General features: G+C 42.5%; 2 protein-coding genes and 3 long non-coding RNA genes across 5 annotated transcripts; 3 read left to right on the forward strand and 2 right to left on the reverse strand.

The window, feature by feature from the left end:
* The first annotated feature begins 15,208 nt into the window (after positions 1 to 15,208).
* LOC145423600 (uncharacterized) lies at positions 15,209 to 15,603 on the forward strand. The gene is made up of 2 exons (XR_013904656.1): positions 15,209 to 15,348; positions 15,427 to 15,603. It is a non-coding gene; the product is annotated as an uncharacterized LOC145423600 (long non-coding RNA).
* Positions 15,604 to 45,549: 29,946 nt separating this feature from the next.
* On the reverse strand, positions 45,550 to 48,499 carry LOC113015406 (uncharacterized). The gene is made up of 5 exons (XR_003271099.2): positions 46,785 to 48,499; positions 46,637 to 46,687; positions 46,503 to 46,547; positions 46,176 to 46,284; positions 45,550 to 46,056 (listed from the first exon to the last, which is right to left on the reverse strand). It is a non-coding gene; the product is annotated as an uncharacterized LOC113015406 (long non-coding RNA).
* A 4,528-nt stretch (positions 48,500 to 53,027) lies between these two features.
* On the reverse strand, positions 53,028 to 96,526 carry LOC113014532 (CMP-N-acetylneuraminate-beta-galactosamide-alpha-2,3-sialyltransferase 1-like). Its single transcript, XM_026156126.2, has 7 exons — positions 95,938 to 96,526; positions 69,656 to 69,944; positions 69,256 to 69,452; positions 68,906 to 69,073; positions 55,706 to 55,751; positions 55,475 to 55,594; positions 53,028 to 53,394 (listed from the first exon to the last, which is right to left on the reverse strand). Exons 2-7 carry the CDS (start codon positions 69,902 to 69,904, stop codon positions 53,227 to 53,229), a joined length of 948 nt encoding a protein of 315 aa, XP_026011911.1. The 5' UTR covers positions 69,905 to 69,944; positions 95,938 to 96,526; the 3' UTR covers positions 53,028 to 53,226.
* Positions 96,527 to 120,850: 24,324 nt separating this feature from the next.
* Positions 120,851 to 129,023, forward strand: LOC145423425 (uncharacterized). Its single transcript, XM_080295854.1, has 4 exons — positions 120,851 to 121,738; positions 122,057 to 122,790; positions 123,167 to 123,311; positions 127,846 to 129,023. Exons 1-4 carry the CDS (start codon positions 120,851 to 120,853, stop codon positions 127,861 to 127,863), a joined length of 1,785 nt encoding a protein of 594 aa, XP_080151980.1. The 3' UTR covers positions 127,864 to 129,023.
* Positions 129,024 to 130,522: 1,499 nt separating this feature from the next.
* Positions 130,523 to 140,433, forward strand: LOC145423601 (uncharacterized). The gene is made up of 2 exons (XR_013904657.1): positions 130,523 to 134,693; positions 135,656 to 140,433. It is a non-coding gene; the product is annotated as an uncharacterized LOC145423601 (long non-coding RNA).
* Positions 140,434 to 144,179: the final 3,746 nt, after the last annotated feature.

Raw genomic sequence — 144,179 nt, forward strand, 5'->3', positions numbered from 1 at the left:
ATGAACTACTTTTTCAGCGTCACTCTGAGACAGGATATTTTTCATTTTAGAGATGTTACGCAAATGAAAGAAAGCAGTCTTACATATTTGTTTAATATATGCTTTGAAGGACATGTCTTGGTGAAAAATGACTCCAAGGTTTCTCACAGTGTTACTGGAGGGCAAGGTAATGCCATCCAGAGTAAGAATCTGGTTAGATACCATATTTCTAAGATTTTCAGGGCCGAGCAAAAAAAAAAAACAAACTCTACCTATATCTGAGTTCTCTCCTTGAAAGAAAAAACAATGTAAAGCTTTCGTCCACATGAAGTCAAAACAAAAATGTCTGTGTAAAAATTGCTTAGTTTGTTCCGGTACATCACTTGGCCAAAAAGAATGCATTGATTCAAATGGTTTGGGTGTTAAAATGCTAATCCTAGCTAACACGGTTAGCATGCAGCATATGAGTGTGGCAATGTGCTAATAAAATATGTAACAAAGTAAAGGAAAACATAAATTGCTTGAATAAAGCCACGACATGCTGCCAGAACAACTACAACTGGATATCCTCATTCATACTTAGGAATCTGTCATATATTTTTTGTTTTTTTGGTATTAAATACTTCTTTCAAGACTTTTTCACTTATATATTGTCATGTTTCGGCTGTGTGGCAGGCAGGAGAGGACCCAAACGCAAACTCACAGAGACAAAAGGTAAACTCAAAAAACACAGCTTTATTGCTGGCGTGGAGTGGGACACGAAAAACAATACAAAATAAACTAAACTGGGAAAACTAAAGCACAGGGAGCCACAGGGGAAAAAAAATCACACAGCTATGATGGAGACTACGACACTGACAAAGAGAAACACAAGGCTTAAATACACAGAGGGATAACGAGGGAATGAGACACAGAAGGGGAGCAATCAGGCTGGACGAGACAGAGACGCAAAACTAGAAACACTCACATGAGGCATGGACCTACAAAGTAAAACAGGAAACACACTGACTGAATTCTAAACATGCAAACTTAACAGCAACAGGGGAGACATAACATGGAACACAGGGAAGCCATATGACAAAGCCAAAGAGCAAAACCTAAGATAACCATAACAGATCTAGGGAAACACGAAACAGTACCACAAAGGACTCAAAACATAATCCATAATATAAAAACACGAGATCTCTCCAAAATGAAACAAGAAACATGAGAGGCAGACATGACAACATAAGACAACAGACATGAAACACACGAAGGGCAAGGGAGACTTCACAGGGGTTGAAAACACAAGAGGGAACTAATAAGCAAATGAACATAGGAGACCTGATGAGCTTAACATACTATAAACATCAAAATGAACTAAAACTCAAAACACTGGGTCCTAAGACCCAGGATCGTGACAGAGCCCCCCCTTCAAGGGCGGATTCCAGACGCCCAAAACCACGAAAAACAAAACCAAAAACAACCCACCCAGGGCGGGCTGCGGGGGTCCAGGACGGAGGGCCAGAAACAAAGCCACAAAAACACAATGTCCATCAAAAACACAGGAGCGCAGGGAACAGTTCACAACTCCTCAGGGGGCCGACCCGGAGGGTGACGGTCCAGAAGTCCATAGTTCATTTGATCAGGGGGCCGGCCCGGAGGCCGACGGCACAGGAGTTCATGGTCAAATAGTTCCGGGGGCCGTCCGTGCGGACGGCAACGGCGGCGACATGGAAACAGTTCAGGGGGCCGACCGTGCGGACGGCAACGGTGTGGAAACAGTTCAGGGGGCCGACCCGGAGGTCGAGAGCACCACAGGTGGAACAGTTCAGGCGGCCGACCCCGATGGCAACGATGTCCAGCTGATGGCCCGGAAAGCGGCTGGCGATTCCGAAGGGCAAAACGTGGCGTGGGCGGCAGCAACACAGCCGCAGGACCAGGCGAGGCAGACACAGAAGCAGAGGCTGAAGCTGGACCAGACGAGGCAGACGCCGGACCAGGCGACGGCAAAGCAGGAGCCGAGGCCAGACCAGGCGTAGACGATGAGGCAGAGGCCGGACCAGGCGTAGACGATGAGGCAGAGGCCGGACCAGGCGTAGCACAGGCAGAGGCCGGACCAGGCGTAGCACAGGCAGAGGCCGGACCAGGCGTAGACGATGAAGCAGAGGCCGGACCAGGCGTAGACGATGAAGCAGAGGCGGCCACAGGTGGCGGCTGAACGGGCTCCTCGGGCCCTTCAGCGGAGACGGGTGGCTGAACAGGCTCCTCGGGCCCTCCAGCGGAGACGGGTGGCTGAACGGGCTCCTCGGGCCCTCCAGCTGACGTGGCATGAGGCCGGACGGGCTCCTCGGGCCCTCCAGCTGACGTGGCATGAGGCGGCGTGGGAGCCGCGGAGTGCTGAGCAGACTGTTGAGCGGTTGGTTGTTCAGATGATTGGGCCAAAGAAAGGGGTATGGGCGACAAAACTGAAGCCTGACCTGGAGACAAAACTGAAGCCTGACCTGGAGACAAAACTGAAGCCTGAACACACGACTGAGCTAACTGAGCAACAGACTGAACTATGGAAAAAATGAGAGGTTGTAGTGATTGTGGTAGTTGTTGCTGACATATCTCCGAGCCTACAGAACACAAGGACAGGGGCTGGATAGGCTCGTCTGAGACTTCAGCGGACACAGGAATGGGTGCAGGCACCCGCCGGACACGAGCCGCTCCCACCCCGGGACCAAAGTCCAGGGGTGAGGCCACACCCAAAACAGTCACTTGAGGTGCAGGTTGAACTTGGTCTGACTCTAAAACATGGTGAGTGTGTTTGAACATTGCTGGCTGTGGAACACAAAATTCAACTTGATTCATGAGCTCAGTGGCATCAAGTCCAAGTCTTCTAGCCAGTTTAACTATGGTGGGAGGCACTCTGTTACTGTTTACACCTCCCAGCTGAGGCACAGAAAAAATAACTGCCTGAGATACTGGAAGAGCATCACGTAGAGTCTCAGACACAGGATTGGAATCATGAAGGTTCGGAGGAGCTGGTTGAAAAACTAAAGTGTTCATAGGAGCAGCATGACTAACAGTGGATGAGATAGCAGAAGGTTTGGAGTCAGAATGTGGCAAACAGTCACTTTTACTCACAAAAACGGTCTGCTCAGCTGCTGTGGAGCGATGGCGGCGTGAATGCCGCTTTCTCCTGGAAGAGGGAGGAGACGAGTCGGCCCGCAAATCCTCAAGCGGACTCGTCTGAAAAGCCTCCGGCTCTTCACACAGGAGTGGCTGCTCAGTGCAGACACGCACAGTAGAAACAAGGAAGTCCTGGATTAAAGGGTGGAGCATGCCAAATAACCAGGGGAGTCCAGAGATCATCCGTTGTAAGCGGAGAGCTAGTTCCTCCTGGTATTCCTTAAATGGCAGCGCAAACCACTCCTGGCAGAGAAATTCTTTTTTTTTTTTTTTTTTTTTTTGCCGCCTGTCCCGTTTGGCTCTTTTGCCATCAGAATTGTTGTCTAAAGGCAAAGAAAGATGCCCAACGGATTTACTTTACCAAACTGACCATCCCAGCCTTGCCGTAATGGTCCATTTGATTCACCTTTTATTGTTTATTTTATTTTCACTTACTGAATACGGGACAGACTTGACTGGGGGAAAGAAGGGGAGAAAGAAAGAGGGAAAGAGAAACAGCTGAGAAGAGGGACGGGGGAGAAGGGCAAAAGACAAAAACCAACAGAACGGGCAGAGAAAAAAAAATGCATATATCAATCACCTGGATCACCTGCTGAGAAAGAAAAAAAGAAAGCAAGCAGAAGAGAACAAGAGTAATAGAATAAACAACATCACAATGATATATGGGAATATGACAGTAAATACTAAATGTTAAACATTATTGTGCAGCACATAAGATCAACAGAACACAGTGTGCTTTGAGGTAGGAGCCAAAAAGGGTGTAGTTTGTGGGTGTGATCACCCGTGTGTACACCTGTGAGCATGGACGCGCTTGTTTTTTGTTTTTTAAAAGGTTCCTTCATGTAATAATCTGCTAGAGGGTGTGGGGGGGCCACAGCCCCGTCCTCCAGGGCGTGAAGCAGGTGTGGAGGAGATCAAAACTCCAGACATCCAGAGGCCCCCAGAACACAAGAGACCAAGGAAGACCAACAGAGGGGCAGCTGCGCCACTGTCCCGGAAAGAGCTGAGGAGAGTCCCAGATGAGGGCTCACTCAGCAGCCGCGGAGCAGAAGCCAGGGGGGGTTGCAGTGACGCGCCCGTGAGCTCCGCCGGCAGCCAGCTGCGCCTGAGTGACCGAGCCCCAGGCCGAGAGGCCGGGGGCACCCCACCTCCGAAGTGGCCCGAGCGAGCCCCAGGCTCCAGGCCCCGATAAGCGGCCACCAAGGAGTGAGCCGGTGTGTACCTGGACGCCCATCCCCGGACACAAAGAACCACCAACGCACCGATGTCTGAGGGGGTCCACCACTGGCAGGGGAAGTGGTGGTAGGGGGAGATAGGCCTCCAAACCTTGGAGGGCCTGAGATGTCCCCAGAGAGGTGGCGCCTGACACCCAACCTGACATATAGACACAGACATACAGGACAGGCACACACAGATACAAACATCCATTCCCACCCTCATGCTCTCATATGCACTTACTCCACACTCAACCAACGTGGAGACAGACATAAAGAGACGTTGTACACACGATCACACTCCCCAAGCGTACTCTACAAACCGGGTCTAGGTGCCCCCGCCCCTGGAGGGGGGAACTGCACCCAGACCCAGGTGGTGTTTCCCTTTTCCCTGCGGTGGGGGGAGGCAGACCGCCCCGACTCCGCAGCAGCAGGAAGGCTCCACACTCCAGACCGCAGTCGGACGGCCAACTCCTCCTCCTAGTCCTAGCCCCCCTGCTCCAGCAGGTCGCAGAGAATGGGGGTGAGAGAAGACTCCAAACCTCCCTCCACCCGCTCATTGTAATGTTGATGCATGTGTGTTCTAAGGTGCATTTAAAACCCAGGAGGGCTTTGAGCTACCTGCCAGAGAGCAGCAGGTAAGCGCATGGTCCCTCCTGCTAGCCCTCAATGTCTACGTGTATTTAAAATTGAGAGGTGGGCAACGATGCCAGGGGTGGGGTGTACACCCTGATGGTACTTTGGACTCCGTGTATCGTGCCCACCCCCAAGATCCTATATGTATGTGTAATGAGAGTGTGAGTAATGTGAATGTCTAAGTTGTGGGATAAAATTGAGGCAGAGGCAGCCAGAAGGGGACAGAGGGGGGGGTAGCCTCCTCTGCACCCTGGTGACATACCCCTACTCCAAGGCCCTGCATGTGTGGGTGGTTGTGGTGGAGCGGGAAGAGGGAGGCAGCTGGAGATGGGGAGGGAAGGAAGGGAGGGGCAAGTGACCCCTCCCTGGGGCCAGCTCCCCCGCTGACCCCAGTAGGCACCCCCATACTCCGCGACCCGCCAGGGAAAGGGGGCCCAGGCCCATCCAGACCGGGCCCAGTGCAGCAGCGCCGCCCGGCCCCACAGAGCCCAGGACAGTCCACCCAACCCCACCACAGAGAAAACTGCACCCACCCCACCATCCACTCATCTTCCAGACTACATAAGACAATAAACACCCAGGCTGAGATCTTCCTCCACCTCTCCTGTATCTCCCCCTCCTGCAGAGGGAGCTCCTGAGGAGAGGAAAGCTCCTGCAAGATGTGACAATCTCCCCCACCAGTTGAAGAGCCCCCCAGGTGGCTCGACGCACCGGCGGCACCCTGCTCCAGGGCTGGGCCCCCATGCACCCACCCGCCCACAACCCCGGCAACACACCAACCAGGACCCAAGCCCCCGAGGCCCGGTCCGGGTCCCAGCCCAGAGACGGAGCGCCCCCAGAACCTCACGCCCATCCCGGACCCACCCAGGGGCAGCCAGGCTACCAGGTCAGTAACCCACGTCCGTCAGCACAGACCCTCCCCTAGCCCCGCTGCACGCAGCCGCGAGGAAACAGTCACCTGAGAGCCAACAGAGCCCCTAACCGGACATGACCGCTACCCCGGGTTGAGCCCCCCAAGGAAGATGCCTCCGGGGAACCCCCCGACGCCCTAAGCCTGTCCCTACCCCCACACCAATCACAACAGTGAAGGCGGGACCAAACTATGACCCCCCACCCCCACTAGGTGATGGAGCTGATCAAAGGAGCCCAGAGCAATTGATCTGATGTGGTGGCAGAGGCTGTATCAAGACTAATGTAATCTAATAGATAATTTCTATATTGGTTAGAATTAAGATTATTTTTATTTTTCCAGTTCATGAGGACTGTTTTCTTGGCTATGCATAGGGCAGTGAAAACCATATGGGCGATATTCTTTTCTGAAGTGACATTATCTAAGCTGCCCAACAAACACACTAAGGGGGAAGTTGGAATGTTACATTTCAGACACTTCGATAAGTCTTCACATATCTCGCGCCAAAACTTCTGAACTGGTGGACAGAACCAAAGAGCGTGGATATAATTGTCCGGTGAATTGGTTTGGCAGTGTGAGCAGTTGTTGGTAGACGAAAAGCCCATCTTGAACATCCGATGACCTGTATAGTGCACTCTATGTAATATTTTGTATTGAATTAATTGAAGACTGGGATTTCTAATTAGATGAAAGGTTTTTAAGCAAATCTGAGACCAGAAGTTTAGGTCTAAGTTAACTGATAAATCCGCTTCCCATTTTGCAATAGGAAGGGATATTGATTCATCTGTTTTAGAAAGCATTCTGTATATTTTGGATAGTAATTTGGGGGGTTTAAGAGTAAGAAATTGAACCACACTTGGTGGTGTTTGTAGTTCAACTTGACCCGGTTTAAATTTCTTTTTTACTATGGATTTAATTTGTTGATATTCTAAAAATCTTTTGTTGATCCCATATTGTGTAACTAGTCCGTCAAATGAAATAAATTCTGTTCCTTCTAGTATATGTTCTAAATATTTGATTCCTTTATCACTCCAATCTGAAAAGTTTATCATATTATTGTTTTGTAATATGTCAGGGTTGTTCCAGATAGGTGTACGTTTGCATGGGATTAATGAAGACGCCGTCAATTTTAGAAACTCCCACCATGCTGTCAGAGAAGAGCTGATGTTGATGCTTTTAAAGCATTCATGTCGTTGGATGTTTGAGCTGATAAATGGTAGGTCTGAGATCTCTAGATTATTGCAGAGTGCTTGTTCTACATCTAGCCAAGGTTCATCTAAGAGGGTGTGTTTTAGCCATCCTGAGATAAACTGAAGCCTGTTGGCTAAGAAGTAGTGCTGAAAGTTAGGCAGTTCTAGTCCTCCTTTATCCTTGGTCTTTTGTAGTGTTTTTAAGCTTATACGTGGGGGTTTATTTTTCCAAAGGAATTTGGACATACATGAATCTAGAGATCTGAACCAATCTTGTGGCGGTTTAGTTGGGATCATTGAGAATAAATAATTTATTTTTGGTAAGACCATCATTTTTATAGCGGCAACCCTTCCCATGAGTGATATGGGTAGACATTTCCATCTAGCCAGATCATCTTCTACCTTCTTTAAAAGTGGGATATGGTTTAATTTAGTTAGATCTGCAAGCTTGGGAGAAACATTAATACCTAAATATTTTATATTTCCCGATTGCAGTGGTGTAGAAGAGGAATTATGGAAGGAGCAATTAATCGGTAGGACTGTAGATTTTGACCAGTTAATTGAGTAATCTGATATTCTTGCAAAAGAGTTTATCAATTCAATCACCCCAGAGATATTGGTTTGTGAATTTTGGAGAAAGAGTAACACATCATCCGCATAAAGGCTGATTTTATGTTCCACGTTCTTGCATTTTATGCCCTTAATTACTGAATTCTGTCTAATTGCTGCTGCTAGTGGTTCAATAAAAATTGCAAATAGTGAAGGGGAGAGTGGGCATCCCTGCCTGGTGCCCCTCAAGAGACAGAAGCTGGAGGATGTCTGGTCATTTGTTCTAACACAAGCTGTTGGGGAATTATATAATATTTTTAACCAGTTTATGAAAGAGGATCCAAAACCAAATTTGTGTAAAGTTGCAAATAGAAATTTCCAGTTAACTCTGTCAAATGCTTTTTCTGCGTCTAAAGAGAATATTGTAGTTTCTAGGTTTTTACTGTATGAGTAGTCTATCAAATTAAGTAATCTACGTGTATTTGTTGATGAGTGCCTACCTTTTATGAAACCAGTTTGGTCAGGATGAATTAAGAGGGGGGTTATTTTCTCCAGTCTCTTTGAGAGAGCTTTGCAGATTATTTTAAGGTCTACATTTATAAGGGATATTGGACGATAGCTTGAGGGATATACAGGGTCTTTGCCTGGTTTTAGCAGGAGATTAATGTTTGCATAATTCATATTTGATGGAAGTCTGCCCTTTTCTTTGATTTCCAACAATGTTCTCTAAAAAACTGGTGCTAGAATCGTCCAGAATTCTTTGTAGAATTCTGCAGGAAAGCCGTCTGGACCTTGAGCCTTATTATTGGGCATACTTATCAGGGCTTCCTGGAGTTCACCTGATGTCAGTGGGGAATCCAGTGCCATTGCTTGAGTGTCTAATAATTTTGGAAGAGTTATGTTGTCTAAAAACTGATCAATTTCCTTTTTAGACGGGTTTATTTATGGTGAATACAATCTTTTATAAAAATCCCTGATTCCCTAATTTTGTAAGCGTAGTCTTTGTACTAAGAATTTTGATTTTTTTTAATCATATCTCATTTAATTCCAGTTTTGTTTTACGTATTTTGTTTAATGTTTCCTGATCTTGGTGGGACGCGTAGGCTTCTTCTGGTGATTTGATTGTTTTTTCTAATTCCTGAATATTTTTGTTTTCTTCTTTCTTTTTATGTGATGAGAAAGAAATTATTTTACCTCTCATCACAGCTTTCCTTGCTTCCCATAGAACAGAAGCTGATGTTTCGGGAGTGTCATTATAGTCCAAATATGAAGTCCACTCTTTTTTAAAATATTTAATAAAGTCTTCATCTTTAAGTAGTGATATATTAAATCTCCAGTTTTTTCTTGGCGTAGTATTATTCTTGTGCATTAGCGTTAAAGATACAGGACCATGATCGCTGACAGCTATAGGGTGAATCTCAGTGTCTGAAATGTCGTTCAGCAGTGAGCTGCTGACCAAAAAATAATCCAGACGAGAGTAGGAGTGATGGACATGTGAGAAAAAAGTATATTCCTTACTGGTGGGGTGAAGGGAGCGCCATGCATCGCAAAGACCAAAGTCACTCATATACTGTTTGATTATATTTGTGGACTGCCAATTACGCTGAGTTCCCGCTGTATTGAGCCTATCCATGTTTTCATTTAGTCCAAGGTTGAGGTCACCTCCAAGAACAAGTGTGCCATCTAAGTGTTCAGAGAGTGCACTGAAAAAACCGTGAAAGAATGAGGGATCATCAACATTTGGACCATATACACTTGCAATACATAGCTTTTTATCACGTATAGATAGTTTAATGATTAAGAATCTGCCCTCTGGATCTATAACTGTATCGAGTACTGTGAAATTAATATTTTTATGTATTAAAATTGCTGCTCCCCTTTGTCTAGAATTATAACAAGCTGAGAACACATTGGGAAACTCAGGTGTTTTAAGTTCATTCGAACCTCTAAGAGGTCTGTGGGTCTCTTGTAATAGGACAACATCCGCCTGTAGTTTTTTGAGTTGGTTAAATATTTTTAACCTCTTTTCTCTGGAGCCAGCTCCATTTATATTCCATGTAATGAACCTCAGTGTACCCATAGATGTTTGTGTATAACTAGGGATGTATGCTGTGTGCGTCGCTTAGACAGGTGGAGAGAATACGTCACTTGTTCATAAATAAAGAGAAGGAGAGAGAGAAAAAATGTGTGGCAAGATGCTCCCTGAGTCTGACTTTGTGTATGCATAGTTACTAATATGAGTAGGCTTGGCTTAAGTGTGTGTGTATCTTATATGACTGTGTGCGCTGTCTGACTGATGTAAATGTGCTGCCGTTGAGCGCATGGTGCGTATGTGTCGAAATAAAGGATGTTTGTGGATGAGTGTCGAAGCAGGTGATCGAGGCAGTGAAAGGAATAAAGAAAGAAACCAAGGACAGGGGTGAGCAGCATAAAACCAAGAGGGGGAAAAGAGAGGAGGGAAAAAAAAAAAAAAAACGAGAAGAAAAAAAAAAACAGAAACAAAACGTAAACATTCCAATTAAATCACTGACGGAGAGTGACGGTGTTAATTCTGCTATGAAATCACACTTTAAGATGCGATTTGATACTGGTAAGTTAAACAGATGTTAATGCAAGTTAGTGTGAGTGGATAGGGAAATGGTGTAGCTGATTCTTATCTGGTGTGAGGTTAATACAGCCACGGAGTGATGTTGGGGTCGCGGTGGAGCTGTCCGTCCACGTACAGCCGGTCCACAGCGATGACAGCGCGGGAGCCCTTCTGGATGAAGCCGCGTCGGATTGGGAAGAGGACCCTGCGTCGTTCCAAGATCTCTTTGGGGAACTGGTCGTTCACGCTGAAGTCCGTTCCTTTTAATTCCCTGCCGCGGCTTTTCACATGTTGCTTTTGTTTGAAGTGGCCGAATTTGGCCACGATAGGACGTGGTCTCCCGGCCGTAGCCCGAATGGGGCCGAGGCGATGTACCCGATCGAAGACGATGTTCTTCACAGTGTCCTCCGGCAGCTTCAGGTGGGTTTTGATGAAGCTTTTTACCGTGGTCTCCGCGTCCTCTCCAGCGGCTTCTGGAATACCAGAAAATACCAGATTATCACGCATGCTACGAGCTTGTAGATCGATAACTGTTTCTTTTATTTTTTTATTTTCTCTATTGAGCTGGGTAACATTATCTGTGAGACATTTCACCGACTCCCTTAGCGTGGCATTTTCAGCAGCAAGCGTTTCCACCTGCTGCTGGCTGTACTCCAGGGATTCTCGCAAGCATTTAAATTCTCGGTGAAGAATCTCCACCAAGGACAGCCTTGCGTCGAAACTGGACAATCGCTTGTCGATTGACTCCAATATGTCGGCAATATCTTTGCCGGCTGGCGATGTTGAGCCGGGGGAATCTGCCGGGCGTTGTCTTTTCGACGACGGCGTCTCAGCTTTGGCCGGGGAAGCTGCACACGGGGTCTTCTTCATCACAAGATCCTGAAAGCACTGATCGATGTAATCTTGGAGAGTCTCTAAACTCTCCTCGTTGTTCTCCAGGGTGTTGGAGATTATTTAGACAAATAGTGTTAGTTATAAGACAATTGATAAGTGTATTTGGTAATGCTGAAGCTTAAATGAATTTGTTCAAATCTAAACTACCATTTGCTTTAATTTTCCGCCAAAATCTCCGGCGTCTGACGTCAGTTACAACATGAGTCGCTTACCTTGTCCGTCCAGAGAAATTCTACCGTGTAGATCATGTCCTCCTGGAGCTCAGCAGAGGGATTGTGAGCTGCTGGGTCCATTGTCTGGTCGTAGTCTTCTGTCATGTTTCGGCTGTGTGGCAGGCAGGAGAGGACCCAAACGCGAACTCACAGAGACAAAAGGTAAACTCAAAAAACACAGCTTTATTGCTGGCGTGGGACACGAAAAACAATACAAAATAAACTAAACTGGGAAAACTAAAGCACAGGGAGCCACAGGGAAAAATCACACAGCTATGATGGAGACTACGACACTGACAAAGAGAAACACAAGGCTTAAATACACAGAGGGATAACGAGGGAATGAGACACAGAAGGGGAGCAATCAGGCTGGACGAGACAGAGACGCAAAACTAGAAACACTCACATGAGGCATGGACCTACAAAGTAAAACAGGAAACACACTGACTGAATTCTAAACATGCAAACTTAACAGCAACAGGGGAGACATAACATGGAACACAGGGAAGCCATATGACAAAGCCAAAGAGCAAAACCTAAGATAACCATAACAGATCTAGGGAAACACGAAACAGTACCACAAAGGACTCAAAACATAATCCATAATATAAAAACACGAGATCTCTCCAAAATGAAACAAGAAACATGAGAGGCAGACATGACAACATAAGACAACAGACATGAAACACACGAAGGGCAAGGGAGACTTCACAGGGGTTGAAAACACAAGAGGGAACTAATAAGCAAATGAACAAATGACCTGATGAGCTTAACATACTATAAACATCAAAATGAACTAAAACTCAAAACACTGGGTCCTAAGACCCAGGATCATGACATATATACTGTTAGGTCTCTGCACTTTTTATTTATTTATTTATTTTTGTTGTCTTTTTTGGAAAATGACAACCACTGTTATAAATACAAAGATTATTAAAACCCTGGGAGATAGTTATTTAATATTTGTTTAACTTAATGTTATGTGATATTTTGCATGAAGACACATAATGTTTGCTGTTAGCTCATGTTACTCAGTAGAGTTCAGCAGGCATATTATTTTTAATGTTTACTTTTCTCTCAAGTGAAACACTGCAAATGTCACAGAGAAGTGTTGCCTGGCATTCTTCTTCTTCTTTTTTTTTTTTTTTTGCCGCCTGTCCCGTTTGGTTCTTTTGCCATCAGAATTATTGTCTGAAGGCAGAGAGAAGCCCAACGGAATTACTTTACCAAGTGGACCATCCCTGCCTTGCCCTATTGGTCCATTTGATTGACCTTTGTTGTTATTATTTATTTATTTATTTTATTTTATTTTCAGTTGTTACAGACGGGACAGACGGGACAGACATGACCGGGGGGGAGGGAGGGAAACAAAGACAGCGGGGAAGAGGAATAGTGATGAAGGGCAAAGAAAAGGGCAAAGAAAAAAAAAGGGGGGGGGGGGGCAAAAAAATAATATTTTTTTATATATATCACATGGATCACCTGTTGAGAGAAAAAAAAAGAGAAAACAAGCAAACAAAAACAACAATATAATAAACACAACACCATCGCGATACTCTATGTGTATATAGCAGTAAATATTAAATATTGAATATTATTATGCACGTAAGATTTAAACATTATTGTGCAGCACATAAGATCAACAGCACACAGTGTTCTTTGAGGTAAGAGCCAAAAAGGGCGTAGTTTGTGTCTTTGAGCACCCGTGTGTACACCTGTGTGCATGAGCGCACTTGTAATTGCACTTGTGGGGTGGCTGTAGCTCAGGTGGCAGAGCAGGTCAGCCACTAATCAGAAGGTCGGTGGTTCGATCCCAGGCTGCCTCCTGGCTGCATGCCAAATATCCTTGGGCAAGATACTAACCCCGTGTTTGCCTACTGGTGGTGGTCAGAGGGCCCGGTGGCGCCTGTGTCTGGCAGCCTCGCCTCTGTCAGTGTGCCCCAGGGCTGCTAGAGGGTGTGGGGAGCAGCCATAGCCCCGTCCTCCAGGGCATGAAGCAGGTATGGAGAAGATCCAGGCTCCAGACATCCAGAGGCCCCCAGAGCACAAGAGACCAAGGAAGACCAACGGAGGGGCAACCGTGCCATTATCCCGGAAAGAGCTAAGGAGAGCCCCAGATGAGGGGTCACTCAGCAGCCGCGGAGCAGAAGCCAGGGGGGGTTGCAGTGACATGCCCGTGAGCTCCGCCGGCAGCCAGCTGTGCCAGAGTGGCCGAGCCCAAGGCCGAGAGGCCGAGGGCACCCCGCCCCCGAAGGGGCTCGAGCGAGCCCCAGGCTCCAGGCCCTGACAAGCAGCCACCAGGAGTGAGCCGGTGCGTACCTGGTCGCCCATCCCCGGACACCAAGAACCACCAATGCACCAATGTCTGAGGGCTTCTGCCACTGGCAGGGGGAGTGGTGGGGGGAGATAGGCCTCCATACCTTGGAGGGCCTGAGATGTTCCTAGAGAGGTGGCTCTGATACCCAACCTGACATATAGACACAAACAAACAAGCACACACAGATACAAACATCCATTCCCACCCTCATGCTCTCACATGAAATTACTCAACACTCACCCAACGTGGAGACAGACAGAAAATAGACACAGTACACACAATCACACTCCCCAAGCGCACTCTATACCCCAGGTCTAGGTACCCTTGCCCCTGGAGGGGGAAAATGCACCCAGACCCAGGTAGTGTTAATGTTTGCTGTTGGCTCATGTTACTCAGTAGAGTTCAGCAGGCATATTATGTTTAATGTTTATTTTTCTCTCAAGTGAAACACTGCAAATGTCACTGAGGAAGTGTTGCTTGGCATTCTTTTTTTAATTCTTTTTGTTTTCATAGATCCAATTTAACAATAAGCTGTTCATAATATTCCAATTAAAAAAATTCAACAAAGACCCATGACTGTCATGGGCAGCTAAAATCCAAACAAGAATTGGACATAATTCCTCTCAAACTATAGCAACTGGTCTCATCATTTCTTACAAGATTATGAACTATTGTTGAATGAAGAGAATGAAGTGACTGGATTAATACTTGGGCAGGAACCTGTTTGCATCACATTGTAATAGACATGGAACCTCTGACATAATTTCTTGTGACCTCTGTCCACTGTTGTCACTGTGTTGAGATCATCACTCTTGCTGTGATCTTTCCTAGAATTTAACCAAGACATCTTGACATCAAAACCTTACCAATCCTCTATAAAAACTCTTTTGCAGTGTTGTATGATGTATTTGAGTTAATTGCATCAATGTACAGTAATATTGTATGTCTAAAATCTAGGATGAAATTGTGTTCATTTTCAATTACTCCGTAAAAACATGGTGAAATTAACATGGTTACAATCTGTATAACACACAACATAAAAAAGGCTACACATGTGTAGCTTATAAACCTTTGTGTGACGTTTGTTATATATGTAGTAGTTATATGCTTCCATGTTAAATTTGTATCTGTAAATGAAAACACTGCAACCAGTCATGTGTACTGAAAGGACATTTTCTATTGTGGCAACACCATCAACTTGTTTAAAGACGTGAAATTATGAAAAAGGGGGAAGAGGGGAGGAAGGAAATCTGTCAGACAGACACAAATGGCCAAGACAGAGCTCAGAGAGGGACTCAAGTCTCTCAGCCCTTTCAGAGATGCGAATATTAAATATGTACCTCATGTAGGGATCAACGTAATTTTTCAGTCTTGACCCATATTCGGTTCTTCAGTATTAATCAATGTTAGTGTTATTGTTGTTACTTTAGCAGACTGACAACCTAAAAACTATATTCAGGTCTTCAAATAATATATTCAGCCCACTGAATTCCTGTCATGGTCCCTGTGCCTGCCCAGCCGGCCTCACAAGGCTACACTTGTGTTTTTGCTTTTTCTCTCTCTCCCCTACCTCTCTGCCTGGGCGGAGCTCACAGCTGGCTCCCACCCTTGGCTCACACAGCTGTTGGCGATCAGCTGATTACCGATCTACTATTTGAGGCTGGGTCACAGATCCTCTCATCGCTGGATGATTGAGCTACTGACGTTAGTCTTTCTTTTGGTCTTATACCTTTACGCCCTACCTTCGTGATTTGTGAGTGATTTCTCCCTTCCCTATTCCAGTTTATCTTCCCGGACCTGTGACCTCCCCGCAGTACGGACGTGTGTGAGTCGGATGTGAGGACGTGAGCGAGCGTGAGAGAGAGAGCCTTCCCCTAATCCCCTGGAACCCTGGACTTTCCCCGTCACTGTATATAGTATTTAACTGGTGTGTAAATAAATCGTGTTCTGATAGGTCAACCTGCTCTGCGCTTGAGTCCCTGCTTTCAGTTTGTGACAATTCTGTTAAATAAATGAATTTATTATTATATTGGAGATGAAAATATATATACCTCAAACATGAACAGAAGCGTATCTAAAGTGCTATAAAGACACATTTACATTACAGGTCTTCAAAAAAGACAGTTTCAAAATGCAAGACAGCTGATGTGTGTTTTATTGTGTTAACTAATTATCCTGGAAAGTCAAAATCACAATGATTTAGGTGTCATTAAGTTGTGTTTAGATTTGGCAAACTGACACATCAATCTCTCCTACATAAGGTGCCTTTATAAGTTGAAAGTATCAGTATTTGTACTGGTATTGGTATCAGCAATACTATTCCTGTATTTACTTGGTCCTGGATAAATGGCTGTATCACACACAACTAGTCTTGATCACACACAAACCCAATGGTGCATTCTGCGTTTTATATCCAGTGTAAAACTGAAAGAGGTTGTGCTCAAGTGATTGGAAGTGAAATGGTCCTGTATAACCTGCAAACACTAGCAAATGACACTTTTACTAAACCACATACCAGCCAAATAGCAATTTAATAGATATGTGATAACAGTAAATAGGACATTTTAAAAATCTACATATCTGTCTATTTATTGAGTCAGTAAATGGCTAATACCATGCATAAAAACTCAAGAAAATGTCATAAAACAATGGTTGTCTGAAGTTTTAATACTGAACAGCACCTGTCCCGGCTTGGTCAGAAAACCAATGCAGCTGGGTGTGAATAACCAGGAGAAATGTATACAGTGGAAGTAACCTGAACAAATATACTCTGAAAAAGGACGTGTATAGTATCATACCTTTATTTGAGTAAAGTTCAACTTGGTTGCTTTTGTATTAACTGAATGTTAAACACTGAATAGGAACTTTTTTCAGATTCCACAGATGTCCCTGAGACAGTCCTGCACATAACAGCAGAGTGCAAGATGCTACTGTTAGGGGAATTTACACGGATGGATTTAGTGGCAGAAACACACACGGGCACAGGATAGTAGTGATGCAGATTTATATACAATGATGGGGGAATATTTACAAGGGAAGGGACTATATCAAACCAAGATGGCGCCGCGTATGGATGCCCTGGTGCTTCAGTGCGTTACTTTTGTCTTGTTTTTGTGCATTTCTTCTGTGTCTGGGCACTCCTCTGGATATTCTTACACCAGAGAAGAGCTCCTTAACTGCAGGACTACAACGCCTGTGGATTTATTTCCAATATTTGTCGCATCTGCGGCAGATTTACTGCTGACTCTGATCAGGAAAGTGAGACGTCGAAAGAGAGGTAAGCGAGCCGGCGTACTCGTGCGTTTGAGGAAACGCGGACTGAGAACGGCCCTTCCTGGGATCTTCCTTTCTAATGTACGCTCACTCTGGAATAAGATAGACGAACTGGCCCTGATGAGAAGCATGAACAGAGACTTTGCCTCCTCCTGTGTCTTATGTTTTACGGAGTCGTGGCTCTGCGAGGACATCCCGGACTGCGCGCTCAAGCTGGAGGGCTTTCATCTGCTGCGCGCGGACCGGCAGGCCGCTCTCTCCGGTAAAACCAAAGGTGGAGGTGTCTGCTTCTACATCAATAGTGGCTGGTGCACAGATGTAACAGTGATTGCTCAGCACTGCTCTCCCTCTCTGGAATATCTTTTTATTCACTGCAAACCGTTTTACTCTCCGCGGGAGTTTGCTTCATTCATCCTGGCCGCTGTTTACATCCCGCCGGACGCAGATGCGCAGGCAGCTCAGTGCGCACTCACGGAGCAGATTCTCCACACGGAGCGGACATTCCCGGACTCTCATCATTGCTCTTGGGGACTTTAACAAAGCCAATCTGAGCCATGAGCTTCCAAAATATAAGCAGTATATTAAATGCCCGACCAGAGAGGAGAGGACATTAGACCACTGTTACAGCACGATCAGCGGGGCCTATCGCGCGGTGCCCCGCGCTTCACTCGGACTTTCTGACCACGTCATGATCCACCTAATCCCCGCGTACAGACAGAGGCTGAAGCTCTCCAAACCTGTCGTGAGGACTAAAAAACTGTGGAGCAACGAGGCTGTGGAGGAGCTTCGCACGTGTTTGGAGACCACAGACTGGGACACAATGAAGGCTGCTTCTAACAGCTTGGACGAGTTTACAGACACTGTCACCTCCTATATCCACTTCTGTGAGGACAGCATTGTGCCATCACGCACCAGGGTGAGTTATAACAATGACAAACCCTGGTTTACTCCCAAACTCAAAAAGCTGTGGCTGGAAAAGAGTAAGGCGTTCAGAAGCGGAGACAGGGACTGCTACAGAGAGGCCAAGTACAGGTTCACTAAGGAAGTGGACATTGCCAAACATCAGCACTCTGAGAAGATGCAGCAGCAGATCTCAGAGAATGACTCGGCCTCTGTGTGGAAAGGTTTTAGGAATATTACAAACTACAAGCCAAAAACCCCCCACTCCACTGATGACTTGCTCTTGGCCAACACCCTCAACGACTTCTACTGTCGTTTTGACGAGCCATCAGGCAGCCTTCACACCTCCAACGGCCCCAACAATAGAGGCACTTTGGACACTCATTCCCCCACCTCTCCCCCCTCCATAGAGCCATCACCACCTTCAAACTGTTCACCTGCAACACCCGCCCCCTCACCCCACACAAAAGAGGATTTCACACCACCTCCTCCCACCACAACTCTTCATATTCATGAAGAAGGTGTGAGGAAGCAGTTTAAGAGTCTGAATGCTCGGAAAGCTCCCGGCCCAGACGGTGTGTCTCCTGCCACCCTCAGACACTGTGCAAACGAGCTGGCCCCAGTGTTTTCTGGCATCTTCAACTCCTCACTGCAGGCATGTCATGTGCCTGCCTGCTTCAAGTCCTCTACCATAATCCCTGTCCCCAAGAAACCTAGGATCACTGGACTAAATGACTACAGACCCGTGGCTCTGACATCTGTGGTCATGAAGTCATTTGAGCGCCTAGTTCTCTCCCATCTCAAGACCCTCACGGCCCCCCTCCTGGACCCCCTGCAGTTTGCATATAGAGCCAACAGGTCTGTAGACGACGCCATCAACATGGCCCTACACTTCATCCTGCAGCATCTGGACTCCCCAGGAACCTACGCCAGGATCCTGTTTGTGGACTTCAGCTCTGCCTTCAACACCATCCTTCCAGACCATCTCCGAGACAAGCTTTCCCAGATGAATGTGCCTGATCCCATCTGCCGGTGGATCACTGACTTCCTGACGGACAGGAAGCAGCACGTGAGGCTGGGAAAGAATGTCTCGGACTCCCGGACCATCAGCACCGGCTCCCCTCAGGGCTGTGTTCTTTCTCCTCTGCTCTTCTCCCTGTACACCAACTGCTGCACCTCCACCCACCAGTCTGTCAAGCTAATCAAGTTCGCAGATGACACCACCGTCATTGGGCTCATCTCGGACGGGGACGAGTCTGCCTACAGGAGAGAGGTTGAACGTCTGGTGTCCTGGTGCAGCCACAACAACCTGGTGCTGAATGCCCAGAAGACAGTGGAGATTACTGTGGACTTCAGGAAGCACACAGCCCCACTCCCCCCCATCATCCTGACTGACACCCCCATCACCTCTGTGGACTCATTCCGCTTCCTGGGTACCACCATCACCCAGGACCTGAAGTGGGAGCCCACCATCACCTCCGTCATCAAGAAAGCCCAGCAGAGGATGTACTTCCTGAGGCAGCTGAAGAAATTCAACCTGCCAACACGGACGATGATGCAATTCTACACTGCAATCATCGAGTCCATCCTCACCTCCTCCATCACCGTGTGGTACGCTGGAGCCACTATCAGGGACAAACAGAGACTGCAGCGTGTTGTGCGCTCTGCTGAGAAGGTGATTGGCTGCAGACTCCCATCTCTGCAGGACCTGTACACCTCCAGGTCACTGCGGCGTGCAGCCCGGATCTCAGCTGACCCTTCTCACCCTGGACACAGTCTGTTTGACCTGCTCCCCTCAGGCAGGAGGCTCCGGTCCATTCGCACCAGAACCTCTCGCCACAAGAACAGTTTCTTCCCTTCTGCTGTTGGACACATGAACAATAACCACATGATTGTCCCCGCCACTAACATATGACCCTACGCTGTGTAACTGCATCATTTCATGTTTGGCACTGATCACCACCTGCACTCATGTATATATCTTTCTACGTAGCACTCATAATTCTTATTCTCATGTATATATCTCATGTATATCTCATGCAAATATCTTTCTTTCTACATAGCACTTTAATTCTTATTGTCTGCACTGAAGCACCGCAGCAATTTCCTAATGTTGTAAACCTCAACATCTGGCAATAAACCCATTCTGATTTATGATTTCTGATATACAGTGACAGGTAAAATGTGCAAGGAGAGCAGAGCTGAAGGGATGAGACGGAGCCGAGGTATGCGGGTGGGCAGATGACACACCGGAGCTACCTGAAAACGAGGGACAAACAAAGTTACGGAGTAACGTCGATAGCCGAGAGTTAAACTAAAGTGGACGGGGAGAGTTGGAGAGCTTACTTGAAACACAGAACTACAGCTGTAGCGGTGGTCACAGACTGGTACGAAGTAACTCTCCGTCACGGATCCAAAGAAGCCAACACAAAGAAAATTAGGCAGGCGAGCAGGCAGCGGGACAGGCTAGAACAAAGGAGAAGCAGGCAGGAGATGGATCCTAAAAACATGCAGCTCAATAGCGTGGAATCAACAGATTCAGCTTGCACCAACACAATACCACTTGTGACAGCGACAATACTCCGACACCAGACGTCCGTGACTCAGCTCCATAAAAGCGCTCACTGATGACGTCCGATGCGCCGCAGGTGTGCCGGAATGCCATCAAGCCCCGCCCCGCCTACCTATGCCAAAAAGGGAAACAAAACCCAAGAACAACAATACACCTACCCACCACCTCCTAACAGCTACCAGGCAATGCATACATGTAATGCATAAGTGGCTGGCATATTATACAGGAACATCTGTGCTGATTATGGTCTGAAAGTCCAAATGTCAAAATGGGACATGTCCTCAAAGGTGGTAGAGAATGACCAAGCTAATGACCAACGCAAGGGACTTCCAACGCAAGGGACTTCAATATACAGTGGCTTGCAAAATGGCTTCCACATTTTGTCAAATTACAGCCACAAACATGAATCAATTTTATTGGAATTCCATGTGAAAGACCAATACAAAGTGGTGTACATGTGAGAAGTGGAATGAAAATCATACATGATACCAAACATTTTCTACAAATAAATAACTGAAAAGTGGGGTGTGCGTAATTATTCAGCCCCTGAGTCAATACTTTGTAGAACCACCTTTTGCTGCAATTACTGCTGCCAGTCTTTTAGGGTATGTCTCTACCAGCTTTACACATCTAGAGACTGAAATCCTTGCCTATTCTTCTTTGCAAAACAGCTCCAGCTCAGTCAGATTAGATGGACAGAGTTTGTGAACAGCAGTTTTCAGATCCTGCCACAGATTCTCGATTGGATTTAGATCTGGACTTTGACTGGGCCATTCTAACCAGTGTTGGGTAAGATACTTTAAATTAGTAACTTAGTTACATTACTAGTTATTTCTATCAAAAGTAACTCAGTTACTTCAAGTTACTCATTACTTTCAAAGTAACTAGTTACTAGGGAAAGTAACTTTGGTTTTACTCAGAATTCTCTTGTTAATGTGTTGCTTCCATAACTTTGCCAGTCTTCTAGCATGCTTACTTGCCACAAGTGCATTGTGCCACCTACCAATAGAAAGGAAAAGATAATGTGCATATTTCCACGAGAGAAATCCCACGCCTAGACTGTCATTGACTGCTGCCATGATTCTAGCCTACGTCACAGCGTCATGTGCGCCTTTTACATCCAACACAAAAACTGCAGTCGTGGTGCTTTCGATTGTACTCAGAACTCGGAAATTCTGCCTTCTAAATAGGAAGATGTAGGTAACAACAGACTGCAGATGAGCTGCATACAAGGCTGGACTGGGACAAAAAATTGGCCCGGGCATTTTGACTAGAGACCGGCCCGCCATTATAGGAAAAATCATAAAGCCTTTGAATGAAAACAAACGCTGTTGTGACAGTGATGTACACTGTCTTGATGGTATATATGTATCAATCTATCAATCGTTTGTTGTAAGATTCCGATAATTATTTTTTAAAAGCTAGACATTTTAAATGAGAATAAGAAAGAAAAGTATTTCTTTGTGCCCACCTCTCCCTGTTAATGCCCTACCTGCCCCCCTAGCAAAACTTTGCTAGATCCGCCCCTGCACAGTTACCAGCTGTCAGCTACATGAAAAAGGATCCTGGTGTTATTTGTCTCTCAGAAACAGTTCATAGCTTCCCTTCAACTCATTCATGTCATCTAAAAGGTAAACCTGTTTCTCCATCACCTGTTCAGCTCTGATGATTCAGTAAGGACATCTCCTGGTTTCATCTTCATGTTTCCTTCTCACCAGATAACCAAACCGATATCATGACCAGCAGCTTTTTTGCAGCTGTGGCTCCAGCAAACATCAGCTGATACTAGAAATTAATATTAAATAAATTCTAACAACAGCTGATCAAGCTTAAACGTGCTGCTGTTGTTCAGCGCGACATCAAAGTGGGCGATAAACAAACAGGAGAGCCGATCAGCTGATCATTGATCAGTTTTCATGATTGAAGCAGAAACAGGAGAGGGAGGGGGGAGAATGAGAGAAGAAGAGGCAGCTGTGCAGCAAAGACACAGAATAACTCCAGCTTTGTGCCTTTTTGATTGTAGCTGAATTACGGGAAAAACTGTTCCTTTTCACCTCAATACGAAACGCGTAATATTTTCTCTGAATACCAGACGGGATGGTTGGCAACTCTAATAACTTATGAACAAAATAAAGTTCAACATCATTAACTTCATAGCACCCACCCAGCTGTATAGAAACTCCGTCATGCTAGCTAGTACGCAGTACGGAAAAGTCAGAATAGCGAAAATAAACTCCACCTAAACTTGGTTTATATCTGACCCAGAGAGACTGCAGGTCATAACTTCTTACCTGAAGTTCAGTTCACACTTGGACCGGCGGCTGCCTCGGGTCTCTTTTCCTTCTGTGTCCCCTTTCCCTCCTCCACCTGCTGGCCTCCACCACTTGCTAATGTTACTGAATCTGTGGAAGCTCCGTGATAGCCACCACACGAAGTAACAAGTAACGACCCTATCTAAATCCCAGTAACGAGTAACGCGTTCCTGATTTTGGCATAATGACTAGTTACCGTGCTCGTTACCACAATAACAACGTAGTTACTGTAACCCATTACTTAATAACGCATTAGTCCCAACACTGATTCTAACACATGGATATGTTTTCTTTTAAACCCTTCCATTGTTGCCCTGGCTTTATGTTTAGGGTTGTTGTCCTGCTGGAAGGTGAACCTCCGCCCCAGTCTCAAGTCTTTTACAGACTCCAAGAGGTTTTCTTCCAAGATTGCCCTTTATTTGGCTCCATCCATCTTCCCATCAACTCTGACCAGCTTCCCTGTCCCTGCTGAAGAGAAGCACCCCCAGAGCAATATGCTGCCACCACCATATTTGACAGTGGGGATGGCGTTCAGAGTGATGTGCAGTGTTAGTTTTCTGCCACATATAGCGTTTTGCATTTTGGCCAAAAAGTTCCATTTTGGTCTCATCTGACCAGAGCACCTTCTTCCACATGTTTGCTGTGTTCCCCACATGGCCTTTTGGCAAACTGCAAACAGGACTTCTTATGGTTTTCTGTTAACAATGGCCTTCTTCTTGCCACTCTTCCATAAAGGCCAACTTTGTGCAGTGCACGACTAATAGTTGTCCTATGGACAGATTCCCCCACCTGAGCTGTAGTTCTCTGCAGCTCGTCCAGAGTCACCATGGGCCTCTTGGCTGCATTTCTGATCAGCGCTCTCCTTGTTCGGCCTTTGAGTTTAGGTGGACGGCCTTGTCTTGGTAGGTTTACAGTTGTGCCATACTCCTTCCATTTCTGAATGAACGCTTGAACAGTACTCTGTGGGATGTTCAAAGCTTAGGAAATCTTTTTGTAGCCTAAGCCTGCTTTAAATTTCTCAATAACTTTATCCCTGACCTGTCTGGTGTGTTCTTTGGACTTCATGGTGTTGTTGCTCCCAATATCCACTTAGACAACCTCTGAGACCGTCACAGAGCAGCTGTATTTGTACTGACATTAGATCACACACGGGTGCACACTATTTAGTTATTAGTACTCATCAGGCAATGTCTATGGGCAATTGACTTTACTCAGGCCAAAGGGGGATGAATAATTACGCACACCCCACTTTGCAGTTATTTATTTGTAAAAAATGTTTGGAATCATGTATGATTTTCGTTCCACTTCTCAAGTGTACGTCACTTTGTATTGGTCTTTCATGTGGAATTCCAATAAAATTGATTCATGTTTGTGGCTGTGATGTGACAAAATGTGGGAAAGTTCAAGGGGGCCAAATATTTTTGCAAGCCACTGTATTTATAGACTGTTGAGAGATTTTGAGTTTTGTGTTATGTTTATTTGTAGCTTCATTTAAAGGAAGAAGAGCTTGTGAATTGAACAATTGCAGGAAAAGGGAGTGAGACATTGTGTGCAGAAAAAATGTGCTGTGACAGCCAAAAAGCTACATCCTGTCTCAACAGATGAGCTAACGGTCTCTCCTTTCAAGGAGATGTTATAGAGTTCTATACATACCAAGCTACCTCCTGTTTCAACAGATAAGCTAACAGTCTCTCCTTTTAAGGAGATGTTATTTGAGTTCTGTACATGCCACACCTATTACTGTGAAAGCTTGTTTGAGTATAAATAAAGAACGTACTGGGAGCCCCGGCGCGATTCCTCTGTGACACACACACAGTGCACACGTTGGTGCAGTGTCGGGGCATCGCCCATGTACATGTAAAATCTTTGAGTCTGTGTTTCTTTGCCTCCTAAGAGTTTTCTCCTCACATAGACACTGAAGAAGCTTCTCGGATGAGAGGTGAAACGTCTTCAAACAACTTAAAGAAGTCCAGACACCTTTCTTTGCAAGCTCCTTTGACATCCTTGTATGTTTCACCGATGTTGTTTTCTCTTGACTGGCTCCATATTAAACCCAGACTCAAATTTAAAATATTTTGCATCACATTCAAGGTCTTGAATAATCACACTCTATCTTTTCTTAAATACCAACCAAAGGGAGTTTTTAAAATGCATTGTTTGTTTAATCTTCTGACAATTTATTTCAGAAAAACGTAATATTTAATTGTATACTGTAGATGATTTTCAATTTGTATCATCTGCATTTTTTGTGCAATTTATTTTCTAGTATATTTAAAACATATTTAGTTTTTCATTTTGGAAATTAAAAAAAAATCTGTAAAATATGAAGTTTGCAGTCAATTTTAAACAAAAATTTTAAGCATACACTTCTTCTGCACCACAGACCATTTGAATGCCAAGGCTTTATATTAGTTGTTGCTGGTACTGCTGCTGCAGCCCTGACAGCTAATACGTATGTTTATTGGACTATCTACTTCTAGTTTCTTTTTCTCCTTTCAGCTCCACTGTTTTGCTTCTTCCACACTAAACTCTCGAGGTGCATGAGTGCATAGAGAAGTTGGGGGACTTTCCAGTAGTATCAAATCATCTACTAAAAACCTTGGTCTTATTCTTGTTTTAAACATTATGGTTAGCATATTTTTGCCTTTATTAGATAGCACAGTAGCAAATAGACAGGAAAGTGGGGAGAGAGTGGAGGATGACTAACAGCAAAGGAATCTCGAACGTGGAACACAGCATTTAGCTTGTGGTATATGGTCGCCTGCTCATGCTGTGAGCTAAACTGGCGTCCAAACATTGGATTCATCATGGACCATCATCTGAACTTTGAAGATTATTGAGTTATTTTCCCCTTCATCTATAAAGCACTGCAAAACTCAGACTATTACTACAAGAACAGCATCAGAGAACACTCCCTCCAAAGGGCAAGGCCTTTACTAAAACTTGGATGTTTTCTGATGTTTTGATGACAACATGCAATGTCAGCCTGTTGGAAATCTATGGCGTTATTTTAGTGCCTCTATTCTGAGCCTATTCAAAAGTGAGCTTTTGAGACATTAGAGCCTTTATAGTGCCTATATTCCTTTGCAAGCGCAAATGTTACATGTTCAGGAGAAAATTATTGAGAAGTTACAAAAGTTTAATTTAAGCGAACAAAATTCATTTCTACGTGCAAGAAAGGTATTTCAATGTTTTCGATTATCCATATACACACAGAATAACAGCCCCTCTGGCTCAGTGTTATTAGGTTGACTTATATTGACGATGTAACCTATAAAAATAAACGAATACTGCAGTTCGGTGTGATTTGCTCTGAGCTTTTCACCCGTGCAGCATGTTAACCTACACAAGTGTCTCATTGTTGTTTATTCACCTGACTGTTTGTTAACTGTAAATCTCTGACATTTAATTGGTCCTTCGAAGCCGTTAATGGACTGGTATTAATGATAATATTATGCTCCATTTTAGAGATGGCACGATACCACTTTTTTATGTCCGATACCGATACCGATATCATAAATTTGGATATCTGCCGATACCGATATGAATCCGATATAATGTTTTTTAATCAACAAAACTGTTTTTTTTTATATCTTGCTGCATTTTGTATAAGTTCATACTCAAGTTTAAAACAACAACTACACTAAAGCTATTCTGTTATACCTATATGCAAAAAAAAAATATTTCATAGTTCAGCAATACTGATCAATCTAATAAACTTAAACCTACACCATCCTCCCTATTCTGGTGTTTTAAAGAGTACTTAGCGTAAATATTAAGCAACCTAACTAATAGGGTTCCAACTCCCAGCAACAACAAAAATAAATAAATAAAAAATAGGGAACCACCCCTCACACTCCACCTCATGATGCTTAATCAACGTAATCAACCTTAATTTGATGCAGTGTGAAAAAAAAATGCACAGAAATCAATTATTTTTCAAGAAATATTAAATAGATTCAACATCTTTCTTCAACAAAATTGCAGACTGCACAGATGGTACCTTCCCAAAGGAAAAAGTACTATAGCTTACTAGGGTATATATATTAGACTTAATAGTCACTATAAACAGTAATTGACTTCTATTCATTTTACATCAAATTAAAACTTTGGGTGTAAGATGCGGATAATTATTTATTAAAAGCTAGACATTTTAAATGAGAATAAGAAAGAAAAGTATGTCTTTGTGCCCCCTTTTCCCTGTTAATGCCCTATCGGCCCCCCTGGCTAAACTTTGCTAGATCCGCCCCTGCACAGTTACCAGCCGTCAGCTACGTAGAAAAAGATCCTCGAGTAGAAAGTAATAATAAATAAATTCTAACAACAGCTTATCAAGCTTAAACGTGCTGCTGTTGTTCAGCCGCTGGTTTCCTCTTTCTGGCGCAAAGTGGGCCAAAAACAAACCAGAGAGATGGACTCGCGACAGAAAACCCGATCAGCTGATCATTAAGCAGTTTCATGATTGAAGTAGCAGCCAGAAGAGGCAGTCGCTCCACATATCGTTTGGTAAGCTTAACGCAGGAATGCTTTACAAACATTCAGAGATGGACTTACACACTTGCTTTACTTCTCTCGGGGATAACTTTGTCGGAGATGAAATGCCGGGTTGCTAGCGAAGCTCCACATGCTATCCAGACCACTGACAGGTCCCGCATGCCACAGCCGCTCTATCACGTGATGCATACTGCTCCGACGTGCTAACGTTCTGAGGTGAGTTACGGCGTGTTGCAAGTTTTGTGAGGTGCTTTCGTGATATTTAATGGATCGGATTACATTTTTTATTTTTCTCCGATATCCGATCCAGTAATTTAGGTCAGTATCGGACTGATACCGATACGTAATATCGGATCGGTCCATCTCTACTCCATTTCACAGTGGTATCCTTTCTCAAGTCCCGACGCCGTGACAAGCCTGCGTCGAAGTCTCTGCAGAGCGCCCTCCAGGAAGGGTTGAAAGTCCAGGGACGCTAAAATTCGGGTCCTGGCCGACGTCTTACAGGCCCACGGCGCTGGGGCTTGAAAAGAGACGCCCGAAAGACCGGCAACAGCGAAGATAGGTGATTATTCCACATTTGACACACCTTGCGTAAAACAATCGGCTGGGACAGTCTGTCTGCTCTAAGTATATTAAATAGGAAGTGGCCTATTTGCTAACATAAGTCTATAGAAAGACTGACTATCCGCTCACCTGTAAGAGGTTGGTAGCCTGATAGAATTAGTTGTCCGCTCGCCTGAAATAGTGGCTGGAAGCCCGACAAGTTGTCCGCTCGCCTGAAATAGTGGCTGGAAGCCCGACAAGTTACCCGCTCGCCTGAAATAGGGCTAGAAGCCGTGTAACGGTTAACGGTAGGCCTGAAAGACGGCTAGTGGTAGATACTAAAGAGAGATTCAGACTGTCCAGCATAAATCTTGCGCGCATAAACTGTTTTTACTGTTTTGTTGGTGGAGTAAGTTGATTTAACAGCACATTAAGGGGGCTGAACTACTCCACTGAATTGTTTACCGTTGATTGCTCACGTACTGGCTGGGTGAGGAATCGGTTGTGCGTCATCACGTAAAAACGACAACCGCTTTCAAGAATAGCTTGAAAGTAGAAGGCTGTTGTTGTTCTCCCTCCTCACTCTTCGTGCCAGAGACAGCATCGCGGGTCTGTGTGTAACTAACTCGATAAGATACATTGTAACCAAACCTTCTACAAAACGAACCTAAATGGGTAATAAATCTACAAAACTCACTGCTGACGAGCAGTGGTTAGAGAAACTTTCTGCCGGCACCGGTCAAAATTAGTACAAATGGTCTGCAGTCCCTCTGCAGTAACTATTTTAAGAGGAACCTTACAAACAGAACTAAATAATGAAATATAGTTGGCATGACGATCATGCCCAGATTGTATAAAATAAATAAAAGGAAATCATTCACATGAAAACCTTTTCTATAAAAAGAGAGATGCATAAGGTAGATTAAGGCTGTCTCATTGTTCAGCCAAGGGAAGTGTGTGTAAAGGTAAATGTCTCCAGCCTGGATGACGGGTGGGACTGCAGCCCACCCAGAGCCCTTGATGGATACAAAATAAAATATAAAAATAAAAATAATAATAAATTACTTGGTTCAACATGCAACAGAGAGAATGAATGTGACTGAAGATTGGATCTGAGATGAGGCAAACAGAAGACCAGTCTAAAAAGTAGGCACAAACCTGTTCAGAGAAAAAGCAAATTTGTACAGATTGGATGAATTCTAAATTATCTGTTTGCTGAGTAAGATGATCCTAACTATTAAATTGGCTCAGTAGTAGTATAGTGATTTACACTGATAAAATGTTGTAATATACTGTTGTTATTATATGGAAAGAAAAAGATGATGATATTAATAAAAAATATAATATTAATCACCTAGTCAGTATGATGTGAGATGGATAATTGTTATGAAGTAGTCTGCATCAAGCTTAAGGTTTGCTCAAACCCAGTATAATGACGTATGAGATGAAGAAAATAAAGGCAATATCTAAACCAATTAGGTGCATAGAGGCACTTAACCTGCTTGAAAATCTGTCATTTATCCTAGATAAATATTACTGAGATGTAGAGCACATTTATAATGATAATTAATACGCCAAACCCTGTAGATAATAGCTAAAGCTACAAGATTGAGAAGCTGATTTAAATATGCGGACACTACTACGCTAATGAGCGAGTTAAACATTTTTATTTATTTGTTTTTAGAGCAGAAGCTGCATAGAGGACAGCACAGGGAGCTGTCTGTCAATGAATAGAAAACACACATACACAAATTGTTATATGTGAAATTATTTTTGGAAAGAATCAGAAGTGAGATGGTTTTGAATTAAGAAATCAGTGTAAAGATGCATGAATTAAACCTGATAATAACATACAGAGGCAATGAAGGAAGCAGCTTACACTCACTGAACATTAACATGCATACGAAAAGTAATGAAGACCTGCTTACACTTGTACACATAACATGAGTTGGTATTTCTGACCAGAGAGAGGGAAACGGGTAGTTTAAGTACTCAGGATAATAATGAAAATGTCTTAGTTGTGTTTCTTCAGGAGCAAAACAGACCTGGACCAATTCTCCAGGTGCAGCGGTCGGAAGAAACCCATAGGTTAGCAAATTTGGGAAAGAAAACTGACTGCTTAAGGGGTCTGAAACACTGCAAAAGCAGCATATGCAAATTCACGTGCATGATTTACAAATGCCCAGTTTTAGAGCTGTAAACTGTGAGCAATTCAAAGTTTAAATATATATATATAGAGAGAGAGATAAAAATAAGAAAACTTTAACTTTAAAGTTGAAATAAGATGTGTGAATTCTTTGAAAAACTAGTGGGTATCTAGGAATGCCTCAGGTATAAACGTAATGAACAAAAAAAACCACAAAGAAGAAGAAGCAAAAAGCAATGGAAACACGGACGTGTATAACATAGAACAATTACTTCTAGGCTCTGAACACAAACCCTCTGTTGTCAGATCTAGCAGATCCAGTTGTAGTAAAAACTACCACAACTTACAGGCCAGTTAAACCACAATATCCCTTAAGCACAGAAGCAGAAAAAGGGATCAGGCCAGTAATTACAGATATGGAAAAAGCAGGCATTTTAGTAAAAACAACTGAAGCAACCTGTAATACTCCGATTTTCCCAGTGAAAAAAGCAAACACGGGGAAATATCGACTAGTACATGACCTTAGAGCAATAAATGACATAACAGAACAAACCCCACCTGTGGTGGCAAATCCACACACAATTTTAAATCAAGTAACACCAAAGGAACAGTGGTTTTCTGTAATAGACCTATCCAATGCTTTCTTTTCCATACCACTACACTTTGACTCGCAAAAGCTATTTGGATTCACTCTTGACAACCAGAAGTTTACCTATACAAGGTTGCCTCAGGGATTCCAGAATAGCCCCACTCTTTATGCAGAAGCTCTAAGAAAATCCATGTCATTTTGCACGCTTCCTGCCCCAGGTAAATTCCTGCTATACGTTGATGATATTTTGATTACAGGCTACACACAGACTAATTGCGTAGCAAACACACTGACAGTTTTGCAACATCTAGCGGAGCAAGGCCATAAAGTCTCACAGCATAAATTGCACTTGTGGAGCCAAGAAGTAACGTACCTTGGCCACAGACTGACAGGACAAGGCCGACAGCTGTTAGACAGCAGAAAAGTAGCTGTACAATACGCTTCTAAGCCTGTCACCAAACAACAAATGATGAGTTATTTAGGTCTCTGCAACTTTTGCAGATGTTGGATACCTGAATATGCACTGCTGGCCCAACCTTTGCAAAACTTGATCTATGGCAAACACTTAGCTCTGAAAGATGAAATAGAATGGACACCAGAGGCAGACAAAGCATTTATTGACTTAAAACTTGCCCTGCAAACAAGCACAGTTTTAGCTTTGCCTGACTGTGACAAGCACTCTCCTTCCTGCGGAAGTAGATGGTGCCGAACACAGCTGTATGCTGAAGCTAACTGAAAAAATGAAACCCCGACCAGACATTTTTAGTACACTGCAGCCTACTGTTTTAGAAGCGAAACCTTTAGCTTCCTCTTTTTCAGCACAGAGTGCAGAACTAGCGGCTATCATACGTGCATGCTGCGCAAAGGTCAAGATATATATATATTCACACTGACAGTGAATATGCGTTGCACACCTAAAAAGATAATTCAGAAATTACTGAAGGCAATAACTTTGCAGACCGAGCAGCAAAGAAGGCAGCACAGCAACCTGTACAGACTTTGATGTCTGAAACCTCACATCTAATACCACTTGATGTACTTAAAGATGAACAGAAAGCCGCACCCATCGCAGAGCAAAAGAAGTGGTTAAAGTGTGGAGCACGGCTACAAAATGACCTGTAATGGCTAACCAATACTGCCAAAATTGCTACACAAGACAGCAGCATTAGTGACACATAGCTTAACGCATTTGTCAAGGGGTGGAATGATGAATATCCTCCCCAAACACTTCTATACTCAAAATTTTGAAGCTTCAGCACAAGAGTTTATCAGAACATGCGTGATTTGCCAGAAACATATTGCACAGGGAAACCTCAGGCCTAAAAGAGGCTTTTTCCCCAACACCACCGCACCCATTTCACACAATCCACATGGATTTTATTGAACTGAACGAATGTCAGGCATCAAAATACGCTCTAGTAATTGTGGATGTGTTCTCAAAATGGCCAGAAATCTATCCAGTAAAAAGAGCAGATGCAATCTCAGTAGCAAAATGTTTATGCAACCATTTTATTCCTACTTACGGCATTCCTACTCTGATAAGATCAGACAATGGCCTGAGTGTTTGGACCTGGTGAAGATGTGGATGCGACTAACCCAGGGTTCGCAAAAGCTCACACCCTTTGAAATCGTTCACGGGAGGCAATTTCCGCTTCCTCTCACTAGTGAGCCTATTAATAAGTCTATAAGAGAAACCACCCTAGCAGAGTGGATGACTAAATTATTTGAGAATAAAGAGATTGTCCTAAACAATAAACTGCCGAGTAATATCTCTCCAGTATCTTGCAGGTTGCAACCAGGTGATTGGATCCTGATTAAAGTGCTCCAGAGGAAAAATTGGAGTTCACCAAGGTGGGAAGGCCCAAAATAGCAGAAAGACCATCTTGGATCCACCAAAGCCACTGCAAAAAAGTGAGTGACAACACAAGCATAGACGCCGGTTCCCCCGACTCCTATGTGTTCCCTGGTGGAGGAAAGGGCTGTTTGGGTATATCCCGCCCTTTTGTCTTCTCGCCAGTGGTCTACTCACCTGGAGCCCGGGTGTGCCTGGTCATCATGAAGAACCTTGTCCTCATACTGACTGGCATTGCGCTCCTAGTTTCTACCTATAAAACCCGGAGAGCAGTCAAATGGTGGAAGTGGAAGCTAAATTGGCTAGTCATTCATATGTATATTAGGCTGTTACCTGGGAATTCTGGAGGGAGGGGAGTGGGGGTGTGTGATTGAGGGGGTGGTTTTGAGATTTGTGATGTTTAGCGTGTTTGGAGTGTGTAGTTAATATGTTGTCTTGTGTAGTTAGTGTGTAGTGTTGTGGATAGTTTTGTGTTGTGTGTTAGAACAATGATGTGACTGCTGTCTCCAAGTAGAGAACAAGAGTGATACACCTGTTGCTGTGATACCTGCAGGTATCAGGCCGTGATGGTCTCCTTCATAGTGGACAAAAATATTTGGAGTAAATGGTAAATGGCCTGCAGGAGTGGCACAAATAATTTGTGTGGCATCTTATTGAATGCAGAACAGCTGATTGTTATGTAAATAGTTTGAAATGGTTATTAAAAAAAGGGGTAAAAGATAAATGGCTACAAATAACTTTGTTGTTTGCAAAACCTGTGCATATGATTTTAAAATTGACTATTTATATTTGCATTTCAAGTTATATCTCTATCTCTATAATATCTCTATAATATCTCTATAATATCTCAGATAGATAGATAGATAGATAGATAGATAGATAGATAGATAGATAGATAGATAGATAGATAGATAGATAGATAGATAGATAGATAGATAGATAGATAGTGTAGGAGTGTTTAGCTTATTTTAGAGTTTAGAAATGTGTTAACATAGAATGTAGAACTATTGTAGAGACATTGACACTGCCCTCAATATAATAAAGGCTTCACTGTGTCGTGAACTTAAGAGTAGATTGGAGACCCCTTCCCCACTTGAACTGTGAAAGTAAAACTGAGAGGAGTTAATGCTGAGTGGAATTTCCCTAGAGGATGTTTGGGTGGGGGTCTCAACATTTGTAACTGGATAACTGTGGTCTGGAAGGGAGATGGGTTTTATGACCTAGGGAGTCACCTACACCCACAGTGTTTTAACTGTCACGCACACACATCCACACGCACACTCACTCATGTGCACCCACACATACACACAGGTATGCATACACAGTCACACACGAGCACTCACATAGACACGTGGGAACCAATGGCGTGTCCAGCGGGGTGGCCTGGGGGGGCACAGGCCACCCCCCAAACCAGACTGGCCACCCCAGGTGCCACCCCAAAGGCAAAACAATAAAATTCAATCAAATATCAAATGTCCGATTATGTTTTCACGGTGACGCTCAGATATCCGAGTGTAAGTGAATGCAGCATCGCTTCTGCGCTATGCGCATCACGTTAGCAAAGGTAGGGGGTGGGGGAGCTGCTAAAAGTGGTGAGCTTCCTTTTGTGTTTCATCTTGATGCATTCTCAATCATCCAGGGAAACAAATCTCCAAAAGTCACCAACTTGGAGTGTTTCAGTTTGCCATCTTAGGGAGAAATCAACACACATGGGTGTATGTCCTTTGTTGCTGAGATTTATTGATAAAAACAGTACAAAAAACCAACCATTTGTACACATATTTACAAATGGCCTGCTGAGTGGTGCATGGAGCATGTTCATTGGTTCATGGACCTCCCTGAACTAATGGCATTTATTGCAATTGTCATCTTGCGGGGGGTTACCAGGGTTCCATCTCTAAATGACTGCTGGTCAGCAAACCTGGGAAACCCACAGATAATTGGAATTATGGCACGAAACCGCTTCCAAAACATCATGCAACACCTACGCTTTGATGACAAGTCCACCCGCTGTGATCGAGCAAAGACTGACAAGTTTGCTGCAATTTCCAGTGTGTGGGGATCATTTGTCACCAACTGCATCACGTGCTACAACCCTGGTCTACATATCACCATTGATGAACAGCTTTTCCCATCAAAGACTCGGTGCTGTTTCCTGCAGTATATTGCAAGTAAACCTGACAAGTTTGGGATCAAGTTTTGGGTGGCTTGCGACCTAAAATCCAAGTACATTTGCAATGTCTTTCCATATCTTGGCAAGGACCCCAGTCGTCCCACTGGGGAGAGACTTTCTGAAAATGTAGTAATGAGGCTGATGGAACCATTCCTAGACAAGGGCAGAAATGTTACCACGGACAATTTCTTCACATCGCTTTCACTTGCGCAAAAACTTCTTGGACGGAAAACCACCATCCTCGGCACAGTCAACAAGATTCGCAGGGAAATTCCTCAATCCACTAGACAGACAGATTGCAATGAATTCACCACTCAGGTATGTTGCAGGTCTTTTGTGGTTCTATGTTTATGTGTTTCATTGTGTGTAAAAGGGCTATGGAAATAACAATTTATCTTATTTTTTAGGTGTTTTCAACCTCTGCTGCCACGCTGACGGCGTATGCGGCCAAACGGAAGAAGACAGTCTATATTCTTAGCAGCATGCACAGCGTGGTTCAGACTGATAACACTACCAAAAGGAAGCCAAACACTGTCACCCTTTACAACAAAACAAAGTGTGGCGTGGATGTGATGGACCAGATGGTTCGGGAGTACACTGTCCGCAAAGGAACACGGCGCTGGCCAGTCGTCGTGTTTTATAACATGATTGACATGGCAGCACTGAATGCACATGTGCTGTATCAAGCGAAGGAAAGACGGGTGGACTTCCTGGTGGAGCTTGCAAGGGAGTTGGCTCGCTGTCATGTAGCTGCGAAGAAGGCAAGAAAAGATCAGTTGCTTCGGACACAACCCTCCACACCGAGCCCTGGAAAAAGGGCCACGTGTCAGGTCAAACACAGATGCAAAAAAAATCAGGCCACTGTGCGATGTGTTCACTGCTACAGGTACACATGTGGTAAATGCAGACGACAGATACCGTGGCAGTGCCAGGATTGTGAGTGATTGCTGAAAATGTTGAAATGTACTCACTCACTTTTTATCATTATTTGTAAATATGTGTACAGTTGGTTTTTTGTACTGTTTTCATCAATAAATGTCAGCAACAAAGGACATACAAAGGACATGTGTTGATTTCTCCCTAAGATGGCAAACTGAAACACTCCACTCCCCCACCCCCTCAATCACTCACCCCCACTCCCCTCCCTCCAGAATTCCTAGGTAACGACCTAATATACATATGAATGACTCCAGCATTTGACTGACTGCTCTCCGGCTTTTAAAGGTAGAAACGCAAAATGATGACTCCGCGGGGGTCTAAGGTAGAAAACCAAAATGACTGCTCTCCGGGGGTCTAAGTGCTAGAGAACCTACTGATACTCACCTGGAAAGACGAGGACCCACAGCACCACCTGTAGAAGAAATGGTCATATAACAACTTACACCTAAAGGATATGGATAAAGAGCACAACCACCCCTGGCTGAACAATGCCTGGTACCGGTACGTCTACAACCGAGTACATACAGAAGACAACCACACTGGCTGCTACGTCTGTTCACACCTCCCAACAACAGCAATGCAAGCCACCCTGTATGGAAAATCACCCAGCCTTTCCGAAGCCCTATGTATATTCTACAAAGCCACCAGCGGAACATGTTCCCCCGAAGACATCTTCGCCTTCAAGTTTGAGTTAAAAAGACAAGGGAAAATCTTTCAACGTCAGGAGGGAACCAGGAATACAACATCCAATGTGTTTCACCTTCGCATACGGCAACAGAAAGCTGGGGATGAACCAAAACTGCTCCCAGACTTTCCGGATGCCGCAGGAAAGACAAGGACCAACCAAGACGCAAGAGGAGCACTGATGACGTGCAACCTCATGATCCAATCTGGGGCAGTGATGTGCCAGCGGAGTTCAAGTTGTGGACCACCAGACAGAAGGTCCTGCACTCACTGTTCCCATGGATCGGGGAATGGAAAAAACATGCTAAGAATCGAGACTCTTGACTACCGATTTGGACTTTTCCTGAACAGCTCAACATGGATAAACAAGGCTCAGAATGAGGAAATCGACGCGATCAGAATAGTGGTCATGCAACACAGAGTCGCCCTGGACATGATTCTCGCTGAGAGAGGGGGCCTCTGTGTCTTATTCAACACCACTTGCTGCACCTATATTCCAGATAGCGTGCATTCCTTGACCATGACCAATCCCCCTGGAGAAGTTACGACAACTGAGTAATGCACAGCAACAAGACTATGTCATGAACACAGAAGATTGGCTGACCTGGCTGCTGAGCGGCAGCTGGAGGACCCTCATGATCAAAGGACTTGTCTTGATAGGAGTTCTTCTTTTATTGCTTTGCATGTTCTCTACATGCATTCTACCCTGTATCAGATCAATGATTGGCAAAATGGTACAGGCCACAGTGATCACCTATGTTGGACAGCCACAAGAAGGTGAACCGGACGAAGAAGATTTAGTATAGGAACACACACACTCAATTGACCTGCAACACACATACTCTGTGACACACACACACACACAGCTTGCATGCAGACAGACATCAGGACCTGCGTGACAGGAAATGTGATTATATTTGCATATTGACGATGTAACCTATAAAAATAAACGAATACTGCAGTTCGGTGTGATTTGCTCTGAGCTTTTCACCCGTGCAGCACGTTAACCTACACAAGTGTCTCATTGTTGTTTATTCACCTGACTGTTTGTTAACTGTAAATCTCTGACACATATTCTGAATACTTTGGATTACTTAATATATTATAATGCTGTTTAAACTACATGAATGTACTATTGCTGTGTGATTTATTACTATTACTGAAGGTTACTTGCCATACCAACTAGATTTTTAAATCTTAATATAAAATGAGTAACAGTAGGGTGGACATTAGGTAAGGCTGCACTTTTTACAATGATCTCACATAGAAAACCATTCTGCACGTATATAAAACAGGTCTGCAGCTCTGAACCGTAGTAACGGGACCTCTGGCTAATACGTCGGGTTTCATGTTGGTCTCGTAGCCAAAAACTAGCTTTACTTTGTTGTCTGGGTCAACTTTGTTAGCAAGAGACAGAGAGAGTTGTTGAAAGGCTGCTCCAACAGAACTTACGGTTTCGGAGGAAAACGCGAACACAGTGTACAGTTGAGTCTTAATAGCTTACAACTGGGCTCGTCAGGCACATTCTTTTTGTCATCCTCCACATCTCTCTGCTCTCCATTTTCCGCTCTTCATCCCCTGTGTGACCTGCATAGCCGCTACAGGGTTAAGCAGCTGCGCGCGCTCCCGCGGACGGCAATCACTTTCTGCCCTACGATCACTTTTTGGTACAACACCTGGAGCTAGGGGCAAAACAATCGCATGAGTGCTGCTGTTTGACTGAGGAAGAATGAAGTAGTCGTGGTAAGCCAATCACATGACCACGTCAAGATGACAAAGCAACAAGGTGATATATATCAGTTTTTAAATTGTGTTGATAGGCCACGTAAAACCAGAGTCATGATAAACAATATATACGCTGCGTTTTTTCCTCAATCGTTTCATCACGTTTACTGTCTAAGGACAGCTCTAGCACGCACTTCCTGCTTGAAAGTGCATTCTATAGCTCAAAAAAACAACAAAAAACCAGCCCTTTCATGTTGATGAAAATGTACCATGTCGACCAATCAATTATATGGCAACATGACATTTGGTTGTTTAGGAAGAGGGGGAAGTTTTAGAAGTGACCCCACGCGAGAGAGAGAGAAACACAGCAGAAAAAGGGAGAGAGCGAGTTTTGAGATTTGTGATGTTTAGCGTGTTTGGAGTGTGTAGTTAATATGTTGTCTTGTGTAGTTAGTGTGTAGTGTTGTGGATAGTTTTGTGTTGTGTGTTAGAACAATGATGTGACTGCTGTCTCCAAGTAGAGAACAAGAGTGATACACCTGTTGCTGTGATACCTGCAGGTATCAGGCCGTGATGGTCTCCTTCATAGTGGACAAAAATATTTGGAGTAAATGGTAAATGGCCTGCAGGAGTGGCACAAATAATTTGTGTGGCATCTTATTGAATGCAGAACAGCTGATTGTTATGTAAATAGTTTGAAATGGTTATTAAAAAAAGGGGTAAAAGATAAATGGCTACAAATAACTTTGTTGTTTGCAAAACCTGTGCATATGATTTTAAAATTGACTATTTATATTTGCATTTCAAGTTATATCTCTATCTCTATAATATCTCTATAATATCTCTATAATATCTCAGATAGATAGATAGATAGATAGATAGATAGATAGATAGATAGATAGATAGATAGATAGATAGATAGATAGATAGATAGATAGATAGATAGTGTAGGAGTGTTTAGCTTATTTTAGAGTTTAGAAATGTGTTAACATAGAATGTAGAACTATTGTAGAGACATTGACACTGCCCTCAATATAATAAAGGCTTCACTGTGTCGTGAACTTAAGAGTAGATTGGAGACCCCTTCCCCACTTGAACTGTGAAAGTAAAACTGAGAGGAGTTAATGCTGAGTGGAATTTCCCTAGAGGATGTTTGGGTGGGGGTCTCAACATTTGTAACTGGATAACTGTGGTCTGGAAGGGAGATGGGTTTTATGACCTAGGGAGTCACCTACACCCACAGTGTTTTAACTGTCACGCACACACATCCACACGCACACTCACTCATGTGCACCCACACATACACACAGGTATGCATACACAGTCACACACGAGCACTCACATAGACACGTGGGAACCAATGGCGTGTCCAGCGGGGTGGCCTGGGGGGGCACAGGCCACCCCCCAAACCAGACTGGCCACCCCAGGTGCCACCCCAAAGGCAAAACAATAAAATTCAATCAAATATCAAATGTCCGATTATGTTTTCACGGTGACGCTCAGATATCCGAGTGTAAGTGAATGCAGCATCGCTTCTGCGCTATGCGCATCACGTTAGCAAAGGTAGGAGAGCCAAGCGCGAAAGACGGCACTGCGGGAAACAATTCTTCGGTGAAAGAAAATGAGGACAGAATAAATGTCCCGGTAAGTAATATTAAGTTTGTTGAGTTTAGTAAACTTCGGTGAAATTAGAATACCAAGGAAAAAAATAACACTTAAAGAATTATTGCAGCTGTGGAATATTTCTGACAGTATGCTACTGAGGGCAGCTAACATAAGAGTTATGAGTTATAAGATATAATCTAAGTCGTAACATTGCTATATGGAGCTGCAGATTTGGTTGCAGGTTAACATAGCTGGACTGGCCATCGGGCATACCGGGCATATCCCCAGTGACTTATTTTTAATTTTTTTTGTAATGGCATGAACAATGAGAGGTGGTGGATTGGCCAGATGCAGGTCGATGTGTAGAAATAACTCCGTTGTTTGGTGGTGGCTATGACGGGGCTTCCACAGAGGCAACAGGTGGATGAGGGAAGGGGAGGCAGGAGGAGAGCCCCGAAGCAGCCACCAGTCCGAGTGTCAGGTGAACTGAACTTCAGGTAAGAAGTTATGACCTGCAGTCTATCTGGGTCAGATATAAACCAAGTTAAGGTGGAGTTTATTTTCATGTTGCTGACTTTTTACTGTCAGTTGCAATAACTCATACTGCGTTCTAGCCAGTTTGACGGAGTTTTTATACAGCTGGGTGGTGCTATGATGTTACTGATAGTGAACTTTATTTTATTCATAAGGTTAGTAGAGTTGCCAACGGCTCCTTAAAAAAATGGAATGGTCCCTCATTCAGAGAAAATATTACGCGTTTCGTATTGAGCTGAGAAGAGACGCAGTTTGTCCCGGACTTTAGCTAGAATGGAAAAAAGACACAAAGCTGGATTTATTCTGTCTTTATGCTGCACAGCTGCCTCTTCTTCTCTCATTCTCTCCCCCTCCCTCTCCTGTTGCTACTTCAATCATGAAACTGATCAATGATCAGCTGATCGGCTTTTCTCTCTTGTTTGTTTATCGCCCACTTTGCGCCAGAAAGAGGAAACCAGCAGATATTGCGCTAAACAACAGCAGCACGTTTAAGCTTGATCAGCTGTTGTTAGAATGTATTTAATATTAATTTCTAGTATCAGCTGATGTTTGCTGGAGCCACAGCTGTAAAGCTGCTGGTCATGATGTCTGTTTAGATATGTGGTGAGAGGGAAACATGAAGATGAAACCAGGAGATGTCCTTACTGAACCATCAGAGCTGAACAGGTGATGGAGAAACAGGTTTACCTTTTAGGTGACATGAATGAGTTGAAGTTATCAACTGTTTCTGAGAAATAAATAACACCAGGATCCTTTTTTATGTAGCTGACAGCTGGTAACTGTGCAGGGGCGGGTCTAGCAAAGTTTTGCCAGGGGGCCAGGTAGGGCATTAACAGGGAAAGGTGGGCACAAAGAAATACTTTTCTTTCTTATTCTCATTTAAAATACCTAGTTTTTATTAAATAATTATCTAAATCTTACAACCAAAGTTTTTATCTGACGTAAAATGTATAGAAATCATACATATACCAACAAGACTGTACATCACTGTCACAACAGCATTTGTTTTCATTCAAAGGCTTTATGGCTTTACTACCTGGTGGGTCGGTCTGTAGTAAAAATGCCCAATTTTTTTGTCCCAGTCCAGCCCTGCAGGTTAATACTGGCAGTGTCACCATGCCAGCTGACTGTATTTTATCATCAGCCAGTGTTGTTCTTTATCAATATTACCAAAGTTTACCATAAGGCAGCATAGAAAGTATTTACTTGCTTTCAGGTTTTATTCAAATATTAGTCTTTTCAGTTGTTTCCCCACTTTTTTCCTGTTTCAAAATCAAACACCAGTTTGTGAGAAGATTATCTTCTTTTTTTAACAGGCAGATAAAGTTTTGCATTGGCATTGGCTAATTTGTCAATTGTTTGTTACAAATGTTCGTATTTTAATTTTCAAAAATGTTTTTGCCCAAAACATATGTGCACTATATGTCAGTAAAAATACTATGCAAATATTGATGTCCTTGAATGCTGAGTAAGCACTGACAAAGCACTGATTGTATCTCTTGTACTTTATCAACGCAGTATCTAAAAACTTTGCACCGTAGTGGTTAAAATCTCATTCTAATAAGAGTTAAAAGTGCATTTGGTTATTAGGTTTATAGGATTATTGAATTATGGTTAAGGGTTGGTAGAATTTTTTTTAAACATTATCTGCCAATTAAATCTGCCACCCTTCTCCAAATCTGTGCCCCTACCTGGCCCCCCCAACAAAAATAGGCCCACGGACCGGTCCCGGTCCGTGAGTCCTTTGGTACCGTTCCGTGACAGTTGATCCTCCGGTGTGAAATGTATGGTTGTAGTTGTGTGTCTTATTTTGAAAGAACTATTTACGCGTTACCATAGCGACCAGAGAGCATTAAGAAGCAGAGAGGAGGATCTCACTGTCATTGTTGTTGGCACACAGCTCAAGTCACATTTATTATTATATTTACAAAATACCACAGTTTCTTTTTTTTAATTCTTTTGTTGTATTTATCCGCGACACCTTAAAGGTCGTTCCCTGAAAATATTGTCTGACATTAAAGTGGTCTGTGGTGCAAAAAAGGTTGGGGACTCCTGCTGTACAGTATAGAATGCGTTTAGCTTGTCGAATTTACATAAATCTTCGATCGCTAGCAGTGTAACTCTGAAGTGCTGTACTGTATGTTTGTAAGTTTTCTCCCAAACAAACACAACAATGCCGACGAAACGTTTTGCACCCTCAAATGCACCTTTTGGTTTCATTCCATAATACTGGACTCATGTTTCTACGAAGGTTTGAACTCTAAGAGTGTTTAAACAAAAGAGAAAAGTGTGAAAATGTTCATGCCTGTCTGAGAAAAGTGTATAAAGCATGTAGTGAGGGGTTTTACAGTCTTAACATCTATAATAATTGTAAAAAATAAAGTTGGCTACTTCATGGATTTCACCTACCGCGAGTTATTTATAGAACGTAACACCAGCGATAAACGAGGGACTGCTGTATTATTAATAGTAGTGTCTGGGACATCTAATTGATTAACATCAACATTGATTATTATGCACTATTATTTTTGTTCAAGGAGAGCAAAAAATATAAAACTCTCTCTCAGCTTGTTTGTTGCCAAAAATGGCCACTTTTTGTGTATGTTCACAAAATGCTATAAAATGTATATTTCTTAAAACATTTATCTACTTTTACCGACGTGACTCTTTAAGTCATACAGAATAGATATCAGAGCCTTAAACAGGCTGGCTTCACAACTCCAACAGAGTGACTCTAGGAGCCTGTGGACAATAACGGACTATAAAGCACCAACAACCGGTATGACGAACGCGGCCGTGACTCTGGCAGATGAGCTGAACACTTTCTATGCTCGCTTCGAGGCTGCAGCTAAGGACTCCAACAATCCTAGTGCTAGCGGCGCTAACGGCTGCAGACAGGAAGATACTGCCAGCACCGGAAACGTGCTCGTCATCTCCGAGCATGAAGTAAGGAGAGCCTTCAAAAAAGTGAACACCAGGAAAGCAGCAGGACCAGACGGCATCCCAGGTCGTATCCTAAGAGACTGCGCATACCAGCTAGCTCCTGTGTTCACTGACATATTCAACATCTCTTTATCTCAGTCGGTGATCCCGACATGCTTCAAAGAGTCCATCATTGTTCCTGTCCCGAAGAAACCCCACCCTGCTTCTCTCAATGACTATCACCCTGTAGCCCTCACCTCAGTAGTGATGAAGTGCTTTGAACGCCTGGTCAGAGACTTCATCATTTCTTCACTACCAGACACACTGGACCCACTACAGTTCGCTTACCGTCCAAATCGTTCCACAGACGATGCCATCTCTCATCTCCTCCACACATCACTCACTCACTTGGACACTAGAAGGGGGAATTATGTTAAAATGCTCTTCATAGACTACAGATCTGCATTTAACACCATAATTCCACCATAATTCAGACGCTTGAGAGACTTCTAACTGCCCTCCAAGGTGCTCAGGAACTTTTACTCGTGCACCATAGAGAGCATCCTGGCGGGAAACATCTTAACCTGGTTCGGGAACAGCACCATGCAGGACAGACGAGCTCTACAGAGGGTTGTGCGATCAGCTGAGCGCACCATCCCGAGCTCCCTGACCTGCACTCAATCTACAGCAGGCGGTGCTGGACCAAGGCCAGGAAGATCGTGAAGGACCTCAGCCATCCCAACAACAGACTGTTCTCTCTGTTGAGGTCAGGAAAGCGATTCCGCTCCCTGAAAACCAACACAGAGAGACTGAGGAGGAGCTTCTTCCCACAGGCGATATGGTCTCTCAATCACACCACCACACAGTACTGACCCACACATACAGTTCTTACACACACACTGGACATTCTGGACATTGTTTTCACTTCATCACTTAAATCACTTTAAGCATATTTGCACTGCACAAGACATAATGTGGATTGCACAACACTGGTCACTATATTCTTCATTTCCAGTTAATATTTGTACAGCTGCTGTTATTGTGTATATATTTATTTATATTTCTTCATACATTCTTATATAGTTCTATATTGTGTATTTTGTTGTACAGTTATTTTATTTTCAACTTTAATTTATATATTTTATCTTTTTCTTTCCCAGTTACATTTACCCTTCATTCTAATTTGTGTTGTATAGTTATTTCCTTTTTAACCTTAATTTATATTTTATTCCTTCCTAGTTAAATTTACCCTTTTTAATTTTTCATATTTATTTCCTATCTTATTCATAGCCTTTTCCCTTTTTGTTTTCTTTAGGTCACGAGCAGTTGTCTAAGCATTTCACTACATATCGTACTGTGTATGACTGTGTACGTGACAAATAAAATTTGAATTTGAATTTGAATTTTCTGCTAAATGGGTCAAAATGGGCAGAAGTACATTTATTTTTAGGTCCATTCTGCTGCTGATACATACAAACCGGATTGCAAAAAGGTTGGGACACTAAACAAATTGTGAATAAAAACTGAATGCAATGGTGTGGAGACGGCAAATGTCAATATTTTATTCAGAATAGAACGTAGATGACAGATCAAAAATGTAATCCGAGAAAATGTATCATTTCAAAGGAAAAATATGTTGATTCAAAATTACACGATGTCAACAAATCCCAAAAAAGTTGGGACAAGTAGCAATAATAGGCTGGAAAAAGTAAATTTGAGCATAACGAAGAGCTGGAAGACCAATTAACACTGATTAGGTTAATTGGCAACATGATTGGGTTAAATAGCACCAGTCCTTTTCATCAAAATCAAAATTGTATCTAAATTTTTTACTCTTTATAGCCAGTTAGGTTATATATTACCATTAACTTTTCAGATAAAACGGTGATAAAGTCCTAATGTTTCATTAAACTTCCTTTTTTCCCCATCTGAGCATCGGGGAAAAGGCTGTCTTGCAATTGTTGAGATCACTAGTGTGTGCCCCATTTCTTCCAGGATCACTCTCTTTATAGGTTTTAGTGGACTCCTAGTACTGCGAAGTGGTTTCATGGTACAAAGGGATTGTATTCCAAGATCTGGGAGACTGTAGAAATGAGCAGTGATGCCCTTCCTACCATCTTTCCAGAAAAATAAGTGATCTGGAAGCTGTTAGGCTTACTTACAGCAGCAGCACTTTCTGCACCTGCATAAACTCCAGGACACATTTACTAATGGTGTTTGTTGCTGTATGTGCTGCAGCTTTGAAGTTTTTAATAATATATATTTTGTTAATATTTTGGCTATGGTGTCTTGTTATGAAATGTACAAGAGTAAAAGTGTTTTTAGCATGTGCTTCAAAGCTAAGTTTGACTGGGAAACTCAAAGCCCAATAGTCTGTATCAACAGAAATTCACTGCAGCCTATGTAATATTTCATGCGTCATAATTTATTCTACTCTATCTTGCAAATACATATTTGTGTGGCAATGTCATGCACAACACACACAACTATTAGATCCTTAAGATCAAACCCGTGTCATTCTTTTGGTCCACTGCAGTGCAGTAGTCAAAAAAAAAAGAATAAGTGAAGTGTCCACAAATGGCCAGGATAGAGCCCAGAGTGTTAATGTTTAAAATGTATAAAAATATTATTGATTACAATTCTTTACTGTTAATATCAACAATAAGCTTTTTATTTTGAAATTACAAGTTTAAAAAAAATGCTGTTACATTTACATTTAATGCTGTTACACTGTAATCCTTTATTATAAGTATGGACATAGAATCAAGTGAACGACATTTTGAAATAAATTTAATTGGAATTTTGTACTATGCAAAAACAAAACAAAAAACAACAACAATGACATATTAAACAAACAAACACAGCCAGTGCCTACATTTGTCCATTACATGTCAAACATAGCACTGACCCTTAGTCCCTGCTCATCAGCACATGCTTTCAAAAAGAGCTCCATGTCCTCTGCAAACTGAAAAACAAAGAGGAACAAGTCCTCCAGTGTCTTCTTCCTCTGACATGTCTCTTAAGACCCTCTGCTGGTCCCCTTGATTTAAGGACAGATATTTTGGCATTGTTCCATGTCCACGGAAAAGTGCCCTATTTTGGACAACCCACTGCACAGCAGGATGCAGATCTTCAACAACTGCTGGCTCCTGTGTCAGGCAAATGGGGATAAAAACATAGTTATTTCTCTGTTGCAGAACAGTTTTTTAACAGTCATTCAAATGTCACTAAACATGTAATTACACTACTGTTTAAAGTGAATACTGACCTGACTGACTTCCTGGAACTTGCGCTTTTTCAGTCTGAAAATGGGCACGTGTTGTCCTTCAAGCACAGCTTTGGCTTCCTCTCTCCAGTGTGCAAATAGCTTGCCAGAGCTTAACAGAAAATGTTGATATTGTTAAGGTGTGTAAACTTTGACACAACATATAACGGAAGTCAAAATATAAATACAACATACAATACAATACAACAGCAAGCACCACCATTTACGCAAGTAGGGCATGTCTGACTGTAAAATATTAATATGAAACATATTTAACAACTTTCAAAAGATTCAAGACTCCATTGCTGTGAAAGTAAATAGAATACTTACTATAGTATAGTCAAATGAAGCATCCTGTGCCACGTACAGAGCAGACTATTTGGAAGAAAAAATAAAAATGTCATTTTTTTTAGAAGCTTAAATTAGCTTCTGTATGAATCTCAAGAAGAGAAAAGAAAAATTACCATCAGCATGAAGATCCCACAGTCAACTCCATAGTCTTGGCTTGGAAAACCCTGTATTACATTGAAAATAAAGGCTCGTTAATAAAAGCCCTTAAAAGAAGACTAGTGTAATTCATATTATTCACCATACACTTAAACTAGCACATACCTTCAAGTCAAAGCTGTCAGGCGGCGGCTGTGTGAAGGCAAGAGAGGACCCAAATGCACGGCTCTAGACACACGGGGATGAACTCAAAGGCCGGTCTTTATTAACAGGAACATAAGAAGTCATATAAAACTATACTGGGAGCAACTAAAAGCTGAGGTGCTGGGAAGACACGGAAAATGCACACAACCTAGAGGGACGACGCAACACAGAACAAAGGGACACTCTGACATAAATACACAGAAGGTAACGAGGGAAGTGGGAACACACGGGGAACACAGCTGAAGACAATTACTCATGGCCGAGCAGGGAGGACACGAAACTGACGATACTGACACCAAGATGTGGACCTTAAACACAACACAGTACACAGAGATGAGCATGGAGAGAGAGAGGCAGAGAGAGAGGCAGAGAAGAAGGATGAATACGAGGGGATGAGGAGAACACAGAACACATAGGATGGGAACACGGTACCAGAGCAAACACCACAATAAAAACATGGACACAGGGGGAATCCAAATACCAAACCAAACAATCCAATGAACATAAGAAACAAAATACAAAACTACAGAAAAACTAAGAACACTGGGTCAAAATGACCCAGGACCATGACAAAAGCTCTTTTTTTCTGACCACTGCCCGGGAATGATCTTCACTGCAAGATACCTTTTTTTTTTAAAGACAGTTACATTCACAAGTTAACAGATGTCATGATGATGGGTGTGAAATGTTTATTGCCAATAGCACCAACTGTAACTACAGGCCTTAGGAACACGACCTCAATAAAACAGCATAACAAAATGAAAAAGTACAGTCACATGCTCACAGTTGGTCAAAATAAAGCATTTACAGCTTTAAGTTAAGGTTTGCATATTTCATAAACTAATTTTTAATGGTGTTTTATGTTAAACTAAAACATTGGAAGACCCTATTTATGTCTGAAACTCATCTAAAGACAGCATCACTGACTTGATCATAATGTGAAGATGAGAAATAGAATAAAATGTTGAATCATCATGCTGATATATCCATCCATCCATCCATTCGCTTCCGCTTATCCTTTTCAGGGTCGCAGGGGGCGCCGGAGCCTATCCCAGCTGTCATAGGGCAACAGACTGGACAGGTCGCCAGTCTGTCGCAGGGCCAACACACAGGGACAGACAACCATTCGCACTCACATTCATTCACACAGTTACACCTAGTGGCAATTTGGATTATCCAATTAACCTATCCCCACAAGCTGCATGTCTTTGGGCGGTGGGAGGAAGCCGGAGTACCCGGAGGGAACCCACGCAAACACGGGGAGAACATGCAAACTCCACACAGAAACTTGCTGATATAGTTTATAAAAAAAGCATGTGAGTGTACTGTATGTGTGAACACTCAAGATCAGCAGAACATGATCTGGGATGCACTTAACCTGGAACACTGAACAGGTTCCTGAAAACTCCGGAACAAACCAAAAATGCTTATAAAAATGTGACCTCAAAAGTGAAACATATTGTTGGTCACCAAATCCTGCCTTGGTGTATAATGGGTCAAGAAAGAGGATTTCTCTTTTAGGTGGCTTCAGTACCTAAAAGACAGTTAGCCATGACTTCAAACCTGAAAACAATGTCATTGCAAGCGATCACAATCAAAGACTTTTGAAACTGCGTCATAAAAGCTTGAATACATCTCAGACACATAGCAAAATTCTAACAGTTTGTATGTGTCAAAAAACAAGACTTACACACAACTGGAAATGACCAGGTGTCCAGAGAGGGAGAACTATGATGTGCATCCTCTGAGCATCAGTCTGAAACAGAATTGTATTTTTAAGTATCCTGTATATGAACTCTCACCAAAGTTATAAAAAAAAATCATTTTGATTACTTGCTTGTTTCTTTAAAGGACGGTACACTTACAGGAAAGGACTGCAATGGATCACAGCCATAGGGTGCAAGCCAAGTCCGGGTGACATACAGATTTTCTATGTAAATGCTTATCCCCTAGAATGTAAAAAAAACCCATTTAAAACAACAACTCTTTAAATTAAAGCTTGACAATCATCATATACAAGATACAGTACCTTTGACTAAACAATTTTAGTGATAAGCTCAAAACAGCCATTTCCAATCTGAAACAGAAAAAATCATGAAAAAAAATGAATTTACACTTTATTATTTCATATTCATAGAAAAAAAATACTTACAGTGAATTCCATTTGTTTGTTTAAACCCAGTGTCCAAAAATCTGCCCACGTGAGGCATCCAGAAGACGTTTCAACATACAGCTCATCTTTGGGTCTGCTGATGTCCAGTTGAGCTAAAAAAAACAGATGGTGTCATAGACTGTGGATGACAAAATCAGATAAGCACTAAAAGTTGCACTTTGCGACATCTGAAAACTTTAACATACAAGCTGTTGTTGGCCAGGGTGCGGTACAAAACACCATGATGAACGGCTGGCCAAAATGTTCTCAGGCTTTGTCAGAGCTTCGCACGGTGGTCCACACAGGTCAGGAAAAGTTGCATCTGTTGACCTTCTATTGGCTTTCTTGTTGTCAACTCTTTCCTGAGGTTCTATAGGGATTTTAACAGGTTTCAGACAAAACACTACATAGAATGCATATTAAATGCATACAAATGCAAGAAAAATAACCACTATCTATAGAAGGAAATTCATTTGAAACAGCATGTAACAAATTCGTTTATGAGCCATCAACTACAACAAGATAATGAATGCAAGATTATTATTTCACCTATATATGACAATCACTATTCAAAATAAGAAATTTTACCAGTGTCACCAGACATTGAAGGTGCTGGGTTCAACACCGTTTCTGTGATTTCTCTGGGTTTATTGCACACCTGTGGGGCTAGGTACACAAAGAAAAGAATATACACACACAGATAGGAACAAATCTAACATGTAAACAATGGTAGCGTTCTGGTCATGAGACAATGCATGTACTTACCTACGACAGCTTGACCCAGTGCCGACAATGAGATATTGATTTGTGTGTTTCTCTGCCATGGAGCACGATGAAAAAACATTAAAATAAGAAGGAATGTTGTTGTAACGCAAAAAAAGTGGCAATATGATCTGTCATGGTCCTGGGCCATGTTGGCCCAGTGTTCTTAGTTTTCTTGTATGTTTGTATTTTGTTCCCTATTTAGGCCATGTTTCCTGAGTTGCCCTGTTGTGTTGTTCCCTAAGTGTTTTCCCTTCGTGGCTTTTACCCCCTGTGTGCCCCTCTGTGTATTTATGAGCCCTTGTCTCTCTTTGTGTTTTATTCTATGTTTTCCCCAGCCCGTTATGTCTGTGTTCTCCCCGTGCTCTCTCTCCTCCTGTCTGAACCTCTGTACTTCCTGTTTTACTTTGCCCGTCTCCCGTTAGTGTTGTGTTCACTCCTGCCATTATGATTATCAGTGTCACCTGTGTTCCCCGTGTGCTCCCACTTCCCTCGTTAACCCTCTGTGTATTTATGTCTGTGTCGCGTTCTCCCTCATAGCTGCGTGGATTTCCCTGTGTCTCTCTGCAAGTGTTAGTTATTGTTCCCGGTTTAAGTTTTGTATTTCTTGTGATCTGCCTTCCAGCATTAAAGCTGTGATTTTGAGTTTATCCCCTGAGTCCGTGAGTTTGCATTTTGGGTCCTCATCCTGCCTGCCACACAGCTATAATGACATGATCATTGTAAGAAAACTAGAATTATCCTAGATATATGAAATCACTAATGGCAAATGTATTTAAGAAAGACTCTGTCCCAACCTTTGCGATCAACTTGCAAGACTTCCACGGTATCCATGCGTGTTTACGGCTACTGTGGAGGTCAAGTGTTTCCGGTTACTGTGGAGCTCCACAGTGGCTGCAGCCAGACCCTTCTCCACACCGTAGGGGGTTTTATGATGGGGACGCCGGCTGTAACAAACAAAGGGGTGAAGATTTTGGAGAGGGACACACCGGCCTCGTCTTCCCTTCTAGAAGTGCATGCTTAAATGAAGATGAATAAAGGTTTTGTGAAATGACTACTGAGTTCCGGTGCAGTCTCTGGAAGTTTCAACGAATAAAAGAACCATAGACAGATAGATAGATAGATAGATAGATAGATAGATAGATAGATAGATAGATAGATAGATATCTTTTACTAATCATGGCAGCACAAGAACAAGCTCTGAGTACAAGATCCATAGAGGCTGGGGTCTGTCACACCAGGCAAGACCCCAGGTGCAGGCTTTGTAAAGATGCCCCAGAGACAATCCAGCACATAACAGCAGGGTGCAAGATGCTAGCAGGCAAGGCATACATGGAACGCCATATCCAAGTGGCTGGCATAGTATACAGGAACATCTGTGCCGAGTATAACCTGGAAGTCCCAAGGTCAAAATGGGAGATGCCCCCAAGGGTGGTGGAGAATGACCGAGCTAAGATCCTGTGGGACTTCCAGATACAGACGGACAAAATGGTGGTGGCTAACCAACCGGACATAGTGGTGGTAGACAAACAGAAGAAGACGGCCGTAGTGATCGATGTAGCGGTTCCGAATGACAGCAATATCAGGAAGAAGGAACACGAGAAGCTGGAGAAATACCAAGGGCTCAGAGAAGAGCTCGAGAGGATGTGGAGGGTGAAGGTAACAGTGGTCCCCGTGGTAATCGGAGCACACGGTGCGGTGACTCCCCAGCTAGGCGAGTGGCTCCAGCAGATCCCGGGAACAACATCGGAGATCTCTGTACAGAAGAGCGCAGTCCTGGGAACAGCTAAGATACTGCGCAGGACCCTCAAGCTCCCAGGCCTCTGGTAGAGGACCCGAACTTGAAGGATAAACCGCCCGCAGGGGCGTGCTGGGCGTTTACATCTATATATATATATATGTATATATGTATATATATATATATATATATATATATATACACAGTGGGCCAAAAAAGTATTTAGTCAGCCACCGATTGTGCAAGTTCCCCCACCTAAAATGATGACAGAAGTCAGTAATTTGTACCAGAGGTACACTTCAACTGTGAGAGACAGAATGTGAAAAAAAATCCATGAATCCACATGGTAGGATTTGTAAAGAATTTATTCGTAAATCAGGGTGGAAAATAAGTATTTGGTCACCTCAAACAAGGAAAATCTCTGGCTCTCACAGACCTGTAACGTCTCCTGTAAGAAGCTTTTCTGTCCCCCACTCGTTACCTGTATGAATGGCACCTGTTTGAACTCATCATCTGTATAAAAGACACCTGTCCACAGCCTCAAACAGTCAGACTAACCCTAACCCTGACTAAATACTTTTTTGCCCCACTGTATCTCTATCTATCTATCTATCTATCTATCTATATCTAGCTCTCTTTCTCTCTCTCTCTCTATATATATATATATCTATATATATCTATCTGCATACAGAGAGGAGAAAGAAGAAGAAAGAATGATACCAAACAAGCAAAGTAAATAGTTTTTAAAGTTGAACTGTAAAGGTAAAATCAAAAGTAGTTAAAAATGGTCAATTATACCCTGGAAAAATGTTAAACTTTTCTTTTTAAAGTAACGCAATAGTCACTTCTCTCCTGCACACGGCAGTAAGGTGTGGTCATCTGCAAAAAAGCAGCATATGCATCAAAATAAACTATTTCCAGCAGTGTAATATGAGTCCTAAGCATCCCAGAAATGACACAGAAAGTCATAAAGTCAAACATAACTTTTAAAAACACCAGTATCGGCTCATGAGGCCTTGATGGTAAAAAAAAACTACATTTCCGCGAAAATGACGTCACTTCCGGTTTCGGGCAGGTCATGGCGGACATGCGATAGTTCACGCTGATGGACGTAGGAAGTGTTACAAACAGCTGATCGGATCGGCAAAGCGTGTTTCTGGAATATTATGTTTTTGTTGCTGCAAGTGCTTTTTATGTAGTTTTTGCAAAGCTATATGTGGAAGGAAACTGTGACCTAGGACAAGCTGATGGCATAAGATGTAAGTACAACTCCTCCGGTTTCATATGCAAAAAAAATTATTGCGCTAGCTCATGTGGTTGCAGAGCTACCGGGATTTAAAAATAGTTACGCAAAACGGAGCGTGCCCGCTCTGACCGGTTTTAAAGGGTTAATATATCAGTGGAACAGCTCAGATAGGGTAGCTAGAGAGACAAGACTAAAATGGTTTCAACATGTGCAGAGGACAGATAGTGGATATACTGGACAAAATATGCTGAAGAATAAGTTGCCGAAGTGGAGGAAAACCGTTTTATGAACAAAATGGACAACCTATTTTGTATGGTGGTATACTGAAAGGACTTTATTGTATGTAAACACTTCCAAAAATAAGTAATCTCTGATACCCAACACGCAACTAATTAACAAAACTACACATGTTTTTTCTTTTTAGATCTACTATTCTTAACTATTTTAATTCTACAGTTCTGAGGGCTGCTTATCTTAATGCCCCTGAGAGACACCAAAAGCCAGATTACCATCCTCTGAAAAAATGAATTTTCCGTTGCTTATGAAGTTTCTCGATATATTGATATTCCACCCTTCCAGGATGTTGTCCAGTTTTCAGACGTTTGTTTTTGATTTGCTCATAGTAATGATTCCAGTTTCCATTCTTGTCTGCTCCAAATCCAAACACATCAACCTGAAGACACAAAAATGTGGATTATTAATCACAAATGAAATTAACATAAAATAATTATAGATTATAGACACTACAGATTTCATTAACATGCTTTAGCTCAGGGGTGTTGAACTCCAGGCCTCGAGGGCCGGTGTTCTGCAGGTTTTAGATATCACCCTGGGTCAACACACCCTAATCAAATGATTAATTCATTAACAGGCTTCTGGAGAACCCCAAGACATGTTAAGGAGGTAATTTAGCCATTTAAATCAGCTGTGTTGGATTAAGGACACATCCAAAACCTGCAGGACACCGGCCCTCGAGGCCTGGAGTTCGACACCTGTGCTTTAGCTTAATGCAGTGCAGGCGATTTGCCATTCCATTTTTCTTTTTTTCTTTTTTAAGTATATTTTATTAAAAACCAAAAATAAAAATACAGTCTGTATAAGTTGGGATTGTCTGTACTTGTCATATATTCTACTACTAGCACCCTCACTATCCCCTGGAATTTTCTCATACCAAGAGCCTTATCAAGGCAATAGGAAAGGCCAAGAAACAAACACTTCAACATGCAAATACGGTAACAGTATAAAACTATAATAAATACACACAATTAATAATAAACAGATAAACTGAATAAAGAGAAATAGGAAAGAAATCAAGGTTAATAGTTACCACTATTAACCACTATTACCACTATCACTAACCTGTTCCTGACTGATTAACTGATTGATGCATCAATGTAAAGAGTGACTTTATCCCCCCACTAATGTGTTCTGCATTGCTCTTAAAAAAGGTATTATTAGGGGACTAAGGACAGGGGGGCAAGTCCCTTGGTCCCCTAATTTCCTTGAAGGAAAGGACTCTAAAAGTAAAAGCCTCAAAAACTTATGTCTTGATGTATCCTCAATCATCTGTGTATGGAAATCTTGGTAAGTTAATTCTATTCATCTGGACATAGCATTTTCATTGGTAAAAATGTCCTACAGGTTTCCCAAGCCTTAACAGTACATTTGCATAATGACTGAAGATAGTATCACTCACTAACAATCGGCTTTGAGGTCAGTTTTATGATCATTAATACACACATTTGTATGATCATAGATCAATTCTCCATGAGTGCCATTCACAGACAGTTGGGGAACGGCTGCTGTCAATGGAAAATTGTACTTATTAGTCAGTATAATCTTTTAGTGATATAAGTTCGCATATGGTAGAATACTGCATGTAGTTATTTGTATTAGGAAATATTTAACCATGTATGCTTAGAGGCGTATAATCATTGTGTAGTGACAGGATGTGTGATCTCTAGCAGGCCGCAAAAGGCTTGGTGTGCACTCCAGGAATGCACCCCCACATCCTGGGAGCATGGGAAGAGCTTGTACCTTGTTTTATTGTTTTAACGTAGCTATGTCTGTTTTAGTCTAAGTGCCTTTTGTTTAGATGAACTGCTGGACTTCCTCACCGTGTTATCTAGGGTGAACCATCTAGGGTGAGGGGGAGACTACCCTCTTCCTGACCAAGGATGTACCTCTTGTGCCTTCATGTTATATGACCCTTTGATCAGCAGGACCCCTCCCCCCCCCCCACACACACACACACACACACTGAAGTATAAATAAAGACCGGGGCAGTTTCTTAGCGCGAGTCTCAGTTCTGGAGGCTGCCCTTGCTAGCAAGAAGTTCTGTGTGTTTCTCTTCTCTGAGTCTTTACTGAAGAAGTGTTTTAGAGTATATTTCCTTAACAGCTGCAATGTAAAATTTGATTCTCATTTTAATGCTCCAACCTCCACACCTTTTTAATTCATTCACTTCTCATTAGTACATGGGTCATCCAGCCTAGGGCCAACTGCCAGTTCCCTATGAGGCCTTCCAAATACAATCACAGATTGTCTATCTGTGATTGTCAAATCTAAATAAGGGATATTGTCCCAGCTAGTTTAATGATATTTAGGTAATTCTGCTCTAGAAATAATCAGATGGTAAAGATCCCTTGTGGTAATGCTTAAGCTGGAAATGATATCTATGCTCTCATGTACAACCAATGGGCCAATAATGAATGGTGTAGAAATGAATTATCATATCTGTTTCTTGAACCTACCTCATCACACAAGTACAAGCTGAGAACTAAAGTCAGAAAGCCAGTGGATGGATACCTCCCATGCTTTTTTAGCCAAACATAATGGACATATTTCATGAAAGCAGGGCTGAGGATCATCACCTATTAAAGATTACAATTATAGACTTCAATGACACTTTAGTAAATAATAGAATTACCTTTATTATGACATATCATATTCTGGATGTTTGAAGAATAAGTCATTCTACTCACCATATCCGTGTTAGTTTTCAAACCTGATTTAGCAGTTTCTTTTTGCCTGTTGGATATAACAATAACATGAAATAAGTCCAAGCTCAAAAATGCAACTGCATTTTAAAATATGGTGCATTTTACCTTTGTGCTTTTGTAATGGTTTGTTTGTTTGTTTTTTAATTCTACACTGCCAGGGAGGCACCGAGACCAGGGGCCCGTTCTTCGTACGTCGCTTACTACATCCAAGATCAAATGACACATCCAAGATCAAATCATCGCGCTAACTCTGAGCTCGCTATTCCGGTTCCCCGAACACACCTGTTGTTGACGATTAGTATAGCTGGATGAAGTAATGTGAGATCACTGGGTGGCCCAACAGGGGCTACGCATCGATAGTAGAAACATTGATCGGCAACCCTTTGATTGGTCGGCGAAAATGTCGAAGGAGCGCGCTCGGTATTCTTCGGCAGCAGAGCAAGAACTCTTGAGTGAGGGATTTTAGGAGTTTCAGAGTCTAATTAAAACGCAAGGGAACACTGCAAAGGCTGCAAAAGCAAGGAGAGAGGGCTGGCAGAAAGTTGCTGACAAATTAAACTCGTAAGTAATTTAATAATAACAATAATAATGGAGTGGATCTATATAGCGCTCTTCAAGGCACCCAAAGCGTTTTACAATGCCACTATTCAGTCACTCTCACATTCACACACTGGTAGCTGTCACAGCTGCCCTGGGACAGAAGCCAGGCTGCCATATCGCGCCATCGGCCCCTCTGGCCAACACCAGTAGGTGGTAGGGTAGATTTATCATATCACACTATATTATCCAATATTATATTACATTATATTATATTACATTATGTTATATTATATCCCCTTTCACATTAGAGCCACAACAGGACCCACTAGAACATGGGAACAAGTAAAAGTGAAATATAAGAATATTCTACAGAATGGTAATATTGATCACTTATATTGCTTTTCGTCTCTTGGACAGAGACCCTGAAATAATCTGTTTGTTTGTTTATAACAGCAACCAAGAAAAGGGGCAGCGCAAAAAAAGACAGGTGGTGGTCCTGCACCCCCTCGTCAACAAGTTGGTTAAGTGAATAATACCCTCACGGGAAAATCGATATCTCTCTATCAGGATCCTTGTCTGTCCCGCAATATACGCTGGATTCTGAGGACTCTCCTTATCAATCTTGCACCTTCCGCAATGGGTGGCTCGCGTATACGGACAGGACATGGCTGCAACAGGCTTCCCAAATCCACCTTCGCTTTTATAGCCGTGGTCTCCCATCTTGATTACACGAAGTAAATTGCAATTACTACTCTGAAATCTGAATTACATCTGTAATAATCACATACATGTAATAGAATGTTAATAGTACATTTCCCTTTTTTAGGAAATGACCTGTATGTATCTGTGTGACATCAATAAAAGGATCAAGTGCTGCATTATCTTTAGTTACATTGATGTTATTTATTTATGGTACAACAGTGGTAAAATATCGCTGTTGCTTTCGTATACATGAAGCGGAAATACCTGAGTGGCCGCGATCTAATCCTGTTTACATAAAGTAAACCTGCTCCCGAGCAGGTTTACGCTTACGGCTCTGTTGCTATGACAGCAAGTCCCGGATGGGCTTCGAAGAACCGAACGATCCAGGATCACGCGAAATCGTCAACAGTCAAATCCGGCTAACTTACTTAGCGAGGTACGAAGAACGGGCCCCATGACACAACTGTGTGTGTATATATTACTCTCTGTCATGCCACATGTTTTTGTCATGGTCTGTGGCCCTATGTCTGAGGAGTGTGTGGGCTGCCCTGGTGGCCACACCCCCGGGCTGGGCCATCACCTGTACACCTGTTTTCCATTCTGGGCAATTACCTGGAGGACTATTTAACCCACGCTGACGGATGCTCCCCGCCAGTCCGTTAATCACCCCTCAGGGGGTAACTAGGCTTCCCGCAAAAGCTTTGTACATATGTGTCATTTGAACTGCGTTAATTCTGCCTTCACGTGCCTAGGGTACGATCCGGTGTTTGTGTCTGCTACCTGCCTGTCCTCCTGCTTGCGAGCAGTGCATCATCTGTCCTCATCCCTGCCTCCTCGGATTCGCTTCGCACAGACACACTTCCCCCCCCTTCTGAGTCCCACTGTCCCGCTCTGATCGTAAGCCAATTACTAAAGCCCTGTCTTGTTGTGTCTCCCTATTTCCCAGCTCATTAGTAATTTTCTCCCCTTTCTGTTGCAGCCTCCCATGGTCCTGATTATGGCTTCCCTGTGTCATTTATCTTCCCGTTTTTTCTTCAGTTCCTCGTTTTGTTTCTTTGGTTGTTCCAGGTCACCTTTTGTTAAAGCAATAAACTGTTTTCTTGCTCGCATTTGATTTATTGAGTCTGCTTTTGGATCCCGTTTGTGTGCGCGCACTGTGGTGCATGACAGTTTTATTGTTGTTGTGTGCTCTCTCTCTCCCCCTCTCCTCTGTCTGGGTGGAGCTCATCTTAGGCTCCCGCCTCTGACCCATGCACCTGCCCTGATTACCAAACCTCCCGCTGATCTACCTGATTTCGTGAACACTACTTAAGATGGCAGTTCAATACTTCTCATCGGGCTTAAGCCTAACTAACCCTGAGATATGTTTTTGTGAATCTCTATCCAAATTTAAGACTGTTTGGTAAAGGCATCAGTGCAGTGCTGAAACATTTCTGACAAAGATATAAAAAAAATAGGAATTCAGGATGGAAACACTTTTTCATACAACTGTGTAGGGTTAAAAATATAACTTACATACCCCCATTAGTATTATATTATAGCCAGTTTTTTGCTTGATTACATGCTTTTGGAAGCCGTAAACAAGCTCCTGATATAAATCTGATGAGATATTTGACCACTCTTCTTGGTGGTAGTATAGGTAATTTTAATTAGCTGGCTTCCTGGCACAGAACTGTCAACAGATTTTCAATCTGTTGGGGCTGTGGGAAGGAACTTTATTTGTCTCAATATGTCACAACTTTGCTAAGATCTGAATGATGTCAGAGGATATTGGTTAGGATGTTCAGTTAAAAAAAAACCCCACCAAGGTTCAAGCCTGTCATGAACTGGAAACTGCTGGGACACAAAGCACCATTGTCTACAGTGAACTACAATTTCACATTTAGTTTAAAATACACACTTTCATGCTTGACTAAAATTTGCAGCTGGGCACATGAACAAAAAACTCCTGGAAAAACCTTTATGGTCAGACAAAATAAAGATTGAGCTATTAGGCCATAAAGATAAGTGTGTTTAGAAAAGCAGTGGTGAGACTTTTAAATCTAAGAACACTATGCCAACTAACAAGCATGGTGGTAATAAAATTATGCTCTGGGGCTGTTTTGCAACCGGAGGTAATGGTTGAAAAACATCAATTCAGAGTTATAATTGAATTATATATTGAGACTGACATGTTGAGCTCCAGAGGAATTTGCAAACATTTTTACACATCATAACTAATAGAAGTCAGGGTAATATTTTTCTGGGCCAAGGGACTGCATTATTAAGTCATAAGAACAAGTAATCTGATGTCCTGTAATCATTATGAAGCTATAATTTGAGATACAATAAAAGATACAGTAAAAAAAATAAGTTTTTGTACAAAGTATCGTATCGGAACAGTATCGTCGATACCACCTTGAATTTTACTTTGTATCGGATTGGAAAGGAAATCAGTGGTATCGCACACCACTAGCCCACATCTTGTTTTTCCCCATTCTGCTGCCTTCTCAGGCTTGCCTTAATCTCTGCAGGTATTTGGCCCTCGGACGAGGCGGATGCATCTTTTGCCCTAAATAGCTTCAGTAACCACTAGGCATGATTCATGTCAGGGCTTGGTGCTGTCCAACTCTTTATACTTGAGACCCTTTCTTGGTCCACAAGAAAGTCTGCCACTGTGATGCATACTGGATCCTGTTCAGGGAGGTTTCTGCAGTCTGCTCTTAAATGGTAAAGGCACTGATTCTTATATAGCGCTTTCTACTCTCCCCGAGTACTCAAAGCGCTGTATACAACATGCATCATTCTCCCATTCACACCCACTCATACAAGCACTTCCTTCTATACTTAAGTGCAATCTAAGCATTCACACACACATTTAGACTCCAATGGACATACAGTATCGGAGAGCAACTTGGGGTTAGTATCTTGCCCAAGGATACTTGGCATGCAGACTGGGGAAGCCAAGGATCGAACCACCAACCTTCCAGTCAGTAGCTGATCTGCTCTACCACCTGAGACACAGCCACCCTAAATCCACGAGCCATTGAGCATTGCCGTTATGGGTTGCATATTTCTCCCATATGCTCTTCCAGTACTGCTCCATCTCCAGCCTTGGTGAGGATGTTTTCTTATCACTCTCTCACCAGTGAGCGTATATGTTTGGTTCTGTGGAGTACAGATGGCTGATTCTCCTGCTTTCTATATGTCTGGTATACCTTTTTGGCTGGCCGAGGCTGTGAGTCTTTACCTGGCATTTTCCAAGGCCTCAGTTATGGGCAGCTTGCTAACTTCGTAGACATCCCTTTCTACAACATCCCTTTCTGCAGCTTCGATAGATGGCTTTCCTCTGTGCTACCTTGATCTTGGCCTCTAGTGTCTTTCTCCATGGAGGGCATTGCTCCTTTGGCTGTTTATTATGTAGCAGCGCATTCTCCGTGTTCGCTGTTGCTGTGGTACAGATCAGTGAGTTGGTTTCGGTTATGGTTGCAGTCATTCTCATAGACCCTCAGAGGGTACTTCACGTAACCTTGGTAACCGGCTACATAGGGTCCAGGTTTCTATCTTCACAATGATCCCATCTATCAGGTCAGCTGCTCTCGGACTCAACACCTTCACTGCAACAGCTGTACTTGGGCAAGATACTCAACCCTGTCTTTCTGCATAATAGCAGTGTTGGAACACACTGTGGTACTATACTCTTGTGAGCATTTAGGTGCACCAGGGTGTCCATTGTCCTCCCCCTCCACCTGATCCAACTATCAATTGACAGCTCAGCCCCTCTCTTTACTTTTAGTGTCCAAACATGTGGCCTCAGGTCTGGTGATCCAGGAGGCCGTTCCACCCAATCACGCCCCTCCAGGTCTTGCTGTCATGGCCCACGTGAGCATTGAAATCTCCCAGTAGGACAACAGAGTCCCCAGGAGGAGCACCCTCCAGTACTCCAAGAAGACTCCAAGAAGGCTGTGTACTCTGAACTGCCACTCAACGCATAAGCACAGACGACGGTCAGGATCCATTCCCCGACCCGGAGGCGAAGGGAACAAACCCTTCCTGAGACAATATTGCACTACTTGCCACTTTTAGTCTTGCACGGCTCAAATTTGTACTGCTGCTCACTCCTGCCACTTTATCTCATGTGAAATTACATTGTCACCCCTCCGACCTACCTCAATACATGTCACTTTTCTATTTCTCTCTTTTATGTCTTTCTGTAAGTATCGACAGGAAGTTGAGCCGCTGGTACTCTGGTGCAGTCAGAACAATCTGGAGCTGAACATGCTTAAGACTGTAGAGATAATAGTGGACTTCAGGAGACATCCCTCAACACTGCTCCATCTCACCATATCAGACCACCCAGTGTCTACTGTGAAGATCTTCAGGTTCCTGGGTATTACTATCTCCCAGGACCTGAAGTGAGAGTGTTACATCCTGGGAGGCTGTGGGAGTGTGTGGGCGTGGTGTTGTCTTCTCTCTCTCCTCCTCCTTCGTTCTGGCCCCTCCCCTTGTCTCTCTCTGCCCCTGCCCTCTCCTTTAGGTCACACCTGCTGCTCATCTGCTCTCATTACAACCAATTACCCTCAGGGGTGATATAAGCTGGAGAAGAGCAGTGTGGAGGAGGAAGGAGAGGTTTCTGGTGGATTTCCTCTGTGCTGGTCAGAGCATGCTACTGGCTTAGGTGTGGAACAGCCTGCTGTGTATGACCAGCCTTCTGGTGTGTGGCTCTTTGTGAGTAGTGTTTAACTGAGCAGTGATTGCCCATGAGTGACGGCGGCCTTCATTAGTTTGTGTGGCCTGCCTGGATATTGTTTGTTAGCAGCGTTGCTGTCTCTTTCTGTTGAAACCTTATTGTTGCTTTCTTTGTTGAGTGGTCATTACCACTTTGGGTTGACCTCCCTGATTTCTTATTATAGCAGCGGTGCTGTCTCCTTTTGTTGTTGCCATTTATATGATTATTGAGGTGTTTGCCTACAATAAAGATCTATTTTATGTTAAATACCTCTGCCTGGCGTTCTTTTCATTCCACCTGGATCTAACTGTTACTGTCCCCCACCCTCATCGCCTAGACTTTTATGTGGGGACGTAACAAAGTGGGGGCTCGTCCGGGATCGGAATGAAAGGAATTGGGTTGATTACAAGTGCGTACAGGTGTTTGTTAGTTGTGTGAAGGTCATTTGGCAACTGCTGCTCTCCCCGGCTAGCACAGGGGAGTGTCTAGCTGAGCATTTGCTCTTCCTTCGGACACTCGTTTTTTTGTTTTGCCTTTTTTATTTTCGGAGCAAACCCGGGTGGGGATTAATTCTCTGTTGGGGGTAGGCTTGTCGGTGCCTGTGGCGCTTGATGATTTGCCTTTAAAGTGGCCTCGAGCCTGGTACGCTCCAGAAGCTAGGACAGGCTAGATTCTGAGCAGGCAGGACTGGGGGGAGTGTGGGCTTTTCAATTAATGGTTGACTTTTTGACACAACACATTTCTCTTTCGCCTGTGTGTAGTTCTGTAGTGAAGGCATTGTGTGTGTGTGTGTGTGTGGCCTTTTAGTGGTTTGCTTGTGTTTTGGCAGGCCATTTTGGGTTTTCATGGCCACTTTTGATATTGCTGGGTTTACAGCAGAGCCGTCGCTTGCCCTGCTAGATGTTTGTAGGAAGAGGGATCTGCATGAGCTGGCTACACATTACGGGATCAGTGTCTCCACTGGTCTACGCAAAGCCGAGCTGAAAGCCGCTCTGGTGTCCGGGTTGTTGGAGAAGAGGGTGGTTGTAATGCAAGAACCTCCGAGCACACCCGGTCCGGCTGGACCAAGTGCGGCGCCTCCTGTTCGAGGCCAGGTTGTAGAACCAGCAGTGTCCACACCTATGGACCAGGGGTTGCCCGAGGGGGGGCCTATGACGCTGCCCCGTTTTGATCCACTCTCCATCCAGTCATCAGAGGGTTCTAAGCAGGATGCTAGGCTCAAAGTCCGTCTAGCTCGCCTCCAGCTGGAGAAGGAGCAGAGCGAGAGAGAGTTCCAGCTGAAGAGGGAGATAGAGCTTAGGCGTTTGGACGCAGAACTGGCTAGGGCTAGAGAGGTTGAGCTGATGAAAGTGGAGGCGGAGACGAAGGTCAAGCTGCGACAGCTGGAACTCCAGCAGGCCTCCATCCCTCCTGTGGTGGCTTCGCTGTCACATACAGACGTTCAGTTTGATGTAGGAAGGAATAGTCGTCTGGTCCCTGCATTTCGTGACACTGAGGTGGAGATTTATTTTGAATCGTTTGAGCGGATAGCGACAGCCTTGCGTTGGCCGCGGGATGCGTGGGCCATCCTGCTACAGTGCAAGCTGGTGGGCAAGGCGCAGGAAGTTTGTTCCTCGTTGTCCGCTGAATGCAGCTTGGACTACGACAAACTGAAAAGTGCAATCCTGTTAGCCTATGAACTAGTTCCCGAGGCTTACAGGCAGCGATTTCGGGGGCTGAAAAAGGTGCAGGGTCAATCCTTCCTGGATTTCGCAAGAGAAAAGAGTATCCTCTTTGATCGGTGGTGTATGGCCTGTAAAGCTGCAGACCTAGCTTCGGTACGGGAATTGATTCTCATTGAGGAGTTCAAAAATTGCGTCACCGAGCGGATGGCGGTATATCTGAATGAGCAGAAGGTCTCCACGTTGCAGCAGACCGCGACCCTGGCTGACGAGTTCGCACTCGTCCATAAAACCAGTGTTGTTAAGCATGAGCGACGCGACATACTAGCAAAGGCTAGTGGTGAGCAAGACACAAGGAGAGAGGTGCCTGTGCCTCGTCCCAGGTCAGACCGGAAATGTTTCTATTGTTTTAAATCCGGCCATTTAATAGCGGATTGCGAGGCCTACAGGCAAAGACAGCCAGTTTCAACACCACGTAAACCAAAAGGGATAGGGCTGATTAAAAACGCTTCTTCTGGTAGTAGACCACTTAGCACTGAAACGCCTGACGAATGTTTTAAACCTTTCATTTTCAAAGGAGCGGTGTCACTCTCTGGTAAGCCTGGAGATGGGCGTACTGTGACCATTCTACGCGACACAGGTGGTTCACAGTCCCTCATACTGGCTAGTGCACTTGCCTTTGATGAAAAGACCGCCAGCGGCACTGATGTTATTGTTAGGGGCGTTGGAATGACTTATGTGCCAGCCCCCCTCCATCAAATTTGGGTGCAGAGTGACCTAGTAAGTGGCATTTTTCCTGTAGCTGTGTGTCCTTGTTTCCCGATTGATGGTGTGGACTTCATAATGGGCAATGACATTGCAGGTGGGAAGGTTTATCCTGCCCCAGAGGTTACAAAGACCCCTGACCCAAGCCCCTTGCCAGATGTTTTAAACCGGCAGCACCCGGATGTATTTCCCGTAGGTGTTCTTACCCGGTCACAGGCCCATCGGCAGGGAGAAGTGGTTGACTTGTCAGGGTCAGTGGTCGGCTCTATGCTGGGGATGGATGTGATGCCCTCTGAGGAGGGGGAGGTGGGTCCTGATGCCAAGGAACTGGCTCAAGAAGTGGCTGAGCCTGCTCCTGAACCCGCAGCCCCCCCTCTCCTCACACGGGAGGCCCTTATTATCGCTCAGAAAGCAGACCCATCGTTAACCAAATGTTTTGCTGCCGTAGATGAGAGTGATCATCTGGCAGGAGACAGGAAGCAGACATTTGTTGTATGTGATGGATTGCTAATGCGCAGGTGGACCTCAAAGCCAGGGGAGGACTGGAGTGTAGTCCAACAGATAGTGGTCCCGGCTAGTTTACGTCAGCACGTGCTACAGTTAGCCCATGACCATTCATGGTCAGGACATTTGGGGATAACTAAAACATATGACCGTATTCTGCAGCACTTCTTCTGGCCGGCAATGAAGACAGATGTTGCGAAGTACTGTAATACTTGTCATACGTGTCAACTGGTGGGCAAACCAAATCAAACTGTGCCCCCCGCCCCACTATGTCCAATACCAGCTGTTGGTGAGCCATTCGAGCATGTTTTGGTCGATTGTGTTGGTCCGTTGCCAAGAACACGAGCAGGCAATCAGTTTTTGTTGACCATAATGTGTTTGTCCACGCGGTTCCCCGAAGCAATTCCTCTGCGGAGGGTCACCACTGCAAACATTACTAAGACGCTAATCAAATTTTTCACCACCTTTGGTCTTCCAAAAACAGTGCAAACAGACCAGGGAACTAACTTCTTATCTCGAGCATTCAAACAGACTTTAGCTTCCCTGGGCGTCTCTCATTCTGTGTCTAGTGCTTATCACCCAGAGTCGCAGGGTGCACTTGAGCGTTGGCACCAAACACTTAAGGCCATGCTAAAAAAGTACTGCCATGACACGGGCAGAAGCTGGGATGAGGGTGTCCCCTTTGTACTGTTTGCAATACGCAATGTTAAGCAAGAGTCCTTAGGATTCAGCCCAGCTACACTTGTGTTTGGCCGCGAGGTGCGGGGCCCGCTAAAGATGTTGAAAGAGAGGTTCCTTAGTGGGGGTGCTCCAAAAACTAACGTGGCAGATTTTGTAAAGACATGTAAGGATCGTTGGCAACGTGCTACCTCATTAGCTAAAGAGGCCCTGTGTACTGCCCAGGCGTGCATGAAGACGTGGCATGACAGAAAGGCTGTGAAAAGGCATTTTCAGGCTGGGGACAAGGTTTTAGTGTTGCTACCGGTGCCTGGCTCTGCTCTTACGGCCCGTTTCGCGGGACCGTACGTCATAGTGAGGAAAGTGTCTGAGACAGATTATGTTCTCAGTACCCCAGAGCGCAGGAGGAAAACACGCCTGTGCCACATCAACATGTTAAAACCCTACCATGATAGGGAAACCCATGAGACTGTTGCCAGTGCGGCAACCTCCAGCTCTGTCTCCGCCACCGTGCTGAGTGTAGAGGCCAGTGCTGACGACGATCTGCATATACTTTCTGAGGGACAACAGTGTGGACGGTTGGCGAATTCAGCTTACTTAGCCGAAGTAACGGCCCACCTGTCTCATCTGTCCCCTTCACAATGCGAAGATGTGCTTAATCTACTGCACTCCTACCCCTCTCTCTTTGGTGATGTGCCCTCGCGTACTAATGTTTGTGAACATGATATCGATGTTGGGGACGCAACCCCAATCAAACAGCACGCGTACCGCTGCCCTATGGGAAAGCGCGAGGTGATGAGGAAGGAGGTCAGTTATCTAGCGGAGAATGGTTTGGCGAAACCGAGTCACAGCCCTTGGAGCTCTCCATGTTTACTTACGCCCAAGTCTGATGGCACCCCACGTTTCTGCACCGACTACCGTAGGGTAAATGCAGTGACTGTCGCCGATTCTTTTCCACTTCCTCGTATGGAGGACTGCATTGACAACATAGGTCCTGCCACATTTATTTCCAAACTGGACCTTCTTAAAGGATATTGGCAGGTGCCTTTGACCCCCAGAGCCTCTGACATTTCTGCATTTGTCACACCCGACCATTTCATGCAGTACACCGTGATGGCGTTTGGCATGAAAAACGCTCCGGCCACATTTCAGCGGTTGATGCAGCTGGTTGTAGGAGACGTGCCTCAATGTAATGTGTACTTGGATGATGTGGTGATATACACAGCCACGTGGGAAGAGCATGTGGCCATCCTACGATCAGTATTTCAGCGACTGGCTGACGCCTCGTTGACTCTAAATCTCGCTAAGTGCGAGTTCGCCAAAGCGACAGTCATGTACCTGGGGAAACAGGTGGGTTTCGGGCGGGTACGCCCAGTGGAGGCAAAAGTCGAGGCTATCCTCAGCTACCCGGCCCCAGCCACTAGGCGGGAGTTAAAACGGTTCCTGGGCATGACTGGATACTACCGCTGTTTTTGCAAGAACTTTGCGGTAGTTGTGGCCCCTTTGACAAGGCTATGTAGCCCCAAAGTCCCTTTTGAGTGGTCAGGGGAATGCCAGCACGCATTCGAGTCTGCAAAATCCCTCCTTTGCAGCGCCCCAGTTCTGGCTGCCCCTAACTTCTCTCAGCCTTTCAAGCTGGAAGTCGACGCCAGTTCCACCGGAGCTGGTGCGGTGCTATTACAAGACGACGCAGAGGGTGTGTGTCACCCAGTCTGCTACTACTCTGTAAAGTACAAGCGCCATCAGCTAAACTATTCCACCATAGAGAAAGAGGCTCTAGCGATGCTGATGGCCTTGCAGCACTTCACTGTGTATGTGGGCTCTAGCTCCTTTCCGGTAACGGTGTATACAGATCACAACCCCCTCACTTTCCTCCAGCGCATGTACAACCACAACCAACGACTAATGCGCTGGGCTTTGCTGGTGCAGGATTATGATCTGATTATCCAGCACAAGAAAGGGACTGAAAATCTGGTGGCTGATGCACTCTCACGCAGGGCATAGTGATGAGTTTCTTCTGTGTTTTGTATAGTGTGGATTTAGGGTGGGGGGAATGTTACATCCTGGGAGGCTGTGGGAGTGTGTGGGCGTGGTGTTGTCTTCTCTCTCTCCTCCTCCTTCGTTCTGGCCCCTCCCCTTGTCTCTCTCTGCCCCTGCCCTCTCCTTTAGGTCACACCTGCTGCTCATCTGCTCTCATTACAACCAATTACCCTCAGGGGTGATATAAGCTGGAGAAGAGCAGTGTGGAGGAGGAAGGAGAGGTTTCTGGTGGATTTCCTCTGTGCTGGTCAGAGCATGCTACTGGCTTAGGTGTGGAACAGCCTGCTGTGTATGACCAGCCTTCTGGTGTGTGGCTCTTTGTGAGTAGTGTTTAACTGAGCAGTGATTGCCCATGAGTGACGGCGGCCTTCATTAGTTTGTGTGGCCTGCCTGGATATTGTTTGTTAGCAGCGTTGCTGTCTCTTTCTGTTGAAACCTTATTGTTGCTTTCTTTGTTGAGTGGTCATTACCACTTTGGGTTGACCTCCCTGATTTCTTATTATAGCAGCGGTGCTGTCTCCTTTTGTTGTTGCCATTTATATGATTATTGAGGTGTTTGCCTACAATAAAGATCTATTTTATGTTAAATACCTCTGCCTGGCGTTCTTTTCATTCCACCTGGATCTAACTGTTACTGTCCCCCACCCTCATCGCCTAGACTTTTATGTGGGGACGTAACAGAGAGACTAACATCTCCTCCATCCTCAGAAAGACCCAGCAGAAGATTACACTTCCCCAGTTGTCTCTGGAAGTGTAGTCTTCCACAGGAGTTGCTGATCCAGTTCTACACTGCAGTCATTGAGTCTGTCCTGTGCTCCTCCATCACAGTCTGGTATGGAGCAGCCACTAAAAAGGACAGGTGCAGACTGCAGAGGACTTTACGGGCAGCAGAAAGGGTCATTGGAGCCCCCTGCACTCCATCCAGGACCTGTACCTCTCAAGAACCAGAAAACAGGCAGGGGAAATCATCACAGATTCCTCACACCCTGGACACAGACCTTTTGACCTGCTGCCTTCTGGCAGATGGTATAGAAGCCTGCAGACCAGGACCACCCAACACAGAAACAGTTTCTTTCCCCTTGCCCTTTCCCTCCTAAACCGTTGAACTGTCACATTGCAACTGCAGTTTATGTACACTCTGTGGTATTCATTTCTGTAATCCTGTATTTTCTGTATATAAGGATTTAGATGTTTTTATATTGTGGTTTATGTATATTGTTCATTGTGTCGTTCATATATTGTGTATTTTACATTGTTGTGCTTGAGAGACACCAGCGACCGGAACCATATTCATTCACATTGTGCCTGCATACTTGGCTAATAAATGCATTCGGATTCTGATCATTTTTTTCCCCATTACTTTTATTTCTTGTGGGCTCTCCTTTTTTCATTCATCTTTTTCTTTTAGAAAATATAAAACATAATTTTTCGCTGTTTTTTTTTTCTTTTTTAAATATACAAAAGTATATATTCAAAGGGTTTTGTCTTGCAGTTATGCATTCAGACTACACTTTCAAATCATAAATGTTAAATCACCAAGATACAGGACCAAATAAAAATATCACCTTTGTAATACACACATACCTTTGAGTAAAAGACCGGATAAGCCACTGTAGATCGTAAATTTTGAATGGAAAAAACACAAGATGTGTGGTGTTGTCCAAATTTTTGAAACTCCTTGGATACATCACATGGTATGTTGTTTTGTTTCCAACATCTCTTTCAAAGCCTTTTGTGGGCCCACGGTTTATTCTAAAAAGCACAGAGGATATATTGTTCATATTATCATCTATTGGATGATATATGTAGAATGAACATCCATACTGGGGAAAGAAAATATCTTATTCAATTGAGTTTAAGGTTTTAGCAGTGCTTACAGATATTTAAAGATAACACATGCATGACGATTTCAAAACAGTATGTTCCACTCTTACCTTATGACAATATCATGAAAGTCTATCAGTGGTCCATAATGCGATCCATTGAGATTACCAGAATTCCCAACCACAGCACAAGTTCTACAAAGGTCAGGGCTGGATCTTGTGAAATTGACTTTGGGTGGGAAGATCTGAAAAACCTTGTCCACTGTTTTATTGTACAAAGCGAAGTTGCGTCTGTCTGTCTGTATGCCCTGACATAACAAAAGTAATTAATTAATTTGTTGAGTTCACTAGCTTTTTTTGTACTAACTGATTATTCTGAGAGTATGTATTTTAAAAAGAATCCCTATTAGCACTGGAAATTTGGTTTAAAAGATGATAATGACTTGTCTTTGAAATCAGTGAAAAAGTATACATACATACATACGTTTAAAATACAAAAGTTAACATTTACCTTCCACCAGTTAAATGTATTCTCTGAGATATTGTTTGTGGGTGATAGAAAGGGCTCAGGAGATTCTTTCATAAGTTCACTAAGCCATGGGTCATATTCCATTAAACATTTGTTGCAGGAACAAACACTTTCATTCTGAGGGAGGAAGAAATCCTGGTACACATTTAAAATCCATGAAGCTCTAGAAAAGACTCCAATGGCAGTGGCACACAGCAAGACAAAGAAAACGAATGGTTTCCTCTGAAGCATCTTCACACCTTGATATTCTTGAAAGAGGATCTGATCAGTTCTGTAGATACATTACAAAACACAAGATTTAACAATGTGATAACACATGACCATACAGAATCACGTCATCACGCTGCAAACAAGACCAAACTGTTTATTACCACAATGATACTCAAAACAAGACCTTAGCCTTAATGATAGGATGCAACTAATGTCTACAAACATGCTTGGACTAATTGTTACTTCCACATCTCCAAAAGTTAATTCTGTTCATCTGGACATAGCGTTTTCAGTGGGAGAAACATTTCGTTACTCATCCAAGTGACTTCTTCAGACTCAGCTGACTGCAGGTTTCCCCACTCTTATAAGAAGTGCATTTGCACCATGACTGAAACCGGGCCACTGAAGGAACAATGGGCTGGGAGGTCAGTTCCTTCATCATAATTAAGCAAATTCTCATGACCATTGATTAATAACCACTGATCAAAGCCCACTAATCAATGGCCATGAGTAGCATTCACAGAGAGTTGGGGAATTGGCTGCAATCACAGCATTGTATGATGGCAAAAGATGCACCCTTAGGCCCCCTCCTCAATTCAAAGATGGTCTTTCCCTTTTTACATAAATGGCATTCTTGACTCCCCGCTCAAACCAGCGTTCCTCCCTGTACATCCTCATCATTGAAAGAGTGTCCACTGGCCTGTAGGTGTAAATAGAATGAGGAGTCCTGGCCTGACAAGGTAGCTCTTCTGTGTTATGGTATCCACTTTGCCAGAGGTTGTTTGGTTTCCCCGATATATAAATCCTGGAAATCCTCCTGGCACTTAACAGGGTACACTATGTGTTGGAGTCAAATTGTTAATCCCTCTTCCTTCATGTCCTGTTCTGACAACCCCTCACCTGCCTCATGCTTGGCAGGAATGTGGTCAGAGGATGAGGAGCCAGTCACTGCTGCTCCGAGACTCATTTTCCTTCGCCTCTCCTGCTTTCAGGAAGAAGCACCATCTGTGGCACCGGCTCTCTTCACCATGCTCAGAACCCTGGACTTCCTCAGCAGCTGCCCAACTCTGTTAATGAGGATTCGCCACCTGCTGAAGAAATCCCAGTGCCAGGATGTACGGTTCCACTCTAGATTCTTCCATCTCAGTGAGTGAGATTGACTCTTTTCCACGAGCTCTTGCTAAGTCTGGAACTACAAGAACAGATTCTGCTGTTTCCAGTTCAGAATTGAAAACAGTTTCTCGTGTTTGTAAAGCTACTGAATGTAGCCACTGAACCAGTGCTGACCAAGGCTGTGGTTTGTAGTTCCACCAATTTCCTCACAGCCGGCTTCCAGAACTGCTTTGTCGCTGCTGCTGGTTCCGCGGTCGACCTCCAGAAGTGTTCCGTTGCCACTGCTGGCTCCGCGGTCGGCTTCCAGAACTTTCTTGCGTACCCTTGGGGTACGCAAGTGGCTGTAGGGGGTATGCGGGTCGGGGTTGGAGTGAGGATCAAAAATTTTAAAAGCCGAAGTTTTATGTAGCTATCAAATACATGTCCTTGTAAGTTATATCAGGCCCTTGTAGAGCACCACCCTCTGGTGTTCAGCAAAACAATAGCTCTGACAAAATACATAGGTGTCAGTCATTTGGGCAAGTCACGCCCAACAGTTGAAGTTGCCTCCAAGCATTCAGTGCAGCACGAAAATGGACAAGTGGTTAACAAGAAAAGAAAAGAAAAGAAAAGAAAAAAAAAAGGCCCTACCACAGAGACACCGACCACAACAACCAATCAGCTCATATCTGAAGATGCATTTTCTAGTGACCGCACAGGTGATCAACAATGTGTTGTCAGATTTGGATGCTAGCATGGATGTATCTGTGGTCAAAGGAGCTTGCAAAGAAAAGATGTATCTGTGGTTACTAGCCAAGTGGCTAGCATAGCTGGAGCCAGTCATGTGGAAAGTGATGAAGTGTGTGATGCAGAGCGTCAAAGTGGGAGAAAGCATGACAGCTCGGACTGTAACACAACCTCAAAGAAACGCAAATATGATGACAATTATATTTCGCTGGGGTTCACGTGTATAAATATTGGTGGATTTTCCCGGCCACAATGTGTTATTTGTGCAAGAGTATTTTCTCAGAACTCAATGAAACCTTCACTTTTGCGCAGACATTTAGAGACAAATCATCCCCATTTGAAAAATAAACCAAGAGAATATTTTGAGCGACAGCTAAAATACCTTTCAACAAGTAAAACCGGCATTCAAGTGCCAGAACTTATGAATAAAAACAGACAAGCATCTTACATGGTCAGTTACAGAGTGGCTAAAAACAACAAACCCCACACTATTGTGGAGGACATCATTCTCCCTGCTGCTTTAGATATGGTAGGGACACTTTTGGGGGAAAAGGCAAAAAAGACGATACAGTCCATTCCATTAGTGGTGGGCGGATCGATCCAAATATCGATAGTATCGATCCCAAGTCGACATCGGTATCGGATCATACTAGCCTGGTGAGATTGATTCTTTACTTTGAGCTCTGCTTGTTTGCTATGCTGTGCTTTCGGCAAAAACGAAACAACCAGGTCGCTGGACTCACCGCTCCTGTGTCAGCAGAGAGCACTTTGCTCCCTCTCCCCCACTTTTATGTTTCGATGTTGCACTGACACCGTCAGGTGACTTAGACACTTTGGGGGTTGTTGTTGTACACACACACACACACACACACACCCTTTTTTTTGTTGTTGAGAATTTTAATTGTGATTTTTTGTATTATAGTTTATCAACAGTATTTGTTTTTATTAGTTTACTGGTTTGCCTGCACTTAAGATTAAAAAAAAAAAAAAAAGGGAAAAAAAAATCGCCACCACGGCAGACCCGATGGCATTTTCATGCTTCACAGCATCATTTCTTACAATAGTCACACGGTTGCTGTAACAGTACATTCAACTTCAACTTCAGCTTCAGCTTCAGCTCTCCCGCTGGCAGCCGTACACATCACCACCACCAAACCTGCAGCGGCATCGCAGAACACGCCCTGCAACATACCCCCCTCGCCCGTTTTACCTCACCCCGCGAGCAGGCGAGGGAATCGGCGCCCCATGCCCCAGCCCAGCGATGGGAAAGTGTCCACTCTGGCGGTTCCCCGCGCCTCCAGAGGAAGCCCCGGGGCTAGCCTGATGGCCACCCATATGGCAAGCAGCGGCGGCGCAGCAGCCGTGGAAGTGAGCTGGGGCTCACAGGCAGCTAGCCCAGGACCATGCAGCCTGCGTGCCGAAGTGGACAGCATGCCGCCTTCAGGCGTGGCAGGACCCCCATGCACCTCGACCTCCGTCTCCAACTTGGCAGGTCCTGTTGGCGCGCCAGCCTCCGGCTCACCCAGAGCCGCGCGCTGTCCACCCTTACAGTGATCATACGGTTGCTGTAACAGTAGCCTACATTCAACGCTGCAGCCCTCCTGCTGCCAGCAGTACACATCAACACCAAAAAAACAATAACAACAACAACAACAACAACAACAACAGCACAAGCAGCGCACAGGTTTTAAGCCGGCAAGGCATCATTGTGGATGCAGTGAAGGTGAGTCCTTCTCACCTGCAGCGGCATCGCAGACCAAAAGCCGCCACAATAATAAAACATTTTTTATTTAATTATAAATAAATTATTTCTCCTAATTATGTCCTCGGTTTTAACTAATTAATAATAACAAAGGAAACATCACAAAAAACACTTGTTAATTAATTGCGATTTACCAATTCAATGAGGCATCCACCTTATTTATTCAAAAGTATCGTATCGGCGTTACTGGCCCGAATTTACTTGGTATCGGATCATACCAAAATACACTCAAAAAAATGAACTCAGCCTATCTCTGCTTTTACTAAAGTAGATTTTGTTGTTTGTTCTTAATAAACTCGATTTTGCAAAAATTCTTAAAGTGTTTGTGCAAATTTAATGAAATGTTGTTACTTTTTGTTGTTACACAAAGTCATTGAACCGCTCCGAGCTCCCTGACCTGCACTCAATCTACAGCAGGCGGTGCCGGACCAAGGCCAGGAAGATCGTGAAGGACCTCAGCCATCCCAACAACAGACTGTTCTCTCTGCTGAGGTCAGGAAAGCGATTCCGCTCCCTGAAGACCAACACAGAGAGACTGAGGAGGAGCTTCTTCCCGCAGGCGATACGGTCTCTCAATCACACCACCACACAGTACTGACCCACACATATGGTTCTTACACACACACTGGACTTTCTGGACTTTGTTTTTGCACAACACTGGTCACTATATTCTTCATTTCCGGTTAATACTTGTACAGCTGCTGTTATTGTGTATATATTTATTTATATTTAGATTTCTTCATACATTCTTATATAGTTCTATATTGTGTATTGTGTATTTTGTTGTACAGTTATTTTATTTTCAACTTTAATTTATATATTTTATCTTATTCTTCCCAGTTAAATTTACCCTTCATTCTAATTTGTGTTGTACAGTTATTTCATTTTTAACCTTAATTTATATTTTATTCCTTCCTAGTTAAATTTACCCTTTTTAATTTTTCATATTTATTTCCTATCTTATTCATAGCCTTTCCTTTTTTGTTTTCTTTAGGTCACGAGCAGTTGTCCAAGCATTTCACTACATATCGTACTGTGTATGACTGTGTACGTGACAAATAAAATTTGAATTTGATTTGAATTTGAATTTTTGAATTTGAACTGTGTCAACGTAACATTGTTGAGTAAATTCACAGGTTTGTCCCTCTGCACATACTGCTACGTGCAGAGCCCGCCTAAGTAAGGGCCAATGCGCATGCGCACCACCCTCTTTCTCAAGCTTGCTTTTTCTTCGCCATGTGGACTGGTTCAGCCGCATTTTTGTCCAAAAATCAGGTAAGAAGTCATTTTTCTTGTAAAGCCCGTCTACATATATATGTTCACACGTCAGTTAATGTCGCAAGTGCTACTAAGAAAAGAGTACAGGCAGGGTTTTGCCCGGTAAAGGTTTGCTAACGTGGACTTGCTGCACGTGAGTTTCCAAATGATTTTGGAGGGGACTCCATTGCAATAGCAAAGCTCTGTTTTCAGCCCAAATGTAGTGTAGCGCTAGCGTCGGTATGCGTCGGTACAGGCAGCGCATTCGGTCCGGCACGCACTTTCGCGCCGAGTTTATACTCGGACGCCTGACTGCGTTGCACTTTAGCCAACAACAGTGGAGAAGCGCTCCTCGCTAGCAGACAGGTTAGGGTGTATTTTCTGTCTAATATTTCAGCTTACGTTTTGATGTAGCTTGCAGAAAGCATTTAGTAAGCTGGTGTAAGATGAACTGCATTAATGTTGTACAATGTCCATGGGATTTCTCACTCGACTTTTAATGTCAGATTACACACACATTTACACAATATGCAGTGGTGATGATGTAGATCAATAAATTCATTGTTGTAGCATACAATATTAAAAATAAAACTGATTAATATGAAACATTAACAATGTTTGCTTCGGCTAAAAGTTATCAAGGCTGACGAAGGCTGACGAAAGCTTGGTTTTGCATTTGCTGGATATTTGCTGGATATTGATCTGAAAACTCTTTTTTTTTTTTGCTGCGTCACGACTAACTTTTTAGCTAACGTAAGCTAAAGTGGCAGTGTCTGTTTTTGTTTTTGACGCTGTCGCCGGTACGAGATTCCGGAATGGCACCACTTACCTCAACATCCAGCTGTGAAAGCTGCATCAACCTGAGCCAAAAAGTGATCGAGCTGGAACAAAGGATATCCACGCTATACCAAATCCAGGGGGCTGAATGCGAACTTGACACGATCATCCTTGGCAAAGCTCAAACCACCGCTACTAGCGCTGAGCTAGCCGACACAGTGCACCATCCAGCTGCTGTGTCCCAAGATCCCGCCAACAGTCAACACAGGCTCTCAACTTGTGTCGCTGGTGCTTCTGCCAAGGACGAGAACTCCTGGTTTCAGCTAGGGGCCAGACCCAAGGCTCTGGTCAGCTCCACTCCACTCCAACCAGCGCCATGGACCATGGTTGAGACGCGTGGTGGCTGCAGAGGGGGCAGGAGGATCCGTCTCTCGCACCCTCACCCCTCCGGTGCGGTAGTATTGGAGAATAAATTCAATGTCCTGGATCCTGTGGACTTTCCTCCTCTGACCGCTAGCCCTCGCCATCCCGCTGTGTCGCTGAGGTCTGCGCCATCTCCACCACTACGCCCCCGGAGCCGCGGCAGGCAACCCGACGCTGTGGTGCAAACTCACCGCGGAGAGCTGTGCTTTACCCCGGCTCCTCGGAGAAGAGGACCCACAGCGCTGCTACCTGGGAGTCACTCACGCAGTCCGGCTGGCGCATCTCAATCTGAACACCCCCGGTGTCGCGGCGCGGGTGTCTCAGATGGCCAACAGCCCTCGGTGGCACCTCCTCTCTCCACGCTGGTCCTCGGGGATTCCATCGTCAGGAACGTGCGGATGAGGGGGGCGCTCACGCTGTCGTTCCCGGGAGCCACTGTTGTTGACATAGTGGACAGAATTCCCAACATTCTGGCATCCCACCCACAGGTTAACCGGCTCATCATCCACATCGGCACCAATGACATCCCCAAACAGCAATCTGAGCTGCTGAAGTTGGACTTCCTCGAACTCTTCAGCCTCCTTGGTCAGTTGCAGGTGAGTGCTTTTATCTCTGGGCCCACCCCCACCTGTGGCAGAGGGATAGGCCGTTTCAGCCGGCTGCTCAGCCTTAACACCTGGCTTTCCTCTGCCTGTATCTCCCACGGCATGGGTTTTATTAACAACTTTGATGCCTTCTGGGAGAGGAGGCATCTTTTTGGGGCAGACGGGCTCCACCTCAACGCCTGGGGACGCCGTTTGCTGTCCGCCAATTTGGCATTTGGCGTACAGCACTCCCGCACATCGCCACTGTCTGCCACTGACTGATGTTCCCCTGGTCCCAGCTCCTATATTTGTTCCACTTTTAACAGTAATACACAAAACTCTGGACTAGGACCTTTCTCTCCCACAGTCAACACAATACCCGTCATAATCACAAACAGAGAGCAACAGAATTATCATAAATCCAGTAACTCCAAAAACATTAATAACCTCCGGCCTCTTCAAAAATATCAACATCCATTCAACTCTATTGTCAATAATCCACCAGTCTCAATCAGTATGGCACTTTTAAATGTACGCTCTCTGTCGAACAAGTCTTTTATTATTAATGATTTAATCTTAGATAATAAACTTGACTGTTTATTTTTAACTGAAACATGGCTGGGCTCGGATGCACCAGTTGTTCTCACTGAGGCCTCCCCACCAAATTTTAGTTTCTCTTTTTCTATTAGAAGTGGTAAGAGAGGTGGTGGGACTGCATCTTTAGCCAACAACACACTCACCACCAAACAAATTTTATTTGATCATTTTACCACTTTTGAATTCCATGCTATTGTTTTCAGCAGCCCTCCAGTTTTATCTGTCACAATTTATAGACCACCTAAAGACAGCGCTGCTTTTATCAAGGAATTCTCAGAATTTTTAACAAACATACATTCAAAATATAATATGATAATTTTAACCGGTGATTTTAACCTGCACATAGATAATCCTTCTGACCCTGCAACAAAAGAATTCTTAAACATTCTTCACTGTTTGGATTTTATCCAGCACGTCAGGCAGCCGACTCACAACAGAGGACACACTCTGGACCTGGTCATCACCCATGGGCTGTCCACCAGCGTGTCCTCTGTTGTTGACTTGGCTGTCTCTGACCACTACTGTGTGTTTTTTAACATCACCGGTTTTATTCAGCGGAAGACCTCAGTGCGAACTGTGAGGAGGCGCTATCTAACCTCTGAAGTGACTGCAAATTTTACCAGGGTTTTAGTCAAATGCCCCCCTGTGATTTTACCTGCACCCTGCGATTTGATTTTTAGTTATTTTAACAGCAAACTGAAGAAAAGCCTTGACTCCGTTGCTCCACTCACCACCAAAAAGATTAACGTAAAACATGCATCACCCTGGAGAAACGAAGAAGTCAAAAAACTCAAAAGAAATTGCAGGGCAGCAGAAAGGAGATGGAGGAAAAATAAAAATAATATCAACCATCAAATATTTTCCGAGCAACTTAAAATGTACAATAATACATTAAGGAAGTCAAGAAATTCATACTTCGCCAAAATAATCAGTATTAACAAAAATAATCCCAAGGTCCTCTTTTCCACCATAGATCATTTATTTAACCCTGATTTTAAAAGCTCCAAAAGAACCCCCACAGACTCACTCTGTGAGCAGTTTGCAGACCACTTCAGGGGAAAGATCAGCGCCATCAGATCTGATATTTTATCTAATCGTGATATGTTTGTAAACACATCTGAGGGCTCGATTGTACCTGAGGAGACACTGGACAGCTTTGTCCTGGTTAATGCTGAGAACTTTCAGAAGGTTTTCTCCACAGTGAGACCCACCACATGTCTTTTAGATCCAATCCCCTCTTCACTCTTTAAAACACTTTATGGATTTTTTGAGGCTGAGCTTTTATACATGATGAATTGCTCTCTTCAGTTGGGTGTCTTCCCTGCTGCCTTTAAAACGGCGGTGGTGAGGCCCCTTCTGAAGAAGAGCAATTTGGATTGTAATGATTTTAATAACTACAGACCTGTATCCAACTTACCATTTTTAAGTAAAGTCTTAGAAAAACTTGTTTTTACTCAGATTACTGATTTTGTCAATGATAGACAGATCCTGGAGATATTCCAGTCTGGATTTAGGGTGAACCACAGCACAGAGACTGCTCCCCTAAAGGTTTTCAATGATCTTAGATGTAACTGGGACGCCCAAAAGCTCTCAGTCCTGGTGCTACTGGATCTAAGCGCAGCCTTTGATACAGTAGACCACGCTATTCTTTTAAACAGACTAAAACACATGGTGGGCCTCTCTGGTGCTGTACACAACTGGTTCACTTCCTATCTCTCTGACAGATCTTTTATGGTGAGTATGGATACATGCTCCTCTAAGATCCATGAAATGACATGTGGTGTGCCTCAAGGGTCGGTTCTAGGCCCTGTACTTTTTAATTTGTATATGTTGCCTCTCGGCAGTGTCATCAGGAGGCATGGAGTGAACTTCCACAGTTACGCTGATGACACGCAGCTGTACATCTCCGTGTCTCCTGATGACACCAGACCAATGGATGCCCTTTTTAACTGTATCTTGGATATACGATCTTGGATGGCAGAAAACTTTTTACAGCTTAACCAGGACAAAACTGAAGTTTTAATTGTCGGTCCTGAGGCTCAGAGAGAGAAACTCTTGTCTAAATTAGAGGCATTTTCACTATGTCCTTCGCTACAAGTGAAAAACCTGGGTGTTATTTTTGACTCTGAGCTTGGTTTTATCCCACATGTTAAACATGTAACCAAAATTGGATTCTATCATCTAAAAAATATAGCCAGAGTTCGCCCTATTCTCTCTCGGGCCAACACGGAGATGCTGATGCATGCTTTTATTACCAGTCGCATTGATTACTGTAATGCCCTGCTCTCTGGTCTTCCTAAGAAGAATATTTCAACTTTACAACTCTTGCAAAACTCGGCAGCTCGTGTGCTGACGAAGACCAGAGGGCGGGCCCACATTACACCGGTTTTAGAATCGCTGCACTGGCTCCCCGTGTGTTTCAGGATCGATTTTAAAGTTCTTTTATTGGTTTTTAAATGTCTTAATGGTCTTGGGCCTTCTTATCTCTCAGATCTGCAGATGTGTATTTTGGCAGATTCGTTGGTGTTTATAGTAAAAAAACTGAGCTCGTGGTACACTGAACACTATGGATCCTTCAAAATTGACCCATCTCCAAAGGAAATTTCTCTTGTTGCACATGAGGATCTGGTGGATTGTTATCCACTTTGTGACTACCAAGTTGGAGCTTCTCGCATGGTTACATTAAAGAGATACATACACTGTTCAGGTAATTTTAATGTCCATGTTGCCGATTTAATTTATGTGCTGTATAGCAGTTCTTCTCAAAGTTTGGTTCTTAAAAATAGTTGGACCAGAACTTAAATCTACTCGGATATGTTTCAAGCCTTGTAAAAATACTAGAAAAAAAATTGTGCTGCAAAATTCTGAATACCACTAAAAAAATACCTGTTTCACCATTGTAACATGTACTGAAGTTTGGGAACCACCTGCTCATGTTCTTGCACTTATTTTTTAGAGTAACAGTTGGAGATTGGGACATCAGAAATGACAGCCCCAACAAAGCTTCTGATAATCCTGGGGGAGAACAACGCACTCAAGTTAACCCTTCCTTTGGGGATACCAAAGAATGTTAACGAGCTCAAAGCGGAGATTGAAAATCAGTGCGGAGTTTCTGAACAGTTCAGATTGCAGTACATGGACACAGATTTTAATCAGTTCCTTAACATGACATCCACATTTGATCTAAAAGACATGGACAAAATAAAAGTGATTAAAACAGGTGTACCAGAAACATCCACTGGTAGTAATGAAAGCAGTGTGTCCTCATTTAACTTGGGTAGCCCCTGCTCTGGCCACAACCCTGATTATGACACAGATATACTGTCATCGCCAGAATCCAGGTCATCAAGCTCCTCGAGCTCAGCAAACTCCACGCTGCGATCAGAAGCCTGGCCACTGGACTTTCGCATACCTGAGTTTAGCTTCGATGTAGAGCTGCAATTGACAAAAGGCAACCAGGAATTCCAAGCCAATGGAACACTTTTAACCCTAAAACCAAAGCTCAAGTCTGACATTTTAGAGAGCTTGTCTTCAGAAATTCTGAAGTACAAAGCTTACCCTTCAGCGACCATGGTAAACAGACGAGCGATCTGTCTTCTTAACGGCCAAAAGAACGTAGTATCACTGCGTCCGTCCAGTTGATCATAAACAAGCTGAGCAGCCCATGGTCTGCCTGTGTTATTTACTTCTGCTGTCAACCGAGGCAGCGCGCTGCTCTGGCTCCACTACGGGGGACTTCCCTCTGTGACAAGAACGCTTGATGTGCGTTCAGCGAACAAAGGTGAGGGACTCAAGCGGCAATATTACTACGAGGCAAAACGTATCAGAATCGAGTTTTATCACTTTTCACCTTTGCGCCTTGCCGCATTTACGCGGCTCACAGATTCGGATTTATCACTCTGTAATGATGCGATGGTCTGTCTTATAAAATCAGCTCAAAAGTAAAGCTATTGCACCAACATGCTTTACCTTACAAACAGTTTTGAATCTGGTACTTGTTGGTGTTGTCTGTAATATTCAGATTGTGGTCCTGGATGTCCTCTGCTGTTGGTTGTTTTGTGCCGGGATCACACCGTGCGTTTTTTCGGCCGTCGCACACGGCTGCCCATGCAACTCTCTTACGGTGTGTTCACACCGAACGCGATAGAGGCAGGCAGAGCGTCAGGCTTACATGTAAAGATGGAAAGGCGCGCTGACCCGCGATTGCGGCTCCCGCGAAAATTCGGAAGCAGATTTGCGTCGCGAAAACGCGAAAATGCCTGAAACGCGCGTGAGTGTAGCGCGTTTCAGGCGTTTGACTCGCGAAAAAAACCACGCGCGTGAGTTTATGTGTTGCATTTTGTGCATACACGCGTTTCGCGTCCCCCGCTCGAGTTGGAAAAATCTGAACTCCAGCGTCAAATCGCGCCGCGACAACCAATCAGGAGCCTGGTGACGTGGCTGTTACCTAGTTCAAAGGGGCAGATCCAGCCAAAGCCCTTTATTCTTCAATAGAAGGAAGGCTAATCAATGCCGTAGCAAACAACCCGGAGCCGTACGACACCAGCTGCTTTCTGGACCGAGACAGGAATATAAAGGACGAGCTTGGAGGAAGATATGTAAAGAGATCGGGCAACCTGGTAAGTTCATTCATTTTTCTTAAGTTTTCTCTAAAGTTTTCACTGACCCGGGGAAGCCGCACAAAAGCTAGCAAGCCACCGCTATTTTCCCACTGACGTACAAATACCGTTCTGCTTTTAGGCATGTTGTCATTTAGGAATATATTTTATTGTTTATTAATAAACAGCACACAGTGGTCCCGCTGTTCATCCGTCACTGCCTCTTTTTTTTAAATTTTCTTTTTCTTTTTTTTGCACCGTACAGCATTGCATTCTGCAGCCTGATTGACAAATCTGCTCCGTGTCGTGTCTCCTGCGCTTGCCAAATTTATCATGTTTGGTTTTGATAACCATCACGTCCAATAGAAAAACAGCACAAAAACACCCATAACTATGAGCCTCATTCGGAAATAGACACCTGCACCGCGAGGGAAAAAGGCGCACGAAAGTGGCAGGCAGATGAAGACAAACCGCGGCATATTAATACTTTTACGTTTTGCAATCTACAAAGGCTTGCACTTTGAGAATCAATTGTGAGAACTGTGACCAATGTTCATGTGTGTGTGTGGAAAACAGTGTATAAAGTGCGTGGCCAGGGGCTAGTTATTCTGAGAACCCCTGCTGCAATAAATGAGGGACCCCTGTATATACTTTCTCTATGATTATTATATTCAACCTGTTAACATTTAATACTGTATTGATAGAACCAACTGATTCTGAAGCAGAGCATCCCCTGTTGATTCTCCTGGCTTCCCAGTCCCTGAGCTCCTGCTGCTGCACCCACAGGTATGTACAGCAAGCACTGATACCTTTTTAGTCGGTGGGATTGCCTTGTGATCACCTTTACTAAAGATCTACAACCAATCTGATTATATCCTGTTTTTGTTTTTGTTTTTTTCTCAATGTTGAAATTAAAATCTAGTAGCAGCCTTCTCATTTCTTTGTGTTTTTTGCCGTTTTACAGGCCCACAGGGGAGGACGGCTCCGAGGCAGATGAGGGACGGGTCCCAGGACGGTCCATCGGTGGTGGAGCTGGAGCCACACCAGTCTCCAATGGAGCATTTCCTCCTCAGCCTGGTTCCTGCTCTGGAGAGCAGCTGGTCCTTTTTATTCCTGTCTCTCTGTAAATACTTATATTTTATATATTTATGTTTAATGTATTTCTGTTTGAGACTTTTAATATTATTTCAAATAAATTTTTATAATGACTAATGTCTCAGTTCTACTACACAGCAAATGTTGGCACATGACTTGACACATGTAGAATTTATTTCATATTATACTAATGACAAAATATACTGATACAGTGGGATGCAGAAGTTTGGGCAACCTTGTTAATAGACATCATTTTCCTGTATAAATCGTTGGTTGTTACAATAAAAAATGTCAGTTAAATATATCATATAGGAGACACACACAGTGATATTTGAGAAGTGAAAAGAAGTTTACTGGATTTACAAAAAGTGTGCAATAATTATTTAAACAAAATCAAGCAGGTGCATAAATTTGGGCACCACAAAAAAGAAATGAAATAAATATTTAGAGTATATCAATGTGTGTGTCTCCTATATAATATATGGGGTGCCTTTGTCTGGACGTGCTTCCCATCCAGAGCTGCACAGCACAGAGGGAAATTCCAGCGCTCCTGGAGTCCCTCTGTGATGGACCGCCAGTCTCCAGGTGAAGGCACAGCCATGAAGTCGTCCACTAGACAGTCCCAGATGGCCGTCGCTGCCTGGGGGGTGATCTGACACACCGACTCTGTAACTGAACGCTTGGTGCTGAAGGAGTCCGCGGTGACAAGGAACCTGGACAAAATTGTTCAAAATCAGTATTATGTGTACTGCAGTTACAAAATACATTATTCAAATTCCAAAATACTTTTGTGATGTCAGATTTAAATTACAAAACATGAATCTTACATAAAACATTTTGTAATTATAAGGATAATTACAAAATGTATATTAGATAATATCTAAAACAGTTGTGTTTTATTTTAACTTTAACATATCATAATTTGATTGGTAGCAACTTTCACAACTACAGTGAGCCAATCACTCATAATTCCTAAACATGTCAATCAGGTAGGAATGAAGTGAGACATTAATAGAAATAAAGAGTTGTATGTTGACATGTAGCCCTTTCCTTGCTTAAATCATTAATATTTTTGAAAAATTAATCTGTATAAGACAGCTTATCAAGATAGAACCATGTAACTAGAGATGAACCAAACTGTTCACAGTTTTATCTAACTCTGTTTTAATAAAGACTGGTGACCCCTGCTATAGAGTCTGACAGCTGCAGGGATTATATACAAATATTCAACTATCCCAGAATTAAACCAGGTCTAAATAAAAAGGAGTGAGTATCACTACAAAGGTTAACTCAGTGGTGCTAATGCTACAGTTTGATATCAGCAAACACCGAGCGCATACATTGATGTGACACCACAGCCATGCTATCATGCAAACACTGATAACAGCATAAATCGAATTAAATCGGGGCTTGATGAGACCTTCTGAGTATCACTAGAAATATTATAAACAGTCGTCTTTGTACCACAGTTTGCTTTCAGTAAACACCGAGAGCATTCACTGTTAGCATAGCACATCCATGTTAGCAGTGTATAAATGGATGGTTTAGCATATTAGCACAGGTATCAATAAAGGACTACCGTATTAAACACTTTTACTAACCTCAGGCAGACGGACAGGCGCTCTGCAGGTGGGATTGAGCGCCTGTAATTGGTGTCTAGGCGGGTGATTCTGGGACCGACGCGGGACAGCAGGTCCTCAAACTGGCCGAGTGAATGACGGTGATAGCGCTGGAATCGGCCGTCATCCAGGCGCAGCTCCTGGAGCAAGTGGTGAAACTCACCAAACTGCTCACGCCTCTGGAGGACCTGATGGACCCAGGTACGGCAAGGATGTCCTTTACGCCGCTACTCTGCTCTCCACAGTAAATAGAGAAGGGAGACTCTCTCTTCAAGCGCTAGCTCGACAGCTGCCATCTTGCAAAGATACCGGTCTTGCAAAACTTCCTCCCACATCCCTCCCACATTTCCGGTTCACGCGCGTTAAAATATGATATTTTGGGGCGCGATGGATTTTTCTTGGACACGCGTAGAGGTGCGAATGTGCACGCGTCAAGTTAGGGGCGTTTGGGGCTTTTTTCACGCGCCCATCGCGTTCGGTGTGAACACACCGTTAGGACTCTAGAGACGTGACACACTGTGCAACACACGAGTTCAGTGACCCAAACTCAAGCAGAGATATGGAAAACATGCAGAACAGTGGGCCCTGAGGACCAGGGTTATGGGAAACCCTGGCTTAATACTACAACTGTTTTTTCATTTGTCCTTGCAAAACCTCCTGTTCAAGTCCTCCAAACATACCCACATCACCCCGCTTCTCTTCCAGCGTCACTGGCTGCTGGTCAACTTCAAGGTTCATTTCAAGATCCTGGTTCTGGTCCTTAGGGCCTTACATGGACAAGCACCATCATACAATGGAGATCTTCTCAGTCCCAACACCCCCAGCAGGTCCCTGAGGTCCAGTGATCAAAGCCTGGTAGTGCACAACAGTCCAAAGACCAAAAGTGACAGATCATTGCTGCTGTGGCCCCCAAACTCTGGAATTCTCCTCCTAAGCCTTAGATCAGTGGACTCAGTGGTTTATTTAAAAAAAAAAAATCCTCTGTTCAGGCTGGCTTTGGTGTGACCTCTTGTTCATCCTCTTCCTCACTGGATTCTTCATGCTGCTGTTTTTGGTCTGGTTTCTGTTTTTTTTGGGATCCTGTGGTTACCTTTTTTTGCTCGTCACATTTTTTCAAATGATAATGTTCCTTCTTTCCTTAATTTTTTTTATTTTAAATTTTGTTGTGCTTCTGTAGTGTGTCATGGACTTTTTTTTTCTCAAAGCATTATATACATTTATTTTGCTGAAGTTAACTGAAAATGTCTTTAAAGTTTAGCTAAGTCAAATTTGCTTTTATGTTTTACAGAACGACACAGTTGCAATGAGAAGAGTGTGTACGCTGAAAGGACTTGCAGTCTACCTCAATGAAGATCCGAACAGCTTGATCAAAGAATATCAGGCAAGTAATCAAATAGAAACAATTTCCAGTAATAAAAATTTAACTGACGGTAATTTTTCCTCACACACATTCACTAGATTATAACAAAAAGTTAAAATTAGAACATTATTGGAGATATAAAAGCACAAGCTTATGCGGGAGTGACCCTTGCCATTACAGTTGGGGTGTAATGTGGGCTGAGTGTACTGTCTTTCTGCTTTGTTGTTCTGCCGTGTAATCTAGATGATGGACCAACACCTCTCATCTCGCTCTGAGCTGTCTACTGTTTTGCAGCTTAAAGGGATATTCCACCCCAAAGTGAAAATTGGTCTATTTGTCATGGTCTGTGGAATGCGTGATGCTCGGGTAGCCACACCCCCGGGCTGGGCCATCACTAGCACACCTGCTCTCCATCCCGGTGATTACACGGAGATCCACTTAATCCGGCGCTGACGGATGCTCCACGCCAGTCTGTAGTCATCCCCACAGTGGTTTCTACTCGGCGTCTGCTACCTGCCTGTCCTCCGGCTCAACTGGATCTCGCGGCGCTCACCTGGCCCACTCGCCATTCCACGGACTTCCTGCCCCCACGGACTGCCACACTTCCCTCCCGAGCTCCCACGGTTCCGTTCTATCGTAAGCCCCTACTCTAACTCAGTCCTGATATGTTCTCCCCGCTTCCTGGCTCCCTAGTAATCATCTCCCCTTTCTATTGCAGCCCCCCGCCGTCCTGATCCCGGCTTCCTCGTGTCATTGTTTCCCCGGATTTTTAGTTTCTGTTTTGCCCTCTACTTTCCCCGGGTCCCCTTTCGTTGTTTTAATAGTGTCTTTTTGTTAGCTCGGAGTCTGCGCCTGGATCCTTTCGTGCCCGCGCACCACGGCGCATGACACTATTACCATATTACCCAGAGTAAGATAAGTGAGAAAAAATAATTTTGTAACCAGTGCAATAATTCTCCTGATCCGGCAGCAGTCTATTTGCTTTTGCCTAGCATTTAAAAAATGGAGTGAATGGGAACTATAAGCATTTTGGTTGCAAATGACTCTTTAATGGTACGAATTATTCCTGGTGAGCTCAATAATCATGTCGACTTTAAATGAAAAGTAATAAGTAACTTAAAGGATTTGGAGGAGTAGATTTAGACTTGGGAATACATTATGGTTACCACATACAACACTGTAAGCCGCCGCTGCATGGTGCATGGATATTCGAATATGTGTTTATTTATGGAAACCAGAGGCTTTTTCAACCACTGTTGTTGTATCCAAGTGCTATGCCATGGCGGGTTACAGGGTGCTTTGGCGTAACCGTAATGTAGGCCCAAGTCTAAATCGCCTCCTCCTGCAAATCCGTCGTGTTACTTTTTACTTTTCATTTGCAGTCGACATGATTATTGAGCTCACCAGGAACAATGGGTATAAGATCAGAAATGTACTGTGCTGGTTACAAAATGCTTTTTTCTCACTTCTCACTTTCTCACAACTCTTGGCAATATGGTAATAGACAAATTTCCACTTTGGGTGGAATATCCCTTTAATTGATAAGAAACCCTGCAACTTGTATTATTATGTTTATTTATTTTTTTAGGATGTGGACTTCCATGAGGCCGAAAGTGAAATGGAGAAGACGCTCATTGGCATCTACGTCATCAAACCAGAAGGAGAGCGTGACCTTGACCCGGCAGAAGACATTGGTATCATAATTGAGGGTGTCGCTGTGCTCAGAGATCTTCCTGATGTTGCCACTGCTGTTGTGTTGTTGTTCGGCCTGATCTACACTTTAAACATGAGCTACCCATCCAACCTCAGGTACACTTTTGAGTTTTTTCAGAAAGTACTGATGGGACTTGATGCTAAGAAGCTATCAAACAAAGTTCAAGTGCTCAGAAACAAACTCCTTGAATAAAGAGGAGGAAGCGGGAGGCCCTTATTGCTTAACTTAGTTTGAATGCTTTATGTTCAGGTATAGTTAAGTTGTTCATAAACACTTTTTTTCATTGTCAGTACGGTTTCTTGGGAACATTCACCAGTTTTAGAGAACAATAATGTTCATTTGCATTTTAGCAAAATACTGTTACTTTAAAAATTGGTGTTGCACTTCTTCTACTACTTGACAACATACAGAAAATGACAGACATTTTAAAAAGTTTTAGCGGTTAGGCCACTGTGATTTGATATTTCAAAGAATGTGACATTTGGCAGCTGTCTGCAACTTGGGATGTAACCATAACTTGAAAAACTGAGTAGCACTGTTTTACAGTACAGTTTTTGAACAAAACAGCCAATTTTCACTGTTTTAAATGAGTTTAGTTTGCTCTTTCATGCTTATCAGTGTTTGAAAATAATTCCTGAAACGTCTTGTAAAATGTAGAATTTTTTCACTTCACTGATCTTTGAAGTAAAATATTGTTTTATGCACAAAGTATTTAGTTAAAGTTGTAACAAGTTGTCTGCATTGATTGCACTTTGTGTTAAGCTACGGCTCTACAGTCTTTTCGGTCTGTCAACAAGTATTTAATATGCACTGAATGTGCTTGGTAAAGACAGGACTTTGTTGGATCATTTTTTTAATCATTTTAGTTTGACGACAAGTTGGTTAGCACTTTATAATGATCTACATTTTCTGCACAAAATATTCACTTGGAATTTGTAACAAGTTGCATTGATTGCACTTTGTGTTAAGCTGTTGTGCTTGGAAAAAATATTTTATATGCACTGAATGTGCTTATTAAAGGCAGGATTGTGTTTGATAATTTGGGTGCTGTCTTCATTTCTTCCTAAAAGATCTCCCTAAGATTTACTTAAAAATGTTATGTCAAGTGGTTCCACATAACTGCTTTAAGTAACTTTTAAGAAACTTTGCTATTTTGTATGGAAGTAACCAGTGTAAATGATTTATTTGTAATTGTATTGAATAGAAATTACTTAACAATTTTATATAATTCAAAAGCAACAAAGTTATGTAGCAGCTACATAACAGTTTTACAAAGATACTACCTAACCAGGTTATGTCCTTCTAAAGCAGAAAAGTTATGTACCAGCTAAGTAACAGTATTACAAAGATATTGCCTAAACAAGTTATGTAGGCTTAAAGCAACAAAGATAAGTATCAGCTAAGCATTGCAATTAAGTTACATTTAGCCAATACACTTACGTAAATCTAACTTAACAGTATTGAGTTCAAACTAAGTAACAACATTTCTTAAAACTTACTTAAAGCAGTTGTGTGGAACCACTTGACATAACTTTTTTAAGTAAATCTAATGTTTTATTTTTTTGAGTGAATATCGCACACCACTACATTCCATCATCAAACAATACTGTCTCACTCACGGCGCATCAATGCAATGTCAGAAAATGTTTTACAGCAGCTACTTCTGCGCATACGCCACAGTGAATTTTATGCAATATAGCTAGATGAATCCATGGATGTGGCTGGCCTGGCGCATCTCCTTGTATATGTGCGCTACATTCATAGAGGAACCATCAAGGAGGACATGCTGTTCTGTAAACCGCTGGAAAAAAGGACAACTGCCGCAGATTATTATTATTATTTTTTTTTTTTAAAAAGCTGGACACATTCATGAACACACATGGACTCGTGTGGGACAGATGTGTTGGCATCTGTACTGATGGCGCACGGGTCATGACTGGGAGACACGGAGGTGTGGTTTCGCGTGTGCAAGCAGTCACGCCAAATGCTTCTTGGGTACACTGCAGCATCCACCGAGAGGCTCCTTCCTCAATTTTGAACCTTAACATTTGGGGGCTTCGTCCGGTGGTTGAGGAGGGAGAATTGGAGGTGTAGATGGAGAAATTTGGTCTTAGGTGGTCTGACGGGCAGACATGAATTCCAGTGGTCGAAGTGGGTGGGCATAAGCCGGCTGATCGAAAGGTAAGGCACTACCTGTTTAATTATTTCCAAAGTGTGCCAAATTGGACATGATAAAATTTAAGTCTACTCACTGAAATTACTGGTGGATGTCTGTTTTGATTTTGATGAAAAATCTCATCAGTTGAAGCAGTTAGAGTTCTGCTAAGAAGAAATGAAAGCAGTTAAAGTCTACGAGAGCAGTTAGAGTCTGCCAGGAAAAGTTTAAATACTGGGTTGAAGTCCCAAAGACATTGAGTTAGAGTCTCAAGTAGTTTGGTAGGAAATTTGGTCATTTTGTGGGTTAAAGTCCCGGTTGGTCATTAGGTCAGACCTTGGTTGGTCATTTTGTGGGTTAGAGTCCCCATTGTCCATCAGGGTAGATCTGCCTCAGTCATACACTTGTTTTGGGGTGTTGATTGTTGTTTCAAAGTATTATAAATTATTCTAGAACGGCAGTTCGAGTCTGCTAGGAAGCGCAGAGCCCGGAGGTTATGCTCCCTCCTTGTCGTGGACGCGCGACATTGACCTGTCGGCGAACAGGGTTAGTTCAGTTTGGCTTAACTGTGGGGTACAGGGCATCCTGGAATTAAGCTAGGAGTTAGAGTCTCCTTACCGTTTGGAACGGTACCTGCGCTTTTTTGGTCAGAAGAAGTTGGACTTCGGGCGTGTAACTTTAACTTAAAACTTCGGGGTAAGCCTTGGCTGTGAAACGCCAAAAATAGAGCTTCAGGCAAAGTTTGGGTTGGTTGACGCTTTTAAATTGAGTTAGGGATTTTAGAGATGAGGCCAGAAACAGTAGAGTCTGATACTGGTTAATTGGTCGCAAAAAACTCAGGGAGTTTATCCGCTGGGCGGTTATTTTAAATTTGTCGAAATTGTGTAGGCGCTAAAGCTGACAAATCTGACAGTGGTTGTAAATATAAGATGTCTTTGTAATATAAAATAAGAGATCTCTGTGTGAAAGGAGTCTGAGGCAATGCTGGAGCTATTTTTAGACGGTGTGTGTGTGAGTGAAAATGCAAATGAGTAAGTAGTGAACTGTTTAAACCACAATTGGTTTTACAAATACTGCTGCAAACATTGTAGAGTGTGTGTTTAAGATGCCATTTATGTTTATTAGAGAGTTATAAATAAAGTTTTGAGTTGCCGTAGTGGATGTATAGTAATTGACTGAGTTTGAATGTAGATAGATAAATATATTGAGTGCACTGTGTATATTTAAGATTAACATGTTACTTTCAGTACCTTCTCTCAAGCAATAGTTGCTGGTGTGTTTTATTTTTTCAATTTCTTGTGTGTGCGGTGAGAAGTAATGGAGGTTTCAATTTTTTGTTTGTTTGTTTTTTACTTGCTCTTTTTGATTATGACAAGCATGTCTAAAATACTCTTAGGAAAGTGTGTTTTGAGTTATATTCCTCAACTCTAGTCACAGTTTAAGTGTGTGAATGCAGTGACTAGAAGGTTTTGAATGATGAATAAAGGTGAGAGGTATTTCTTTGGTGATGTCAAGTAGGATGTTTTAAAGTTTGAAAGTGTTTTTAATTTAAGAGATGCATGAGTGATGTTATAAGAGTTTGAGTTTCTTTTTCTTTCAGTTTAAAAACACATAAGTACATACACTTGGTACACCTGTTTACTCTTTGACTTTATTAAAACAGACGGTGTATTTGAGTTTGAATTTCAGTAATTGTATGTTGATATGGTAATTTAGTTTATGTTAGGTAAAGGAGATGTCCATCTCCGCGTCTGGTACTGAGTGAAAGTGAGCACGTTGAAGATTGTGATGTGAATGCTGACAGGTGTGTGTGTGTGTGAGAGGATTATGAAATCATTGTGTGAATGATGCTACATTTTAGATCAAAAGTTAGCAGAATTACAGGGGGTTTGTAGATTGTGAATATAAAATGAGTTTGATTAGCCTGCAGAAACAGAAAAGCAGCTTGAGCTGCTCTGATAAGCTGCGTGCTGTGTGTGTGACAGGAAGTTACATGCCCATAAAAGGAAGTCTGAGAGAGAAGTGTGTGCGTAGGCAAACTGCAGAGTGTGTGCGTGAAATAAGGGAGTATTGTTTTTACATCAAGGTTTAGTAGAACTAAAGTAGAACGTCACAAACAAACAAAAAAAGTAAAATTGAAGAGAGAAAATAACTGACAATTACATTAATGAATAGAAAACATACATACACAAAGTGCCATATGTGAAATTATTCGAGGAAAGAATCAGAAGTGAGATAGTTTAATATAAGATGCAATGAAGGAAGCAGCTTACACTCCTTTAATTTCCAGAGCCAGTGTGTTCCCTCCCCTGCCCACTTGGGCCCCGTATCAGGCGAGTATGGAAGGCTGGATAGCCCATGACGGGTAAGATCCCACCTCGAAACCCTGGGACAACCTAAGGCAGGCACAGTCACGATTACTCGGCCTCAGTAAGAAGACGGGACCTCACGGGTAAAGCCGCTGGGCTAAGGCGGAGGGGGTAAGTGGCAAGTGGAGCCCTGACTTCTGGCTGAGGAGCAGGAATGCTGTTAATAAGGTGGGAACTTAAAATTTGGGTTAGCAAATTTGGGAAAGACAACTGACGGCTTAAGTGGAGTATTGTGCAGGAGTCTGAAGCACTGAAAAAGCAACATATGCAAATTCACATATAAAAACAGAAAATGAATTAACCTTATAAAGATAAGACAAGCTCATGGAGTTTAATGCATAGACACTGATTAAACCTGGCCAAGAACACAAACATATGCAATGAAGAACAGCTTGCTATTTTGTATGAATGATACAATGGTGTGAATGTTTAATAAAATACATTTGAGTTTGTAATTGAGGAATAGAAGAAGCCATATGACAAAGGGAGTTATGAAAACAAAAAAGTGATTAAAGTAGTTTTAAAAGAGTGACTTAGGAGTGCTCTCGTACTGAGTGATCAACACTAGTGATCACTGTAGAAAGAAATAAAATAATTTAATAAGGAGATAATGTTTAAACATATGTTTCTCTTGTTACAGCAACTTCTTGAGATATGACTCAGTATGCAAATTAGCTGGAGTGTGTGTGTGACTGAGGAAGTGACTTTCAGAAGAGGAAGCATGGCAGACAAGAGAAGTACAGATTTGGGTAGGAAATTTATAGTTTAGTGATATGTTGTTGTAAGGGGGTCTTATGCTGAATGTAAGTATGTTACAGAGCATAAGGAGGTGATTTTTGTGTGCAAATTGTGTGGTTTTAATGAGACTTTCGGTGTATTGAGGAGGTGAAATTATGTGGTGGCAAAACTTTTGTGTGTTTAAGGTTCGGGTTGTTGTTGTTTTTGTTTTTAATAGAGGGAGTTTTAGGAAACATGGACATGTCTAAAAGTTGGGTCCATTATTTTGTAACAGTGCACTTAAAGAAAACCTGTCAGGTGATTTTGTTTTGTGTTCTCATGAGCTAATAATCAGCTCTATTTTTTCATTTCTGTTTTAAGGAGGCCTGCAACAGTGAATAACGGCGCTGAAAATTCTCGGGAAGAGCAAATATAAGGGGGCTTTCCAGATTACAATTGGCTGAGGAGAAAGCTACCTGTAGGGACTATTCATAGTCCCTGTAAAAAGGATTTTATGCGAGTCATTCCAGTCCAAAAAGCATAAAGAAATATTTTCCTATGGAAAAAATGACTGAGCTCATTTTGCTGAGGGTGGAGAATCTGACGCGGGACGCTCCACTATTAGCAAATATATGGTGTGAATGCATGTGAGTGAATGTGTGACTGGATGAAGGTGTGGATGAATAAATGTGGACAAACAATTTGTTTTTACCAGAGAAAATTTCTGTTTTGTTTTGTTGACTGGGGTTAGATTATGGGATTATAGTATATTGTTGGGAGAATGCCAAATGCTAAAGGGGAAACATTTTGATGTAACTCAGTTACCATTAATTGGAGGAACACATGACTGATAATTGTTCTGTGTTAAGTTTATTTTTATGATATAGATTGGAACATGAGTGGGGAAAACTGAGCATTTTTAGTTTTGTATAGTATTTTGACACATTTCATGTATCAAAATAAAGGGGGTTTAGGGTGTATTAATTTAATTGTTTAATAATTTAGGATCATTTTAGGACTTTTGGGGTTTTTGATCATTTGGGTATGGTAAAACTGAAACTGTTATTTTTATGTGAAGGTTAAAGGAATAAAGAACTGAATCCTGTTTAGAAGATACAATACCAGGGTTTTAAAGCTGTGTACAAATCTTAGAGGGAAATTGTGGGACACGTTGACAAAAAGATATCCTTTGGGGAAAATTAGTGAGGGTTGAAGGAGGAGAACAGGTTTGATTTCTTTTTGATTTCTAGAAGAAGTGGTTATAATGTAGGCTTACATATACAGATATTATATAGATTTATTTTTAGGATCAAGGGGAGAGTTTATAAATAGAAATGATTTTTATACATATTGCATTTTTTGATATGAGTCATTGAAGTTATTGAAGGATTGCACGCGCTTACAGACACAGAGTCCATAAACACACATGACAGTATTGATTCCAGGCAAAAGGCCTCAAATTCATTTAGTTGTTGCTCTAAAAATGGTTAACTTTGTGAAAGCCAGGCCGCTGGACTCCCGCTTATTTACTGCGTTGTGCAATGAGATGGGCAGCGAGCATGAGACATTATTACTTCACACAGAGGTTCACTGGCTATCTAGAGGGAAAGTGCTGACCCGTTTCTTTGAGCTGAGGGATGAACTTAAAGTTTTCTTCAGTAACCATCCCTTTGAGCTGTCTGAACATTTGCATGATGAAGAGTACCTTACATGCCTGGCTTATCTGTGGGATATATTTTCGCGTCTGAACGAGCTCAATCTCGGATTACAAGGCGTTTCTGCAACTATATTCAATGTTCAAGATAAAGTTGAGGCCATGATAAAGAAGTTAAACCTTTGGAAGAACTGCATCGATACAAACAACACTGAAGTCTTTCCCGTGCTGCATGATTTTCTGCGCTCTAATAATCTCACACTATTAAAAAGTGTAAAGCGCAAATGTAACGTGCACCTTCAAGAGCTGGCGGTGCAGTTACGCCGATACTTCCCAGAGACGAATGGCTCAAATGATTGGATAGGTCACCCGTTCACCGCCGTGCCTACTTCGTTATCACCGTCTGATCAGGAGAGCCTAATTGAGATCGCCACAGATGGATCTCTAAAAGTTGAACACGCTCAAAAGACCCTGGCGGATTTCTGGATAGGACTGCGTACTGAACAGCCCGCGCTGGCTAAGCGCTCTGCCAAGACTCTGATGCCTTTCGCCACCACATACTTATGCGAAAGGGAATTTTCTGCTTTAACAAACATGAAAACAAAACACAGAGCAAGACTTTGTGTGGAAAACAAGACTCAGCCTTTCCCAAATTGAGCCAAACATCGAAGAGCTATGTGCCTCTGCTCAAGCACATCCATCACATTAAATAAAGTTCTGTTTAATGAAAGTTCATATATGGCCTTTAAGCTCTCGACAAAACGGTGAATTCTAATAAATCTTTTGATACACTGCTAGTATTAAGTAGTAAAGTTCGTTATTAAAATTTTGTCATAACTAAAATATATTAATAAATTCATTTGGTGGTGAGAAATAATAGACTGCAGTATTTATTTTTATGCATGCGGTATTGCAATGCATTTATAGACACTAATTAAGAGTCGTTCATAGCAGGGGGTATGCGGCTGAGGGTGACAGATCTCAAGGGGTACATGGCTGGAAAAAGTTTGGGAAGCACTGGTCGAGACAACCCAAAATGTGATGTCCACATATGTGGACGCCAGGTCCTAGGAGGTTAATGTTATCTGTCTGATTTCAAAGTATCTGTCGCATCTGAAACATGCTGCAACTCACAGCTGAACTCTGGTCCAGTTTAACCAATATATCTGTGCAGCAACGCTAACACTGGGATTACCTAATTTGTAATCTTTTTAAAACCATCTGTTTAATCTTATTATATGTAAAAAGAACTAACAGAAATAAACAAAAACACATTGAGCCATCTCCCAAAATGAGAGTACACGACACCCCATTTATAGTAGTGAATCATATAAATGATCATTCTATCATATTGAAATTAGATCTGTCAATCTATTCAAGACTTTTGATACAAATTAGGACAGAAAAAGTGTGTCTAGGAGCTACATTTGAGAAAAAATAAAATAGAAATAATGATAAAATAAAAACTTCATTATAATAACATAGAAAAGAGTTATGTGTCGTTATAAAGGTGTTGAGATAATAACACACTAACCTGTTTTACACAAAGAAAGTGGAGAGAGTAGTTGTAGATGTGATCAGTCTGCAGTCTCTTTCTTGTCTGACAAACTTTACCTTGTGGTAAAGACTTGCAGTATCCTGCCATACTCAGAACTGCTTCCTCCTTGTGGTGAAGCCCTGTAATTATCTACAGTAGTGATGGTAAATTTGATTCTTTTTACTGAATCGAGTGTTAATGAGTCACTCACCAAAGTGAATCGGATTTTTTGAGTCATTTGATTCACTGAGTCAGTTGACCAGAGAGTGCAAAAATTTTAGATTTTCACTCAAACTTAATTTGTTTCCCTTTTCATGTAAATCCCACTGCTAAGATGAATGATTAAAAAAAAACAAAAAACTATTTTATAGAGAAAAAAGAGCAAAAACATTTCTAAAATTAAGCAACTTCCCATCAAAATTGCTTAATAAACATTTATTTTGTTTATTTGTATTTTATTAGTATTTTCCTTAAGTGTGTCAAATATATATTTTCTCATCTAAATGTCCACTGCGCTGTGAGCCAGGGAGCGGTAATGCGCCTTAACATTGGTGGCCAACCAAGAAGAAGAAGAAGCTGTGAGCCAGGAGGGAGGGGGTGAGTGAGTGATTCGTTCGCTCGCTCTTTGATTCAGCACCTAGCTGGATACTGGAATGCCTAGAATTGTACAAGATCAATGGGACCCTAAGAGCCTTCATCAGGAACTCAATGGGGATGTGGCGTACAACACTAGAGGCCAACTCCAAGCCCATAGCACAAGTCACCATCAAGTGCGGGATCTACCAAGGAGATGCTCTGTCCCCACTGCTGTTCTGCATAGGCCTGAACCCCCTCAGTGAGATCATTAACAAGACTGGCTACGGATACCGACTACGGAACGGAGCAGTTGTCAGCCACCTCCTGTACATGGATGACATCAAGCTGTATGCCAAGAGTGAACGAGACATCGATTCACTGAATCACTGGTATATATATATATAGTGTGTGTGTCGTTCTAAAGCAGGGGTCTCAATCGTAAATGAGCTGTGGGCCACTGATGGCACTATCATCTCACTGACATATTTTTTTAGCTTAAACTTTTTTTTAAACTACCTGAAGCCTTTCATTCAACTACCAAATAATCAAATTGGTACTCACTTTCTGGCCAGACACGTGGCAGCACTTCTGCTATAATTTTGTTTTTATATAACAAAATAAAAATGCAGACGTAAGTGTACACATTAGTTTTTGACTGCTAGTGAAAACTGTTTTCTTTACAAATAATTCTCTCACTGAACTAACACATCCAATCCCTCAAGATGTTTGTGTTCTCTGGTCAAATTGTTTTCATATGAAATTATTTTTTGCTTTTTAAAGAAATTATTTTATTTTGCACATAAGAACAAACAAATCCTCCCTAACATAAAATCGTAACTTCAAGGGCCAAGTTGGATTACATTTCTTCACGTAAATGTATTGACCACAAGTAGGGGTGATGTGGGCCGGGAGTTTGAGAACACTGTTCTAAAGGGTGGAGTTTTAAGGATGATGACTTTAGGACATTTGTGACAGGTGCTCAAGTCTTGATGAAAAAAAGGAATATTTAGATCAGTTCCATAAAAGGGTGGAGACCAAAGAAATTGCAGTGAAAAACATCTTGGCAAAGATGCAATCTGTGGATGCAATGTGTGGTGGACAGAGGTGGGTCGAGTATCCAAAAATTGTACTCAAGTAAGAGTAGCATTACTTTAAAATATTATTACTCAAGTAAAAGTGAAAAGTAGTCTTCAAAAAAGTTACTCAAGTAAGAGAAAAAAGGACTTGGTGAAAAGACTACTCAAGTAGCGAGTAAGTTTTTGAAATGTCTGATTTATTTTTTAAATAAATGCTATCAGACAAACAAAACTAAAAAAATATACAAATTTTAGTATTTTCAAAAGGAATATATGTAGAATAGAATCAGAAAGGGGTTTATTGCCAAATGTTGAGCAGGTTTACAACATTAGGAAATTGCTGCGGTGCTTCAGTGCAAACAGCACAAAAACAAAACAAAAGTAATTAGAATAGAATTCAACTTTATTGTCATTGACATGCACAGGTACAGGGCAACGAAATGCAGTTTGCATCCATCCAGAAGTGCTTTAGTGATATAGATATATTACAATATATATTAGCAATAATATAGATATGTGAGTATATTACAGAAATGGGTCTATTATGGTATGTTATAATGTACACAGTATGAAGTATGTTGTGAATATTCTATAACTATAAGTATGTACAGGCTGTAGTGAGTACAAGCTATGTACAGGATATGAACAGGATATAAATATGAAAAACTATACAGAATATGAAATAAATAACTTTACAGAAATCTGAGAAATACAGCTATACAGAAATGGGAACTATGCAAGTTGTAAACAGTTGTAAAAAGATCAACAAAATAAGGCACAACAATTCAAATTTCCACATTTCAGTTTTTCAAAACATAAAGCTTTTTTTCACCAATACCTACAGTAAATAATATAAATGTATAAAAAATGCAAACAATTTCCAGTGACAGGATATGCTGTAAACTTTATATTCATTTTTGCTCCAAATGGCACAGCAGCCTCAGAGAAAACATTAGAATGAGGCAACTTCGACAAATGTACATACAAGGCAGCTCAGTTTACCATAAATTGTATGGGTGTGCATCTATTTCTGCATATTTAGCAAAAATGTGCCAATTCTTCACTCAGTGAAGTGATGGTTAAGCTTCAGTAGCAGTTTGCTCTCTATCTGTGAAGCTGTAACTGTTTAGCAGTGAACAGGAGTCCTGCCTGACTAAGAAGTCCTTCACAAGCTCCAGATGCATGAAGAGCTGCATTGATTGCATTTGATAAGATAAGATAAGATAAGATAACCTTTATTAGTCCCACACGTGGGAAATTTGTTTTGTCACAGCTTCTTGAGATCGACAGCTTCTTGAGAGCTTCTTGATGTGAGGAAAGCCATGCAATAGATCCACACCTCCAGTGAATGGACATGAAAGGTAGCTCTCCAGCTCCCTGCTTCTGGCTTTCCTGACCCCATGGATCCATCATCTTAGTTGGTTAGGCTGCTATTTCCGCTGGCCTCATCCAGCTCTGAGTCTAAGGCTACGTTCACACTGCAGGCAAAAGCGCATCAAATCTGATTTTTCTGACACTATGCGACCCATAGCCGATCATGGTATGACAGTGTGAACGGCACAAATGCGATATTTTCAAATCCGATCTGGGTCACTTTCGTATGTGGTACTGAATCCGATGTATATCCGATGTTTTAGAAAGCGACTGCTGTTTGAACGGTCATGTCGCATTAAATCCGTCCTTTACGTCACTGACACAAGACAGACGCCAATTATCAGCGCCGCAGAAGCGCCCGTGAAGACATCGCGAATGGTTCCTGACCATCCACTGTATTTGTTAGTGAAACGTTAACATTTTATTTGGACTGCATAATCTGCAGATTCTGACAGTAATGTGCAACTATCATTTGAAGCACCGCTCCTCTGAAACAGCAATAAGGATAATTATTAGGTTATCTACATTATTATGTAAATAACAAAATAACTTAAAGCAAAAAAACGTAAAGTCCGAAGTCTTTATTTTAACCCTTTAAAGCCGGTCAGAGCAGGCACACTCTGTTTTGCGTAACTATTTTTAAATCCCGGTAGAACTGGAACCACGTAAGCTAGCGCAATAATTTTTTTTGCATATGAAACCGGAGGAATTGTACTTACATCTTATGCCATCAGCTTTTCCTTCCACATATAGCTTTGCAAAAATTGCATAAAAAGCGCTTACAGCAACAAAAACATAATATTCCACAAACAGGCTTTCTGGAATATTATCAGCTGTTCAGAACACTTCCTACGTAGGAATAGACGTCAGCGCGAACTATCGCATGTCCGCCATTACCTGCCCGAAACCGGAAGTGACCTCATTTTCGCGGAAGTGTAGTTTTTTTTTTTTACTTCAGGGCCTCATAAGCCTATACTGGTGTTTTTAAAAGTTATCTTTGACTTTATGACTTTCTGTATCATTTCTGGGATGCTTAGAACTCAAAATTTTGATGCATATGCTGTTTTTGCAAATTTGCATTACAATATTTATTTTTGTTTTTCCTGCAGTATATAAAATTTGGTGTATTTCAAAAATAAAGCTATGAAGACACTCAAACTAAATTTCCTGCAACTAAATTGTGCAACTTTTTTGTATTTACAGTTTTGAGGGATAAGCCTCTTAAATTTCTTTAACTAGAAATATATGTTAAAAAAATAAAAACGATTTTCAAATTTTTTTGTAGTTTATTGCACTTTTTGTAGTTACTATGCAATTAATGCATACATATTATTAAAATTTGGGTTATAATGGTTATATTGATGTATAGCAACTTGAAATGCTCCCAAAAATGGCACTACAGCATGTAAAAATATAATATAAGATCTGGCGGACTTTGTTCTATGGTAGGTCTTAAAGGGTTATGGGCCATCAGTCAAACAATATTGTTTGCTCTCGGTCTAAACAGAGCGCGTTGTGTGTGACATCTTCTTTTGCGCATGCGGGCCGCTTTGAGCATTCACACTAGAGAGCGTTTGCTGTCGCATTTGATTTGTAGTGTGAACAAGCAGACAAAAAAATCGGATTTGATCAAAAAATCGGAATTGAGCATTAAGACCTGCAGTGTCAACGTAGCCTAAGTCTTGTCTGATGAAGTTGAGACCTGTGGAAAGATGTATGGTTTTCAAAAGAATTAGGTCTGGTCATTATAGTGCTGTATACACTGCCAAGCTGCGGATGTTTGGCAAGAAGATTTGATGACACTGGAGATGTTTTTTACTAACTCTTGTAGAAAAACAAAATCTTGTCATTCATATCCTGCACAAACAGTTTGCAATGAATTCCAGATTAAGTTTAAAATAAGAACGCGTGCAAGGCTAAGCAGTGATAGCCAATATATCCTACTGTTTGGCTGTTACTCTGGGAAAAGATGAGAAAGACAGTGATGGAAGCCGTGACTGGAGCTGCGATGTAGCCTATTTAATATTTATATTGTACGAACGTGATAATTATGCATATTGTAATAACGTGATATTATATTGTGCAAACGTGAAAGGTATATTGTACTAACATGATAGTATATTGTACAAACATGAAAAGTATATTGTTAGAACAATATACTTTTCACTTTTCTATTTTTCTTTTGCCTGGGTGGCAGCTCTACGCTTCCGTATCCGAGTCTTTTTTCAGTGTGGCCTCACAAAATTATCACGACTGCAACAACCATGAAAAGAGCTGGATGGACACTGCTGCTCAATTGCAGCTGCCTGGCCAATGTTTTTCATAAGTAATTTAGCAAAGTTCATGGTGGTGGTGCGTGTGTCTGTGTGAGTGAAAGACAGAGAGAGGGAGAGCGAGAGACAGATTTTGTATGATAAGCTTCATGTTATGGACACACAGTTTGAACACTCAAGTTGCATCAGAGCATCGGGCCGTATATTGTGAGACCCTGCATCCTATGAACTTCTAACCCCTGCGATTCAATTGTACAGTTTGAGCAGGAGCTGAATAATGCGACTGGAAAAAAAAAATCGCACAGTATTTGTCCAGCTTAATGCAGACTGTTTAAACTAAACAAGCTGCTGTTTCACATAATAAACCCTGTTACCCTCAGTATTGCCTTCTGTTTTAACAGTTAAAGCAGTAGAGATGAGCTGTTTGCATGTGCGTGGAGCTCTAGCGTCATTAACCAGGCTAGCTGTTAGCTTATAGCTCAAGCTAGCTAACCAGCGAACAGTTAAAAGGACAGCGAAGCTGCACAAAGCATCCACAAACTTACTACAACGTAGCACCGAAAATATGACTCGCAGCTTGAGCTCGACAGCTTGTCCCAAGGGCGTAGATTTGGTTTTGCCGTTGGTGGGGACGGATGATTCAGCCACCGAACCCTGCCCTGTTTCTTTTTTTTCCTTTTTGTCTTTGCTTCTTCATAAAAAAAAAAAAGAAGTAAATATACTTGCCTACTTATGCTATTCTACCTGCTTTTAAACCATTTAAAATCACAATTCATAGTTTTATATGTTAATTATATAATGTTAAATTACTATTAAACAAATGACTGACTAAGTATTTTAGGCTTTAGTTTACTTCAGCCATATTCCATATAAATCAGGTATCATATAAAAATAAAAACAGCTTCAAATACAGTCATGACAATAAAAGAATATGACTTTAAGGACTTAACAACATTAGTTCAGTTATAGTGCACCAACATCTGTTATATTTTGGCACTAAGGGAACACTGAATGACCTGGTGGGTTTTGTCCATAAAACTACTCATCTAAGATGACCACAAAGTAAAAGATCTCTCAGCAAAATTATGCAACATTTTAGGCACTATTGCCCCGAGCTGGGATTTTGTTTATTCTAAACATGAACTACTGTTACAGCAACAGACATGAACTACTGGTGTCCCACACAGCAACTCAATATCCACTATGTGAAGGAGCCAAACACATGCTTTTTTCTCTCGTTAATCTACAGCACCAAATCATCAGTCAGTGACCTGTGAGCTCGCCTCTTCTCCCGTCTGAGCTACAACATGGCAGAGCTGCCTCTGTCACCTGATAAATACCAGTGAGACATTCCACATACATGCAGTCACACATGTGCTTCAAATACAGTCATGAACCAACAAGTCATCCTCCAATTTCACCTGTGATCTTGTGTCACCATTACTCTCTGAGCTTTGTGTTGGTTCTTCTGTCACCTGACAAATAGGACATACATGACAATAAGAATAAAATGTGGAGCCGCTTCAGTGTTTCTGTCAAATTGGGCAGATCTTGACTCATCAGTAATGTTTGTAGCGTGAGTGCATTTTAAAACTGTGCAAACTGCACTACAAGGTGGAATATTTGCAAAATCTGACTACCTCATGATATTTTGTCTCAAAAATTAATCCTATGAATATGTCAGTGCCATTAGGATGAAATTATTGTGTCACCAACATTTAACCTTAGACATATAATTTTAACAGCCTCTGTAAACTAATATCCTGGCCTGCTCGAGGCTGCTGTTTTCTCTGACAGTTTCAATCAAAATTAGAAATGCTGCTCTGAGACTGAGAGAACTAATAGTGCCGCCTGTTGTGCAGTTAGTTTCCAAAACACGTTATTCATGGTTACATACTTAGACTGATGTGGGCCAAAGCCTAGCATAGCCTGTAACGTTATTATGACGGACACATTTCACGAGTGAACTTGGCTTTAAGTGACTGACAGGTTTCTTTGAAAAACACTTTCTTATATCCAGGTTCTTCCTCTTTGCTGCCGTCCTCCTCTCTTCCTTGCAGGGCCTCGCAGCGCATGTTTGCCGCTGCTAAAACTAAACAGAGCTCACTGAAAGGCTCAGCCAATCACATTGGCCATATTTGTCACATGATGTAGGACTCCAGTAGAGGACGTAATTTAACTCTTTCTCCACCGCTGGGTGCTATAAGGATTGTTTTTCTTTAGTCGAAGAGATCAAATTATTGGTGGGGACAATTCAATAACTGCTGGATATTGGTGGGGACGTGTCCCTTCCGTCCATGCCAAATCTACGCCCTTGGCTCGTCCCTTTAACAGCTTGAGCTGCAAGTCTACTGTAACATGAGACTGACATCCAGCTAACCACAGCTAAAAAGATATTTAGAGAAAACTTACCGTTTCCTCAGGTTACACGTTTTTTCACGTGGAAAAGTTGGTTTGTTTTGGCTCTCACTGAAGACACTGACACTGAAGACATAGCTGTTCTTTTGTACTGCTTTTATGCAAAACATTCTTTGTATATGAGGCCAAGGGTGTTCATCCTCTTCAGCTCTAGCGTAGACAATAGGCTCTGTCATGTTTTCATGTGTTTCTTCTTTACATGTGTCCACTACTTTGAAAGGCTTGGGCGGCTCTGCCCGCCAGTTTCAAACTGGTCATGTGACTGCATGGCCACATCTGATTGGTAAAAACGTTATCAGAAACTTCACTGGCAGCATGATATCTAATGTGTTAAACTAATTAGTTTTTAAAAAGTAATGAGTCGAATTTTGCAAATGTAGCGGAGTAAAAGTACCGTTTCTTCTTCAAAAATGTACTCAAGTAACAGTAAAAAGTATCGTAAAAAAAAAGGTACTTTAAAAGTACATTTTTTTCAAAAAGTTACTCAAGTAAATGTAACGGAGTAAATGTAACTCGTTACTACCCACCTCTGGTGGTGGACTATTCAAATGAGAACCAAATGTGCAAATATGGAAACTAAGAGTAAGCCCAAAGGAAAACAATAACAAAATTATATTTATTTTTTAAAAAGTATTGATTGTTTGCTCCATACCAATGCAGTAGAGTGGACAAACGTCACATAAGTACAAAAGAGGGGTTAGTGTTGTCTTGTATTATGATACTTGAACTGAAAAACTGCTCTTCAGTTAAACTTTCATTGTGATGCTGGTCTTAGGTAACCAAAAATTAAGTAACATAAAAAGGAAAAAAAGGATGATTTTTTTTTTGCAAAATGAAAAAAAAAAAGAACCCAACCTCAAAATGACATGTATTGAAATTCCACAAAGGACTGTCTACTTGAGGCAGATTAAAATACTTTTTAAGTTAATGAATGAAAAAATTACCTACATGCAAATACTCTTGCTTGATAAATTCAAAAACATGTAAATTCAGTGTGCATTATCAGTAAAATGAAAACAAAACAATAACAACAGGCAGATGAGTCAAAAAAACTTGCATGATGTAACTATCAAGCTACTGTATATATGGCGCTGTGTTAAAATGCTAATTCTAGCTAACACATTTAGCATGCAGCATATGAGTGTGGCAATGTGCTAATAAAACATGTAACAAAGTAAAGGAAAACATAAATTGCTTAATTAAAGCCACTACATGCTGCCAGAACAACAACAACTGGATATCCTCATTCATACTTAGGAATCTGTCATATATTTTTTGTTTGTCTGTTATTAAATGCTTCTTTCAAGACTTAATCTTCTTTTTCACTTATATGGTTCATAAGGGGTTTGTCCTATTCAGAAAAATACATTTAATTTATTAATTTATTTATTTTAAACAAAATAGTAGTTAGGTCTCTGCTCTTTTTATTTATTTATTTATTTTTGTTGTTTTTTTGGAAAATGACAACCACTGTTATAAACGTAATGTTATGTGATACTTTTGCATGAAGACACATTATAATGTTTGCTGTTAGCTCATGTTACTCAGTAGAGTTCAGCAGGCATATTATGTTTAATGTTTATTTTTCTCTCAAGTGAAACACTGCAAATGTCACAGAGAAGTGTTGCTTGGAATTCTTCTTTTAATTCCTTTTGTTTTCATAGATCCAAATTAACAATAAGCTGTTCGTAATATTCCAAAAAAATTCAACAAAAACCCATGACTGTAGAGCAGCTAAAATCCAAACAAGAATTGGACATAAATCCCCTCAAACTATAGCAACTGGTCTCTTCATTTCTTACAAGATTATGAACTATTGTTGAATGAAAAGAATGAAGTGACTGGATTAATACTTGGGCAGGACCCTGTTTCCATCAAATTGTAATAGACATGGAACCTCTTTGACATAATTTCTTTTAACCTCTGTCCACTGTTGTCACTGTGTTGAGATCATCACTCTTGCTGTGATCTTTCTTAGAATTTAACCAAGACATCTTGACATCAAAACCTTACCAATTCTCTATAAAAACTCTTTTGTAGTGTTGTATGATGTGTTTGAGTTAATTGCATCAATGTACAGTAATATTGTATGTCTAAAATCTAGGATGAAATTGTGTTCATTTTCAATTACTCCGTAAAAACGTGGTGAAATTAACATGGTTACAATCTGTATAATACACAACATACACAACAAAAAAAGGCTAGACATGTGTAGCTTATAAACCTTTGTGTAACGTTTGTTCCTAATTAGCCTAACAATGTCCTGAGAAAGTGATTTACTAATAACTCCTTACAAAGCAAATTTGTTCCTTAATGACACTTTAGAGGTTTAAGTCTTTTTTGGTTTTATGCCATTATTTATAACATTGTGTGACTATATGACTGTAACATAAGTTAAAGGGCAAAAATGTCTGGTGTTTTTTAAGGGGAAAATGTAGATTTTTAGGGATTGTGCAGCAGCCCTATATAGTTGATAAAAAGAGTTTTTTTCTCATGAGAGTAATCAGTGTTGCCATCCATCACTCTTGTCCTGGTTGTGATTTCAGTAGAAGTCAAGAAATAGCCAACTCCAATCAAGAAAAAACTTAATGATACGTCACTAACCTTGAGTAGATTTTCATTGTATTAGAACTAATTTTCTTGTTGCAGTGCATTCATTTTCTACAATTAACAATTCAAAACATAGAAAAGGACTTACATTTAGTATATTTACCTTACTTTGGGGGCTTAATAGATTCATTTTAAGTAATTTTATCTAAAATTGAGCTTTTTAAATGTTGTTTAACCCTCTTGAATTCTCAAATGTAATCATTTTTTTTCTGGATTAAAAAGTCTTATTTCAAGATTTCTTATTACGTGAAATCAGATTGCTGCATAGGACAGATAATTCTTAGGTAGGTTGCATAGTTTTTCTATGGTGAGTGTAAAGCCTACCTTTGAAATTATAATGGAGACTTTACCAGGGTGCAGTATTTGCATTGAAAGCTGAAATTATTAATTACCTCTAGTGAGAGTTTTCATTTTAAACTTAGAGACTGAAGAGAGATATAATGACTGACATGTCAGTGTCAGGGTATTGGTAACACATGTGCTGTGATGGAACTTCAAGTCAAATTTCTGTTGAAATGAATGTTGACAGAGAAGGTGTGGATGTGTCAGCACACAAACAGTCAATATTAGACAGGATTAGTTATATATATATATATATATATATATATGCTTCCATGTTAAATTTGTAGCTGTAAATGAAAACACTGCAACCAGTCATGTGTATTGAAAGGACATTTTCTATTGTGGCAACACCATCAACTTGTATAAAGACATGAAATTATGAAAAAGGGGGAAGAGGGGAGGAAGGAAATCTGTCAGACAGACACAAATGGCCAAGACAGAGCTCAGAGAGGGACTCAAGTCTCTCAGTTCTTTCAGAGATGAGAATATTAAATATGTAGCTCACATAGGGATGAACGTAATTTCTCAGTCTTGACCCATATTCGGTTCTTCAGTATTAATCAATGTTAGTGTTATTGTTGCTACTTTAGCAGACTGACAACCTAAAAACTATATTCAGGTCTTCAAATAATATATTCAGCCCACTGAATTCTGTTAAATAAATGAATTCATTATTTTATTGGAGATGAAAATATATATACCTCAAACATGAACATGAACAGAAACGGTTCCAAAGTGCTACAAAGACACATTTATATTACAGGTCTTCAAAAAAGACAGTTTCAAAACGCAAGATAGCTGACATGTGTGTTTTATTGTGTTAACTAATTAACCTGGAAAGTCAAAATCAAAATGATTTAGGTGTCATTAAATTGTGTTCAGATTTGACAAAGTGACACATCGATCTCCTACATAAGGTGCCTTTATAAGTTGAAAGTGTCAGTATTTGTACTGGTATTGGTATCAGCAATACTATTCCTGTATTAATTGGTCCTGGATAAATGGCTGTATCACACACAACTAGTCTTAATCACACACAAACACACTCATTACCTTTTTTGCTTATTGTGGCACAGTGGTATGTTATGATTTGCCCTTTCTTTCAGGTAAAGGGGAAACTGGATGATTTAGTAGTACAATAATACTAACCGCTCAGTATTTCACTTCAGAACACATTTTGATCATTGTTTTAATTTGATTTGATTGGCTCTGTATTTTGAAAGGATGCTGTTAGAAGTCAAAATGGATCTGTCCACCTTCTGTTCTCCAATCTTAAAAGGACTTTGGAGGGCAGTGACCATCTCTACTCAAAAAACAAAAAAACTGAAACTGTCATGAAATTAATATCATTAGTATCCTTATTTTCTTATTATATTGTTTTATGTACTTTAATAATGAAGGCTTGTTTGACTCACAAACTAAGTGCTCAGCCAGACTGAAAAACAGTAAGTTTTAGTGCACAGGCATATTAATAGATAAGACACAGAAAAGAGGAGCTTTGCCATATAAGCAATGTTTGAAACTGTGTGATTTGTAGAGTACCAAAATAAAACCTATATGAGGCACAGTTTATAATTCTAATGTTAGAAATCCTGCAACAGGCGTTTGGGCTGTACAGGGGTCTCTCTCTTCCGGAAGATGATTGAATAAAAAGAAATATAAATGTTTTAACACACTATTAGTCGGTTTTCTCTGTTCTGTTCATGGGGACAAAAGAATCAGGGTTTAATAAAACCAACCAAACAAGATATATAGATATCTATCTATATAGATATCTATATCTCAGTTAAATCAGCTGATGAATTGGGTACAGTGATTTGTAAAACATGAGTTTTTCATACAGCTTATTGTTGCTCTGTCACACCATCCTTGTGTTGGACAATATTTTAGTACTGTATATGTGCTTTTCTGGCAAAACTTCATTATCTGTCATGTTAGAGAGCAGTAAAACATTTAAGACTTGAGCATGCATCAAGACATTTAAGACTCCCTTTTTTTTCCTCACATAAAAATTTACATTGCTGTTTAAAAAAAAAAAATCAAAATAAAGAATTACTTTTGAGACTGATCTGAACCCCATTGAGAACCTGTGGTCCATCATCAAATGTGAGATTTACAAGGAGGGAAAACAGTACACCTCTCTGAACAGTGTCTCGGAAGGTGTGGTTGGTGCTGCACGCAATGTTGATGGTGAACAGATCAAAACACTGACAGAATCCATGGATGGCAGGCTTTTGAGTGTCCTTGCAAAGAAAGGTGGCTATATTGGTCACTGATTTGTTTTTGTTTTGTTTTTGAATGTCAGAAATGTATATTTGTGAATGTGGAGATGTTATATTGGTGTCACTGGTAAAAATAAATAATTGAAATGGGTATATATTTGTTTTTTGTTAAGTTGCCTAATAATTATGCACAGTAATAGTCACCTGCACACACAGATATCCCCCTAAAATAGCTAAAACTAAAAACAAACTAAAAACTACTTCCAAAAACATTCAGCTTTGATATTAATGAGTTTTTTGGGTTCATTGAGAACATGGTTGTTGTTCAATAATAAAATTATTCCTCAAAAATACAACTTGCCTAATAATTCTGCACTCCCTGTAATATAATAGGGTCAGTATCCATGGTTACATTTACAAGTGCACAATCTCCTTTAAAATGCCCTGCCAAGTTAGCTCTGTAGCTGGCATGGAGTTTAGCTGCAAACAAATGTCCTTGCATGATTCACCTGTGTGCTTCATCCCCCACAAAGTAGTAGCACACCTTTTTTGGCTGTGAGTTGACAGCCATCATCTCAGAATTCCTCAGTTTTAATAAGGACACATATTGATTCAAGATCACACACCGAAAGAGGATTTTAAAGGTTGTAGTTAAGGGCAGGGTTCAGCAGTCTTTGTGAGAACATGCACATGGAAAAAAGAGAGAGAGAGAGAACAACAAAAAAAATAAAACAAAACAGGAAAGACCAGAAAATGCACGAATGGGTATTTGTAATATAGTCACTCGTGTTATTACATTTGGCAAACTAGAACACTGTGTTCTAACTTTGACATTTACAGTTTAAACTCTGATGAAAGGCATTTTTTTAAAGAGCTGCCAAAATATTTCAATAATGACTATATATTCTACTTGCAGCAATGAAAATTAATGGTTCGAAATTAATCAGCTTGATGAGGGAGTTTCTACTATCAAAGGAACACATCTAAAAATGTCTGAGAGGCAGACATGCAGCAGTACATTTTGGGAGTGAAAATTACTGTAAAAAACAAAACAAAAGCTGATAAGGACTGTGTTAGGGCTTGTTGAGCATGCAGGTTTCATCCAGAGAAGAACTGGTTTATACATTTTTTAAAACTACAGTTACATTATTTCCTGTGTTGCTTTGTTGAAAGACCTTAAATGGATTCACCCCTACCTGCACATGTGATGTGACAATAAAAGTGATTTGATTTGATTTGATTTTATGTTTTCTGTGTGTGTGTTTGCTTCTCCCTCCCTGGTCCTCAGGGCTGTTTACGGAAGTGCGCGCTGTGGGAGAGGCGTGTCCTGGCGACTGTCGTCATTGGGAGTCCCTCATCGCTCTTGCCGGCCCACCTGCACCTGACCAGCGGTTGGTAATCATCCCTCCAGGCTAGAAAGGGGTATCTAACCTGGACTCGCGGCAACAGTCGACGTGGGATTATTACTCCGAACTGGTATAGTCTGTGCGAGCAGTGTGAGCGTGTTATTCGGCTGGATTTTCCTTCTTCCTCCAGGAGGGGCGAACAGAGAAGCGAGTTGGGGAGCACACACACTAAGGGAGTTACAACACGGAATGCACTGGGAGCAAGGGACGAGCACGATTGGAAAATTGCACTTTTGAGTGAATTGTTGGACTTGTCTGTTTCACTGTAAATAAACGCACTGTGTTTCTGTGAGCAAGAACCGCGCCTGGGTCCCTCTTTTCCGTGACAGAATAATCCCACCACCATGGACCCAGCGGATTCTGCTTCATGCCAGCTGTCTATTCAAGCGGAGGTTTTGGAGCGACACAAGGAAATGCTGAAGCACGTTTCAAAGGAACAAACCGCGCTTCTGCAAGCCATAACAGAGCTTAAAGGTATGTTGATTTCCTCACCTAATACGGCTCCAACGCAGCCCGCCCCTTCGCTGGAAGCCGCGGCAGCCTGTCCGCATCCTCCTTCACCTCCACCGCGGCAGCGAGAGTACTCACTCCCCGCACCTGAAAAATTTGACGGCGAGTTGGGGAAGAGCCGGGGGTTTTTGACGCAATGCTCTCTTGTGTTTAGACAGCAACCTTGTGCCTTTGCCTCTGATTCTGCTAAAATCGCTTATTTGGTGCAACTTATGACTGGGCGGGCGCTTCAATGGGCTCAGGCAGTTTTAAATACCCACCCCTCTTTGTCATATGACGTCTTTCTCAGCAAGTTTCGCTGTGTATTTGATAAAGGCGCTAGCTCGGATGCCGCAGGTAATCGCATGTTTTCTCTGAAGCAAGGTAGGAGGAGTGTTGCTGACTTTTCCGTGGAGTTCTGGATCCTGGCGGAGGAGTCGGGCTGGGAGGAGAAAGCACTGCGTGGAGCCTTTCTCAGCAGCCTTAACGAGAATATTAAGCATGAGTTAGCAACCAAGGAACTGCCTAAAGCTTTGTCTGCTCTAATCAATATGTGTATTAACTTAGACGACCACATGCGGGAGTTCGGCAGAAGAGCCGGGGATGGTCGGCGGCCTGCTGGGGGCACGGGTACATCAAGGGACCTTCCTACTCTGATGTGGAGAAGTGAGGAGGAGGAGCAACACGGGGATGAAGAGCAACCCATGCAGCTCGGCGGAGCCAAGCTTTCCTCCTCTAGACTGGTGTGCAAACAACGGATTGGTGAGTGCTTTCTTTGTGGAAAAAGAGGACATTTTGTTGACTCCTGCCCAGACCGAGTAAAAGAGTTGGCCCGTCAGTAATTGTGGGGATACTGGCGGGCGCCACAACAAAAGTGTTCCCTCACCTCAGCTGCCCTGCTAAATTAATGTCTCACTCCCTCACTCACTCCTGCTGCGCACTCATTGACTCTGGTTCTGAACAAAATTTCCTAGACGAAGAGTTAGCCAACATCTTAGGCCTGCCCCTACTTCCCCTTCCAGAGGTCCTGAAGGTCTCAGCCTTAAACGGCGGCCATCTAGCCTCCGTCACACATCGCACTCGTGTATCTGGATGACATTCTGATTTTTTCCAGGTCGCAGACTGAGCACATCAACCATGTACGTCTGGCTCTACGGCGCCTATTGGAGAACCGCCTTTTTGTGAAAGCGGAGAAATGTGAGTTCCATGTGCAAACTGTTTCTTTTCTGGGTTTCATTGTGGAACAGGTGCGTTTGCGAGCTGACCCGGCCAAAGTCAAAGCCGTAGTGGAATGGCCTATTCCCAAGAACCGCAAGGAGGTGCAGAGGTTCCTGGGCTTCGCCAATTTCTACCGCCGCTTTATCAGGGATTTCAGCAAGGTAGCCCTTCCTCTAACCAACCTAACTTGTCCTAAGTTGTCTTTCCAGTGGTCCTCCGCAGCCCAGCAAGCGTTTTATCGGCTCAAGCACCTGTTTTTCTCGGCTCCGGTCCTCGTCCAGGCGGACCTCGGCCGGCCTTTCATCGTGGAGGTGGACGCGTCCGATTCGGGCGTGGGGGCGGTTCTCTCCCAACGGATCGATGGCAAGCTGCATCCCTGTGCGTTCTTCTCCCGCAGATTGTCTCAGGCCGAGAGAAATTACCATGTGGGCGACCGGGAGTTGCTCGCCATCAAGTGGGCCCTCGAGGAATGGCGACATTGGCTGGAGGGCACTGAGCAGCCTTTCGTGGTGTGGACGGACCACAAAAATCTGGCGTATCTCCAGGCAGCCAAGCGCCTCAACACTCGACAAGCCAGGTGGGCCTTATTTTTTACTCGTTTTCACTTCTCCATTACTTACAGGCCCGGTTCTAGGAACACTAAGCCAGACGCGTTGTCGCGCCAGTTCGCACCCGTGACCGATGAGGACGAGAAGGAAAAACCCATCCTGCCCCTCACCTGCATCGTGGGTGCACTGACATGGGAGATTGAAAGGGTGGTCAGGGACGCCCAGCGACAGGAGCCCGACCCTGGCACGGGCCCGAAAGGGAAACTTTATGTTCCAGCCACAGCGCGTAGTCAGGTCATTCACTGGGCACATACTGCCAAGTTTTCGTGCCACCCAGGTAAAAATCGCACTGTCTCCTTTCTACAACGTTTGTTTTGGTGGCCCTCTCTTGTTCTCGATGTCCAGAACTATGTTGCGGCATGCCCGGTGTGCGCACGGAACAAAACCTCCAACTCACCTACTTCTGGCCTCCTGCGACCGTTACCCACTCCAAAACGCTTGTGGCGTACATGACAATAAGAATAAAATGTGGAGCCGCTTCAGTGTTTCTGTCAAATTGGGCAGATCTTGACTCATCAGTAATGTTTGTAGCGTGAGTGCATTTTAAAACTGTGCAAACTGCACTACAAGGTGGAATATTTGCAAAATCTGACTACCTCATGATATTTTGTCTCAAAAATTAATCCTATGAATATGTCAGTGCCATTAGGATGAAATTATTGTGTCACCAACATTTAACCTTAGACATATAATTTTAACAGCCTCTGTAAACTAATATCCTGGCCTGCTCGAGGCTGCTGTTTTCTCTGACAGTTTCAATCAAAATTAGAAATGCTGCTCTGAGACTGAGAGAACTAATAGTGCCGCCTGTTGTGCAGTTAGTTTCCAAAACACGTTATTCATGGTTACATACTTAGACTGATGTGGGCCAAAGCCTAGCATAGCCTGTAACGTTATTATGACGGACACATTTCACGAGTGAACTTGGCTTTAAGTGACTGACAGGTTTCTTTGAAAAACACTTTCTTATATCCAGGTTCTTCCTCTTTGCTGCCGTCCTCCTCTCTTCCTTGCAGGGCCTCGCAGCGCATGTTTGCCGCTGCTAAAACTAAACAGAGCTCACTGAAAGGCTCAGCCAATCACATTGGCCATATTTGTCACATGATGTAGGACTCCAGTAGAGGACGTAATTTAACTCTTTCTCCACCGCTGGGTGCTATAAGGATTGTTTTTCTTTAGTCGAAGAGATCAAATTATTGGTGGGGACAATTCAATAACTGCTGGATATTGGTGGGGACGTGTCCCTTCCGTCCATGCCAAATCTACGCCCTTGGCTCGTCCCTTTAACAGCTTGAGCTGCAAGTCTACTGTAACATGAGACTGACATCCAGCTAACCACAGCTAAAAAGATATTTAGAGAAAACTTACCGTTTCCTCAGGTTACACGTTTTTTCACGTGGAAAAGTTGGTTTGTTTTGGCTCTCACTGAAGACACTGACACTGAAGACATAGCTGTTCTTTTGTACTGCTTTTATGCAAAACATTCTTTGTATATGAGGCCAAGGGTGTTCATCCTCTTCAGCTCTAGCGTAGACAATAGGCTCTGTCATGTTTTCATGTGTTTCTTCTTTACATGTGTCCACTACTTTGAAAGGCTTGGGCGGCTCTGCCCGCCAGTTTCAAACTGGTCATGTGACTGCATGGCCACATCTGATTGGTAAAAACGTTATCAGAAACTTCACTGGCAGCATGATATCTAATGTGTTAAACTAATTAGTTTTTAAAAAGTAATGAGTCGAATTTTGCAAATGTAGCGGAGTAAAAGTACCGTTTCTTCTTCAAAAATGTACTCAAGTAACAGTAAAAAGTATCGTAAAAAAAAAGGTACTTTAAAAGTACATTTTTTTCAAAAAGTTACTCAAGTAAATGTAACGGAGTAAATGTAACTCGTTACTACCCACCTCTGGTGGTGGACTATTCAAATGAGAACCAAATGTGCAAATATGGAAACTAAGAGTAAGCCCAAAGGAAAACAATAACAAAATTATATTTATTTTTTAAAAAGTATTGATTGTTTGCTCCATACCAATGCAGTAGAGTGGACAAACGTCACATAAGTACAAAAGAGGGGTTAGTGTTGTCTTGTATTATGATACTTGAACTGAAAAACTGCTCTTCAGTTAAACTTTCATTGTGATGCTGGTCTTAGGTAACCAAAAATTAAGTAACATAAAAAGGAAAAAAAGGATGATTTTTTTTTTGCAAAATGAAAAAAAAAAAGAACCCAACCTCAAAATGACATGTATTGAAATTCCACAAAGGACTGTCTACTTGAGGCAGATTAAAATACTTTTTAAGTTAATGAATGAAAAAATTACCTACATGCAAATACTCTTGCTTGATAAATTCAAAAACATGTAAATTCAGTGTGCATTATCAGTAAAATGAAAACAAAACAATAACAACAGGCAGATGAGTCAAAAAAACTTGCATGATGTAACTATCAAGCTACTGTATATATGGCGCTGTGTTAAAATGCTAATTCTAGCTAACACATTTAGCATGCAGCATATGAGTGTGGCAATGTGCTAATAAAACATGTAACAAAGTAAAGGAAAACATAAATTGCTTAATTAAAGCCACTACATGCTGCCAGAACAACAACAACTGGATATCCTCATTCATACTTAGGAATCTGTCATATATTTTTTGTTTGTCTGTTATTAAATGCTTCTTTCAAGACTTAATCTTCTTTTTCACTTATATGGTTCATAAGGGGTTTGTCCTATTCAGAAAAATACATTTAATTTATTAATTTATTTATTTTAAACAAAATAGTAGTTAGGTCTCTGCTCTTTTTATTTATTTATTTATTTTTGTTGTTTTTTTGGAAAATGACAACCACTGTTATAAACGTAATGTTATGTGATACTTTTGCATGAAGACACATTATAATGTTTGCTGTTAGCTCATGTTACTCAGTAGAGTTCAGCAGGCATATTATGTTTAATGTTTATTTTTCTCTCAAGTGAAACACTGCAAATGTCACAGAGAAGTGTTGCTTGGAATTCTTCTTTTAATTCCTTTTGTTTTCATAGATCCAAATTAACAATAAGCTGTTCGTAATATTCCAAAAAAATTCAACAAAAACCCATGACTGTAGAGCAGCTAAAATCCAAACAAGAATTGGACATAAATCCCCTCAAACTATAGCAACTGGTCTCTTCATTTCTTACAAGATTATGAACTATTGTTGAATGAAAAGAATGAAGTGACTGGATTAATACTTGGGCAGGACCCTGTTTCCATCAAATTGTAATAGACATGGAACCTCTTTGACATAATTTCTTTTAACCTCTGTCCACTGTTGTCACTGTGTTGAGATCATCACTCTTGCTGTGATCTTTCTTAGAATTTAACCAAGACATCTTGACATCAAAACCTTACCAATTCTCTATAAAAACTCTTTTGTAGTGTTGTATGATGTGTTTGAGTTAATTGCATCAATGTACAGTAATATTGTATGTCTAAAATCTAGGATGAAATTGTGTTCATTTTCAATTACTCCGTAAAAACGTGGTGAAATTAACATGGTTACAATCTGTATAATACACAACATACACAACAAAAAAAGGCTAGACATGTGTAGCTTATAAACCTTTGTGTAACGTTTGTTCCTAATTAGCCTAACAATGTCCTGAGAAAGTGATTTACTAATAACTCCTTACAAAGCAAATTTGTTCCTTAATGACACTTTAGAGGTTTAAGTCTTTTTTGGTTTTATGCCATTATTTATAACATTGTGTGACTATATGACTGTAACATAAGTTAAAGGGCAAAAATGTCTGGTGTTTTTTAAGGGGAAAATGTAGATTTTTAGGGATTGTGCAGCAGCCCTATATAGTTGATAAAAAGAGTTTTTTTCTCATGAGAGTAATCAGTGTTGCCATCCATCACTCTTGTCCTGGTTGTGATTTCAGTAGAAGTCAAGAAATAGCCAACTCCAATCAAGAAAAAACTTAATGATACGTCACTAACCTTGAGTAGATTTTCATTGTATTAGAACTAATTTTCTTGTTGCAGTGCATTCATTTTCTACAATTAACAATTCAAAACATAGAAAAGGACTTACATTTAGTATATTTACCTTACTTTGGGGGCTTAATAGATTCATTTTAAGTAATTTTATCTAAAATTGAGCTTTTTAAATGTTGTTTAACCCTCTTGAATTCTCAAATGTAATCATTTTTTTTCTGGATTAAAAAGTCTTATTTCAAGATTTCTTATTACGTGAAATCAGATTGCTGCATAGGACAGATAATTCTTAGGTAGGTTGCATAGTTTTTCTATGGTGAGTGTAAAGCCTACCTTTGAAATTATAATGGAGACTTTACCAGGGTGCAGTATTTGCATTGAAAGCTGAAATTATTAATTACCTCTAGTGAGAGTTTTCATTTTAAACTTAGAGACTGAAGAGAGATATAATGACTGACATGTCAGTGTCAGGGTATTGGTAACACATGTGCTGTGATGGAACTTCAAGTCAAATTTCTGTTGAAATGAATGTTGACAGAGAAGGTGTGGATGTGTCAGCACACAAACAGTCAATATTAGACAGGATTAGTTATATATATATATATATATATATATATGCTTCCATGTTAAATTTGTAGCTGTAAATGAAAACACTGCAACCAGTCATGTGTATTGAAAGGACATTTTCTATTGTGGCAACACCATCAACTTGTATAAAGACATGAAATTATGAAAAAGGGGGAAGAGGGGAGGAAGGAAATCTGTCAGACAGACACAAATGGCCAAGACAGAGCTCAGAGAGGGACTCAAGTCTCTCAGTTCTTTCAGAGATGAGAATATTAAATATGTAGCTCACATAGGGATGAACGTAATTTCTCAGTCTTGACCCATATTCGGTTCTTCAGTATTAATCAATGTTAGTGTTATTGTTGCTACTTTAGCAGACTGACAACCTAAAAACTATATTCAGGTCTTCAAATAATATATTCAGCCCACTGAATTCTGTTAAATAAATGAATTCATTATTTTATTGGAGATGAAAATATATATACCTCAAACATGAACATGAACAGAAACGGTTCCAAAGTGCTACAAAGACACATTTATATTACAGGTCTTCAAAAAAGACAGTTTCAAAACGCAAGATAGCTGACATGTGTGTTTTATTGTGTTAACTAATTAACCTGGAAAGTCAAAATCAAAATGATTTAGGTGTCATTAAATTGTGTTCAGATTTGACAAAGTGACACATCGATCTCCTACATAAGGTGCCTTTATAAGTTGAAAGTGTCAGTATTTGTACTGGTATTGGTATCAGCAATACTATTCCTGTATTAATTGGTCCTGGATAAATGGCTGTATCACACACAACTAGTCTTAATCACACACAAACACACTCATTACCTTTTTTGCTTATTGTGGCACAGTGGTATGTTATGATTTGCCCTTTCTTTCAGGTAAAGGGGAAACTGGATGATTTAGTAGTACAATAATACTAACCGCTCAGTATTTCACTTCAGAACACATTTTGATCATTGTTTTAATTTGATTTGATTGGCTCTGTATTTTGAAAGGATGCTGTTAGAAGTCAAAATGGATCTGTCCACCTTCTGTTCTCCAATCTTAAAAGGACTTTGGAGGGCAGTGACCATCTCTACTCAAAAAACAAAAAAACTGAAACTGTCATGAAATTAATATCATTAGTATCCTTATTTTCTTATTATATTGTTTTATGTACTTTAATAATGAAGGCTTGTTTGACTCACAAACTAAGTGCTCAGCCAGACTGAAAAACAGTAAGTTTTAGTGCACAGGCATATTAATAGATAAGACACAGAAAAGAGGAGCTTTGCCATATAAGCAATGTTTGAAACTGTGTGATTTGTAGAGTACCAAAATAAAACCTATATGAGGCACAGTTTATAATTCTAATGTTAGAAATCCTGCAACAGGCGTTTGGGCTGTACAGGGGTCTCTCTCTTCCGGAAGATGATTGAATAAAAAGAAATATAAATGTTTTAACACACTATTAGTCGGTTTTCTCTGTTCTGTTCATGGGGACAAAAGAATCAGGGTTTAATAAAACCAACCAAACAAGATATATAGATATCTATCTATATAGATATCTATATCTCAGTTAAATCAGCTGATGAATTGGGTACAGTGATTTGTAAAACATGAGTTTTTCATACAGCTTATTGTTGCTCTGTCACACCATCCTTGTGTTGGACAATATTTTAGTACTGTATATGTGCTTTTCTGGCAAAACTTCATTATCTGTCATGTTAGAGAGCAGTAAAACATTTAAGACTTGAGCATGCATCAAGACATTTAAGACTCCCTTTTTTTTCCTCACATAAAAATTTACATTGCTGTTTAAAAAAAAAAAATCAAAATAAAGAATTACTTTTGAGACTGATCTGAACCCCATTGAGAACCTGTGGTCCATCATCAAATGTGAGATTTACAAGGAGGGAAAACAGTACACCTCTCTGAACAGTGTCTCGGAAGGTGTGGTTGGTGCTGCACGCAATGTTGATGGTGAACAGATCAAAACACTGACAGAATCCATGGATGGCAGGCTTTTGAGTGTCCTTGCAAAGAAAGGTGGCTATATTGGTCACTGATTTGTTTTTGTTTTGTTTTTGAATGTCAGAAATGTATATTTGTGAATGTGGAGATGTTATATTGGTGTCACTGGTAAAAATAAATAATTGAAATGGGTATATATTTGTTTTTTGTTAAGTTGCCTAATAATTATGCACAGTAATAGTCACCTGCACACACAGATATCCCCCTAAAATAGCTAAAACTAAAAACAAACTAAAAACTACTTCCAAAAACATTCAGCTTTGATATTAATGAGTTTTTTGGGTTCATTGAGAACATGGTTGTTGTTCAATAATAAAATTATTCCTCAAAAATACAACTTGCCTAATAATTCTGCACTCCCTGTAATATAATAGGGTCAGTATCCATGGTTACATTTACAAGTGCACAATCTCCTTTAAAATGCCCTGCCAAGTTAGCTCTGTAGCTGGCATGGAGTTTAGCTGCAAACAAATGTCCTTGCATGATTCACCTGTGTGCTTCATCCCCCACAAAGTAGTAGCACACCTTTTTTGGCTGTGAGTTGACAGCCATCATCTCAGAATTCCTCAGTTTTAATAAGGACACATATTGATTCAAGATCACACACCGAAAGAGGATTTTAAAGGTTGTAGTTAAGGGCAGGGTTCAGCAGTCTTTGTGAGAACATGCACATGGAAAAAAGAGAGAGAGAGAGAACAACAAAAAAAATAAAACATAACAGGAAAGACCAGAAAATGCACGAATGGGTATTTGTAATATAGTCACTCGTGTTATTACATTTGGCAAACTAGAACACTGTGTTCTAACTTTGACATTTACAGTTTAAACTCTGATGAAAGGCATTTTTTTAAAGAGCTGCCAAAATATTTCAATAATGACTATATATTCTACTTGCAGCAATGAAAATTAATGGTTCGAAATTAATCAGCTTGATGAGGGAGTTTCTACTATCAAAGGAACACATCTAAAAATGTCTGAGAGGCAGACATGCAGCAGTACATTTTGGGAGTGAAAATTACTGTAAAAAACAAAACAAAAGCTGATAAGGACTGTGTTAGGGCTTGTTGAGCATGCAGGTTTCATCCAGAGAAGAACTGGTTTATACATTTTTTAAAACTACAGTTACATTATTTCCTGTGTTGCTTTGTTGAAAGACCTTAAATGGATTCACCCCTACCTGCACATGTGATGTGACAATAAAAGTGATTTGATTTGATTTGATTTTATGTTTTCTGTGTGTGTGTTTGCTTCTCCCTCCCTGGTCCTCAGGGCTGTTTACGGAAGTGCGCGCTGTGGGAGAGGCGTGTCCTGGCGACTGTCGTCATTGGGAGTCCCTCATCGCTCTTGCCGGCCCACCTGCACCTGACCAGCGGTTGGTAATCATCCCTCCAGGCTAGAAAGGGGTATCTAACCTGGACTCGCGGCAACAGTCGACGTGGGATTATTACTCCGAACTGGTATAGTCTGTGCGAGCAGTGTGAGCGTGTTATTCGGCTGGATTTTCCTTCTTCCTCCAGGAGGGGCGAACAGAGAAGCGAGTTGGGGAGCACACACACTAAGGGAGTTACAACACGGAATGCACTGGGAGCAAGGGACGAGCACGATTGGAAAATTGCACTTTTGAGTGAATTGTTGGACTTGTCTGTTTCACTGTAAATAAACGCACTGTGTTTCTGTGAGCAAGAACCGCGCCTGGGTCCCTCTTTTCCGTGACAGAATAATCCCACCACCATGGACCCAGCGGATTCTGCTTCATGCCAGCTGTCTATTCAAGCGGAGGTTTTGGAGCGACACAAGGAAATGCTGAAGCACGTTTCAAAGGAACAAACCGCGCTTCTGCAAGCCATAACAGAGCTTAAAGGTATGTTGATTTCCTCACCTAATACGGCTCCAACGCAGCCCGCCCCTTCGCTGGAAGCCGCGGCAGCCTGTCCGCATCCTCCTTCACCTCCACCGCGGCAGCGAGAGTACTCACTCCCCGCACCTGAAAAATTTGACGGCGAGTTGGGGAAGAGCCGGGGGTTTTTGACGCAATGCTCTCTTGTGTTTAGACAGCAACCTTGTGCCTTTGCCTCTGATTCTGCTAAAATCGCTTATTTGGTGCAACTTATGACTGGGCGGGCGCTTCAATGGGCTCAGGCAGTTTTAAATACCCACCCCTCTTTGTCATATGACGTCTTTCTCAGCAAGTTTCGCTGTGTATTTGATAAAGGCGCTAGCTCGGATGCCGCAGGTAATCGCATGTTTTCTCTGAAGCAAGGTAGGAGGAGTGTTGCTGACTTTTCCGTGGAGTTCTGGATCCTGGCGGAGGAGTCGGGCTGGGAGGAGAAAGCACTGCGTGGAGCCTTTCTCAGCAGCCTTAACGAGAATATTAAGCATGAGTTAGCAACCAAGGAACTGCCTAAAGCTTTGTCTGCTCTAATCAATATGTGTATTAACTTAGACGACCACATGCGGGAGTTCGGCAGAAGAGCCGGGGATGGTCGGCGGCCTGCTGGGGGCACGGGTACATCAAGGGACCTTCCTACTCTGATGTGGAGAAGTGAGGAGGAGGAGCAACACGGGGATGAAGAGCAACCCATGCAGCTCGGCGGAGCCAAGCTTTCCTCCTCTAGACTGGTGTGCAAACAACGGATTGGTGAGTGCTTTCTTTGTGGAAAAAGAGGACATTTTGTTGACTCCTGCCCAGACCGAGTAAAAGAGTTGGCCCGTCAGTAATTGTGGGGATACTGGCGGGCGCCACAACAAAAGTGTTCCCTCACCTCAGCTGCCCTGCTAAATTAATGTCTCACTCCCTCACTCACTCCTGCTGCGCACTCATTGACTCTGGTTCTGAACAAAATTTCCTAGACGAAGAGTTAGCCAACATCTTAGGCCTGCCCCTACTTCCCCTTCCAGAGGTCCTGAAGGTCTCAGCCTTAAACGGCGGCCATCTAGCCTCCGTCACACATCGCACTCGTGTATCTGGATGACATTCTGATTTTTTCCAGGTCGCAGACTGAGCACATCAACCATGTACGTCTGGCTCTACGGCGCCTATTGGAGAACCGCCTTTTTGTGAAAGCGGAGAAATGTGAGTTCCATGTGCAAACTGTTTCTTTTCTGGGTTTCATTGTGGAACAGGTGCGTTTGCGAGCTGACCCGGCCAAAGTCAAAGCCGTAGTGGAATGGCCTATTCCCAAGAACCGCAAGGAGGTGCAGAGGTTCCTGGGCTTCGCCAATTTCTACCGCCGCTTTATCAGGGATTTCAGCAAGGTAGCCCTTCCTCTAACCAACCTAACTTGTCCTAAGTTGTCTTTCCAGTGGTCCTCCGCAGCCCAGCAAGCGTTTTATCGGCTCAAGCACCTGTTTTTCTCGGCTCCGGTCCTCGTCCAGGCGGACCTCGGCCGGCCTTTCATCGTGGAGGTGGACGCGTCCGATTCGGGCGTGGGGGCGGTTCTCTCCCAACGGATCGATGGCAAGCTGCATCCCTGTGCGTTCTTCTCCCGCAGATTGTCTCAGGCCGAGAGAAATTACCATGTGGGCGACCGGGAGTTGCTCGCCATCAAGTGGGCCCTCGAGGAATGGCGACATTGGCTGGAGGGCACTGAGCAGCCTTTCGTGGTGTGGACGGACCACAAAAATCTGGCGTATCTCCAGGCAGCCAAGCGCCTCAACACTCGACAAGCCAGGTGGGCCTTATTTTTTACTCGTTTTCACTTCTCCATTACTTACAGGCCCGGTTCTAGGAACACTAAGCCAGACGCGTTGTCGCGCCAGTTCGCACCCGTGACCGATGAGGACGAGAAGGAAAAACCCATCCTGCCCCTCACCTGCATCGTGGGTGCACTGACATGGGAGATTGAAAGGGTGGTCAGGGACGCCCAGCGACAGGAGCCCGACCCTGGCACGGGCCCGAAAGGGAAACTTTATGTTCCAGCCACAGCGCGTAGTCAGGTCATTCACTGGGCACATACTGCCAAGTTTTCGTGCCACCCAGGTAAAAATCGCACTGTCTCCTTTCTACAACGTTTGTTTTGGTGGCCCTCTCTTGTTCTCGATGTCCAGAACTATGTTGCGGCATGCCCGGTGTGCGCACGGAACAAAACCTCCAACTCACCTACTTCTGGCCTCCTGCGACCGTTACCCACTCCAAAACGCTTGTGGTCACACATCGCCCTGGACTTCGTCACCGGCTTGCCTCCCTCTTCAGGTAACACCTCCATTCTAACCATTATTGACCGTTTTTCCAAGGCCGCTGTGGAGAAGGGAAATTATTTTACTGCTATTGTTAAATAATTGTCATTATTACCATTGCATTAATAATATAATCTGGAGTTTATATTGCATTCAGGGGTTGAACAGTGTGTGTCTTTCAGAAAGACTAAGTTGCAGGCTGACAGGAAGTTGCAGGTTTGCAGAGTGTGCCTTTTGCAGAACTGAAACCGAAAGCAGAGTCTAAGTGCAGGTTATTTTGAGGACGAGACACAGACAGTAGGTGAAGAGGTGACACAAAGAGCATGTGAGGTCAACACATACACACACATTAGTTAAATTTATTTAGAGGAACCGTCCTTGTTGTCTCGGCAAGAAAGAGGAACAATTCATTTTAAGATAAGAACGGAAAGTACCAAGCCATGAAAATAGAAGATGATTTTCTGGGTGAAAAGTCATGATGATGTTGATCTGATCTATGTATAAAATGTACCGGTGACGCATGAAGGGGCGTCAGTAAAACAAACCCTGATGCTATAAAATATCTGTTCATGCTTTGATTAAGTCGAGGACTACTGGCTGTCTGCGTACAGAGTGTCTTCCCACACGTGTGTTCATTAAAATCATTGTTTGACCAAGACCTTCTGGACCATGGGTGGTGTGTACTCTCCTTCCTCAACTTTGAACCTTAACATTTGGGGGCTTCGTCCGGTGGTTGAGGAGGGAGGATTGGAGGTTTAGATGGAGAAATTTGGTGGTCTCTGAGGTGGTCTGACGGGCAGACATGAATTCCAGTGGTCGAAGTGAGTGGGCATAAGCCGGCTTATCCAAAAGGTAAGGCACTACCTGTTGAATTATTTCCAAAGTGTGCCAAATTGGACATGATAAAATCTAAGTCTACTCACTGAAGTTACTGGTGGATGTCTGTTTTGATTTTGATGAAAAATCTCATGAGTTGAAGCAGTTAGAGTTCTGCTAAGAAAAAAGAAGAAATGAAAGCAGTGAAGTCTGTTAAAGCAGTTGGAGTCTGCCAGGAAAAGTTTAAATACTGGGTTGAAGTCCCAAAGAAATTGAGTTCGAGTCTCAAGTAGTTTGGTAGGGAATTGGTTATTGTGTTGGTTAGAGTCCAAATTTGGTCATAAGAGTGGACCTGAGCGGTCATTTTGTGAGTTGGAGTCTCCATTGACCACTAGGTTGCACCTGCCTCAGTTATACACTTGTTTTGGGTGTTGATTGTTGTTTCAAAGTATTATAAATTATTCTAGAACGGCAGTTCGAGTCTGCTAGGAAGCGCAGAGCCCGGAGGTTACGCTCCCTCCTTGTCGTGGACGCGCGACATTGACCTGTCGGCGAACAGGGTTAGTTCAGTTTGGCTTAACTGTGGGGTACAGGGCATCCTGGAATTAAGCTAGGAGTTAGAGTCTCCTTACCGTTTGGAACGGTAGTCTGCGCTTTTTTGGTCAGAAGAAGTTGGACTTCGGGCGTGTAACTTTAACCTAAAACTTCAAAGTTTGGGTTGGTTGACGCTTTTAAATTGAGTTAGGGATTTTAGAAATGAGGCCAGAAACAGTTAAAGTCTTGATACTGGTTAATTGGTCGCAAAAAACTCAGGGAGTTTATCCGCTGGGCGGTTATTTTAAATTTGTCTAAAATTGTGTAGGCGCTAAAGCTGACAGATCTGACAGTGGTTGTAAATATAAGACGTCGTTGTAATATAGAATAAGAAAATTTGGTGTGAGAGATCTCTGTGTGTCGAGTCAGTAATGCACTGACTGCCTGCTGCTATTTTTAGATGTGTGTGTGTGAGTGTGAAAATGCAAGGCAAGGCAAGGCAAGGCAAGTTTATTTGTATAGCACAATTGAACAATAAGGTGATTGAAAGTGCTTTACAGAGACATTAGAAACAAGAACAAATAAAAAGCATGATTTAAAATTGATTAAAACAAGCAAATAAACTAACTAACTAATTAACAAACAAACAAACAAACAAACAATCAAAACAGTATATAAAATCAAAACAGATAAAATCAGAACATGCTTAATAATGCAAATTAGTAAGCAGTGAACTGTTTAAGCCACAGTTGGTTTTACAAATACTGCTGCAAACATTGTTGAGTGTGTGTTTAAAATGCCATTCATGTTTATTAGAGGACTATAAATAAAGTTTTGAGTTGCCGTAGTGGATGTATAGTAATTGACTGAAGTTGGATGTAGATATATAAATATATTGAGTGCACTGTGTATACTTAAGATTAACATATTACTTTCAGTAGTAACTTCTCTCCAGCAATAGTTGCTGGTGTGTTTTATTTTTTCAATTTCTTGTGTGAATGCGGTGACTAGAAGGTTTTGAATGATGAATAAAGGTGTGAGAGGTATTTCTTTGGTGATGTAAAGTAGGATGTTTTAAAGTTTGAAAGTGTTTTTAATCTAAGAGATGCATGAGTGATGTTATAAGAGTTTAGTTTATTTAAAAGGTGTGTGTGAGAGGATTATGAAATCATTGTGTGAATGATGCTACATTTTAGGTCAAAAGTTAGTAGAATTACAGAGGGTTTGTAGATTGTAAATACAAAATAAGTTTGATTAGCCTGGAGAAACAGCAAAGCAGCTTGAGCTGCTCTGAGCAGCTGCGTGCTGTGTGTGTGTAACAGGAAATGGTGTGGGTGACAGGAAGTTTGCATGCCCATATAAGGTGACGAGTGAGCACCCAGAGAGAGAAACAGATGAGTTAAACTCTAGGCAGATAAAGCGAATGGAGGTTTTGAGAAAAGAAATGAAAAGGATATTAATTGTATGTTTTAGTGTGTCAACACAGATTACAGATAAATGAAGGTGGACTTCTCTCAACCTGGAATTTTGAGTACGGCGCCAAAACCACTAGAGTAGCAAGTGTTTTCTCCCAATTGGGAGAAAACAGGCCAGATTTTGGCTTAAGATTTTACAGCTTGACCTCGCACTTGTCCCCATCCTGAGAAGAAGCTCAAAGGACAGTTAATCTCCTGATGAAGACCGACAGAACATCGTGGACTTGAGAAGAATTAATAGCAGGCAAAAGACAGTGCAACGGAAACCACACTGACGACACCAGCAGCAGCATGAAAGGAACCACGAGGTGGAAACATGTACTGTAAATTACAGGCTGGGCAGTTGAACAGTGGGATAATGAACGGTGGTAAAGCACTGGACACTGATTGTCAGATTTGCCATGCTTGGAGTAATCTTGAAAGAGATGACTGAGAGGATCAACAGAAAAGAAGAAACCACGTGATGAACCATGCACGGTGGACAGCAGGCTGGTAAGAACAGTGTGACATGACTGTTTAAAGGCACTGAATGTGGTATTTTGCCAGGCTGGGACTTGATCCAAAAGGAAAATACTGAAGAGAAACAGAGAAGAAACAGACTGTGTTTGCTGGAATTCAAGACAACAAAAGGACACTGAGAGAAGAGGACAGTGACCGGTGAGAGGTGAAGCCGGACGAGTTCGACTGTGAGAATACAGGGTGTAATTGGATTGAAAGTGAAGCTTGAACTCATGATGGTTTAGAGATGTCCACCGTCACAAACAAAGAGGTAAACAAGAATGGAAAACACACATAGACAAAGTGTTACATGTGAAATTATTTCTGGAAAGAATCAGAAGTGAGATAGTTTTGAATTAAGAAATCAGAGAAAAGATGCATGAATTAAACTTGACTATAACATGTAGAGGCAATGAAGAAAGCAGCTTACACTCACTGAACATTAACAAAATACATAGGAAAAGCAATGAAGACCTGCTTACACGTATATACATAACATAAGTTGGGACCTCTGACCAGAGAGAGGGAAAAGGGTAGTTTAAGTACATATGATAATAATGAAAATGTCTCAGTTGTGTTTCTATAGGGGCGAAACAGATCTGGATCAATTTTCCACGTGCAGCGGTCGGAAGAGACCTGTAGGTTAACTTGACTGGACATGCCAAGGCAAGTTTCTGGTTGAATTGTTTACAGCGCCATGTCTCCATAAACCTGACAAGTGGGCCCTAGCTTCTGGCTGAGGAGCAGGAATAAGGTGGGAACTTAAAATTTGGGTTAGCAAATTTGGGAAAGAAACTGACGGCTTAAGTGGAGAATTGTGCAGGAGTCTGACACACTGCAAAAGCAACATATGCAAATTCACATACACAAGCAGAAAATGCATTAACCTTATGAAGACAAGACAAGCTCATCGAGATTAATGCATAGATACAGATTAAACTTGGCTAAGAACACAAACATATGCAATGAAGAACAGCTTGCTATTTCGTATGAATGATACAATGGTGTGAATGTTTAATAAAATACATTTGAGTTTGTAATTGAGGAACAGAATAAGCCATATGACAAAGGGAGTTATGAAAACAAAAAAGGGATTAAAGTAGTTTTAAAAAAGAGTGACTTAGGAGTGCTCTCGTACTGAGTGATCAACACTAGTGATCACTGTTGGAAGAAATAAAATGATTTAATGAGTTGGTGATGTTTAAACATATGTTTCTGTTGTTACAGCAACTCATTGAGAGATGACTCAGCTCCCTTCTGCCTTGGAGATGGCTCAGTTACTGACGCAGCATGTGTTTCAGCTCCACGGCATACCCCAGGACATCGTTTCCGACCGTGGCCCTCAGTTCACCTCGCGGGTTTGGAAGGAGTTCTGTGCAGAATTGGGAGCTCAGGTCAGTTTGTCCTCCGGGTTCCACCCCCAAACTAATGGTCAAACCGAAAGGGCCAATCAAGAGCTGGAGGCCATGTTGCATTGCGTCGCATCATCGAACCAAGCGACCTGGAGCGAGCAGTTGGCCTGGGTGGAGTATACCCACAACGCAAGCACGTCATCAGCAACTGGACTCTCGCCCTTCTCGCCCGGAGGCTCCCGTTAGAGGGGGGTACTGTCACGGTCGGACGGCTCTTTCCGGACGACCCTGCTTGTGTTTATGTTTTCTGTGTGTGTGTTTGCTTCTCCCTCCCTGGTCCTCGGGGCTGTTTACGGAAGTGCGCGCCGCGGGAGAGGCGTGTTCTGGCGACTGTCCCTCATCGCTGTTGCCGGCCCACCTGCAGCTGATTACCTGACCAGCGGTTGGTAATCATCCCTCCAGGCTAGAAAGGGGTATTTAAGAAAGGGGTATTTTAGTCAGCATCATCCGGGCAAGGACAGAGAGACTCAAGAGGAGCTTCTATCCCCAAGCCATCCGTGCCCTAAACACACACACACCCGCCCTCTCACATCATCTATAATTGACTGAGACAGGACTCTTCCAGACACTAAACCAAGGCACAATGTACATTTCAATTCCTTTAATTTTAAATATGTTTATATTGTCTATCCTGTAAAATAGTCAGATGTCTATTCATATTAATGTACAGAATTCACCTGCTTGCTGCTTTTTTTTTGGCCTGTCCCGTTTGGCTCTTTTGCCATCAGAATTGTTGTCTAAAGGCAAAGAAAGATGCCCAACGGATTTACTTTACCAAATTGACCATCCCAGCCTTGCCGTAATGGTCCATTTGATTCACCTTTTATTGTTTATTTTATTTTCAATAACTGAATACGGGACAGACTTGACTGGGGGAAAGAAGGGGAGAAAGAAAGAGGGAAATAGAAACAGCTGAGAAGAGGGACGGGGGAGAAGGGCAAAAAACAAAAACCAACAGAATGAGCAGAAAAAAAAAAGAAAGAAAAAACAAATGCATATATCAATCACCTGGATCACCTGCTGAGAAAGAAAAAAGAAAACAAGCAGAAGAGAACAAGAGTAATAGAATAAACAGCATCACAATGATATATGGGAATATGACAGTAAATACTAAATATTAAACATTATTGTGCAGCAAATAAGATCAACAGAACACAGTGTGCTTTGAGGTAGGAGCCAAAAAGGGTGTAGTTTGTGGGTGTGATCACCCATGTGTACACCTGTGAGCATGGACGCGCTTGTTTTTTTTAAAAGGTTCCTTCATGTAATGATCTGCTAGAGGGTGTGGGGGGGCCACAGCATGAAGCAGGTATGGAGGAGATCAAAACTCCAGACATCCAGAGGCCCCCAGAACACAAGAGACCAAGGAAGACCAACAGAGGGGCAGCCGCGCCACTGTCCCAAAAAGAGCTGAGGAGAGTCCCAGATGAGGGCTCACTCAGCAGCCGCGGAGCAGAAGCCAGGGGGAGTTGCAGTGACGCGCCCGTGAGCTCCGCCGGCAGCCAGCCGTGCCTGAGTGACCGAGCCCCAGGCCGAGAGGGGCACCCCACCTCCGAAGTGGCCCGAGCGAGCCCCAGGCTCCAGGCCCCGATAAGCGGCCACCAAGGAGTGAGCCGGTGTGTACCTGGACGCCCATCCCCGGACACAAAAAACCACCAACGCACCGATGTCTGAGGGGGTCCGCCACTGGCAGGGGAAGTGGTGGTAGGGGGAGATAGGCCTCCAAACCTTGGAGGGCCTAAGATGTCCCCAGAGAGGTGGCGCCTGACACCCAACCTGACATATAGACACAGAAATACAGGCACACACATATACAAACATCCATTCCCACCCTCATGCTCTCATATGCACTTACTCCACACTCAACCAACGTGGAGACATACATAAAGAGACGCTGTACACACGATCACACTCCCCAAGCGTACTCTACAAACCGGGTCTAGGTACCCTTGCCCCTGGAGGGGGAACTGCACCCAGACCCAGGTGGTGTTACCCTTTTCCCTGCGGTGGGGGGAGGCAGACCGCCCCGACTCCGCAGCAGCAGGGAGGCCCCACACTCCAGACCGCAGTCTGACGGCCAACTCCTCCTCCTAGCCCCCCCGCTCCAGCAGGCCGCAGAGAATGGGGGTGAGAGAAGACTCCAAACCTCCCTCCACCCGCTCATTGTAGTGTTGATGCATGTGTGTTCTAAGGTGCATTTAAAACCCAGGAGGTCATGGAGCTACCTGCCAGAAAGCAGCAGGTAAGCGCATGGTCCCTCCTGCTAGCCCTCAATGTCTACGTGTATTTAACCTTGAGAGGTGGGCAACGACGCCAGGGGTGGGGTGTACACCCTGATGGTACTTTGGATTCCGTGTATCGTGCCCACCCCCAAGATCCTATATGTATGTGTAATGAGAGTGTGAGTAATGTGAATGTCTAAGTTGTGGGATAAAATTGAGGCAGAGGCAGCCAGAAGGGGACGGGGGGGGGGGGGGGGGTAGCCTCCTCTGCACCCTGGTGACATACCCCTACTCCAAGGTCCTGCATGTGTGGGTGGTTGTGGTGGAGCGGGAAGAGGGAGGCAGCTGGAGATGGGGAGGGAAGGAAGGGAGGGGCCAGCTCCCCCGCAGACCCCAGTAGGCACCCCCATACTCCGCGACCCGCCAGGGAAAGGGGGCCCAGGCCCATCCAGACCGGGGCCCAGTGCAGCAGCGCCTCCCGGCCCCACAGAGCCCGGGACAGTCCACCCAACCCCACCACAGAGAAAACTGCACCCACCCCACCATCCACTCATCTTGAATGAAGAAGAAGGTGTACTTTATTGGTCCCCGTGGGGAAAATCCCTCTCTGCATTTAACCCATTCACTCAGTGAAGCAGTGGGCAGCCACTGGGCGCCTGGGGAGCAGTGTGTAGGGACGGTACCTTGCTCAGGGGTACCTCAGGGTAGCTGTTCAGGGGAATCGAACCCCCGACCTTCCGATCATGGGGCCACCACTCTACCTACTGAGCTATCCCTGCCCCCAGACTACATAAGACAATAAACACCCAGGCTGAGATCTTCCTCCACCTCTCCTGTATCTCCCCTTCCTGCAGAGAGAGCTCCCGAGGAGAGGAAAGCTCCTGCAAGATGTGACAATCTCCCAAACCAGTTGAAGAGCCCCCCAGGTGGCTCGATGCACCGGCGGCACCCTGCTCCAGGGCTGGGCCCCCATGCACCCACCCGCCCACAACCCCGGCAACACACCAACCAGGACCCAAGCCCCCGAGGCCCGGCCCGGGCCCCAGCCTAGAGACGGAGCGCCCCCAGAACCTCACGCCCATCCCGGACCCACCCAGGGGCAGCCAGGCTACCAGGGCAGTAACCCACGTCCGTCAGCACAGACCCTCCCCTAGCCCCGCTGCATGCAGCCGCGAGGAAACAGTCACCTGAGAGCCAACAGAGCCCCTAACCGGACTTGACCGCTACCCTGGGTTGAGCCCCCCAAGGAAGATGCCTCCGGGGAACCCCCCGACGCCCTAAGCCTGTCCCTACCCCCACACCAATCACAACAGTGAAGGCGGGACCAAACTATGACCCCCCACCCCCACTAGGTGATGGAGCTGATCAAAGGAGCCCAGAGCAATTGATCTGATGTGGTGGCAGAGGCTGTATCAAGACTAATGTAATCTAATAGATTTTGTTTTAACATATGGCATAGAAACTGAACATTTAACAGGGTTTCCTGAAAACGCTCTCCTGTCTGATCATTTCCTGATAACATTTACATTTACAATAATTGATTACACAGCGGTGGAGAGACTTTATCAAAGTAGATGTCTTTCTGAAAGCGCTGTAACTAAGTTTAAGAATATAATCCACCCACTGTTATCATCTTCAATGCCCTGTACCAACATAGAGCAGAGCAGCTATCTGAACGCTACCCCAACAGAGGTCGATTATCTTGTTAATAATTTCACCTCCTCACTACGTACGACTCTGGATACTGTAGCTCCTGTGAAAACTACGGTCTCTAATCAGAAGTACCTGACTCCGTGGTATAATTCTCAAACACGTACCCTAAAGCAGATGACTCGTAAGTTGGAGAGGAAATGGCGTGTCACAAATTTAGAGGATCATCATTTAGCCTGGAGAAATAGTTTGCTGCTTTATAAGAAAGCCCTCCGCAAAGCCAGAACATCGTACTATTCATCACTGATTGAAGAAAATAAGAACAACCCCAGGTTTCTCTTCAGCACTGTAGCCAGGCTGACAAAAAGTCAGAGCTCTTTTGAGCCAACAATCCCTTTAACGTTAACTAGTAATGACTTCATGAACTTCTTCACAAATAAAATTTTTATCATTAGAGAAAAAATTACCAATAATCATCCCACAGATGTAATATTATCTACAGCTACTCTTAGTACCATTGATGTTAAGTTAGACTCTTTTTCTCTGATTGATCTTTCTGAGTAAACTTCAATAATTACTTCCTCCAAACCATCAACATGTCTTTTAGACCCCATTCCTACAAAACTGCTCAAAGAAGTCCTGCCATTAATTAATTCTTTGATCTTAAATATGATCAACCTATCTCTAATGATCGGCTATGTACCACAGGCCTTCAAGCTAGCTGTAGTCAAACCTTTACTCAAAAAGCCATCTCTAGACCCAGCAGTCTTAGCTAATTATAGGCCAATCTCCAACCTTCCTTTCATATCAAAAATCCTTGAAAGAGTAGTTGTCAAACAGCTAACAGATCATCTGCAGAGGAATGGTTTATTTGAAGAGTTTCAGTCAGGTTTCAGAGCTCATCACAGCACAGAAACAGCTTTAGTGAAGGTTACAAATGATCTTCTTATGGCCTCTGACAGTGGACTCATCTCTGTGCTTGTCCTGCTAGACCTTAGTGCAGCATTCGATACTGTCGACCATAATAGCCTATTAGAGCGATTAGAACATGCAGTAGGTATTACAGGTACTGCGCTGCAGTGGTTTGTATCATATCTATCTAATAGACTCCAGTTTGTGCATGTAAATGGAGAGTCCTCTTCACACACTGAGGTTAATTATGGAGTTCCACAGGGTTCAGTGCTAGGACCAATTCTGTTTACATTATACATGCTTCCCTTAGGCAGTATCATTAGAAGACATAGCATACATTTTCACTGCTATGCAGATGACACCCAGCTCTATCTGTCCATGAAGCCAGATAACACACACCAATTAGTTAAACTGCAGGAATGTCTTAAAGACATAAAGACCTGGATGGCCGCTAACTTTCTGCTTCTTAATTCAGATAAAACTGAGGTTATTGTACTCGGCCCTGAAAATCTTAGAAATATGGTATCTAACCAGATTCTTACTCTGGATGGCATTACCTTGGCCTCCAGTAACGCTGTGAGGAACCTTGGAGTCATTTTTGACCAGGACATGTCCTTCAATGCACATATTAAACAAATATGTAAGACTGCGTTCTTCCATTTGCACAACATCTCTAAAATTAGAAATATCCTGTCTCAGAGTGACGCTGAAAAACTAGTTCATGCATTTATTACTTCCAGGCTGGACTACTGTAATTCATTATTATCAGGATGTCCAAAAAACTTGCTGAAAAGCCTTCAGCTAATCCAAAATGCTGCAGCAAGAGTACTGACAGGGACTAGAAAGAGAGAGCAGATTTCTCCTGTTTTGGCTTCCCTTCATTGGCTTCCTGTTAAATCCAGAATTGAATTCAAAATCCTGCTCCTCACATACAAGGTCTTAAATAATCAGGCCCCATCTTATCTTAATGACCTTGTAGTACCATATCACCCTATTAGAGCACTTCGCTCTCGCTCTGCAGGCCTACTTGTTGTTCCTAGAGTATTTAAAAGTAGAATGGGAGGGAGAGCCTTCAGTTTTCAGGCCCCTCTTCTGTGGAACCAGCTTCCAGTTTGGATTCCAAAGTCCAGCACCCTGAGGCTGTACGCTAAGCGGAAGGAAGGGGGCCGGGGACTGGTGAGTGTCAGCACCACAGTCCAGGATGAGACAACGAACATCCAAGAATACATTGGGAAGATGGCCCCAACTGACCGAGTGCTCAGTGAATACCTCAGGCAGCAGAAACCCAAGAAAGAGGAGGGAGACGAGGAACCATCATGGAAGGACAGGCCCCTGCACGGTATGTACCACCGGCAGATAGAGGAGGTGCAGATATCCAGAAATCCTACCAGTGGCTGGACAAAGCTGGACTGAAAGACAGCACAGAGGCACTAATCATCGCAGCACAGGAACAAGCTCTGAGCACAAGATCCATAGAGGCTGGGGTCTATCACACCAGGCAAGACCCCAGGTGCAGGCTGTGTAAAGATGCCCCAGAGACAATCCAGCACATAACAGCAGGGTGCAAGATGCTAGCAGGCAAGGCATACATGGAACGCCATAACCAAGTGGCCGGCATAGTGTACAGGAACATCTGTGCCGAGTATAACCTGGAAGTCCCGAGGTCAAAATGGGAGATGCCCCCAAGGGTGGTGGAGAATGACCGAGCTAAGATCCTGTGGGACTTCCAGATACAGACGGACAAAATGGTGGTGGCTAACCAACCGGACATAGTGGTGGTAGACAAACAGAAGAAGACGGCCGTAGTGATAGATGTAGCGGTTCCGAATGACAGCAATATCAGGAAGAAGGAACACGAGAAGCTGGAGAAATACCAAGGGCTCAGAGAAGAGCTCGAGAGGATGTGGAGGGTGAAGGTAACGGTGGTCCCCGTGGTAATCGGAGCACTAGGCGCGGTGACTCCCAAGCTAGGCGAGTGGCTCCAGCAGATCCCGGGAACGACATCGGAGATCTCTGTCCAGAAGAGCGCAGTCCTGGGAACAGCTAAGATACTGCGCAGGACCCTCAAGCTCCCAGGCCTCTGGTAGAGGACCCGAGCTTGAAGGATAAACCGCCCGCAGGGGCGTGCTGGGTGTTTTTATATATATATATATATATATATATATATATATATATATATATATATTTTTTTTTTTTCCCCGTGACAATGATGGGGATTTTTAAAGTCTAAAAGTCAAATTATAGTACAAATATATGTGTATCTATTGGTATCACTTGACTGGTTCTCAACAGTAATACATTGGAATAGTTTTATAGTGATTGTTTTATACTTTCTGTTCTACACTACAGGATACTCTAGTGCACACAACTGAAGTCACACAATTTTTTTTTTCATATTTTGCATGCAAATACACTTAGTTACAACTGTGTTATAATGTATTACCCAATATTCTCATCACACTACAGGACACCAACAGAATCCCCCAAGTAACCTAGAAGATAATATTATAGGGTCAATATCCATGGGTACATTTACAACTGTACAATCTCCTTAAAAATGCCCTGCCAAGTTAGCTCTGTAGCTGGCATGGAGTTTAGCTGCAAACAAATGTCCTTGCATGATTCACCTGTGTGCTTCATCCCCCACAAAGTAGTAGCACACCTTTTTTGGCTGTGTGTTGACAGCCATCATCTCAGAATTCCTCGGTTTAAACAAGGACACATATTGATTCAAGATCACACACCGAAAGGTTGTAGTTAAGGGCAGGGTTCAGCAGTCTTTGTGAGAACATGCACATGGAAAAGAAAGAGAGAGAGAACAACAACAAATAAACAAAACAGGAAAGACCAGAAAATGCACGGATGGGTATTTGTACTATAGTCACTCGTGTTATTACATTTGGCAAACTAGAACACTGTGTTCAATAATGACTTTATATTCTACTCGCAGGAATAGACATTAATGGTTTGAAATCAGTCAGCTTGATGAGGGAGTTTCTACTATCAAAGGAACACATCTAAAAATGTTTGAGAGGCAGACATGCAGCAGTACATTTTGGGAGTGAAAACTACTGTAAAAAACAAAAAAAACCTAAAACTGATCAGGACTGTGTTAGGGCTTGTTGAGCATGCAGGTTTCATCCAGAGAAGAACTGGTTTATATATTTTTTTAAAACTACACTTACATTATTTCCTGTGTTGCTTTGTTGAAAGACCTTAAATGGATTCACACCTTTTTACCTCTTACTTCTGTGCTTACTTCTTCTACAAGAATGACATATTTTTGATCTGTTGAATGGTATGTTTAATGACGTCAAAAGGTTCAAAGTAATGAGAAGCACTGACTCAGAATAATAACACATTGAATGAACCAGCATTTCATGCTGCAGCTGAAATGCGGAAATGAGTAGGTGTAACAAAGCAAGACAAAAACAAAAGAAAACATGTCCAAACTGGAAAGACTGGGAAAATTACACAGTAGGTATTTGCAATTATCACATTTGGACATGGACATGACTATGCTCTCAAAACACTTCATTACAGTTGGAGTGAGTGTGATGGGGTAATAGTCATTCAAACCGGTTATGTTGTTTTTCTTTGGGAGGTGCACTATGGCGGTGGACCTGAAGCATGTTGGTACAGCTGACTGGGTGAGGGACAAATTAAAAATGTCTGTAAACACCTCAACCAGCTCTGTAGCACATAACCTCAAAGCATGGAGGTGTTTTCAGCGCCACCTGCTTTTCAGGGGTTAGTCCTCCTCAGTACCTTGACAACCTGTAGGCATAGTGAAAGCCTGGTGAGGTAGTATTTCTACCTCACCAGAGAGAGAACAACAACAAAAAAAACACAAACAGCAAAGACCAGAAAAATGCACGGATGGGCATTTGTACTATAGTTACTCATCTTATTACATTTGACAAACTAGAACACTGTGTTCTAGCTGTGTTTCTGAGACCAACACTAGCACTGTCAGCAGATGAAGATCAGGGTGGAACATCACAGCAACAGGCTTTGCATTTTAATTTTTTTAAGAGTTGCTAATACACTGAAAAGAAGAACCTAAACTTTTAAATAATCTCTTACTGCAGTCAAAATATGACACCAAAATGATCACTAGTGATACAAGTTAAGTTGCAAGTCAGTTAACTAATTTAAAAAGTTCTCTCCTCTGAGGTGTTGCTGTAAGCACGCACACTCAAACGCAACAGAAAACCATGCTAAGCCCTTGGGCATCTTGCTTTCATACAGAACTTCCTACATAACATTCTACTACACCACTAGCATGTCACTGTGACTGTGATGTGATACTACACTATCATGCTTTATGCTATCAAGCTAGAACAGTGTAGGTATAAAACAATATCTTTAGTGATGGGGATTTTTAAAGTCTAAAAGTCAAATTATAGTACAAATATATGTGTATCTATTGGTGTCACATTTTTCATATTTTGCATACAAGGAGCCAGACTTTCTTGCAATTCTTAATCTGGAATCTGGTCTTGTGTGACAATAGCTTCATTGGTGGCGTGCAATTTAGCTTGAACCATGTTTTTTTTTTTTTTTTACCTTTTTGCTTAGTTCTACAACAAAGTATGAGAAATCTTTTCATTTCAGCTGCTCTAAATGCCCTTTTTTAAGGTGTGGCCAGAGTTTCTTTCAAGAGTTGCACTCAACCCCTTAGTTCCAGTGAATTAACTCTTAATGCTTTGGCATACCAAGAGATTTTGGACCATTTCATGCTTTTTGTGGAAACAATTTGGGAATGGCCCCTTCCTGTTCCAACATGGCAGTGCACTAATGCACAAAACAAGCTCTATAAAAACATTGATGAGGCAGTTTAGTGTGGAAAAACCTGACCTCTACCCGACAGAATGACATGACATATGAAAACCTCACCTCTCCACATGCACCTGCTTTTTTTTCTTGATCTTAGTTCTACTCCTCCCTCTATACATGTGCAATGTTTTTGTTTTTGTTTTGTTTTTTACAAACGAGTGAAAGTATTGCAGACACAATGCAGAGGCATGTCAAGATGTGTGGTGAATAGCACAGAAAGAAATATTCTTCCAGTAAACACATACCCTGTCATCAAATGTATTATGAGACTAGAAATCTTTTGGTGTCCCGATGCGTCATACTGATGTTATAACAGTTCACAGGATGGTCTTCATTGTCTGCAAGGAAAAGCAGCACCCTGCTAAAGTTAGGTTTAAAATCCGCTCCAGTTACGCAACAATGGTTCGAAGTAATTTTTAGTGAGTGAGAATGTGTTCAAAGGTTTGAAAAAAAAAGTTTACTTCCCGTCCCTTACTTTATTGTTCCCTGTCAAAATTGACTGGTCGTCTTAAATTAGCACAAAAACGATTTTTCACGACCAAATTTTTATATTATTTAATATTCAGCATTCTTTAACTGTGAACAATGTCTCAAAGTAGTGTTTAACATAAATTTATAGAATTAGAAATGAAATAACGGCAATGAAAAAACACGAATATGCACTGAAAATAAATGGAAAACCAAAGACCAAACTCAGCATGAAGTGCTATGATTCACATAAATAAAAATAAAATAAAATGGATGAAACTTTGCATTACCTTATCAAGGCAGTCAATGCCTCCTTTGTTCTTGTTGTAGTCCTGGATCATAAGGGGCTTTCTGTCCTCTGTGGTGCTGATAGGGACAACTTTGTATAGCGTGCTCAGCAGGATGACACTTCTATTCTTCTTTGGAACATTTGACACAAGAGTTTGTGTGTCAGTGAAACCAAATTTTGATGAGAGTGCCTCTCGTTCTCTGGCTGATACCAGTGCAGGGGGAAGTTCAGGCTTGTTCTTTCTCACTGTCCCTACCATGGTGAGCTTTCTTTTTAGCAGCTTCTGACCAAGAGCATATGATGTGGAGAAGTTGTCACATGTGATATTACGCCCCTGGAGACCGGTTGTCACGTCCAGCACAACGTCCTTCTGCCCTTCCAGTACTGGGTTTCCCTGTGTAGACCTGCATATTCCAGGCATAGCTGCTTCTGGCGTCACACGCTCACCAGATCTTTATACCACATTTCCCTGGTTCTCTTGGAATGTACACATTGAAGGAACAGCGACCGCTGAAAGGAACCAGGCAATCATCAACTGTCACCTCAGGGCCTGGATTGTACATAAGTGGTAGGCGCTCCACCACCTGTCCTAAATGTTTATGACTGAAGGGAAAACTGTGTCTAATTAGGTGTCTAATTAGACACTGTCTAATTAGATGAAAATTGTTTTAGGTTTTACCAAAATAGTACCTGTTTGTCATTTCACCAGAGGACGGGTCATGCATCTCTGTTATCAAATCGAATAATTCTTGAAAGGACATGAAACTGTTGTAAGGACATAGTTGCCTGGAATATAGGCCTGCCAAACTCTGCATCCCAGAGACTTTTTAGAGGCTCATTGTTTAAGCGATATACTCCTGCTAAAATCAACAGACCTATGTAGGCTTGGAGGTCTACCAAGTTGATTTATCTCCGGGTGTCCCCAAACACACGCTTCCCTTCCAGGTGTGTCATCTCCAGTATAATTCTCTCAATGGACTCTGATAAAAAAAAAGAGTTGGGAGTCGGACTTGAAGTCAACCACACGAGATATCGCATGCTGTGTTGGTCCTGGTGTCATCTTTATGATGTTTTCCACTCTACTTCCTTTGTCTTGGGGGGGATGAAGACCAGAGCAAGTGTCCACTCTTGGACTGGAATGTCTCCTCAGGTGCCTGTTCTTCAGGTGCCTCTCCCTCTCCATCTGTTGATTGGTCAGAGTCCTCAAAGTCTGGATCAAAATCTGTGTTTTCTTCCATTCTGCTCTATCTCTGTTTCAATTTCAGTACCCTCTTCATCATGTCCAAAACCCGGACCAGAACCTCTTCGACAGTCAGTCGCCTACTCATTGTGCTCAGAGTAAAAGGAGTGCAAGGCAAACACCAAGCTATATATATGGTCTGTGTGAAGATGATACATTGATTAGTCTGGATGGTGTGATTCACGTGGGGGGATAGTGAAATCATTGAAAGAGTATAGTGGAAACGGAAGCGCAAATACAAAAACTGAGCGAGAGGGGCTGCTATTGTGTGTGTGTATGGATAATAGCAAACACTGAAATATATTTTTTGCATGCAGCAATGAATTTTGTTCACTCAAATTCAGCTTTTCTTCGCTCACAATAAATTTCTCCTCAAAATGCAACACTTGCACCTGCAAACTTTTTTTTCTTGCACTCCAAATATTTTTACGTGCGCTCAGAATAGTGGCACAAAATTAACCCCATAGACAGCTTGCTGAAGAACTCGAGTTTCTTCTCCCCCCTCCATGCTGTCAGACACTTGAAAGTGACCCGCGCGTGCTTCTCAGCCAATCACAGCGGTATAGACACCCAGCCTTCCATTTCCATTAAACTCCTTTCATTCACATAAATTATTCTCTTGCATACATATATTTTCTTCACACATGAATGCATTCTCTTCTTACATACATGTATTATTTGTGAGATTAAATGCAGTAGGAATGCATAAATGAAAATGCATGTACGTTAGAGTGAAAATTTGTAAATATGTACATTAAAATACATGTATAAGAGAGCACAATATTGCAATGTGTGTGTTAAATATGTGTAAACATGAGAATAAAAATATCTAAATATAAAAATTTAAATAAAACTATGTGAGAGTGAAAGTATGTGTGTGAAAGAAGAATGTATGTGTGTGAGAGTGACAATACGTGTGTCTGACAGAAGAATGTATGTATGTGAGAGTGAAAGAATGAATTTTGGCTTGTACGGCCCCTCATATATATACACGAGGGGCCGTACAAGCCAAAATTCATTCATAGGGTAAGTCCTCATCATTATCCCATAGCGGTTCAGGTAATCTCTCAGGGCCTTGGAAGGGTGGCCATGTCCAGTCTACCTCATCAATGTTGGGAGAGTCGCCGAAATACAAAAAATCTTCCTCGTTGTCAGTGTCCATAGTCCACAGTTGTGGTGGTGAGGGGGGTGTGCTCCACTCCGACACTGGTGAATACGGTGCGTTTTCACTCCAATCTTCAAATGTAGGGTTTGTGGCTGGATCTTCAGAGACTAAAGATTGCTCAGTATCCCTGGTACCAAGTACCAAATATGTACCAAGTTCTGTCACTCTGATGGTTGATTGAGCAGAAGGGCTGGAAGATGCCATTTTCATGGAGAATTTCAAGCCCAACAGATGGGAATTACCGTTCTTTTCCAAAGTTGCAGCTGCTAGGGACACAGTGGCCAACTCTACGGTTTTTGAAAATTGCTACCACTCCTACCCGCACCCTTTAAGATCAACCCACTTCCAGATCACGCCCCCTTCTGTTATTTTAAAAAGAAGACCGCCGTCTCATTCCTTCAAACCTTTTTTTTTAGGTTGGAGGTGAGCTTCACTCCCTCCAAGAAATCTACAGGAAGCGGTGCCTGAGGAAAGCGGGAAGGATCATCAAGGACTCCAGTCACCCCAGCCATAAACTGTTCAGACTACTTCCATCAGGAAGGAGGTTCTGCAGCATCCGGTCCCAAACCAGCAGACTGAGAGACAGCTTTTTCCACCACGCCATCAGAATGCTGAACACTTTATAGACACCTCACCTTCACTACTGGAACTTCAACAGTGTGCACTCCACACTGTATATAATGCCACTTGTTTTGCACAATATCCAACTACCAACCTCTGTATATTTTATATATTGGTTACTCTATTTAATTTGTAAAATATGTACACACACACACACACACACACACACACACACACACACTTAGTATACACATCCAGTAATGCATACACTCTTATACAGGGAGTGCAGAATTATTAGGCAAATGAGTATTTTGTCCACATCATCCTCTTCATGCATGTTGTCTTACTCCAAGCTGTATAGGCTCGAAAGCCTACTACCAATTAAGCATATTAGGTGATGTGCATCTCCGTAATGAGAAGGGGTGTGGTCTAATGACATCAACACCCTATATCAGGTGTGCATAATTATTGGGCAACGTCCTTTCCTTTGGCAAAATGGGTCAAAAGAAGGACTTGACAGGCTCAGAAAAGTCAAAAATAGTGAGATATCTTGCAGAGGGATGCAGCAGTCTCAAAATTGCAAAGCTTCTGAAGCGTGATCATCGAACAATCAAGCGTTTCATTCAAAATAGTCAACAGCGTCGCAAGAAGCGTGTGGAGAAACCAAGGCGCAAAATAACTGCCCATGAACTGAAAAAAGTCAAGTGTGCAGCTGCCAAGATGCCACTTGCCACCAGTTTGGCCATATTTCAGAGCTGCAACATCACTGGAGTGCCCAAAAGCACAAGGTGTGCAATACTCAGACACATGGCCAAGGTAAGAAAGGCTGAAAGACAACCACCACTGAACAAGACACACAAGCTGAAACGTCAAGATTGGGCCAAGAAATATCTCAAGACTGATTTTTCTAAGGTTTTATGGACTGATGAAATGAGAGTGAGTCTTGATGGGCCAGATGGATGGCCTTTTCGGGTTGAGGATGGAGTCAAGCTCAACTCCCAGTCCTACTACCAGTTTCTGGAAGACACCTTCTTCAAGCAGTGGTACAGGAAGAAGTCTGCATCCTTCAAGAAAAACATGATTTTCATGCAGGACAATGCTCCATCACACGCGTCCAAGTACTCCACAGCGTGGCTGGCAAGAAAGGGTATAAAAGAAGAAAAACTAATGACATGGCCACCTTGTTCACCTGATCTGAACCCCATTGAGAACCTGTAGTCCATCATCAAATGTGAGATTTACAAGGAGGGAAAACAGTACACCTCTCTGAACAGTGTCTGGGAGGCTGTGGTTGGTGCTGCACGCAATGTTGATGGTGAACAGATCAAAACACTGACAGAATCCATGGATGGCAGGCTTTTGAGTGTCCTTTCAAAGAAAGGTGGCTATATTGGTCACTGATTTGTTTTTGTTTTGTTTTTGAATGTCAGAAATGTATATTTGTGAATGTGGAGATGTTATATTGGTTTCACTGGTAAAAATAAATAATTGAAATGGGTATATATTTGTTTTTTGTTAAGTTGCCTAATAATTATGCACAGTAATAGTGACCTGCACACACAGATATCCCCCTAAAATAGCTAAAACTAAAAACAAACTAAAAACTACTTCCAAAAACATTCAGCTTTGATATTAATGAGTTTTTTGGGGTTCATTGAGAACATGGTTGTTGTTCAATAATAAAATTATTCCTCAAAAATACAACTTGCCTAATAATTCTGCACTCCCTGTATTGTCCATATATTTATTACTCTCAGATTTAGCCATTCTTATATTTTTTTTGTTTTATGTTATTGTATTTTTTGCACACTTCTGTTGCTTGTGAAGCTCGCACACAAGAATTTCACTCGCATGTACTGTACCAGTGTACCTTCACATGTGATGTGACAATAAAAGTGATTTGATTTGATATTGTCCTTGAAACATTGGAATTTCATATATGCACGAATGGCTTGGCGCGCAAAAGAATAACGTCACAACAATGTGATTGGTCACTTGCGATGTTGAACCTCATGTTCTGTTCATTCCTCCGTTCTCTGCAATAAATCACCAGTCCTCACCTACCTGCAAGTCCTGCGTTTGAGTTCTTTCTTCCTCGCCTTCAAACACAACCCCTGACAATTCTTCATTCAGAAATGAAATTCCAAAAGTATCTGAGGTGAGTTTATAATCGGGGGGGCCCTCCCCGAGCCAAACAACACCCGTAGAAGGCTGACTCGAGCTCCTGCGCATGCTTAGCCTCCTGCCTCACACTCTCCTTGGGGAAGGCACAAACTGCAAACTGCTGATACCAAGCCGAGTCTGCTGGGTCCATGTTCTGTACTTCTGTCATGTGATGTGTGCAGCAGGAGAGAAGGACCCAATGTGCGGACTCCAGGAGGCAAAAAGTGTATTCCAAAAACAGCTTTATTGCTGAAGATAAAATAACTAATCTGAAAATACCAGTAAACTAAACAGGCAGGCTGGCAAATGGACAACAGAGTGTGGGATGAGGGAGATCACGACACAGACTGAAGAAAACACAGGGCTTAAATACACAGAGTGAGCAATCAGGGAATGGGAGACAGGTGGGAAACACAGCTGGGACAAATCAGGGCTAACGAGACAAGGGAAGCAAAACCAGATACATTAACATGAGACACGTACATTCAAAGTAAAAACAGGAAACATAACACAGAGACATGGACTTGACAAGGGGATACAGCTGACAGGGGAGACAGCAACTATGGAACACAGAGACATAAACCATAGGACAGAGAACTCTAAGGAACCAAAAGACTAGAAATTATAAATAATATAAAAG

The sequence above is a fragment of the Astatotilapia calliptera genome, chromosome 22 (genome assembly GCF_964374335.1).
Source record: "Astatotilapia calliptera chromosome 22, fAstCal68.1, whole genome shotgun sequence".
Lineage (NCBI taxonomy): Eukaryota > Metazoa > Chordata > Actinopteri > Cichliformes > Cichlidae > Astatotilapia > Astatotilapia calliptera.

Excerpts from the sequence above, each read along its gene's own strand:
- LOC113014532 (XM_026156126.2), bottom strand. The coding sequence starts at position 69,904 with ATGCTTCAGAGGAAACCATTCGTTTTCTTTGTCTTGCTGTGTGCCACT. Across the intron at positions 55,752-68,905 it reads ATCCGGTCTTTTACTCAAAG|GCAAAAAGAAACTGCTAAAT; the intron begins GTATGTGTGTAT and ends TATATCCAACAG. Across the intron at positions 55,595-55,705 it reads TGAAAACTAACACGGATATG|GTGATGATCCTCAGCCCTGC; the intron begins GTGAGTAGAATG and ends AATCTTTAATAG.
- LOC145423425 (XM_080295854.1), top strand. The coding sequence starts at position 120,851 with ATGGACCCAGCGGATTCTGCTTCATGCCAGCTGTCTATTCAAGCGGAG. Across the intron at positions 121,739-122,056 it reads AGCTTTCCTCCTCTAGACTG|CCTCCGTCACACATCGCACT; the intron begins GTGTGCAAACAA and ends GCGGCCATCTAG. Across the intron at positions 122,791-123,166 it reads CTCAACACTCGACAAGCCAG|AACTATGTTGCGGCATGCCC; the intron begins GTGGGCCTTATT and ends CTCGATGTCCAG.